General features: G+C 45.8%; 7 protein-coding genes, 1 long non-coding RNA gene and 1 other non-coding gene across 21 annotated transcripts; 6 read left to right on the top strand and 3 right to left on the bottom strand.

Annotated features, from left to right (window-relative positions):
- Positions 1-2,813: 2,813 nt before the first annotated feature.
- LOC103280978 (uncharacterized) lies at positions 2,814-13,024 on the top strand. Its single transcript, XR_507542.3, has 4 exons — positions 2,814-3,881; positions 10,577-10,828; positions 12,105-12,239; positions 12,331-13,024. It is a non-coding gene; the product is annotated as an uncharacterized LOC103280978 (long non-coding RNA).
- Positions 13,025-17,725: 4,701 nt separating this feature from the next.
- On the bottom strand, positions 17,726-58,647 carry hivep3 (HIVEP zinc finger 3). The gene is made up of 7 exons (XM_062962341.1): positions 58,243-58,647; positions 31,044-36,629; positions 29,705-29,850; positions 26,506-26,681; positions 24,956-25,054; positions 23,629-24,698; positions 17,726-22,857 (listed from the first exon to the last, which is right to left on the bottom strand). Exons 2-7 carry the CDS (start codon positions 36,081-36,083, stop codon positions 22,042-22,044), a joined length of 7,347 nt encoding a protein of 2,448 aa, XP_062818411.1. The 5' UTR covers positions 36,084-36,629; positions 58,243-58,647; the 3' UTR covers positions 17,726-22,041.
- Positions 58,648-62,009: 3,362 nt separating this feature from the next.
- On the bottom strand, positions 62,010-70,529 carry serinc2 (serine incorporator 2). The gene is made up of 10 exons (XM_062962342.1): positions 70,357-70,529; positions 68,543-68,704; positions 68,037-68,224; positions 66,938-67,017; positions 66,369-66,506; positions 65,838-66,007; positions 64,814-64,904; positions 64,408-64,549; positions 63,163-63,375; positions 62,010-62,504 (listed from the first exon to the last, which is right to left on the bottom strand). The coding sequence occupies exons 1-10, from the start codon at positions 70,393-70,395 to the stop codon at positions 62,366-62,368; spliced, it is 1,362 nt and encodes a 453-aa protein (XP_062818412.1). The 5' UTR covers positions 70,396-70,529; the 3' UTR covers positions 62,010-62,365.
- A 3,138-nt stretch (positions 70,530-73,667) lies between these two features.
- fabp3 (fatty acid binding protein 3) lies at positions 73,668-91,765 on the top strand. Of its 2 annotated transcripts, XM_062962340.1 has the most exons (5): positions 73,668-73,688; positions 85,600-85,770; positions 87,481-87,653; positions 90,976-91,077; positions 91,495-91,765. In XM_062962340.1, the coding sequence occupies exons 2-5, from the start codon at positions 85,698-85,700 to the stop codon at positions 91,546-91,548; spliced, it is 402 nt and encodes a 133-aa protein (XP_062818410.1). In that variant the 5' UTR covers positions 73,668-73,688; positions 85,600-85,697; the 3' UTR covers positions 91,549-91,765. The 2 variants fall into 2 exon arrangements, with proteins under 2 accessions (XP_062818410.1, XP_062818409.1); XM_062962339.1 differs by lacking the exons at positions 73,668-73,688; positions 85,600-85,770 and adding an exon at positions 87,266-87,354 and having other exon boundaries at positions 87,455-87,653.
- A 938-nt stretch (positions 91,766-92,703) lies between these two features.
- zcchc17 (zinc finger CCHC-type containing 17) lies at positions 92,704-98,543 on the bottom strand. Its single transcript, XM_003228021.4, has 8 exons — positions 98,430-98,543; positions 96,345-96,432; positions 96,101-96,158; positions 95,639-95,739; positions 94,750-94,841; positions 94,124-94,224; positions 93,802-93,938; positions 92,704-93,467 (listed from the first exon to the last, which is right to left on the bottom strand). Exons 2-8 carry the CDS (start codon positions 96,384-96,386, stop codon positions 93,300-93,302), a joined length of 699 nt encoding a protein of 232 aa, XP_003228069.1. The 5' UTR covers positions 96,387-96,432; positions 98,430-98,543; the 3' UTR covers positions 92,704-93,299.
- Positions 98,544-98,611: 68 nt separating this feature from the next.
- snrnp40 (small nuclear ribonucleoprotein U5 subunit 40) lies at positions 98,612-105,340 on the top strand. Its single transcript, XM_062962337.1, has 10 exons — positions 98,612-98,820; positions 100,647-100,776; positions 101,147-101,240; positions 101,704-101,869; positions 102,081-102,203; positions 102,722-102,842; positions 103,097-103,179; positions 103,662-103,723; positions 104,484-104,587; positions 104,935-105,340. Exons 1-10 carry the CDS (start codon positions 98,677-98,679, stop codon positions 104,982-104,984), a joined length of 1,077 nt encoding a protein of 358 aa, XP_062818407.1. The 5' UTR covers positions 98,612-98,676; the 3' UTR covers positions 104,985-105,340.
- A 404-nt stretch (positions 105,341-105,744) lies between these two features.
- Positions 105,745-112,552, top strand: nkain1 (sodium/potassium transporting ATPase interacting 1). Of its 5 annotated transcripts, none has more exons than XM_008121503.2 (7): positions 105,746-106,151; positions 107,150-107,287; positions 107,965-108,045; positions 108,471-108,745; positions 109,149-109,209; positions 109,948-110,029; positions 110,505-112,552. In XM_008121503.2, exons 1-7 carry the CDS (start codon positions 106,098-106,100, stop codon positions 110,564-110,566), a joined length of 753 nt encoding a protein of 250 aa, XP_008119710.1. In that variant the 5' UTR covers positions 105,746-106,097; the 3' UTR covers positions 110,567-112,552. The 5 variants fall into 5 exon arrangements, 4 of the variants coding, with proteins under 4 accessions (XP_008119710.1, XP_008119712.1, XP_008119714.1 ...); XM_008121505.2 differs by having other exon boundaries at positions 110,477-112,552; XM_008121507.2 differs by having other exon boundaries at positions 105,748-106,151; positions 108,471-108,668.
- A 1,968-nt stretch (positions 112,553-114,520) lies between these two features.
- Positions 114,521-139,280, top strand: pum1 (pumilio RNA binding family member 1). 8 transcript variants are annotated; one of them, XM_062962336.1, is made up of 22 exons: positions 114,521-114,701; positions 121,015-121,388; positions 121,674-121,742; positions 122,193-122,298; positions 123,168-123,346; positions 123,974-124,140; positions 124,425-124,695; positions 125,183-125,276; positions 125,550-125,666; positions 126,372-126,523; positions 129,258-129,396; positions 129,566-129,709; positions 130,302-130,592; positions 130,677-130,913; positions 131,353-131,620; positions 132,355-132,484; positions 132,626-132,754; positions 133,659-133,796; positions 134,863-134,988; positions 135,170-135,291; positions 135,753-135,945; positions 137,445-139,280. In XM_062962336.1, exons 2-22 carry the CDS (start codon positions 121,026-121,028, stop codon positions 137,574-137,576), a joined length of 3,567 nt encoding a protein of 1,188 aa, XP_062818406.1. In that variant the 5' UTR covers positions 114,521-114,701; positions 121,015-121,025; the 3' UTR covers positions 137,577-139,280. The 8 variants fall into 8 exon arrangements, with proteins under 8 accessions (XP_062818406.1, XP_062818400.1, XP_062818405.1 ...); XM_062962330.1 differs by having other exon boundaries at positions 132,626-132,760; XM_062962335.1 differs by having other exon boundaries at positions 122,190-122,298; positions 125,565-125,666.
- LOC134293888 (small nucleolar RNA SNORD103/SNORD85) lies at positions 128,778-128,853 on the top strand. The gene has a single exon (XR_010000862.1). It is a non-coding gene; the product is annotated as a small nucleolar RNA SNORD103/SNORD85 (small nucleolar RNA).
- Positions 139,281-140,743: the final 1,463 nt, after the last annotated feature.

The following is a 140,743-nucleotide window of genomic DNA, read 5'->3' as shown; positions in this document are numbered from 1 at the left end:
TATAATTGTAATGATGATGGGGAGGCCAATAACATCTGGGGTGGGGACCCCAGGTTGAGAACCACTGGTTTAAGAGGTGTATGTGCTTCCTCAGCACGTCACACACCCGAAATCTCCCTAATCCTCTCCAATCTCTTTTCATCCCAAGCGTAGGCAGGGATTTCTGCCGTAAACACCGTGAAATCTCTCAAAGTTGGATTCAGCCCTAACATGTTGATGCAGACAGCCATTGGATTCAGGCTTTTTCAGTCCTAGCTGGAGATTATGGGACTTGAAACTGGCAGCACCTGAAAGCTAGCTTTGAGCATTTCCACCATCACACATGTGCTCAATTGTGCCACAGAACTACAAACCACAAACATCCCAGAAACATTTACCTGGGACCAGGTTCCATGAAGCCAATTGCATTTCCTTGGAAATAGACAAACACGAGAGTGTGCTACAAAGTGCCTTTAATCAAGTGAGAAGCCTGATGTTAAATGTCAAATTGTTTATTTGTGCCACAAAATAGGCAAAATGGTTTTTTTTTCTCACAATGTAAAAGGTTGCAAAATAATTTCTCCACCAACTAATCAAAACATGTTCCAAAACATCAGGCACATGAGGGGGAAGGTCTCCCACTTTCAATATGTATAAATCTATATATTTTTATTGTAAAACAGACTGGCCGTACAGTGTTGTGAATCAGTATTCACAACTTATGTCTCATGGAGTTCAGTGTGGCTTATATCCAGGAGCACGGAATTGTAACCGATGTTGAAAATGTGAGTCCAGACTAAATGGGAAGAATGCAAGACGCAGATGCCAAAAGTCCATGCTTTCTCTTCCCATTAAACAGCCGCCACACATCTGGATTTTGACGCCTGGTGGCCGCTTTTGCTACTACCAGGACCAATAATAGGATTTTTCTGATCAATCCACCAGGTGGCACTCTTAGATTACTTTTGTGAAATCATGTGTTTTGCATCTCTTGCAAGGAGGGCAGGCGCATGTAGGGAGACTAGTCAACACCATTCCCATATGTTGTTAATTGCTCTCAAGGTGACTTCAAGTGAAAGACCTCCACAAGTCACCCTGTCATCAACCGCTCTCCTCAGTCACACGGCCCGGGTTTCACTTTGACATGCAAGCAACATTTTGAGTTAAGAGTGAGCACGAGAGTCCAGGGTTTGAGGGCTTCAAGGGAGCAGCCTCCAGGCCTCGTGCTCTTGTCTGCTTTGGGGAGGAGATTGCTATCTGTCCGCTTTGCTCTTGTCTGCTTTGAGGAAGTCTGGGCTAGTTGATTTCAGGTGGTTTTTATCCCCGGACTGTTTAGCTTCATGAAAAGAGAGAGGGCGGGAAAGAGAGCAAGAAAGGTGGGAATGAGCACAGGAGGCAGAAGAAAAGGACGCTTCTGCCTCTTCACTCCATGGCTGATAATGTACAGTGGAACCTCAATTTAAGAGTGTCCCAACATAAGAGAATTTTAAATGAAGAGCTGTTGCTCAGGTCAGGTTTTGCTTTGACATACGTACACCATTTTTTAGTTAAGAGGGAGCACTCGAATGAAAGTACAGGGCTTGAGGACTTCAAGGGAGCAGCCTCCGGGCCTTGTGTCCACTTTGCTCTTGTCCTCTTTGAGGAACTTTAGGTTAGTTAATTTTGTGGGGTTTTTATTCTTGGCTGGGGGGGGGGGGGAGAAGGGGACTTAGGCTGTTAGGAATGGTGGGAGTCCCACAAAACTACAAAACTCCAAGGATGGAGCCATGGTTGTGAAAGTGGTATCAAAGTGTGATAGCTGTGCAGTGTGGAAGAAACCAGGGCTAAGGAACCTCAGTCGCTTGAGCCATTTTGTCCCATAGGAGTTGCTAGAGTTTCCATGGTTTTGGTTTCCCTTTGCCGCCCTTTGCAACTGCTCCCTGGTGCAGCGCACCCAAAGCCTCCCCCAGGGAGAAGCGCTAATCATACTTTATGGCTCCTGCTGTTGTCAGTTAATTATACGCTGGGATATCAGGCCGCTCTTTCATTGGGTGGCTCCTTTCATGATGGAACATCTCTTCAGATAAATGAAAGCCATGTTTCTCTTTTATTGCAATGGAGGGAAATTGCCGACTTTTCCAAATTACCGCACTACCAAACCCAAAGATGCCGGGGAGACCTGGCTCAGAGAGAGATGAGCTCACTTGCAGCAGAACCGATCATTAGCTGAAGGGAAGGAGCCTCAGCTGTTCCATTACAACCTGTGGAATGTATGTGGGGGCCATCGTCCTACTCCTTGCATGTATCTACAGCCATTGGTGGTCATAGCCTCAATTTGAAAAGAAATTTGCTCTCACAAGATCCTTTCTATAATTGTACATTGGATTAGGACACTGGTGGACTGTGGCTTGAATCCCTACTCAGCCGTGGAAGGAAACCCATTGAGCTACCTTGGGTCGGTCACACTGTCTCAGCCTCCAAGGAAACGGCCAAGAAGTTGGTTCATGAAAGGTTTGGCGTAGGGTTGCCATAAATCAGAAAGTACTTGAAGGCAAAAGTAACCAGCGAGGTTCATTACTCGTTGAGAAGACGAGGTCTTTGCCATCTAAGGCTCCATGGTGGGCCATCCGTGCTCCTTAATACCATCCTGAAGGTATCTAGGAAAGGAGCCAAATTAGAAAGCCGTGTCTGACTCAGAGTATCCATGTCTGACTCAGAATATTCCTTTGTCAGGTAGATCACCACAATGACATCAAAGGTGTTTTCCATACTTCGTTCTGATGATTGCATGAGACACGTGAGAGGGAAACATCTTCTTTTATTGCTGTGATTACTGGGGTCGAGTTGCCAAGATACTTCGGGCTAGAACCTCTCACAGAAACTGTCGCACAGCCAACATTGCCTTTTGCTGGAGTGAGAGGTGCATAAGGCAGCCCAAGCAGAGATCATCCCGGCTTCCCATCACTAACAGCCAAACTAGAAGTCATTGCAGATTTGCACATTCATTTAACATGCTTAATGTTCTAGTGGGGTGCCAGTCGAGATCCGATGGAGGATTAGAATAATAGAATCGTAATTGAAAGAGACCACAAGGGCCACCCAATCCAATCCAATCCCTTGCTGTATATCAGGTCTGGGCAAACTTGGGCCCTCCCTCCAGGTGTTTTGGACTCCAACTCCCACCATTCCTAACAGCCTCAGGCCCCTTCCTTTCCCCCTCAGCCGCTTAAGCCAGTGTCCCTTACTGATGACCCATCAGCAGGTGGATACATAGATAAGGAGGATGAAATAATCCATCTTCCTCTCTCCTGTGTGACTCAGTGTGAGTATCTGCCTGCGTTGTATGTGATTATGCGCTCACTCAAGCGGTTGATCACTCTTCTTTTGGAGCCTATTAAGAGACACCCACCGTCATGGCCTGATTCCTGGTTTTGAGAATGATGCACACGTTTAGCCTGAGAATCCATGGAAGGACACATGGTCTCCTCCTCCAGAAGAGCCGTCTTTCCAAGCTCCCTTTGTTCTTCTTTAAGGTGAACCACAGGGCAAAATAATATGCAAAGACCATTCTGATCCTTTGCTTGATCTAAGTCCAACCAGGCACACTTTCTCTTTCTGATTCAAGATGTTCGGCCAGACGCTCTCACCTTCTGTCTCCTTCTCTCACACCTTCACTTAACCCTTCTCGCATGTGACACACACATGCACACACATGCACACTAGCATTGCCGCTAATCCACCCATTGGCTCCTATTGATGAAATCTATCCTGAAGCATAAGCCAGGCATTCTTGTGACTCAACCGAGGAATTGTTGGCCAGCAGCCATGGCGAGACGCAATAGGCGCAGCCATTTCTCGCTCTGTGTTCCTTCGCTTTCCACCTCCCTTCTCCCTCGGTGAGACCTGCCCTCAGGAACAAGCCTGTAAGTGTTTCCCTGCCTTCGATGCCGTGATTTTTTGGTGATGACTCTGTTGGGAGATAATTATTTCTTGGAATAATTCCCTAACCCAGAATTCTTCCAAGCCATTATCAGCTTAGGCTCCGGCACATTTTTGCTGGTTGCAAGTAGCTGCGTTTTCCTCTGAGATCTCATTAATACCCACCAGTGTATCTGCTTGGATCTTGCCCTCAGGTGCTTGGAAGCAAGCTTTTCAGCTGAAACCATCAGCAGGATACTCAGTTTTAGTACAGGCCTTTTTGGCCTATTTGTTCTTTATTTTTGAGTGTTATAACATTTTTTTACCTTCTAGTCCAGGCATAGGCTAACTTGGGCCCTCCCTCCAGGTGTTTTGGACTCCAACTCCCACCATTCCTCACAGCCTCAGGCCCTTTCCTTTTCCCTCTCAGCAGCTTAAGAGATCAGATAATCGCATACAACGCAGGCAGATACTCGGACTGAGACACAGGAGAGAGGAAGATGGATTCTTTCGTCCTCCTTATATATGTTGCCACCTGCTGATAGGTCACCAGTAAGGGACACTGGCTTAAGTGGCTGAGTGGGAAAGGAAGGGGCCTGAGGCTGTTAAGAATGATGGGAGTTGAAGTCCAAACACCTGGAGGGAGGCCCAAGTTGGACCATGCCTGATATAAACAGTAAAGAAGACCATCAGAACTTGCAAATGCTACCCTTTGAATTGCTAGTTACAGAATCTACCAACCAATTTCTGTGACTTCTATTCCGAAACCCATCTTTCCAGATTCTGAAAATGCAATAACAAAATTTAAAATGTGATGAAACCGTCCATATTAAGCTAGAGAGCCATTCCTCTCGCTCCACTTTAGGTACAAAGATGAATCTTAAGTAGTGCCATTAAAGGCTTCGGAGAGTAGGATGGGTCTGGCCTGGGACTAATACATTATAATGACAGTGAAGGGTAAGACTCCACACCTCTAATCCAGACGCGAGGAGCAGCTGTGGTTATGTCCTCAGTGGCGGAAGTGCCTTCTGGAGAAACTATGCGTTTCCCACAATCCAAGGCTCAGCTGTGACATTTTGAATATCTTCCCAGACTAGGCCTTGGTAAGTTGTGACACAACCTAAATCCTGCCAGGGCTTCTGCTAAGCCAAGTTGTGGGAAGGAGGGAGGAAACCAACAAAGAATGCTCAGATGTTGTGCAACCATTGCAGAAATGAATAGAGGGGGTGATAGGCCATGCAACGCAGCTGTCTGGACTCTACAAGCATGGCAAGGAGATGGTTTGTGATACCAAGGACTTTATCACACAAAGCCACTAATTCTACATCAGTTGCATGTTCATCAATAGAAGCTACATTGTAGCCTGAGTTACCCCATTACACAATGCTTTTCCACTTGCACAACTGTGCTGATTTGCTGGTCTGTGGTCTCGCTGTTGTCAGTCCTTACAAGCTGGAGAACCTCAATATCATTTTAGCAGAATGTAATCAATAAAGAGCTGGGACCTGCTGGTAGCAACCTCAGGGCCATGTGGATGTCCTGGTTCCATGCAAACAGTTTGGATTTATGAGAATAACAACATATGGCATTTCCAGAAGACCTCACAACCTCCATAGATGTGGGTGAAATGTCAGGAGAGAATGCTGCTGGAACATGACCAGACAACCCAGAAAACTCAGATAGCCTGAAAGACTCACAGCAACCCAGTGATTCCGGCCATGAAAGCCTTCAACATATGACATTTCCAACAGACCTCCCAACCTCTGAGGATGCCTGTCATAGATGTGGGTGAAACTTCAGGAGTGAATGCTTCTGGAACATGGCCATACAGCCCGGAAAACGCACAGTGACCCAGTGATTCCAGCCATGAAAGCCTTCGATAACAGTCCTCTTCCTATTTGTATTTGTTTTTTTCTGAGTGTTGTTCTTTATTTACTGTCCTGATTTTAGCGTGGACCGTTTCAAGAGGAAGGAGGAAACCATGAACAAAAACTGGCTACCGGTATTTTAAAAACTCTAGAATCAGGACAGTAAAGAGCAACACTCAGAAAACAGGGGAATTCCCCCAGGCAGGAAGCAGCCAGGCTATTCAGAGCTAATCAGGGTGGCTAATTGCAACATTCAGCCTTGCAAAAGAAATGTAAATTCTTCAGTGTGCAACCCAAAGGGTGACCCCCAAGGTGTGTAAACAGTAACTTTGCAGGTTGGGAGGAGGCCGTTTCTTGAGAAGTCGGAATCGCTAAGGTGCCCATAAATAACTCTTTATCTCAATCAGGACCGAAGATAAGATACTGGTCCTCCTTCAATGGGTTTGAAAGGTTGCAAAGTCACTGGAGGAAAGTTGGTGAGTCCGAGGAAGAGAGTTGGACGGAGGGATTTTCTGTTTGGGAGCGGAGGAGGAGGAGGAGGAGGAGGAGGAACGCTTTGGGCTGACCTCCTGACCTTGTCACCCCTCTTCTTCTGTGGGAAGGGATTGGCGTGTCCGGCGGTTCCTGCGGGAACACGTCCCCTCCCCAGCACACGGAAGGGGGATGTCGGCACCGCAGGCCAGTGCTATAAGGACAGGTGTGGCCCAGGTGATGCCTGGGTGGAGTCCATCTAAATCTTGGACTTTATCTGGGTATGTTTCTGTGTTTGTATCTTCACCATGCAACTGATTAGTTTATAACATCTTGCCAGGTGAGATATAAGCCCTGAGCGGTGAATGCGTTCTTGCTAAATGGAACACAGAATGGACTTCTTTGGCCTGATTACCTCTACTCCAGGCCTGGGCCAACTTCAGCCCTCCCTCCACGTGTTTTGGATTGCAGCTCCCATTATTCCTATATATATAATTTTAATGAGTCCATAGTAACGCAATCTGTGAATAGATCATTAACAACTATTGTACATATACATTCTAGATATTAGCATTGTGTATTCGGGGTAAATCTTGACCTATTTCGTGTCCTGGCTTTCAGTGCAGGCACCAATCCATTTTTGGGGGCCTCCTGAAATCGGGAGAGCAGACATCTGTTTTTGCTCCAGGGGCTGGAAAGATCAGTTTTCGATCGAACCATTATGGGGGGAGGGACTTCTCACTCAGGCTCCCCTTCCCGGTATACACTTTAAGGAGGCTTCTTCGGACCTGCTGTTTCTACTCTAGAGGAGGCGCTCGGCTGCAGGCACTGGCAGCCACGTGCTTTCTGGGCCTGCATGCCACACAGCTCTCTCTTTCCAAGCAGGAGGCAAGTTCAATTTCTTATTCTAGAGCAATGGTTCCCCAGATGTTTTGGCCTTCAGCTCCCAGAAATCCTAACAGCTGGTAAACAGGCTGGGATTTCTGGGAGTTGTAGGCCAATACACCTGAGGACCCACGGGTTGAGAACCCCTGCTCTAGAGTAAGATGTGCTCGGCTGCAGGTACTGGCAGGCGTGCGTGCTTCCTGGGCCTGCATGCTACACACGCTCTCTCTTTACAAGTCAAGGAGGCAAGTTCTGTTTCTTACTCTATAGTAAGAGGTGCTCAGCTGCAGGAACTGGCAGGTGTGTGTACTTTCTGGGCCTGCATTCCACACACAACACACTCTTTCCAAGTCAAGGAGGCAAGTTGTGTTTCTTACTCTATAGTAAGAGGTGCTCAGCTGCAGGTACTGGCAGGCGTGTGTCATTTCTGGGCCTGCACGCTGCACATGCTCTCTCTTTCCAAGTCAAGGAGGCAAGTTCTGGTAGGTGCTCGGCTGCAGGCGAATGCAGGCTTGGAGCCGGGATCGACTCCAGTTTGCTTTCGTGTCGAGCTGATTTTCGTAAGGGGGGGGGGCTTCCCGTTTCGTGCTTCCGAAGTAATGAAAGAAAAGGGATAAACGAATTCCGCGCACAACTCTAGTCCCACTGCATTCTAGTCTCATTTCCCGCTTCCACTTGCAGCACTCCTGCTTCATACTTTTGCATCAGGCACTGGAATAACCCATTTGTGTTTTTCATTTATTACAAATTAACATTTGTGCTTTACAGTTTAAAAAAGGTTAGAAAATAAATAAATATTTACACATATACATTTACATCCACACAATGGGCTGCTGCATCTCAGCGAACAGTGAACAGCAGAGCATTGTGGATAGAGAAGCTTATGAAAGATATATAAGTTTCACAGATCCTGAGGCCTTTGGCAGTGCTGTGTGCCATTTTTTTTTGGCCATAAGGAAATCTAGTTTCCTCCCTTAGCATTAAGTTTGCATTTAACCAAATATTTCATACAGCTGGATTTCTACGCATGGGCCCACATCACTTGTTCCACTCTTATGTCCAGGGGGCTGGATCCGAACGGCCATATCAAATGCAATTGAGTGACCACCAATGCTCATGGACATCTGCCTTGTGGAAGATAGATGCACTAAGGTTGCAGCCATTGGCACACTTCCATGAGGGTAACAGGGGATACAAATGAATCGACACAGAATAGAAAATTGCACTCTTAAAGTAACTTGGCCAGATCCCGAGGCAGAGGCGTACGGCAATGACACACTCACTCGGAACCGAACAACAGAAGTTGTGCATCGCTATATTGCTCCTTCCCAAAGGTCAGCCCTTGACAAGGAGACCAGCGAAGGAGTCCTTTTGGCACCTGAGAAGATAAAGGTCCTCCAATCCAACGAACATCCCGAGGTCAGGTCATCTTCAGCATGGCATCAAGAATATTGAGGGGACCGTTTTGTCGCCTTTGCCTTTCCATCGGGTTCCATTTCATCATCTTCACTGGTCTTGCCTCCCACCCTTCGTACTCAGAAGCCTCTTTGATATCGCAGGAATGGTTGCTGTGTCCTCTTGAGGCTCTTCTTTCATTGAAGGACCTCTTGCCTTGGAATGTTTTTACTGCCTTCTGGTTAAAAAGGCAACCGAAGGAGCATGTCTTCTGCAAAATAAAAAGGGAAAATGCTCAATACCTCACGCAATTGCCTTGCGCGATTGTTGTGGAAGTGGGCTTTCCAAAACAGTCAAAGGCTCAACTCTAGGATTCTGTGATACAAAAAAACCTCACTCAAGAACAAAGCCTGGCAAACGACTCTGTCCTGGGCAGTGTGTTGTGGCAAATAGAGCTTTTTCGTGGTTGGGGTAGTGCTTTTCCCCCCCGTGTGTTTCAATGCTGCGATTCTATGAGCTTTACCTGAGCGGTCAGAAGTTGTGTTTGTGGGTCTTCCTGCTCCAGCCCCGGAGAAGCTTCTCCAGAATCCGCATGTTTGTTGGCAGCCGGGGTTTCTTGAAATTCCTAAGATGGCAAACAAGGTGTTGTTTCTTAACTTGACTCAAAATATGACTCTATCTATCTATCTATCTATCTATCTATCTATCTATCTATCTATCTATCTATCTATCTATCTATGACACTATAGATTAACTTCTCATATAAGAAATGTACCTGCTAGTACCTGCTAAGTAAATTTGGATTATTTGCATAGAATTAATCCAAATTAATTCAAGATTCATTTCTGACATGGCAATAGAGTCTTATGTATTTATTTCTCTGTCCTATATGTGAAAGACCTATGGCCTAAGCATTAAATAAACTGGGTTGTTGTATGTCTTTCGGGCTTTGTGGCCATGTTCCAGAAGTATTCTCTCCTGACGTTTCGCCCACATCTATGGCAGGCATCCTCAGAGGTTGTGAGGTATGGATAGATTAAATAAACTATCTATAACGTTTGTATAGAGGAAAAAAGCACAGCCTTGTCCTTGGGAACCTTTATAGCCACCTTTGACTCTGCAAGGTTTTCTAAGGCTGCACGGCACTGACCATTCAATGCACTTCAAAGCAAATGATAGCAGCCTGACAACAAACTTCCACAAAGGCATGTGGAAGGAAGCCCTTAATGTGCATGGAACGGAGCTCTGAAAACCTACATTCTTTACCTTCTCTGTATCATGAAAACCCAACAATAGGTTGTTATTATTATTATTATTATTATTATTATTATTATTATTATTATTATTATTATTATTACTTCATCTCCCTGAAGGGGACTCAAAGCAGCTTGACATCAAAGCATCAGCATACAATTTGAAATATAAAATAATGCAAACATTAAAACAGAATTAAACACACACAGCATTTAAAAAAAGGTTTGCCTCCGAATTACCATAAGTCGGGAACAATGTAAAGACACACAACAACAACAACAACAACAACAACAACAACAACAACGGTCTACATCCTAGCACTTACCACGCCTTGTCACTGCAAAAGTCTGCACAGACGCTGTCCTTTGCCCGTGAGCATTGGCATCGGGCAAGTGCTCTCTTCTGCCGCTTTGGTGGGTTTCCCAGGCCATAGGGAACGGCATGGCTGATATAAAACAAGAAAGCAATCCAATTAACCCTCTTTGCTTGATTAGTGAGCCAGTGGCTGAGCAAGCTTTCCAAGAGCAAGGTTTGTTTACAAGCACACATGGATGGGGACCATGCAGCCGGTGCCAGTGAGTCCACCACAGTTGCCGCCATGCACTAAACATCCCCAAACGCTCTCAAACATTTCCATCGCCAAATTTCGCAAATCCTCATTCTTATCTGATTTATCTTTATTTGTTACAGGTATTTTAATCGTGTTGTGGTTTATTTGTCTGTTTTGTGCTGTAGCCACATATTATTATTATTATTATTATTATTATTATTATTATTATTATTATTATTATTATTATTATTCCACTCACCCTGGTGTGTCGATCCAGATGATATCAAGATGGCAGAAGTAAATGCACTCCTTGTCCTCCCAGTTGATGCAAGAGCATCGCTTTGTCCTCAAGTGCCTGCTGCCGGCCAGGGCCAGGTCGGATTCTGCGGGAAGGAAGCCGAGACCTGCGGAAGGAGGAAAACAGGAGGCCGGAAATAAAGGAGAAGAGGACTTCCCACTTCACCCATGCATTAAATACTACTGAGCCACCCACTTAGGAAACGGCACCCTACTGTGTTCATCCCATGAGGTAGGTTTCAATTGTAGGGCACAGGTATGCTCTGGAGGGCTCTCAGCCACCGTGTGCCTTCCCCGAGCCATCCTCTTGGCATAAGGATGGGATCGCTCACATGTCCGTATGCCGGGAGTAGGATGAGACTCGTAGTGGCTGAGAGTGCTCCGGAGGGCTCTCAGCCACCGTGTGCCTTCCCCGAGCCATCCTCTTGGCATAAGGACGGGGTTGCTCACACTGTCCGTATTCCGGGAGGAGGATGAGACTCGCAGTGCCTGAGAGCGCTCCAGGGGCTCTCGGCTGCTACGTGCCTTCCTCCTCCATATTTTTGGCATAAGCATGTGGTGGGCCATCCTTATGCCAAAAGGACAGGAAAGCAAAGAGGGCCTGAGGTAAGTGCCCAGGGAGTCGCATCTGGCCCCCGGGTCTTAGTTTGCCCACACCTGAACCAGACCCAAATGTGCTCTAGCAGAATAATGTCCCTCCTGCAAATACCAAGCTTCCTGCAGCTTCAAAAACTGAGAGTTTGCGAGTGTAGGGAAACCATCCATTTAATTTCAAAGCGGAGCATGCCATGCTGTCTGTGTGGTCCGCCTCCTCTTCCAAACACTTGGCCTGTTCAGGGCGATGAAGGCATTTGGAAGCTTCACAAGGAATATGGATGTCAACACGGTGATTAATCTTACAGCCATTTCCACGTCTGAAGTTTTATAGATGCTCTAAACTTAATGATTAACATTGCAAAGACATAAAACACGCAGAATGTGTGTTTATGTGTACGTTTGTGTTTTGCACCCCAGCGCTTTTTGCAGCATGTATGTGGCCGTCCGCAAAGGGGACAAAGGGGAGCGAGACCGGGAATATTCTTCAGCACGGTTCCCCTGAATGCATGACGGAAGAAAAGGGGAGGGTTGTAATATCACCGTTGCATTTGTGTGCATTTGTGCACACAAAGGAGATGTGTGCACGCCTCCTCCTCTGCCCTGTTCAATTCGCCCAAGACAGAGCTGGGAGACCTGGGACCTCTTAGCAGTTGCTGCTCTCCAGCTCCATCCACACTATTGCACTACTACTTGCTCTCCAAGCCGGCTGACATGCAGGTTGCAAAGGAAGGGAAAAAGATAAGCCCCTTCCGCACAGCTCTATGAAATCCACACTGAACTGGATGTTGTGGATTGTCCGCCTTGATGTTCTGGGTTATACGGCTGTGTGGAAGGGTGCCTATGCCTCCTGGCAACACGTATGTGGAGGCACACAACACGGGTCCCTGTGAAACGACTGTACCTTCTTCCAGCAGGACGCAGAGAGCGGCTGCGAGGGAGAAGAAGCCGGGCCGCGTGTTCACCATCGTGTCCTGGCCTGGAGAACTTGATCCTTTCATCAGTGGAAAGGTGCGCTCCCCGTCTCTCTGTGCGCACCTTCCGAGCAGGTGAGCGAGTGAGCGAGCGCCTCTGAAGTGGCCTGGGCTGGGCTGCAGGTGCTTTATAGCTGCTCGCTCTCTCTCTCTCTCTCTCCGTCAGGGCCATGCCAAGGAGAGCCAGCCCAGGGCTGCCTCCTCCTCCTCCTCCTCCTCCTCCTCCTCCTCCTCCTCCTCCTCCTCCTCCTCCTCCCAGGTGGCACGGAGCCAAGAGGAGCATCTCCTCCGCCTTCCTCCTCCCTTCGCCAGGTCCTGTTCCCACCTGGTTGGAAAACGCCAGTCCTTCCGAGAACAGCAGGCATGGGCAAACTTATATTGCTTTATGATGTTGTTTATGAATTTTAACTGTGTCACATTTTAACTATGTTCTGGAGATATTCCCATGTAAGTCACCCCCAGTCCCTTCAGGGAGATGGAGGCGGGATACAAAAATAAAGTTGTTATTAGTTGCACTTTTTACCTTTGTCAACTCGATATAGGCACAGGGTCTCTTCCCATCCCAATTTGCACTTCCAAGAATTTGCAGCACTTTATCAGTCATCTCGTGTTTACAATATTTATATGGTGCACCTTACCCAGTCTACTTTTACAATCTCTCCGTTTTAATCCATGTTTTTATTAGTTCTTGTTTTTTATTGGCTAATGTTTAAATTTTTTAATTGTGCATGTTTTTGTCTATTGCTGTGTTTTATATTGCTATTGTTTTTAATCGGGCTTGGCCCCATGTAAGCCGCCCTGAGTTCCCTTTGGGGAGGTAGAGGTGGGGTATAAAAATAAAGTTATTATTATTATTATTATTATTATTATTATTATTATTATTATTATTGTGTTGTCGAAGGCTTTCATGGCCGGGATCACAGGGTTGTTGTATGTCTTTAGGGCTGTGTGGCTCTGAGGATGCCTGCCATAGATGTGGGCGAAACATCAGGAGAAAATACTTCTGGAGCATGGCCATACAGCCTGAAAGACATACAACAACAAAGTTGTTATTATTGACACAATGACATAGTCTGACACAGAAAACAAGATAGATATGCTGGATTTTGTATCACAAAATCACAAGTCAAACACAGTGTTTAGGACTGTGTGATGTATTTACGGATGATGCGCGCAGATCCCAGTAGGGTGGCCATTTGCAGTTGACAGGTTGTAATTTTGTTAATGTATATTGTTTCCAAATGCCAGTTGTTGTTATTATTATTATTATTGTTATTATTATTATTGTTATTATGACACGGACATGCCCAGAATCCTAGAATTCTAGATTTGGAAGGGACCTGGTGGACCATCCGGTCCAAGAAGCAGGAAAATCGCATTCAAAGCCCCCCAACAGATGGCCATCCAGTCTCTGCTTCAAAGCCGCCAAAGAAGGAGCCTCCACCACACTCCAGGGCAGAGAGTTCCACTGCTGAACGGCTCTCTCACACAGTTAGGAAATTCTTCCTCAAGCCCTGGAGACTAGGACTCAGTGGAGATATGGATTCAAAGGGCAGGAAAGGAAATTGCACCTGAACATGAGAAAGAACTTCCTCACTGTAAGAGAAAGCTGTTCAGCAGTGGAACTCTCTGCCTCTAAGTGTGATGGAGGTTCCTTCTTTGGAGGCTTTGAAGCAGAGACTGGGTGGCCATCTGTCAGGGGTGCTTTGAATGTGATTTTCCTGCTTCTTGGCAGAATGGGGTTGGGCTGGATAGATGGCCCATGAGGTCTCTTCCAATTGTAGGATTCTGTGGTTAAGGCAGGCCTGAACATGGAAATATTCCTGAAAGATTCTAGGATTTATTACGATTTTACCATTTATGTGTTTTAAGTGCAATTTTTTATCCTGTATTTTTGTTTTAATTGATATAGTGTATTACTGTTTTATCTTTTATAGTGTGATTTTATTATGTTGCCTATATTTTGTCCTGTGTTGTTTGGGCCTCTGCCCCATGTAAGCCGCCCCGAGTCCCCGTGGGGAGATGGTGGCGGGGTATAAATAACGTTATTATTATTATTATTTTATTATGACACAGCAAACAGGATAGACATGTTGTATTTCGTTTCACAAAACCACAAGTCGAACACTTCCCAAGTGTCTGGGACTGTGTGATGTATTTTCGGATGATGCGTGCAGATCCCAGTCGGGTGGCCTTTTGCAGTTGACAGATCGTAATTTTGTCAATGTCTATTGTTTCCAAATGCCGGCTGAGATCTTTTGGCATGGCACCCAGTGTGCCCATCACCACCGGGACCACCTGCACTGGTTTCTGCCAGAGTCTTTGAAGTTCAATCTTGAGGTCCTGATAGTGGCTGAGTTTTTCCTGTTGTTTTTCGTCAATGCGACTGTCACCTGGGATGGCGACATCAATGATCCAAACCTTGTTCTTTTCCACAACTGTGATGTCTGGTGTGTTGTTTTCCAGAACCTTGTCAGTCTGGATTAGGAAGTCCCACAGTATCTTTGCGTGCTCATTTTCCAATACTTTTGCAGGTTTGTGATCCCACAAGTTCTTTGCTGCTGGGAGGTGGTACTTGAGGCATAAGTTCCAATGAATCATTTGGGCCACATAGTTGTGCCTCTGTTTGTAGTCTGTCTGTGCGATTTTCTTACAGCAGCTGAGGATATGATCCATGGTTTTGTCAGTTTCCTTGCACAGTCTGCATTTTGGGTCATCAGCGGATTTTTCGATCTTGGCCTGAATGGCCTTTGTCCTGATGTCTTGCTCCTGGGCTGCAAGGATCAGGCCTTCTGTCTACTTCTTCAGGGTCCCATTCGTGAGCCAGAGCCAGGTCTTCTATTATTATTATTATTATTATTATTATTATTATTATTATTATTATTAATGGCCTTTGTTCTGATGTCTTGCTCCTGGGCTGCAAGGATCAGGCCTTCTGTCTCCTTCCTTCTTCAGGGTCCCATTTGTGAGCCAGAGCCAGGTCTTCTCCTGATCAGCTTTTCCTTCAATTTTGTCAAGGAACTTTCCATGCAATGTTTTGTTGTGCCAGCTGTCAGCTCTAGTTTGTAGTGTGGCTTTCTTGTACTGGTTTTTTGTCTGCTGTGCTTTGAGAAGTTTATAATAATAATAATAATAATAATAATAATAATAATAATAATAATAATAATAATAATTATTATTATTATTATTATTATTATTGCCTCCTGTCCTCCAGACCCCAAATGCATGAGAGCTGGGAGGCCACGACATGCAAGAATACTCATTTCCCTGTTGAGGCCAAGGCAAACAATGCCTTTCAAAACATATCCGTACCCCAAATGTACACAGGCGCTTCGTCTGTCGCGACTCCTATCTACATAAACACCTTCCCTCCCTGCCACATTCCGACCCGGAGCTGAAATGCAAGTTCTGCCAATGCGCAGAGCTGGGTGTGTGTGTGTGCAGATGTGCCCATTCTGGCAATGGCAGCAACCTGTGTTAGTCAGGGAAGTGTGAGCAAAGATAAACGAGCAGGGATTCTTTGTTCTCGGTAACGTAGCTGAGATAGGAATGTGCTGGTTTGGCAAGGCGCAGCCGCTTTCTTTGCATGGAGGAAATAAAGAATCGGGGAAAGATTCGGAGAATGACGTCACTCACCCGTCTTCTAGGTGAAATGCAAAGGCAACACAACGCTGGACGTATCAATTAGACAAGATTCCACTTAAGCCGGCCAAAGGGAACATACCGCCCTTCCAGCCGTCTTGTTTTGGTTGCACAGACCTCACAGCCTCTGAGGATGCCTGTCATAGATGTGGGCAAAACATCAGAAGAGAATGCTTCTGGAACATAGCCACGCAGCCCGGAAAACTCACAGCAACCCAAAACACTTAAACATTGTAAAAAAAAATACCACAAATGCACATATTCTGTAAAATACGTATTAAAATACACAAAGGAGGGATTAATCAAAGGACACAGCAGTGGCAAAATAACTGGCAAAATAACACGTACTGGATGGCACAAGAGAAGTAGGCTTCGCTCTGAGAAAAGGTCCGGTGTCTCCATTCATGGGCCAACTTGGGCCCTCCTTCCAGGTGTTTTGGACTTCAACTCCCACAATTCCTAACAGCCGGTAGGCTGTTAGGAATTGTGGGAGTTGAAGTCCAAAACACCTGGAAGGAGGGCCCAAGTTGGTCCATGCCTGGTCTACTCTATGAATAGGAGGCATGGGCTTGGCAATGGTGTCCTGACTCTGGCGATGATCTCATTCCCCGTCAGTTCTGGAACAGATGTGCCGTTCTGCTCATGGGCACGTTGGCATCGGGCAGCACATCTGAAAGGAAGGCCATGATTGGCTGGCAATGAGTCACCGCCACAGCCACGCATTGTCGCTTTCACCTCGCTCCAGAAGTTCAGTGGTATCACTATCACTTGCTCAATTGAGCAGAGGAATTCATGCGGAACAAAGCCACCATCAAAAGCCATTCTGCTCATTTTCATACCCTAAAAGGAAAACGATGTGTCCTGGTTTGGAGGATACATTTCAGTACCTGAGGTGAAACATGGCAATCTCAACATTACGAATGGAGGTCGGTTTAGGACAAGAGCCTGATACAGCAAGAGATCAAGCCATATAAGCCAGTAGACATGCGCATTCCGGGGAAACCTTGTCCCATTTAGTGTCCCGGCTTTTGATGGGGCCCCCGATCCGTTTTTTGTCAGCCTCCCAAAATTGGGAGGGTTGTTTTTGGGTTCTTTTGTTTTGGCGCAAGGGAGATCTCATTGGATACTGTGACCCATCCCTTTGGAATTTGATTTCGAGGGAGATTCCTATCCAAATGCATGTTTGGAATGTTACTTGATAAGAACTTTTGTCTCTTCCCCGGTCCCGTCCAGAGATCGCATGCTGTGCATTTTGTCATAGGCATTTGGCCTGCCAAGAAGTCATGGGATCAAAGCCCGGGTCGGGCTGAGCTCCCGACCGCTAATAGCCTAACTCGCTGCCCACCTAAGCAGATCGAAAAACACTTGCATCTGTTGAGCAGTAAATTCTAGGTACCGCTTTATGCGGGGAGGGTAATTTAACTAACTTAAGGTAAAGGTTTTCCCTGACATTAAGTCCAGTCATGTTTGACTCTGGGGGTTGGTGCTCATCTCCATTTCTAAGCTGAAGAGCCGCCATTGTCCATAGACACCTCCAAGGTCATCAGGCCAGCATGACTGCAAAGTAAATTAACTAATTAGTAAAGTAACTAATTTACACCATAAAGCTGACAGTAGCCTATGGAAAGAAATGAGGAAGTACTACCATCAAAGACTCGGTGTCACAAGTGGAGGGTGAAGCGGCAGCTCCCCCTGTGGCTGGAATTGAGCAGACCCTCATGTAGCCAGAAGCTGGAAAATGTTAAATTGCCTCTGTGTCTGTCTATATGTCGTATGTCTAATGGCATTGAATGTTTGCCATGCATGTGTGCATTGTGATCCGCCCAGAGTCCCCTTCAGGGTGAGAAGAAAGGGCGGAATATAAATACTGCAAATAAATAAACAAATTGAGAAATAACCGCCAAAGAGTCTGGAAGAAATATGTTGGGAATCCAAAATTTATTCCAACATGCCGTTTTTTTAAAAAATAGGTTCAGACCAAGTCGAGAGCCTGAACGATAGTAAAGGCAATATACGTGTAAAAACGTCTTTTCATTCACAGTACAGATATCATTTACAATAAGGATCACAAACACCAAATGCAGAGTATTTCTCTCTCGTTTCAAAACATTATATTCTGTGCTTTTTACCTGTATTGTTGTTGTTGTTGTTATTATTATTATTATTATTATTATTATTATTTTTGCACTCTTAAAACCGTACAGACATTGCAAGATGCAAATGTAGAAAGTCAACTGAAAACAAACAAAAAAATATTACAGGCCAAACTACCCAATTACACTGTACTCTGTACATATTTACAGTACCTTTTGGAATGTATTGCCATTTTGGGAACATATAGAAACTGTCTAAAGACTATTCCACTTACAGAATACATACATCTTTAAGAAAAAAGGCAAATATTTATCTTACATGAGAGAGAGACCATGTATATTAAATGTGCATACACATCATTAATATCATTAATATTTTACAATACATTTATTTACTAAAGTGAGCATAAGTGCCGTAATATTTCAAGAACTATACTCAGTTAATGTCGTCATCATTAGGACCCAAATTTGGTATATATTTATATATATATATATTTTAAAAACCCCACCATTTAATTCACAAATACTGTGCAATAACTGAACAAAACAAAATGGCAAGGAGCACAATAAAATCAAGTCAGAGGGGAAATCGGAGCAGGGAAAGCCTTGTGAAGAGACACAATGCACCGTAAGGAAGGAGTAGAGCTCGAGGCTTCATGCCTGACTCAAAAATCTCCAAAATATGGTTTCCAAAATATGGATCCAAAATATGGTTTCAATGCCTTTTTCAAAGGTCGTTGCGATAACTTGGTGGGACTTTTAAACTGGAACAGGCAATGGGAAAGAGAGACATTCATCTGGAGAGGACCGGTCGTAAGATCCAAACATCATGTAAAGCTATGTTTCAAAGCGAGAATGGCTCATAGAAAGCAAAGATCTACGCACGGGAAGGCAACCTAGAGCCCTGCAGATGATTCAGGCTCAGAAACGAAGCAAAGAGAGATGTCGTGGGCAAAAGTATCTGGAAAGTATCAAGGTGCCTCGTACCCTTGAGCTCCACCCTTCTCTATTTTTTGGTATTTTTACATTTGAGAGATTTCATGTCCTTGCAATGTCTTTGTTTTCCTTTTGCAGAGGAGAGGGGGCAAGAAAGTACAGTAGCATTCCAGTTACCCGACTTCTGGTTATCCGATAGTCTGTATTATCCAACGTGCAGGCTGCGTGGCCCAGGGTGCTTGCTGGAGGGACTAGATGCGGCTGGCACAGACTTTCCCCTCCCAGCAAGCACCCAGCGCTTGGAGAGGCCCGCTGTGCATTGCTAGGCAGCAACATGCAGTGGGCTTCTCCAAGTCGCTTGCCCGGTTGGAAAGGTCTCATCCCTTCTGGCCAAGCACCCTGCTTGGAAAAGGCCCCTGCACGTTGCTGCCTAGAAAAACAGCTGTTTTTCCCAAGTCCCAAGTCGCTTGCTTGCCTGGAGGGAAAAGTCTCATCCTTCCGGCAAGCACCCGGCACTTTGGAGATGCCTGGGCATGTTGCTGAGCAGCAACACACAGCGGGCTTCTCTTAGCCGGTTGCTTGCCGGAGGGAAAAGTCTCCTCCCTCCCGTCCAAGCACCCTACTTGGAAAAGCAGCCTGCACGTTGCTGCCTAGAAAAACAGCGGTTTTTCTAGGCAGCAGCAAGCCTTTCCAAGACTGTTGCTTGCCGGGAGGGAGGAGACTTTTCCCTCCTGGCAAGCACCCAGCTTGCCAGGGAGTGAGGGTGGGATAATAGGGCCTCCCTATTATCCAACAGTTTCGGTTATCCAACATTTGTCCCACCCGTTTATGTCGGATAACCGGAACTCTACTGTAACTCTCCATGTGACTATGTATCCCTCTTTCTGTGTTGCTTTAAAAAGTGCTTTTTCACGCAAGGGAGGCACATTCAGAGGTCCTTTCTTGGGGGGTTGGGGGCTGAATTGCTCTTCCAACACCAACATTCACATACAAAATAAGTGCTAGCTTCACTTATAGTAAACACTTCTCTCTCGTTCCCCCCCCCCCCCCAAACTGAAGCAGTCGTCGCTGTCCTTAAAGCACATTTAATAGAATTAAAAAGTCATAATTACAAAATATAACAACCACTTTGCAAAATATTATAGAAAGCAATTAATAAATATTATTGGGTTGGGGAAGTACTCTATGTACAGGGGAGCAGGGTTGGTTTTCCAGTTCATTGGGTCACTATCTTTTAAAGAGGTGTTTCTCTTCCTCACGTTTCAGTGTTTACATCCTTATTTTGGAAATGATTTCAAACCCTTTCCTTGCCTGCATCGATCGATCCAGCCCATAGAAAGAGACACCGCCTTTCCAAAATACTCTTCTTAATGCACAGTCCAAATCATTGCTCTGTGTTTGTGTGTGTATTTCAAGCAACAAAAAGATATAGAAAAAGGCACAGGTACATGTAGAAGTGAATACCAGACAGAAAGAAAGAACAGAAGAAAGGAAGAAAACCAACAATAGGCTCTGCAGGTCTGATTGGATGCAAGAGTCTTATGTTTACTAATCTTTATTCTAATGCAGGCATGGGCAAACTTCAGCCCTCCGGGTGTTTTGTACTGCAACTCCCAGCATTCCTAACAGCCTCAGGCCCTTTCCTTTTCCCCCTCAGCCGCTTAAGCGGCTGAGGGGGAAAAGGAAGGGGCCCGAGGCTGTTAGGAATGCTGGGAGTTGCAGTACAAAACACCTAGACGGAGAGCCGAAGTCGGCCCGTACCTATTAAAACCAAACCACGACAAAGCTTTGTAGATCAACGCAGGGCGCTTCCACACAGTACCTAAAATCTGAGAGAGAACGGATGACGTTTGTGCTAAATGCGCACTCGATTGCAGCAACGGAGGGAAAACACGATTCACAAAGGTCCTCCTTTATCCCGCTTCCAGGCAAAACAAGTGGATTTTCCCATGGCTGTGTGGCCCTGCAAACATGTGAATTTGGGGATTTCCCTCTGGACCTTCTGCAGAGGCTGCTTCCCACCCGTGCTGGTTTTAAACCGCTGATCAGGCGTTGGGTCTCGCACGGAGACACAATTGAATTCCAGCTGGTTTCAAGAGAGGAGAAGCGCACCGGAGAGACATTAGAGGTCTCTGAAAGTGTTTATTTTAAACTTTATAATCTTAAATAAGCAATTGGGGAAAGAGGTAAATCCCTTGCCGTTATACGCTGATGCGTATATGCACACATTGGAATCTCTTCGTATTTATGTCGGGGGAATTTTACCAACCCCTTTGACCATCAACTTAATACTGACACCGGACGTGACTTGGGGCCACTGGCTTCTCTCAACTTTCCCTCAACTTTCGACTCTGTTTCTCCTGGGCTTTAGAGGGGACTTTTGTTTTTGTTTTGTTTTCAGATTTTATTATTTTGTATTTATTTTGTGGAGACTTCTCTTAATTTTCTCGCTGGCTCATATTTATTACTGATGACTGAGCTTAGTGAAATAAACTATTTAATTGACGAATTTCTACAATGATTGCAATTGGTTTTAAATGTTTTTTAATGCTTAATATTTATTTATATCTTATTTCTGGATGTTATGTTGCCTTCTGTGATTTTTGTCTTGTATTTTATGTTCAATGTGCTTTGATTTGTATTGTATTATGGAATGCCTTGCCGCCCTATATGAGAACCATGCGTGAGTTAGGGCCTTTTACCCTCGCACTCAAGACCTGGCTCTTTACTAGAGCTTTTAATCTATGTTAATTTTATCAATATTTGTATGTATGTATTTTTATCCTTTACAATTTTATCTTGTAAATCGCCTAGAGCATCGTGGATGGATAATAAGTAATTAATAAGTAATTAAATGATGATGATGATGATGATGATGATGTAGTATTGTATTTGTACACTGTGGCACCAATGTGGCCAAACTCTAAGCCGCTCTGAGCCCCTGTCGGGTGAGAAGAGCGAGGTAGAAATATATAAATATTAGGAGATTTGCATGTGCGCATATACGCATCAGCACATAATTGAGTGATTTTTAGAAAAACCTACTTCTGCTGGATGTTCCCTGCCCACCCTCCAATTTATCTCAAGACACAGAAAGGGGCCCTGCTGTGGGATCCCGGGTTTGTTTATCCCGTGTATCAATCCCACGTTCTGGCGCTGCCTGGAAGCGCCCTGGGAGAGCCTGTAGAAAAAGAAGAAGAGAGCGATCACGTGCTTCCCGCGTTGTTACCCGCTGGCCCGGGAGTGAGTCCGACGGAGGCTTGTCCTAAGGGAGGGCTGTTCCTCCGGAGACCCCCTCTCGCGGACGCGGCCTCCCCCGAGAGGCTCCTCCTCCGGATGGACAGAAGGGACGGCGGGCGGCTCGGCGGGGGCTGCGACAAGCAACCCATGCTGCTGCTCCTGTCCCGGGGCCGCGTGGGCATGAAAGTGCAGGTGGATTTCCCAGAGGTGTGTGGGCCGCTGTGCTGTTTGTTCCCCTCCTCCTTGCCGGAGTCGCCCTCTCCAATAGCGAAAGGCTTTGGAGAGGATTCATCCCGTGGGCAGGAACCAACGCTGACAGCAGCACGACTTCCCTGCGCTGAGCTGCCGGGTTCGGGACGTGTACTCACGTTGGCCAGCTTTTGCTGGAACTCACTCGTCCTGACTTTCTCTTCCGAGAAGCGGCTGCATTGGGATGGGGGGGCTGCTGGTGAATGAGGAGTTTCTCTGCCCTTTCCTTTTGTCTGTCCCTTTTCGGTGAAGTTGTCGCCATGTGCGAAGGAGCTGCCTTGCAAGGCCGTCACAAATCCGCCCCGCAAGCTGGGGAGGCCAACGTGCCTGGCTTGGACCATCTGGATGCCCCCAATGGGGATCAGGGGGCAAGGGTTCCGGGGCAGCCGCCGCGAGTGCAGGGGCAGGTGGCTGAAGATGCGCTCTCCCACCTGACCTGGGTTACAGGTGCGCACTTCGTGGGGTGATTGCAAAGGTCTCGCGCAGAGAAGCTCATTCACAATGCCTGGAGAACGTTCCCTCAATTCTGCCTTCTGTAATGACAGGAGATTATAAAAATGTCATTCAACTCGCAGAGCTGGAACACAGCTTGGAATGTGACTCTAAGGCCCCTTCTACACTGCCATGTAAAATCCAGATTATTATTTATTTATTTTATTGACAGTAGTTATATTCCGCCCTTCTTTCCCAACCCAAAGGGGACGCAGGGCGGATTACAATGCACATATGCATGGCAAACATTCAATGCCATTAGACATATGACATATAGACAGACACAGAGGCAAGTTAACATTTTCCAGCTTCCGTTTTTATGAGGTATGCTCGATTCCGGCTACAGGGGGAGCTGCCGCTTCACTGTCCACTTGTGACACCAAGTCCTTGATGGAGTACTTCCCCATTCTTCCGCACGCTGCTGGAAGGTTTTATGGTGTCGTAAATTAATTAAATTAGCCTCCCCACATAAAGTGGTACTTAAATTTCCTACTTGACAGATGCAACTGTCTTTTGAGCTGCTTCAGTCAACAGCAAGCTAGGCTACTTAATGGTTGGGAGCTTAATTCGACCCGGGTTTGATCTCATGACCTCTCGGTCAGTAGCGATTTATTGCAGCTGGCTACTAACCACCTGCGCCACAACATTGACTATCTCCTTTGAGCTGGATTATATGGCAGTGTAGACTCAGATAATCCAGTTGGAAGTAGTTCATGTGGATGTTCTGCTTTGGATAATATGGCAGTGTAGAAGGGGCCTAAAATAGCACAATGTAGGTAACAAAATTTGCCTGTGCCTGTTATAGATCTTACCGTGTTGGGTTCTTCATACAGCTCCGTACTTTTGTCAAAGGACCAGTGAGGTAGAGGCATCAGAGGTGATATTTCAGGCTGAGTTTTACACAAGCGGTGAACTTCTTCGTCTGCTTCGGAGAGGCGACGAGAGGGCACGTCCTCTCTCCCTGGAGACGGGTTTTGTGAAGGTGGCGGTGGTTCTGAACCGCTCTCGGAGATCAGTTCATTCATGGACACGTATCTCACCGCCGCTATTTCCCTGACTGGAGAAACGTGCCTCACGGGAGACGCGCTTTGCTCTGGTGGAAGGTGCACCTGGGATGACCGCTCTTGGCTTGGAGAAATGTATCTGTTTAAGGACCGCTCGGGTCGCGGGGACAGACTAGATGGTGGGGCGGCCTCTTGGCTTGGAGATAAGACCCGGCGAGAGGAAGAGACCCCCAGCCCCGAGGAGGGGCTTCTCAGCGAGGAGGCCTCTTCCGAAGGTGGAGATTCAGGGGTGGTCAAGAGGTGCCTACTAGCCAGCATGGGTTGATGACGGCCCCCACCGTCAGGGCCGGACTGTATTCCAGGACAAGTGTCTTTGGAGATGGAGAAGTCCACTGACAGAAGCACCCGAGGCTTTGCCATGGATCCCTTCTCAGCAGAAGCCAAGAGCAAACTAGAGGTCAACACCGGGCCGTGAAGTCTCAAGAAGCTGTGACAGGCCGCCACTTCGCTGCTGACCGGTGGCCGTTTCATTTCCGGCCCTGAGCTGCCCGTCCGGTGATTCTGGACAGTCCGCTCTCTGCTACAGAAAACGTTCTGCATTGAAGGCAAAGCTGTCGTGGTTCCTGCCTTGTGGGGAGAGGGGTCCCTTCCTAGGCAATGCCCTCGTAAGGGGGGAGTGTTCTTCGTCTCCGAAGGCTTTGGCGGTGAATAGTTTTCGTTCTCCTCCTGCTCTTCCTCCTCCTCCTCGTCCTCCTCCTCCTCGCTGTCATCCTCCTCCTCCTCCTCCTCCTCCTCTTCCAAATCTGAAAACTGGTGTTCTTCAAAGAGCTCAGATCCTTCCTGCCCTTCTGAATCTTGGAAGGGATCTTCACTAGTCCCTAAAAAGACAGAAAGAAAGAAAGAAATAGCGTATTGAATGTGCCATTTCAAGTAAGAGTTTCCCAAGCCCTGGATAGAGATAGAGTCCTAGAGTTGGAAGAGATCACAAGGGCCACCCAACCCCTGCCATCATGGAACGCAAAATCAAATCGCTCCCAAGAGAAAATAGGATCAAGATACTCAACCCTTTTTTTCGAGTCCAGTCCTAACCAACACGAATGAAAGGTGCAATATATGGTACCGGAGAGTGTGTTACCTTCTTCTGCTTCTGGCTCCACTAGTGAAGACACCAACGCACCCAGCTCCTGGCATTTTTTGCCGTGAGCTTTTGACTTCATGTGTTTAGTCAGATTCCCTGAAACAAGAAAAGGACATGCATACGTGTCAGTTGCATTTTGATTTCTCGGCAGTGCAACATAATGACCATAGTGACTACCCATCCATCGAATGAATGAGAGTGGCAGCACAATTCTTAGTTCCTACTAGGAGATGGAAGAAAAACAGGCCGAAAGAAGTTGTAGACCAAACTCACTGCTCCCATCATTATAGTCAGACCATTTTAAAGGACTGTGTGTGCAATTCAGGATCACAGAATATTATTGTGGTTCTGTGAAAATCTACAGTAACGACAGAGTAAGTTGGTTTTCCTTTGTCTTGTTTGGCTGGCCAACTTTCATTCAAATCACACAAAGGGAGCAGTGGCACAGAGGCTCTAATAATAGTAATAGTAGTAAAAATAATAATAATAAAAACAAATTGTTTATATTCCGCCCTATCTATCTCCCCAGGGGGACTCAGGGCGGATCACAGTACACATACACAGCAAACATTCAGTGCCGTTTGGACAGACAAGATAGGACAGACAGGAAGGAGATAGTATGTTGTCTCGAAGTCCAGTTTTTGGTGCCGTGGAGGTTGAGCTCGGATTCAGCCACAGGGGGGCGCTGTTGCCCCATTCTCATCCTACAAACAAGAAGCCCCTCCATGCACAGAACACAGTCAGGGTTTCCATCATTGATTACTCATCAGTATTTTGGACCAAAACCTTTGGTCCAAAACTATTTAGTTGCTTGTGATTTCTTCTTTTTTTTATTTCCATTATTTGAAATGTATTCGTTGTACAATGCTTTTGACACGAAATAAATAAATAAATTACTCATCAGTAAACCTTATTCATGCCTTATTCGGGTCAGGAAGCACGTGGGCAATTTCAACAGAAAGGGGAAAACCATGAAAATGAACACAGTCTGGCTCCTGTACTTAAAAACTCTACAATCAGGACAGTAACTAAAGAGCAATGCCCTGAAAATGGGAATTCCAGATAGGAAACAAATCAGGGCAAGCTAACACCTCCCAACAAAGGATTGCCCCAGGGAGGAAGCAGCTAGGCTTTGAAGTTGCAAGGCTATTCAATGCTAACCAAGGTGATCAATGGCAACATCCACACTTGCCTCCAACAGACAGGAGATCTTTATCCCAACCTGGATGCTCCACAGATCTATATATAAACCCCACTTGCCTAGTTTCCAGCAGACCTCGCAACCTCTGAGGATGCCTGCCATAGACATGGGTGAAACATCAGGAGAGAATGCTTCTGAAACATGGCCAGTCAGCCTGGAAAACTCGCAGCAACCCAATGATTCCGGCCACGAAAGCCTTCGACAACACACTTCAGCCTTCCTCGTCCTATGCCAGCCAATTAGAGGTCCTCCAAGTATTTCAGCATCTTTCCCTATTTCACAAGCACTCCCACAACTAGCAAGCAAACGCACCAGGAGTACGGATTTGTATGCGACTGATGCTTACCTTTGGTTTTAAAAGCAAAGTTACAGTACTTGCAGACATATGGCCTGACGTCTGTGTGCGTGCGAATGTGTTTCTTCAGCATGCTGGGTTTCTTGCAGCGAATTCCACACTCCTCACATACATATCTCCCGCGTCCACGGCCTCGCACATACACATACTCTTCGTTTGATTTGTACCTACGAGCAACAGGGCGTCATGGTGACAGAAAGACAAGGTTCCTACCTTACAGCAGTAGCAAGTCTCTCATTCAAGCGCACAACCCAATGGCATGGATTCACAGTCACAAGAAAAAAAGGTTGCTGGATGAGGATCGAGGAACAATGAAGCGGCACGTATGGAGGATGAGAGAGCACCATGAGGCGCATGCAGAGGGCTCTCCTTCATGTGGCCACAGCTCTCCCATGAAACAGCATGCATGTTCTTGTCTTGCCATAGGTGGGAAAAGCTTGAAAAGTTATTTAACGTACCATCTTTCCTCAAGTCTCATGCGCCATCGAATGTAATGCGCACCTCAATTTGCAAAGCGCTAACACAAAAAAAGTATTTGCTGCCAAATGTAATGCGCAGCGGCATAACGCGCACTCTTTGCAAGGGAAAGGGTGCATCTATGCTGTAGAACAGGCATGGGCAAACTGCGGCCCTCCAAGTGTTTGGGGCTTCAACTCCCACCATTCCTAACAGCCGGGTCTGTTAAAAACTAACTCTTGTTATTCAAAGGCAACTAACTAATATAGATACTGTAAAAATTTAAAACAGATATTGTTTCAAAAACCATTAAGATGCTACAATGTGTTTGGCTAAAAATTGATTCCTTTCTGCATACAAAAAAACCATTAAGATGCTACAATGTGTTTGGCTAAAAATGCACCACATCTCTACAAAACAATCACGATGCTACAGTGTATTTGGCTAAAAATGCATCCCTTCTGCAGACAAAAGAACAACCAAGGGGCTACAATGTGTTGTCGAAGGAAGGCTTTCATGGCCAGAATCACTGGGTTGCTGTGAGTTTTCTAGGCTGCCTGGCCGTGTTCCAGGAGCATTCTCGCCTGACGTTTCACCCACGTCTATGACAGGTTGTGGGGTTTGTTGGAAACTAGGCAAGTTGGGATTTATATACCTGTGGATATATATATTTCCACCCTGGACATTCCACAGATCTATAAACCCCACTTGCCTAGTTTCCAACAGACTCCATAACCTCTGAGGATGCCTGCCACAGATGTGGGTGAAACATCAGGAGAGAATGCTTGTGTAGAAGAGCCCAAAGTCTCCAGCAAAAGCCTGTCTGATATGGCGGCCCTCACCAACAGGACTGACGTATTGTTCAGCATTGTATTTTACAAAAATAAAATAAATTATTATTACCCTCTCAGGAGCATTCAATCCCACCACCACGGAAATATAGTTGTTGTTATTATTATTATTATTATTATTATTATTATTATTAATTACTACCTGTGCCCGGCCATGCATTGCTGTGGCATATGGGAATCCTTTGTTGGTTATTGAGCATTGAATAGCCTTGCAGTCTCAAAGCCTGGCCATTTTTTTCTTATGGGAATCCTTGTTTGGTGAGTTAGAATGCAGCGGAATACACTTGCTGCTTGGAAAACTGGGTACTGGCGTCCTAGGGAAATGGTTTTTGGGCCTGCTAGAATTGCAATGAATAGCCTCACTGTTTCAAAGCCTGGCTGCTTGCTACCTAGGGGACTCTTTAGTTGGCCAGCTTCAATAGTACAGAGTAGTATCACTGCTTCAAAGCCTGGCCACCTTCTACCAAAGTTAATCCCTTGTTGGTCTGGTTAAATTTCACTGAATAGCCTTGCAGCTTCAATGTCTGGCTGTGTTAAACCTAGGCCAATCCGTTTTTTTGGGTTTTTTTAGGGGGTGAGTGAAGGACATACCTTGGATGTCCTGCTGTACTGTGGCCAAATTTGGTGTAATTTGGTTCAGTGGTTTTGTTCTTTACTCAGTCCTACAAACATACATTACATTTTTATATACAAAGATTTTATTTATACCCCGCTTTGTCTCCCCAAAAGGGACTCAAAGAGGGTATATTGCAATAAGACTAAATTTTTCAAAGGCACAGAATTCTGTTCCAAAATCTGCTCTTTTTCCATTCGCTAAGGACAGCTACAAAGAGCTGGCACCTCGCAAAGAAGGGATTTGCCATGACAGGGCCATCTGCAGTCTAGCCAGAAGCCTCATGAGCTGGAGACACAGTTTGTGAATCAGATTCATGATTCCAGATGTGACCCTTCACATTAATGGCTTTCAACAGCTCAAGTGACACATATTGGGGGGCGGAGGGGGGGGGAGCGCTAAGCAGAGCCAACCAACGCCTATTGTTCATTATATATTGCATAATCCCGACTCTTCTGAGTCTGCCAGGGAAGGAGAAATGGTTGTCACCACTTAGAAAACATATGCTTGTGAATTAGGAGACATTTAGAAATGGTTGCCATGACAGCAAAGGATGTTACATAATTTTGTGATGAAAAATGACCAACGTTCCAGCAACTGTGGCTTCTCCATATTGACCGGTTTTTGCACACAACAGAACAAGTAAACATTTCAGGGAGGGAATTACTGAGGAGGGAACAAATATGTCAACTGAACGAGTCCTAGGACTTCATCACACACAGTAAAACCAGCGTTTCTACACATTTAAGAAATGGCTACCAACGGAGCCCATCACACGACGCATGCTCGTACTGTGGATTTCAAGAATTACACAGTTTCTAAAGTGTGTTTTTCCCCCAACAATTCCTAACTCGATTGGCAATCAAATTCATTTTAAATTTACTGCGTAGAGTCGGGTAAAAACATCAAATTTCTATGCACTATTGCCCTCTTATCAACTACCAGGCTTCAGAGAATCCGGTCTAAATCAATGACTCTAGACTCCGGCTAATGCAGCCGCATGCCTTTACAACATAGCTCTATTAAGCAAATCACTGAAAGGAAAAAATATATACATGTTTCCTGTCTAGTTCTAGAGACTAAATGCTTCTATTCACAGTCACAAAGATTAATAGCGCCAAGAGAACCCAATGGTGATGGAGCGAGGAAGAAGCAATGGAAAGCCCAACTCAACCAAAGTCAGTAGGAAGTCAATGTAAAATGCATTCAGAAGGAAAGCTTTCCATCGAGCAAGCACTTTGGAAGATGGGCTGCAAGGGAACTCACTCACCCTCCTTCAAAGATCCTGATTCGGGCCGGTTCCCCTTGTTTGGAGACAGGAATGTCCTCTTCAGCGTTCCCTCTTTTCTCCTCTTCCTTATCCGTTTTCTTTCCATCTTTCCGACCTTCACTGGGAGGGAGCGAAGGCAGATGAACCTACCTCCCCCCAAAAACACAGAGGAATTGTTGATTATTCAAAAGGCCTGTCGCCAAACATGCAAACTTTGGAGAAACTTTGCTTGTACATATGTATATTACACTCTGGAAAACATGCAGAGCTTTTTCTCGGAGCCATGAGGTAGAATAACTCCCCGGTCATTAAAACAAAAGTTGCCGGATCTTATCTTAGCTGCTGGTACTGCTGCTTGGGATGAGACTAGCCATTCGCCTAAAACTGGCAATATACTCAGAAGATGTTCCTCCATAAAGACTTTTGTACTGTTTTGGAAATAGTATCCATTACTGGATCTGCCTTTCAAAGAATATTCAGGTTTCTTCAGTCTGAGAGTCCATCAAGGCAGGCCCAAAAAGCGAATTAATTCGAAACACGCTTTGGTGCAGATTTTGGGACTGCCTGGAAGCGCCCTGGAACAGTTTCCTTTCATAATTCATGAACTGAAGGATTGTTACCATTCACTTGACACCAAAACTGGCAAGGACGGGTGCATTAGGGGACGGAGGGCAATTGTCTAGGACTCTAAAGGTGGACAGTTAACTCATGCAGTTTGCTTTAAAATACGCCAACACTGGTTCATCCTAGGCAACAGGAGTGGTGTTCTAGAACAGGCCTGGGCCAACTTCGGCCCTCCCTCTCCAGGTGTTTTGGACTCCAACTCCCACTATTCCTAACAGTCCAATGAATGTTACCAAATGCCTTCTCTGCATCCAAGAACACATATTTATTTATTTTATTTACAACATTTATACCCTGCCCTTCTCACCCGAGGGGACTCAGGGCGGCTTACAAAAATTGGCAAAGTTTAATGCCCAAAATGCAATCATAAAAACAAAACAATATAAACAAATCCATTAATAACGTTGTTAAAACACATTATAAAAACCTTAAAAATGTATATATAATTAATTCTATTCGTCCGAAATCCTCACTTAGCTCCTTGCTGGTCTTCATGCCCCTATAGATATTCTATAGCATTCTAAACCATATATTCCAGGCATGGGCCAACTTCGGCCCACCCTCCAGGTGTTTTGGACTCTAACTTCCATTCCTAACAGCTTCAGGCCCTTTCCTTTCCCCCTCAACCACTTAACCCAATAGTAATAGTACCTATGTAAAAAAAAATACCCACAAAATAGGTGAGGGCGAAAAGTCACTCAAATGTCCTCCTTACCTCAGACATCCTGGGCTTCCTGGAGCCCGAGGGGACCATCTTCCCTGCGTCTGGACAGGGAGCCCTGGCCATGGTGTAGGTCTCTTTGCTCGCCTTCTGCTTGGAGCACAGGAGTGAAAGAGCTGCTCTGGTGGAGACGCCCGGCAGGTTGGGGTTGTGCAAACTAATGCACCAGCTGGTGTACACCGAGGACTTCCCGTCAGCTTGCTGGATATGGTTTGGCTTGATGTAGTTTAAATAGCACCAACTGACATTAGTAGTTGTATTGAGACTGGGGAATGGAAAGGCCTTCTTAACGGCTGTACTGCCGTGGGACTTTTTTGCAATTTGTGCCAAGTCAGAGGAAAGTGCCGGGTTTGGACCATTTCCTGCGGGCGGCCCCAGTGTTTCTTTGGGGCTCTCCTTCTCCAACGTCTCCGGAGAATCCTGGCTTTGGAGCTGTTCTCCAGCCAAGGGCTTGTGTTCCTCTTGTGCTTCAAAGCTCAAGATCTCCGAGCGGGGCAACACCAGCTGGAGTGTAGCCTGGATTTCCTGGGATTGCAGCCATTCGCGAGATACAGCGGAAGACAGCTCTGCCTTGGCTATCCTTTGGTTGTGCTTCTTCCCTTCCTCTTCTTCACTGGACGCGGTCACAATCTCCAGCTTCTCCTCCTCCGTTTCAGAAAATTCTTCTTCCTTCACTCTTTTTTGCTGCTGGGTTTCCATCGTCAGCTCCAAACTCCCCGCTGGAGACAGCATCCGCTTGCTTCCGCCAACGCTCAGCGGGCTTCCTTCGAGACCCAAGACACTTTCGGGCGGGGACCCCAGGGGAATGTAGCCTTTTGTTTCTGATAGTGACAATGGAAACCTCAGGTATGGAGACTGGAACAAGGACTTCTTTTCGTTGGCAATGATCTGTGCTAGATCGAGGCCAATTCCGTGGATGTTAGTGGTGCAGACCAAGGTACCTTTGGTCTGATAATCATCCAGTTTTGGCACGATGATAGAAGAGGAGTTGCAGTGAGACTGAGTCACTAGGATCTGGGAAAGAGTGGTGTACATTGCGCTTCCATATGACGGCATGTTAGTCTCAATGCGAACCGGGACAACAAGGGACACCACAGGCTCAGAACTCGCAGGCACCACCAACTGAGAGATGGAGATCGATGCCGATGGGCTGCTTGGGTGAGCCAAAATCTGTAACTGGTTCTCAGAGCCGTGGTCAATGACTGAGGAGAAGGCTGGGCTTCCTGCTGGTGGAACGAAGCTGGATTTGAGTTGGTGCAAATGAGCACCGATGTCGCTTGGGAACTGGAGAGCAAGCTGCGTCTGAAGGGGCAGAAAGAACGCAGACGGGAGCGATGGAGAACCTGGATAGTGCACCGGGACAAAGGACGGAGCGTGCCTGAGGGCCACGTCGGTCGGGTGCGACAAGAGCGGGGACGCAATGTGAAGCTGGCTTGGGTGCATCAAGGCTCCGTGCAGCGGAAGAGCCGCACGCTGCAGAACGGAGCGAGGCATCTGCGGGATGGAGTACGGAGCAGAGAAGATGTCGGCCAGAGCCTGGGTGGAGAAGAGCTCCACCGACTGCCCCAGATGAGGGAAGAGGTGCTGGAACGGCAAGAGGGAGATCTCGGGAGTCAAGGACTGTTTCTCGTGAAGGATATTTGGTGCGGAGTGATGGAACACCCGTAGAGCTTCGATGTGCTTATGGGAATGCACCAGCTCAGGGCAGTCCTTTGGCTGACCCTTGTCAGATGGATAGTCTCTGTGAGGAAAGGAGGAGGAGGAAGATGAGGGCGGCTGGTGGTGGGACGAGCTTGACGCAGGAGATGTGTCCGAAAGCGGCACCAACTCCTCAGTCTCGGCCCCTCCTTTGGGAGAGGAGTCTTGTTCGTACTCGGAGTGCCTCGTCAGGGAGGCCTGTCGGACAAGAAAGCACTTCCTCCTCTCCGGAGGGGGTGCTGTTGATCTTTGGGGGTGGGATCCGGGAGGAGCCGAGGACGAGAGGCTCCCGTAGTCAAAGGACTTGCTGCGCGTCTCCGACATGGAAGCGGAGTGAGGAACATTGGGTGTCTGCTCGGAGGCCGACCTCCGCATCTCCCGGGAATGGGGAGGGTAGTGGTGACCGGGCACTTTCAACGTGTAGGAGCCCAGGCCAGGAGGCTGCGCGTGGGGCTCAGGGGGCTGGGAAGCGCCCTCCTCTCGCTCAAACGATGCCGTGTGGCTGGACGCGTAGGAGAGGCTGCTCTCCTGGCTGGGGCTCCGGATTGACTCAAAACTGGACTCTCCCGACGACTGGGCCATTTCCGCCAGCCGGAGCCTCTTCTTTTTGGGCGGCAGCTTTTCTGCAGGGAGCTGGGAGAGAGACTGGCTTCTCTGTGGCCACTGGAACTCCTCGGTTTTCTCGGGCTCTTTCGGAGGAGGCTCGGGCTCCATTTCTGGCCTGTCGGGCTCCTCGGTGACCAGGATCTCGGGGACTTGGATATTGGGCTGGCGCACCAGTTTGGGTTGCAAGGAATGCGACACCCTGCCGTGCTGGGCTGCCGGCTGGGATGCATATGGCGACAACAACCTCTCCTCCTCTTCTAACCCGCTCACCTGCTCTATGGAATCCGATTTCTCAAACGAGCTTGTGTGTTGGATAACAGAGATCTCCTTTGAGATCCTCCTTTCCCTGCTTTCTGTACTAACGAAGGGTCTTGCAGCCATGGGGTTGAAACTTCCACTCACATCAGAAAGATGCACCGACTGACCAGGATCCGTGGGTGACTTCATGGGTCCAGGAGCCAGGCTGAAGGCCACATCCATGGATTTCAAACCGGCAAACGGAGTGGCTGCCCCGGTGCCAGGGGAGGCTGTTCCGGTCAGTTCGAAAGGGACGGGGTCCTCCTCATCCCCAAGGCTCTTCTCCTTACGCCTCTTCCTCAGCGATGTCAGTTCTGAGCTACTTCCCAATTTATAGTGCATCACCTGTGGCCAAGGATCCGATTCCATGAAGCCTCTCTCCGCTTCTGATGAGGTATGAGAACCAGAAGGATGGGGCTTGGGGATCTGCAGCTCCGAGCAATAATACTTCTTGTGAGCTTCATAGTTTTCCCTTTTCTTGTACCGAGCACCACAAACCGTACACTCGTGCATGAACCCTTTCGTTTTGGCGCCCTTCCTTGACTTTTTGGTCAGCTCGCTTTCCTTGGCTTCTTGTTCCTCCACCGGTTTGGAAACGCCTTCTCTGCCGGCCGCGCCGACGTCCTCCGCACTGTACTCCATCCCAAATGGCAGTTCGATGGCAGGCTGCCGCTTCAACATTCGTGGATGGGAAGACACCTGGCTGCGGCTTACGACCTCGGCTTCTCGGAGGTGGTCGTCGAAGGAGTAGCTTCCCCTGAAGGCATGGGGAGAACCCATCGTACTCACAGCTGAAGGCATCGAATGGCTTCGAAGGAGAGGCACGGTCTCTGTGGCACTGTGGGACTGCTGGAGCGACAGCAGGGATTGCTCGGGTTTCGGCTTCTCCACGTGGGACGTCAGCAACTTTGAGGAATCCACTTGGCTTCCGGGTTTGGTTTCCAACTGGAAGGGTTCTCTGTAGGCACCTGACTTTGGAGATTCGATACTGCTTCGCCTGGACAGGGAACTTCTCCTAGGCTTCACACTATCAATCTCACTGGTATCAACGACCGCTTCGTTGATTGTGATCAGCTTGGTGATGTGTTCGATCACCTGCGTTCTGGGCACAGACAAGGGAACAGTGCTGAGCTTCTCTTCAGCTGCGACCTGTGGAAATTCCTGGGTGGTGGCGGCAGCTAGCATGGCCGTCCGTTGGCCAATCCTTCCGCATTTGCCAAAAATGATTTCCGCATAAGACTTTGCATTGGTATTTGGTGGGCTGATTTGCTGCTCGGCGCTCTCCGACCTCGAGAAATAGCCCGACTCCGTGCTTCCTTTGCTGCCGGGAATAAGGAAAGACTGCTCCTCGATCACCTTCTTCCTTTCGCTTAATCGGAGAGCCAGTTTCTGCTTGATGGTGTGTGTTTCATCTGACTTGTGGCTCTGGGCCTTCTCCAAAGCTGGCTCTGCAAAGTGACCGCTCTCCTCGAGAGACTGGGACAGGCTGGAATGGGAGAAGGAGCAGCTCTCTTGGCTGGAGCCTTGGCTTCCGGAGCCAAACAACAGGGCTTGCTTTTGCCTGGGCGGCAGTTCTACCGAAGGGCCGGGGGCGATCCTGGTCTCCTCCTCAGAATCGGTGCTTTCGCCCTCGGTCGGCTCCTCAAATTCTTCTCCAGCCATTTTTTCTATTTCCAGCCCGGAAGGATTCAGTTCTGTCCCAGGCCCCGTAGAGAGCCCGGCTTTGATTCGGTGAGCATGAGATTTCCGGTGTTTATACAAATTGCTCTTGGTCTTAAAGGAAAACCCACACGGGATGCAGGGGTAAGGTCTCTCTCCTGTGTGGGATCGGATGTGTTTCTGGAGGACGCTTGGTTTGGCACAAGGTCGGCTACAGTACTGGCAGATGTATTTGCCGGGTTTCTGGGGTTTCTTTTCCTTCTTGTGGCCTTCTTCAGGCGGCTTTAAGGACACCTGCGACGTGCGAGAGGCATAGACCTTTTGGACAGAAGACGCCTCCTCTTCGGGAATGACAGAAGACCGTGGTGCTAAGATCTGGCTGTGGGTGGAATGAGGCCCAGAGGGTGGGAATGAACCCGAGGGCAGCGCTCTCGCGGGGTCAATGAGCTGCCACGTGGGCCCTTCGAGGGCGTGCTCCGGGTGACGGGGAGGCATGTACGCTGATGACAGAGAGTGCTGGCCAAGATGTGCCAGAGGCTCAAAAGAGGAATGTGTGGGTTGTGTTTGTCCCGTCGTCTCTAGGGCTTCATCCTTTGGAAAATGTTGCTGAGGCACAACGTCCTGGACGGGGGAGCCTTGCAAAGAGGCGGAGCGGCTCAGGTGATACGTTGCCACGGAGGAGACACTGCCTTGGAATGCCTCTCCCTTCACAAGCCTCTTCCGCGGACCTTCCTCGCCCTTTTTTGTGCTCTTCTGTCCTTGTTCAGGATCCATGACCTCAGAAGAGATGCAGGCGGTTCTATCTTGGTGAGGCCTTGACGGGCTTCATTTGCAATCAGCTGAGGACTCTTCTGTCCTCCTTCTGCTTTCTCTGCATTTGCGAGAGCTGGCGCTTACAGAGAACGGTTGTGAATTCAAGGCTTCAAAGTAGAGTTACTTAGAAGACAAACAAAAGCTAAAGAACCTCTGAGGTCCAATGGAATTCACTCTGTCAGAACAGGACAGACTCCTTCAAAGTGGGGAAACTTCCCCATTGTTGCAGTCCAGGGATTTCCCTTAGAGAATTGTGTCAAGGCCTTCAGCCAGGCCATGACAGCGTCATTGTCAGTGGCAAGTTGGTCAAAGGCGAGAAGCAACCTTCTAAGTGTCTCTGGTTCTTTTCTCAAGCAAACCTTTGCAAACTCGAGACTCCGGTGCTCATCCTGGAACCATCTTTGCCTTTGACTTGGAAAGAAAAAGCCACTGAGCGGAGGGCACGCTTCTGTCTCCGTCTCCGTCTTCTTCCACTTCTGTGTTCGGAGGGCTTGGGAAATTGACCGCCTGAAATGACATGAGCCAGAAAGAGAAACAGGGGGAGTTACTGCCGTTTGCATTCATCCTATTTTAAGCAGTTAAGTATCGCTGTAAGGCATTTGCTCCTGAAAAAGGCCCTGCTCTCGATCCCACCCCCGTGTCACGCACAACTAGTGGGAACGAGAGAAGAGACTTTTTCCGTGATCACGCCCTGCGTCTGGAACTCCCTCCCAAAAGGACTAAAACTTATCCCTCTCTCCTTGCATTTCAAAAATTGCTAAAAACTCATCTATGCACTCTTGTGTATGGAGAGGAGGAAGACCAACATGCCTGACTTACATATAATGGTCCCATAAGACACTGATCTTTTGGGGCCCCAAACCGAAAACAGATATCTGCCCTCCCGATTCCAGAGGCTCCCAAAATACAGATCGGGGGCCCCAACTAAAGCCAGGACACGAAACAGATCAAGGTTTACCCCACATGCACAACCCTAATTTTTATCACACTACGGCTTGAAAGAAGCATTCTCACTCTGAAAACGGCCACCCATCCTGTGTCCCGATGGCCCCTCATTCAAAGCCGATACCATTTCCTTTTTCCATTTTGCTCGTGAAGATGAGACCTCCGCCTTGCGGGCCAGTCTGGACATTAGAGCCTCTTCTGCCCGTAACTGGCCTTTCTCTTTGCGAGATGCCTCTGCTTTGGACATGAGCCAGATCTCACCTAGGATTCTGTTCCCGCCAGGCAGCCCAACGAGCAATTAAACAGCTCAACCAATTAGCCCCAGTTCAGAGCTAATGGCTTAACTTCAATAGTCCATTAGTCAGAGTCCTGCCTAAAGAGCTGTTCAGACCTGAGAGCCACGTGGCCGTATGACGAATGCACGTGTTGATGCCACTTCTGGGCCCACGGAGAGGCCTTTCCTTCCTGCCCGCCTGCCCGGCATGGCGCGGCAAACACTCCATCAGCAATATCTCGCGTCTGTCTACCTCTGAATACACTAAAGGAGTCGCAAGCCCAAAAGGCCCCCGGATTCCTGGCGAGGATGACTCACAGGAAGGATGGCAAAGAGGCCGCGCCATAAAATATTAACGGTAATAGGCCCATGCGCCACAGGCTGGAGCACTATCCCGCAAGGCTAATAGGCTCCCAACCCGCCCGTTCCATTCCAAAAGTCACTAATGGCCCTCCGGGTCCATTAGTTGATGTCAGCGCTCTCAGTGTTACTACGCGGACCACATTTTATTCACCGCAAATTACTACTTCACGTTTAATTATTATTATTTCCTTTTTGGGTCAAGATCTGTCTCATGCCCTATCCATTCCTGCACAGAGCAAGCCAACTGGCTCAAGTGCAAGACTGTGGTGTTGGAGCCAAAGACAGCCCAGTAGAACAAGCATCAGGCTGCCCACGAAGGTTGACATCCTTGAGGTTCATCACTGGAGAGCAGCTCAAGGAAACGGTGGTTGTCTGGTCAACAAATCAAAGACCAAAGGAGCCTACAGATAGAGATTCAGGCATGGGCTAACTTGGGCCCTCCCTCCAGGTGTTTTGGACTGCAACTCCCACAATTCCTAACAGCTGGTAGGCTGTTAGGAATTGTGGGAGTTGAAGTCCAAAACACCTGGAGAGAAGGCCGAAGTTGGCCCAGGCCTGGACTAGATGTATCCTTTGCAAAGAAAGACTCAGGAATTAGATCCCAGCATCTCCAGGGACATTTTAATACTTGGAAGCAACTCAGGTTGCTCCTGACACGAAAAAAAACCCCTTGGTATTTAATATATTTATTTATTATATTTCTACCACAGCGCTCCATGCAATCATGCCAGCGGCCACATGACCTTGGAGATGTCTATGGACAACGCCGGCTCTTTGGCTCAGAAACGGAGATGAGCACCGACCCCCAGAGTTCTCTGCCTCTGAGAATTCCTTGGCTAAAACAAAACGGTGGTCCCATCTACACTGCCATAGACAATCCAGATCATCTGCTTTGAACTGGATGATATGGCAGTGTAGACTCGTATAATCCAGTTCAAAGCAGATAACGATGTGGATGGTCTGCTTTGATCATCTGGGTTGTATAGAAGGGGCCTGGATGGCATTCGTGGGGGCTCCAAAAGGCAACGGGCAACTCGAAGACACACACACTCGGTTGGAAAGTTCGGGAAGTGTTTTCTCATTTATGCCTGGACATCCCAGAAAGCCAAAATGGGTGAAATAAGGTTAGAAAAATGAATGACTCAGCAGTACAACATATGGGTTACACGGCATGAGTCAGCTGTATTCATCTTTAGGGAAAGCGTGAAAAATGTGCCGACAAAGATGAAAGCGTACGGCCGTCTATCACGAATACTAGCACTAAGAGACTGACCGAGCAGCAATACCTAGTCTGGTATTAAGCAGGATTAATTTGCAGTGCTCATTAATCCTGTTTAATACTAAGTAAATGCCTACCATTACCGTATTTATTCAACGCTGTTTTGGAGAAAAGCCATAGATCCGTACCATCTAACCTTTCACAGACGCAAACCGAGAGTAACATCAGAGTATGATCAGAAGCAGCTCCGTTTCATAAGCAGATACAGCACATCTGCAAAAAATGGGTCTTAATGTTCCTGTCGGATGGTCGCATAAGTCAATAGTGATGAATTATTAAAAGCAGATTCTCAAAAGACTATCCGTTTGCTGAGCTGCCTCCTCTCTCCTGGACCGACCTCTCCAGAACACTTTCAAAAACGACGAACCAAAATCCAAGCAAAGATCCCTCCCTCCGTCTGACAGCATTTGGGGTCACTTATTTGCTTGCTATGGATTTTTCTCTCCGACTGCAAACTATAAGTGGAGACAAAGGGAGAGATCGTAAAAAACGTTTTGTCCTTTCACTCAGAATGTTGGAACTCGGGGTCGCACCACGGAAGGTGACTCGGGCTTTTCCTAGAAAAGCAGGGGGTGGATCGATGCCTGGACGGGCCATTCCTCCCATGTTTTCAGGGGACGTCATTTGGACACACACACACACACACCCCTCCATTTTAAACTGGGAGCTCCTGGGATAAGGTCCTGTGTGGATGAGCCTTCTGTATTTTGTCACTCTCTCTTGCTACAGCTGGCTTCGTGTTGCAAGCAGTGCTGCAATGACACCTAGTGGCAGAAAACAAACATTACATCACGGGTCTACTATAACCAAATGTGCTGCAATTTATTATGTGGAGTAGGGCTGATTTGAGTCATGCCTACCTCTCCACCGATGCCTAGAGTTGCAATCCACAACACTTGGAGGGAGGGAGGGAGGGAGGGAGGGAGGGCCCAAGTTGGCCCAGGCCTGCGTTACCCTCTCCCCAACCTCAGAGCCACAAGAGCTGTTGGGTTGCCATTCCCATTATCCCCAGTCTGCACAGGAATGGGAGTTGTCCTTCAATAACATGTGGGGACCCAAACTGGGTAAAAAACTAAATTATATACATATACATATATATCTAAGGAATGATATACTGTATTTACTTGAGTCTAATGCACCATCGAATCTAATGTGAACATCAATTTTCAAAACCCTGAAACCCCCCAAAACTATGTATGTATGTGTGTGTGTGTATATATATATATATATATGGAGTGACACTTAAAACATCTGGAAACCGATATCCTCACTGAAGAAGAAAGACCGTGCGGACCCGGAATAGGCCTCTATAGCCACCTACAGACCCACTGCCAAGACCCAACGCTTGGAAGGCCATCCGACTCGGACACAAGGGATCACCGGTGGTGATGTTAGAAACATTCGTGGCTTTTTTAGTAAACGTAAGTTCCAATAAAGGGTGTTTGAAAAAGAACTCCCTAGTTTTAATGTGTTTATACTTAAAACTAGGGAGTTCTTTTTCAAACACCCTGTATGATTACTGTGTGCAACCAAATGTTATCTTGTATTACTGCAAAATCATTTTTAGAGGATACTTTGTATTTAGGGAAATAATAAATAACTCTTGGTTTGGGTCATGCAAGGCCAACGCATACATTATATAGCAGAGCTTTCCAAACTGTGTGCTGCAACACATTGGCTCGTGGGCTGCGGTGGGTGGGTGGGTGGGTGGGTGGGTGTGTCACATGGACATAACAAGACTCTTCTGAGTCTTATGTGAAATAAGCACAGGAGTCACATCAACACAATCCCCATAAACAGCTTGCATTCTCTGATGACTCTCCTTTGGGGCGACACCTTCTGCTGTCAAGAATTAAATGACTGCATGTTGCTTAAGTCGCATTGACCGACAGTCTTCACAGGGTTCCATACTTCGCACTTTAACAACACAACCGTTCAATGCTAAGGCTTCCCGCCAAATGGAACTAACTGTAAAGGAGAGTCTACTGGACAAGCCAGGACCTGCCGCAGATCAGGACTGCCATCTGTTGAGGAGTTACGAAGGTGGAGGCATTACTTTTCATTTAACCGTCGTGTTTGTGTGTGTGTGTGTGTGTGTGTGTGTATATATATATATATATATACACTAGCTGTGCCCGGCCACGCATTGCTGTGGCAAAGTGGTGGTGGTATTGGTTAAAAATTGTTGTGTAATTTTTATTTGACATTTGCATTTTTTAATTAATTCTATTGTGAGTTATATTTTTATTTATTATATATTATTATTTTCTTGTATTATTTTTAGTTATTTTCTGTTATTATAGTATTTTATTGTATCAATTTTTTAGTGTTTTTTATTATTTTTTATTGGGTTGCTAGGAGACCAAGTTGGAGGAGCTTAGCCTTCTAACTGGCAGCAATTGGATAAAAGCAATTATTCCTCTCTCTCTAATTAGGACTTTATTTTTCTTTTCTTTTTGTTGTATCAACCTAGAGGCGTGGATGATGGGTTGTGTTGTCAAATTTCGAGGTTGGGGGGCCTGTAGTTTTGTTGTTTTGTGGGTCGCCGTGATGCCATCACTCTTTTATATATATAGATATATACACACACATACAGATATATATGAAATGTTTTCATGCGACATCTTCCCATACATCTTGTTATTACATTGCTTGCATGGGTCTGCATCTCTTATAAGTGGTTGGTTTAACCCCGGCATGGGCAAACTGGCGCCCTTCAGGTGTTTTGGACTTCAATTCCCACAATTCCTAACAGCCTACAGGCTTCAATTGTGGGAACTGAAGTCCAAAACACTTGTAGGGAAGGCTGAAGTTGGCCCATACCTGTGATAGAACAAGGCCTATCTCTTAGGGATGGAGAGGCTCAAGAGGTATGCACGTCCTGACCACTCCGTGGGATTTTGGCCAGATACAAGACACTGCTCCTGTTTTTCAGCTTCTCCTGCCGTTTCCATGAAGGCCCCACAAAGATGCGTTTCATGACAGGCAGCTGCTACTGAGTAGAACGTTTGCGAAACGCAGGATTTTTATTATTGTGACAACGTGATGCATCAAGGCTTAGATAAACCCTGCCAAGAACACACCGTCCGACAAACTCCTCGCTTACTTGCCTTGCAGACAATTTCACGGTCCAGAAGGTGGAAGAGGCAACAAGGGGATCCACTATTTTAGGTCAGATCCTCACCAAGAGAAACCACCTGGAAACAGGTGAAGGTGGTGGCTTCCATAGGTGGGGATGATCATGGTCTGCTAGACGGAAAAGTTGACAGGGGCTGAAAAGGGAATACTGTGAAGGTTGGCAAAGGCACTCCTGCCAAGTGTTGATCTGGGGCGGTGATGCCACGTTGTGTTCATTTACTTAACTTCTCTGCCACAATAAACATGTTTTACACCTTCTCAATACTGGGCATTAAGTTGTAGAAGTTCTAGTTAGATCAATACAAGTTCTAGGTTGCAACACAACACAGTGTGCAAAGTCAAAAGAAGGCAAAGTGAATCATAATAAATTATGTAGCTAGCTAGCTATGTGGATGCCACAATATATAGTTTAATGGCTCATTGCTTGGGATAGTTGCTGATCCAAGCCACGGGAATTCCGGGCACTCCCTGCTGCTTTGGTCTGTAGTCCAGGCTATTGATAAGGTAAAGGTAAAGGTTTCCCCCCACGTTAAGCCCAGTCGACTCTGGGGGTTGGTGCTCATCTCCATTTCTCAGCCAAAGAGCCGGACTTGTCCGCAGACACCTCCAAGGTCATGTGACCACTGGCATGACTACGTGGAGTGCCGTTACCTTCCGGCCAGAGCGGTACCTATTGATCTACTCACATTTACATGTTTTCGAACTGCTAGGTTGGCAGAAGCTGGGGCTACCAGCTGGAGCTCACCCCGCTCCCGGGATTCAAACTGAAGTTGATTCACACATGCATGTGTGAAAGGATGAAAGGGAAGGGAAATGCCATCATTTTCTTCCCTGTAGAATCCCTGTTGTAACGCAAAGTGGTCACTCCAGACAACAAAACAACAGATGGAGCCCGAACATGAAGCCTGTGCATGTGTGCACGCACACACGTGTGCCTGTGCTCACTCCCTTTTGCTTCCCCATACAGGCTCCTTTGAGGATGATGCATCCAAGAGTTTTGCTAAGCATTAAAAAAAAGGAACCGAAAGCAGCTGTTTGCTTCTTGGTTGGCAGGAGAACGCTTTACCTCTCAAACTGAAAAGCTTTCTTTTTCCTTTCAGAAGGAGGGAAAAAATTGATGGTAGTTATGGCAACGAGGGTTTCTATATTTAAAACCAGGATTTTTGCTGTCAAGGGGAACAAACCGAAGAGAGAAAGACGCTCCCTGGAAACTGTGCCCGGCCAGCACTCCTCCTTGAGCCCTTGCAAAGAGCAATGCTGTCCAGCGGCCACGCTGCCCACAGCGGGTGGCCTTTTGGCCTTCGACGCAGGTGCGCCACGTTGCCTCCTCCACCAGCCCCCCCTTCCCTCCCTACTCGCTCTCCCACTTCCCATCCCAGCAACACAGGAGATGCAATGCACCCAAACAAAGGGCCAGGCACAGTCCTGCCCAGGAGGTCACCCTCGTTCCCGTCAGATCGCCTGCTGGAAAACTTTCCAAGGTCCACTTGAGGAAGGAGATGTCCAAGGCATGACACTGGAATGATGCCGCACAAGCATCCGCTGGTTTGTTATAGCAGTTATGGTCCCACTTGGGCCTTCCCTCCAGATGTTTTGAACTCCAACTCCCACCATTCCCAACAGCCTCAGGGCCCTTACTTTAATTATATTAATTTAAGCTAAGGCCTGAAGCCATGAGGCCATCCCTTTGACACCTGGCTTAAGCAGCTGAGGGGGAAAAGGAAGGGGCCTGAGGCTGTTGGGAATGGTGGGAGCTGAAGTCCAAAACACCTGGAGGGAAGGCCCAAGTTGGCCCAGCCTGGAATATATGTTATAGAATGCTATAGAATATCTATAAGGACATGAAGACCAGCAAGGAGCGATGTTCTTGGATGTAGAAAAGGCCTTTGATAACATTCATTGGACTTTTATAGATAGGCAATTAGGAATGGTGGGAGCTGGAGTCCAAAACACCTGGAGAGAAGGCCCAAGTTGGCCCAGCCTGGAATATATGGTATAGAATGCTATAGAATATCTATAGGGACATGAAGACCAGCAAAGAGCGATGATGTTCTTGGATGCAGAGAAGGCATTTGATAACATTAATTGGACTTTTATAGATCGCCTGTTAGGAATTGCAAGCAGCCTCCTCTTCTGTAAACAAAGGATGGACAGAGCGCAAACTCTGGAGAATTATACCTGAAACTATCCCAACTCTGTCTTCAAAATGGATTTGGGTGAGGGTTCTGTGTAAGGTAGTCATGGGCAAACTTGCCCCCCCCCCCTTCCAGGTCTTTTGGACTCCAACTCCCACCATTCCTAACAGCCTTAGGCCCTTTCCTATAATTGCCTAAGTAAGTAAACAGAGGCAAAGGCAACGGCTTCTCCTTTCATTGCCGGCTCTAGGGAGGCGTTCTTCTCCATTCCCAAGCCAAGGAGCCTGCATTGTCCATAGACACCTCCTGGTCGTGTGGCCGGCAAGACCGTTTGGATCGTCTTTTTGCCAGCCATCAAAGTTATCACTGTGGGTACCACATATAAAATAGCTGATCCTCTTGCTGCCTTTTCCATCATCTAAACAATATAATCACCTACAGAGCCATCTTGGCCAGATTTCCATTTCGTCACGTGTGCTTTGTCAGAGGGTTTTTAAAATATATATGCATGTAATATTAATTGCTTGCTGCCTGCTCTCTCTAAATTGCTGGCAATTCATGGTTCGGAGCATTAAGCTCATTTTTTCAAAAAACGAAAATCAAAACACAAGAAAAGCTCAGTGACAAGAAGATGAAGGAAGTCTTTGCTATTCACCACCCACCCACATGCTGTCTTAATTCATCGGGAGACAATGCCAGCTCTTTGTTTTTGCAGCCCCATCTCCGCCATTCATTCTCGGTGAGTGAGATATCGCTCCCAGGAATGAAAGTCTGCTTATTCTGGGAGGCCATGTGCGGCGGAGAAACCAAGGTCTTCTCCTCTTGGAAAAGAACATATGAGAAGGTGCATGCATTTCTATTATCTGTTGATACCTATGCGTATCGATAGACTCACATGTGCAGCGCACATTCACCGCGTAGAGTCGCTGGGCACCATTCAGCTGAACTGGTGTGCTGCCCACCAGATTTTCAGGTAACTGTATGTGGTATGATACCTCACAACCTCTGAAGATGCCAGCCGTACATGTGGGTGAAACGTCAGGAGAGAATGCTTCTGGAACATGGCCAAAGAGCCCAGAAAACTCACAGCAACCCAGTTATTCTGGCTACGAAAACCTTCAACAGCACAGTGATCAATTACTCTGGATACAACACACTAAAACATTGATGTTCCGGTGCAAAATGCTTATGTGCGCATCCCAGGCTCTAGCAGGCTCCAAAGCACCGGGATGTACAGAGGAGGTGATGTCAGATGGCACCTGAAACTGAAGGCTGCAGATAAAAGAAAACAGATTTCCACTTCGACACTTTGACACAAGTGCATACAAAGCAAACCCAAAAAAATAGAAATAAGACCTTTTGGTGGAACAACCAAAACCAGCTCAATGAGTTAGACTTTGTGACGTGTTGGGACAAGAAGGAGGGAAAGGAAGTTGGGTTTTCTAAAATTAGAAAGCGCTCGTGCTCACGAGGGAGTTTGCTCAAACCCATATAATTCGCCACAAGTAGGTGCAGGGCTATATATATATAACCTGTGCCAGAAGCATTCCCACGGGAGGAGAAGCCGAAAACTTCACCAGGAGAAGGAAGAAGGCGAAGGAGAAGGAGGAGAAGTTGGGAACGGCCTCAAGGAGCCGACGGAGAAGCAACGGAGGCACACGCGGGCGCATCTCTTACTCTATCTCATGCACATTCCTTACAGATGCAAGGAGGATGCTGAGAGTGTAGAGAAGGAGTCAAGAGTTGCACTTTTGTCCATTTCAGCTGTGAAATTACCTTCCCCATTTCAGCCCATTTCGGCAGTTTCTGCACTTTGCCTGGGTTCTATGAATTAGTCTGTTTTAATATTGTATGTTTCATGTCGATTTTAACGATTGTTTTTACTGATATTGATGTTTTTATTGGATAATTGTTTTATTGCTGTGTTTTGATATTTGATTGTTTTATCGGGCAAGGCCCCATGTAAGCCGCCCCGAGTCCCTTCGGGGAGATGGGGCGGGGTATAAAAATAAAGTTGTTGTTATTATTATTATTATTATTATTATTATTATTATTATTATTATTATAAGAGTGCAGTTGGAAGCTAGGGATAGGTTTGAGAGTTTCATTTCGGGGTGCATCTACACCAGGCATGGGCCAACGTGGGCCTTCCCTCCAGGTGTTTTGGACTTGGGCATGCAGATGATCCCTTGATTGACTTCAATGTCCCATTCCAAGAGGACAAAGGACTGGGCAAATTTTGGCCTTCCCTCCAGGCGTTTTGGACTTCAACTCCCACCATTCCCAACAGCCTCAGGTTTTTTTAATGTGCACATTTCTTTACGTATCTATTACAATGAGCATTCCTTGTTCTCTTCTCCTCCAATCTGGGAAAAGGCGATAAGTGAGGTGATGAGGTCGACAGAGATGCACAAACGAGGGATTGACACTTGGGGGAACTTAAGTTCTCTGCCCAAAAATATATATTCGGTAACCACCAAATGATTGCCTGGGGGCTCAGAGTTGAGTGTCTCATTCATGCCCAAAGTTATAATTAGGACCGGAAGAAGGAAATACACAACACGGACACAAAAATATCTTTGTGGGATCCTTCTTCCCCCACCCACACACAAAAGGCACATTTGACACTTTGAGCTGATCTCAGCACCTCTTGCAGAAGCAATAGCAGTGATAGCCGTTATTAGTCATAAAGACCACTCAGGACACGTGTGTCAAGCGCGAGGCCCGGGGGCTGGATCTGGCCCGCCACGTCATTTCATGCGGCCCACACATTGACCACGGGAAACAGTGAGCATTCCTAAAAATCTGAATATATTTGAAGGGTTGTTCTTGCATCTTGTCTTGTGTTTGCTGCTATTTCCAGATCACAATCAATGGGTGCGTGTGGGTGTGCGATAAATGAGACCTGGTGTCCCGGGTCATTTAACATTAGTTCAGGAGTCGTTCTATTAATTACAATTACAAATGGCCCTTCAAAGGCAACCATAAGGCCGATGTGGCCCTCAATGGAAATGAGTTTAAGACAACCCCCGCCCCCCCGATTTAGAAAGAGAGAGAAATCTATCTTCGGGCCTCAGCTTATAAAATGAGACTCAGATTCCTTACGCTTTGTAGATGGCCATGGACACGTGTCTCTCCTCTACTCAGAGAAGGGGACTGATTGTCCCTTTTGCAGGTAAGGAATAAGGCACAGGACTTACACTGACCTACGGAAAAGGTGACCCAGTTTTGAAGAGCTGCGTTTTTGACTAACCTTTCTAGACATACAGTAGAATTTCACTTATCCAAGCTTCGTTTATCCAAGCTTCTGGATTATCCAAGCCATTTTTGTAGTCAATGTTTTCAATATATCGTGATATTTTGGTGCTAAAATCGTAAATACAGTAACTACAGTAGAGTCTCAGTTATCCAACACTCGCTTATCGAACGTTCTGGATTATCCAAAGCATTTTTGTAGTCAATGTTTTCAATACATCGTGATATTTTGGTGCTAAATTTGTAAATACAGTAATTACTACAAAGCATTACTGCGTATTGAACTACTTTTTCTGTCAAATTTGTTGTATAACATGATGTTTTGGTGCTTAATTTGTAAAATCATAACCTAATTTGATGTTTAATAGGCTTTTCCTTAATCCCTCCTTATTATCCAACATATTCACTTATCCAACATTCTGCCGGCCTGTTTAGCTTGGATAAGTGAGACTCTACTGTACTTATGAGTATAGATAATCATCAATATTCAGAATCCTAATGTGAGCTATTTACAGGATGTGGTTGATCTTATTAAGGGAAAGGGAGTATTTTGGAAAAGGCACCAGACAGAGTTAGTTGCTGAGCCTATAAATAATTCCTGTATTTACTTGCGAACACTCCCATGCCTTGCCAGGGCTGTGTGGGATCCCTCCCTCTCCTTCGCAGGAGTAAACACGCTGGAAACTGGGTCCAGTTCCGCTTTCCTTTTCGGTGTTTCAGTTCTCCTCATCTACCCCTGAATGGCCTGTTTTGTCTCAAGGCGATCCCATGAAAAACCTTATTTAGAGTGATTGCAAAGCCATCCCCAAAAGGCCCAACTGGGAGTGCAAAGTCTTGTCTCATCAAAAACACTGTTTGCATTTTATTTTAAAGGCTGCCTTGTGATTGACTGGAGATCCTTCCATATCACCCTTATTACTACTGTTTCGCTGGAGGCCCGGCTTTCTGGCACTGCGGCTTCCCCGGATCCCCATCCGCACTGCTTCTACGAACTGCACACCTGAGGGAAATGTTTCTCTTAATTCCCCCTGAAAAGTTTCCTTCCAGGGGCAAGTGGTTTCAAATGAGATTGATGCCTAACTAAGGCTTGATGGAGATAAAGAGCAAAATGGCACAAACTTCGCTTTCCATTTACAGAAGCTGGCTTGATTGGCAGTCAAGTTTTATTTTAACACCGGCAATGGGATTCTGTTTTCCATCATGCGTTGAGAAAGCAGCTCTGATGACGGAACAAATCCAGAACAGGTTGTGTAACGAACAAAACTCCCTACTCCAGTTTAGGGCATTCTGTGGAGAATATAGACCAGGCCTGGGCCAACTTCGGCCCTCCCTTCAGGTGTTTTGGACTCCAACTCCCACAATTCCTAACACACCCAGGACCTTTCCTTTTCCCCTTCAGCTGCTTAAGCTTATTAATTTGTCACTTACTTTGTATATACTGTTGTGTTTGTTTATGTTGTGAGCCGCCCCGAGTCCTTTCTTTTTTCCCGCCATGGGGGGGGGGGGGGGAGGGGGGACTCCTACAGCCTGTGACATCACGAGGAATTCCCAGCCGTCAGGAGCCCGAATGCAAACAAGGCCGGCTTGCCAGCCAATCAGGGGAGAGCACAGGTGTTTTGAATGGCTGTCAAAGTGAATACAGTTTTTTGTATCATTTCCTTTGAGTGCAGACTCTGTCCTGACATTCTTTTCTGGACAAAAAGAATAAACCTCTGTTTGTTTGCCTTCAAACCCAGTTCATGTCTTGATCTGGCCTTTGGACTAGCGAAGCGCACCGGGCCCCGAACCTGCGTGTTAGCTGAAATCACTCCGCGATTTGATTTAAACAGACTTTGAGTTTTATTTGTATTTTTACTGCCCATCACCCTGAGACCTGCTAGCACTTGAGTGACTAAGGCGTATCACAATAAAGCCTCCCTCTCCAGCTTTCCCCAGAAGAGAGACGGAGGGAGATTTCTTTCCTGACCTGCCTTGACGCTTTCCATACGTACGCTTTCCCTGACCTAAATAAAGGCACATAAGCTCCTCAGCTGCGCCGCAATCTCAGACTATGCAAACACTAAAAATAGTAAGGGGTTCCACATATAGCGCCAAATGCTTTAAACCACGGTGTGCTGAAAAGTTCCTTCAAAAAACAGACTTTCGACGACATAAATGTCCCACGCCCACAAAGGTTAAACGCCTGGCCCGGGTGGCTTGTCCCAAATCCTCCAAAAGTCAAACAAAATGCCCATCCCCCCCCCCCCCGCCCCACCAAATTGTCCTAAAATTATGAGGTGTCGCTTGGTGCAGGAATCAAAGACATACCCGCTTCCACTGTGCCCTCGTGCTCCATCCTAAGCCTTCTACAAGGGATGTAAATGCAGGTGCTGTTATACATTTCCCTTCACTGCCCAATTTCAAACCCCCAACAAGTGTCTACCCCACGACAAGAACCCTAGAATCATAGAATCACAGAATAGTAGAGTTGGAAGAGACCTCATGGGCCATCCAGTCCAATCCCCTGTCAAGGAGCAGGAAATCGCATTCAAAGCACCCCGACAGATGGCCATCCAGCCTCTGCTTAAAAGCCTCCAAAGAAGGAGCCTCCACCAAGGTCCACAACCCTTCTCTGAAGAAGGCGCTTCAAGGCAGTGGATCCCAGCCTTTGGGCCTCCAGGTGTTTTGGACTTCAGCTCCCACAGTTCCTTGTGTTTCTCTGCTCAGTGCCAAAGATTTGAAAAGGAAACCACATTCCAGGGTCAACATTCCCAGGCTCATCAAGTCTGGAGGCAGGAGGATGAGGCTGCCTCCCAAATATTACCTGTAGTTCTCAAGCAGCCACTACTCATCTGCTATTGCTTTCTCCAACAATGTTGACATCTCCCCTTCTAAGCTCAGGAGGGATGGGATACTCCCAAGGGGATCTGTGGGGATCCAGAGAGCACCTGAGTGGGGATCCCTTCTAACCTGCTGTCCATGAACACTCCAAGGAAGGTCTCTCTGGACCCACACAGAGACCTAGAATAGTATCCCGTCTATTCTGGGTTTACCAGCTTGGAAGAGGAACTGGCCAAGCTGTGCGGGGAAACAACCTCTTCCAACCTGGTGCCACGCAACATGCAGTGGGATGAGTGTGGGGTGGAGAATGTCCTTAATCGTGACAAAGAATTCACTCTCTCTCAATCCTCAAAGTCGTCTTGCAAGCACGCTGGCCGTATTTGGCACCAATTATCCACCCGTGACCTTTTTGTATGCTAGTAATTGATTGGGACGTTTGTGTTTGCCTCACTGATACTGCTATATCTTTATGCCACAGAGGCTTAAAGTAAGGGGCAAATAAATAACCACAAACACATAAATGTCCTTTTCAAGAAAGTAGACTTTTTGCCTCCAATTTAGTGGGATTTGGCAGTTTTGATAGTGGGACACGAAATTAATACACAGGTTGGGAATCATTGCTGTACACTAGGTTTATCTATCTAAGCCACCTGTCAACCAGTATTTTCCTAATCAGATAATGACGTCCTCTAAATAACTCCTTAATCAACTACTTATTCTGGATTTCCCAGGAAGTTCTCTAGAGCTTAAAAGGGGCAGATACTGTCTCTCCACAATACGTCAAGGAACAGAAGCAGATTAACATCTTGTGCAGGCATGGGCCAACTTTGGATCTCCAGATGTTTTGGACTCCAACTCCCACCATTCCTAACAGCCTATCTATAAAACTCCAATGAATGTTATCAAATGCTTTCTCTACATCCAGGAACATGAACACTCATTGTTGGGCTTTATGCCCCTGTAGATATCCTACAGAATTCTATACCATCTATTCCAGGCACATGCCAATTTGGGCCCTCCCACCAGGTGTTTTGGACTCCAACGCCCACCATTCCTAACAGTCTATCAAAAAAAAAAAAACCCCAATGAAAGTTATCAAGTGCCTTCTCTGCATCCAAGACCATCAACACTCCTTGCTGGTGTTTAGATATTCTATAGCATTCAATACCACATATTCCAGGCCAGTTGGCTGTTAGGAATAGTGGGAGTTAAAGTCCAAAACACTTGGAGGGCCAAAGTTGGCCCATGCCTCAATCTCTATGCATTGACTGGTGAGGCTGTTAGGAATTATTGTTCAGTCTATGAGTGCAATGCCTGTTTTTAATGCAAGAGGTTGTGAATTGAATTCTAGATAAACCCAGCAATGAAGGGGAAAAGGGGACAAGCCTTACGGGGAGAAAATTACTTCACGGTGGAGCATACGGTTTGCTCGTAAGACCTGTCTCCAGCCTCTCCAGCGAGTGTTGAGAAAACCCTGTGCCTGCCGCCACTGCCAATCCGTGCGGACAGAACGGGGCTAAAAGGACCAGCGGTTGTCTGGCTTGACACAAAGGAGCTTCCTTCATTTCCTGAAAGGAAGTAGAGAAAACTACGAAATGAAAACACCTCCCAGATAGGTCAACTGTGTTTTCATTCTGTGGTTTCCTATTTTCTTAGACACATTCCAGAAGAGGCGAAGCAGAGCACACAACGGCACTGGGTGTATTTTAAGACACAGAGCATTTTCCTGTGGATGCCGTTCAGCTGCCACAAGAAGGAGGAGAAGAAGCAGGAAAGTGGAGCATGCGTGTGCCCATGTCAGACATACTTTTACAAAACATGACGAGAAGTGCTTCTGCATCACAAATTTCCTGTTCATTGCCTGCACCCAGAGCCGGCCCTAGGTATTTTTCAGGTGTAGGCAAACAGAATTTTGGCGCTCCCCCCCCAAACCAATCACTGAAAAATAAAAGCGTTGGATAAGCAAAAATGTTTGATAATAAGGAGGATTAAGGAAAAGCCTATTAAACATCAAATTACATTAAGATTTTACAAATTAAGCACTAAAACATCATGTTTTACAACAAATCAACAGAAAAAGCAGTTCAATACAATGCGGAGGCAGGCCGCAGGAGACAGGAGTTGCCTCGATGGCGCCCCCAACAAGATGGCGCCACAGGCAACGGCCTAGTTGGCCTGGTGGTTGAACCGCCTCTGCCTGCACCCTTTCAATACAAAATACACACAACGAACCACAGCAGCAACTGTCAAACACTGGGAGGAGGGAACAAGATATATATTGAGCTGCTGAAGGCTTTCAAGGCCGGAATCACTGGGTTGCTGTGAGTTTTCTGGGCTGCCTGGCCATGTTCCAGAAGCATCCCCTCCTGCTCTTTCTCCGAATACGCCTGGAAACACCAAAGAGTGCAAGTAGCCAAGGTCACGGTGATCCTACCAGGAGCAGCTGTAGCTGGGACCCAGGCCACTTCCAACCAAAGTCAACAACGTGACTCCTATTGTTTGGCAGAGAACAAAGAACTTCACTAAACCTGCAATACATCAAGGCACAGATATTCAACAATGATACCAAATCTCTATCTTACTGTCATATGGAATGTTTGGTTACCTGGGCCTGGTTGTATTCATTTTTGACCACCTAGACTAGGCCTTTGTTTCCCTGACAGAAGACCATGTGGGTCATTCAAGAGTGAGGTATGATGAGCGTGGCAGAACATCAACCCCAACTCCAAGGTGATCTAGTCACATCCATTGATAAGTAGGACCCTGCGCTTGAACCTGTTCCAGGGTCCTCGTCTGAGGACCTGATCACATTAGGAAACACTCCGCTTCTGAGGCTGTTTGAGAATGATTCCAAATGGGTCTCATCACATGACGTTTGCTCCGTCGGAATCCGTCCGCAAAGCGTCACAGAAACGGATTATTTGCAGACGGAATTCTAATCATATATTTTGAAAATGCTACAGATTCTTCAGTTGCTGAAGCTCTGTTTTTGTGTGTGATAGTGATCAGATAACCACATACAATGCAGGCAGATACTCGCATTGAGTCACACAGGAGAGAGGAAGATGGATTCTTTCGTCCTCCTTATATATGTAGCCACCCGCTGATGAGTCATCACTAAGGGACACTGGCTTAAGCGGCTGAGGAGGAAAAGGAAGGGGCCCGAGGCTGTTAGGAATGGTGGGAGTTGGAGTCAAAACACCTGGAGGGAGGAGCCAAGTTGGCCCTCGCCTGTCATATAGTGATGTCAAGGGTGTTTTGAATTGATTAGGAGGAGCAGCCTTGCATGGTGTGATGAGGAAGGAGTGTTTTCAAAACATAAGAATCGTAATATCCTGGTGCGATGAGGAAGGAGAGTATGCATCCCGTCTCAATACAGTATGGATCCAGTCCTAAAAAAAATATGGGATGCATACTGATATAAACGGATTCTATCCCAATGTGACAAGGTCCTAACCCTCCAATGACTATACCATCATAAGTGCTCCTGGGTATAGTCCCGTATCTTTGGTAATAACACAACCGTCATGTACATATGATTACAACGAGGATGAATTTTGCGAATAACTAAGCTGTGTGGAACCATATGTCAACCCAAGACTGTCGAGGGCAACACGATTCTGCCTCCGTGATAATGGCTCATCCTCTCAAATGGCAGGAAAGGAACCGTGCCTTCCGTCACCGCGTCAACAATGAGGGACAGAAACAGCAGCAGCAGGGAAGCAACACCGCCGGGTCACCATGGCAACAGTAACATCCTGCCAAGCCTGCCTCTGAAATCACACGAGAAAGGAGAAGAGGAAGTGGGAAGGAGGGCGGCTGGCTCGTCTGGAGAGCAACCGAGGCCAAGGCTGCTCCTGCGAGGAGCACGGGAACCAACGGGAGGAGCGGAATCAGCCCTCTCGCATTCGCCTTGGGTTCGCAGGCAAAGGCCTGCAGGCCGAGGAGCCAGAAGGACGAATGAAAGTCTCAAATTGGGTCTGCCCTTGGAGAAGGCAGTTATTTCCTGTAACCAGTCATTGTGTTACTTGAAGTGAGGGCATCTGGCCATTCAACTGAGGAGATATAGTAGTCACAGTAGTAGTATTACATGCTGGCTATGACTATCTCACAGTCCTGGGGTTGTTTCTCTTCCTGCTGGGAAGGAAACAAATCCCTCTCACTAACAAATAGGGTTGTGGACGGAATCCGTTTCCTCCGCTTTTCGTGAGCAGCCTCCTTGCCTTGGAGAGTGCATGTATGGTCTGCAGGCCCAGAAAGCGCAACTGCCTGCAGCTGAGCGCCTCCTGTAGAGTATGAAACATAACATGCCTGGTGCCTCCTTGCCTTGGAGAATGTGTGTGTGTGGCATGCAGGCCCAGAAAGCACGACTGCCTGCAGCTGAGCGCCTCCTGTAGAGTTTGAAACATAACATGCCTGGTGCCTCCTTGCCTTGGAGAATGTGTGTGTGTGGCATGCAGGCCCAGAAAGCACAACTGCCTGCAGCTGAGCACCTCCTATAGAGTATGAAACATAACATGCCTGGTGCCTCCTTGCCTTGGAGAATGTGTGTGTATGGCATGCAGGCCCAGAAAGCACGACTGCCTGCAGCTGAGCGCCTCCTGTAGAGTTTGAAACAGAACGTGCCTGATGCCTCCTTGCCTTGGAGAATGTGTGTGTGGCATGCAGGCCCAGAAAGCACGACTGCCTGCAGCTGAGTGCCTCCTATAGAGTATGAAACAGAACGTGCCTGATGCCTCCTTGCCTTGGAGAATGTGTGTGTGGCATGCAGGCCCAGAAAGCACGACTGCCTGCAGCTGGCTGCCTCCTCCAGAGTAAAAAGCAGAACATGCCTGCCTACAGCCAAGAGCCTCCTCTCTAAGGTAGAGGAACAGGTAAAAAGCCTCCTTAATGCACACACCTGCCTGCAGCTGAGCGCCTAACTAGAGCAGAATCAGCTTAAATGATTGCCTATCGCGGGAAAGGGAGCCTGGGAAGCCCCCTGTCCCATAATGGGCTGATAGAAAATGGATCTTTCGGAACCCAGAGTGAAAACAGGTATCTGCCCTCCCAATTTTGGACCCCCACCGACAGCCGGGACACGGAACAGGTCAAGGCTTACCCGGATTGCAGAACTCTACTAAGAAAGTAGTTATCCCAGGCATGGGCCAACTTGGGTCCTCCCTCCGGGTGTTTTGGACTTCAACTCCCACCATTCCTGGCCTCAGGCCCTTTCCTTTTCCCCCTCAGCCGCTGAAGCGAAGGAAGGGGCCTGAGGCCAGGAATGGTGGGAGTTGAAGTCCAAAACACCCAGAGGGAGGACCCAAGTTGGCCCATGCCTGGGTTAATGTGTTATCCAAACATTAAACTGTGATGCTATACTTTGCTCAGCCAAACCATCTTAAAGGTGGCATCTTTGAGTCTCCTTGCAAGGTATAAACACAATAATAATAATAATAATAATAATAATAATAATAATAATAATAATCTTTCAACAAGCCACAGTTGCAATCCTAATCTCAGACTCACTTAAAACACAGCTTTCGTAACCGTAACGTTAAGTGAAACTCAGCCTTCATTGTCTTCCATGTTGATATTCTGGCTGGAGGTTAAGAGCAGTCCCCTTGTTTACCAAGAGCAGAGTAAACACCTTGAGCGAAAACAATGGGCTCAGGTGACTTTTATAAGAGACGCACCAAGAAGACAATGAATATCGTATTTGAAAGATACATTATCCTTTGTTTACAGTGCAAAGAGTAGCAAAGCCTGGCAGGAAATGGCCAACGGACGAGAGGAGAGAGACAAACTCACGATCCCCAATTCAGAAGAATCTAACCAAACACAGCCTTTGCTTACATCGCTTCTGCCAGGCCTATTCTTATGCAATATCTGGACCGATTCAACCGTCCAGATTGTGTGCTGAAGACTTTTCCGGAGTCTTACATAGAAGAGAGTCACTCTGCAGTCCCTGCTGCAATCGCAGCTTTGCACTTTCCTTCAAACCCCGTGAAGAAGAGAAGCAAGCAAGTCCTGCATACGCGAGGCTGCTAAGTAAAGGAGAGCGGTGATGTTCGGCAAAGCTGCAGGTCACCTGTCTGAAGGACGAGACCCCAGGAAGGAACCGGCATCAAAAGGATGCCGAGCAGAACGGACGCTGCCCAAGAGGCAGACAGATGAGGAACAGTCATATGGATGGGCAACGGAAGGGAGACTGAGGTGCACAGGCTGAGCCGGGCCTCTCTCAGGAGGCATCCGAAGTGCCCGTGTGCTTGCTCCTCGGCCATGGATCCAGGCCAAGTCCATGTCAACCACCTTCTGCAGACCAACAATATGGCTTGAATGTAATGCAAGGGGGGAATGAGCCTCCAAAGGGGATCAAGGACCTCCCTGCCTCCCTCTTAGACACACCGGGGAAACTAATGCCGGCTGTCCCGAGCAGTGACAAGGCTCTTTTCCAGGCCACTCGCTCAGAATGGGTTTCTGCTGCTGCTCCTGCTGCTGCTGCAGGAAGCACTGGGATGTCCTTCCTTCCTTCCTTCCTTCCTTCCTTCCCCCGGAGCAATCCCGGAACAGGTTCGCCAGGCTCTGGCTTCCTCCTCGGGCTCCCCTGGGTCAAACCGGGCACACATACCCCTCGCGACCCTCTTAAAATACTGGCAAGGCGTGATGGGAGTTGCAGTCCACCCACATTATCACATTCTTATTATGAGGATGATATTTCTTGCCAGTCTCTCCCAAGGGAAGTTTGCAGGGAAGGTTAGCCCGGAAAATGCACAGCATGCCAGTTAGCACCTATTATTATCATTTATACTATTATTATATTATTATAGATTATTGTTTTATATTACTATATTATTATCATATATTATTATATGAAATTACTGTATTATTATATTATCACATTATTATTATTATTATTTTATTTTGATACAGAAAACAAGATAGATATGCTGGATTTCGTATCACAAAATCACAAGTCGAACACTTCCCAAGTATCTAGGACTGTGTGATTATTATTATTATTATTATTATTATTATTATTATTATTATTAATTGCTTGTCTCTCCCAAGGGAAGTTTGCAGAGAAGGTTAGCACCTATTACTGTTATTATATTGTATACAGTACTATTATTATTATTTTACTATATTATTATAATACGATCACATTAGGACCTTTTATTATTATTGTACTATATTATTATTATTATATTAGGACATTATTATATTTTTACTATTATAATATTGTATATTATTGTATATTACTATATTATACAGTATTATTATTGTATATTATTGTATTATACTACTATATATTATTATTGTTATTATATGGCATTATTATATTGTATTATTACTATTATAATATTGCATATTATTGTATATTACAATGTTGTTATTATTATATTAGGACATTATTATATTATATCCTTACCATATAGTATGGTATATTATTGTATATTACTATATTGTTATTATTATATTGTATTATTACTATTATAATATTGCATATTATTGTATATCACAATGTTGTTGTTATTATATTAGGACATTATTATATTATATTCTTACCTTAACCTATATTGTTGTTATTATATTAGGACATTATTATATTATATTCTTACCTTAACCTATATTGTTATTATTATATTAGGACATTATGATATTGTATTATTACTATTATAATATTGCACATTATTGTATATCACAATGTTGTTGTTATTATTATTATATAATTATTGTATTATATTACTATATTATTATTATTATTATGACTATATGATTATGGTATGATGAGAGGATGATGCTGATGGGGATGCCGGGGGCAGGCTGGGCTTGTCACTCACACGCAGGGCCGTGTCGGGGCTGCAGGTGGGGCGGAGGCGCGTTCCCGGGCCCGTTCGGCGGTGCAGGTGCGGCGTGCCCGGGGCTTACCTGGGCGCCTGGTTCCTTGCTCTCCGGGCGGGCGGGGAGGGCGGCCGGCGGTGCTGGGCTCCAGGGCGGGGGCTCCGCGGGTCCGGGCTGGGCGGCACACCTGCTCCTCCTCCTCCTCCTCCTTCCTTCCTTCCTTCCTCGGCGGAGAGAGATGTCAGGAGGAGAAGGCGCGCGGCTCGGAGGGGAGGGCGCCCGGGAGGGACTGGGAGGAGGACGCCGCCGCCGCCGCCGCCGCCGCTTGTGAGCATGCTCCGCCCGGAACCAGCCCTCCTCCTCCTCCTCCTCCTCCTCCTCCTCGGCTTCGCAAGGCCAGTAATCCAAAGAGGAGGAGGAGGAGGAGGAGAGATGCAAAGCGGAGCTGCTGCCGCTGCTGCTTCTCCTTCCTCCCGCCTCCCGCCAGCGGCCGCGCACCCAGCACCCGCCCCTTCCTCCTCCTCCTCGGCTGGGGGGGGGGGGTCTTTGAGGGGGGGAGGGGGGCTGGCTGCTCGTCCGCTGCGCCCGAGGACAGGCCCGGAGGGAGGGAGGGAGGGGGGCAGGGCCAGGAGCAGGGCCAGGCGGAGAGCCAGGCGGAGCCACGCAGGGAGCCGGGCGGAGCAGAGGCCACGAAGGAAGGAAGGAAGCAAGGAAGCAAGGATGAGTGGACCGACGGAAGGAAGGATGGATGGATGGAAGGAAGGAAGGAAGGAAGGAAGGAAGAGTGGATGGAAAGGATGGATGGAAGGATGGATGAGTGGATGGATGGATGGATGGATGGATGGAAGGAAAGGATGGATGGATGGATGGATGGATGGATGGATGGAAGGAAGGAAGGAAGGAAGAAGGAAGGAAAGAAGAGTGGATGGATGGATGGATGGAAAGGATGGATGGATGGGAGGAAGAAGGAAGGAAGGAAGGATGGATGGATCAGTGGCATTCCAGGTGACAGTCGCATTGACGAAAAACAACAGGAAAAACTCAGTCGCTATCAGGACCTCAAGATTGAACTTCAAAGTCTCTGGCAGAAACCAGTGCAGGTGGTCCCGGTGGTGATGGGCACACTGGGTGCCATGCCAAAAGATCTCAGCTGGCATTTGGAAACAATAGACATTGACAAAATCACGATCTGCCAACTGCAAAAGGCCACCCGACTGGGATCTGCGCACATCATCCAAAAATACATCACACAGTCCTAGACACTTGGGAAGAGTTCGACTTGTGGTTTTGTGATACGAAATCCAGCATGTCTATCTTGTTTGCTGTGTCATAAAATAAAATACCTGTGGGCTGATGTCCAGGATGGGGGGGCAGAAGCACTGCCTGTTGAACTAGTGCTGTTGAAGGGTGCAACTGGCGGCCTGGGGGTCGCCCGGGAGGCCCGTCTCCTTCTGCTCGCCTCCCTCTCCTCCTCCATCCCCATTTGTGCATCTATCTCGTTGCCAATTAGCTGGGAAGCGGCAGCCGGAAATGTCAGGAGCCGCAGCCCGAGCTCAGCAAAACCTTGGCACCACCGCCCCCCCCCCCCCTCTCTCTCTCTCTGTCTCTCTGTCTCGCTCTATCTCTCCTTGGCCTCTGCCCAATATCAGGCCCCTGTGTTGACCCAGGCAAGGAAAAGAGAGGGCTGGTCAATGCCCTGGAAACAGGGGAGCGGGGCAGGGAGAGCTGGTAGGTTCATTCTGCTAGATTCATTCTCTCACACCAGAAGCAACTTGCAGTATGTTCTCAAGTCAGGTGAGTTCCTGTCTGTCAGCTCTAGCTTGCGGGGACATGAGAGAAGCCTCCCAGCAGGATGGTAACACATCCAAGCAACGTCTTTGTAGACGGCCAATTCTCTCACCCCAGAAACCACTTACAGTATGTTCTCAAGTTGGGTGAGCTCCCATCTGTCAGCTCTAGCTTGTGGGGACATGAAAGAAATCTCCCAGCAGGATGGTCACACACCCGGGCAATGTCCGCTGGGAAACATCTCTGTAGATGGCCAATTATCTCACACCAGAAGCGTCTTGCAGTATGTTCTCAAGTCAGGTGAGCTCCCATCTGTTAGCTCTAGCTTGCGGGGACATGAGAGAAGCGTCCCAGCAGGATGGCCACACATCCAGGCAATGTCTCCTGGGCAATGTCTGTGTAGACGGCCAACTCTCTCACACCAGAAGCAACTTGCAGGATGTTCTCAAGTCACTTTCGACACGATTAAAAAACGTATCTTTCACCAAAATCCTTTTCTAAAACTGACTCTTAGTCCTTGCTTGGACTCAGGGAACTCCTTTCCCGGCATCGTTGGGTCTTTTCATTAATCGCTTCAGCTGTGTTTTAAAGTGGGGGCCCTTTGGGAGAAAAGGACAATCTGGGACACGAGATGATGTGTAGTTAAGGGAAGGTGGGATGTTTCAGTTTGATGCACCAAACCAATAATGACGGTGCAGCGGTGGGAATAAAGGCATTTTGCAGGGATGTCACGCAACGTCACTGTCATGGGGTATCTCTTGAAATGAACACCACGGTTGGCCGCGTTTCTCCGCCTTCCTGTGGTCGCTCATGCCCCCGGCCTCTGCAAGCACGCAGGCAATAGCCAGCCCACCCCCAAATAACCCTGTGTTTAAAGTTTGGGGATCCCTGATCTAGAATCCGAAGGACTGCTTGGCTCTTAACTACGGTATTCAACAATGTGTACAATAGGCAGTGGCTCTTGTCCTACAAAGGCAGGTGTTGCCCTCTAGCGTTGGATTTGGCGACCTGGTCGGCCTGCTCTCCTTGTCTTGGCCAGGCTACAATGTCATGGCTGGCAGCTAGAAACAGGTAAACACAGCTGAGGCCCAAGGCCGTGGTGGACGCCCGCATGGCCTTTCCGTAGAATTCCTCACAAAAGCACAGTTTGCGGGAAGACTTGGTCCTGCCGTTAGATAGAATGATACTACTGACTCAGTAGTCTACAACAGTGTTGTCTCTACTCCTAGGTTAGCCATCAGCCACGGTGCTTGAAGATAAGGGTTCTGCTTAACAGTTGAGGAAATCATAGCATTCTAACTGTTACTGGATTGTAACACCCAACGCTGCTACTCAATCATGTAAATCGGTGGTTCTCAGCCTTCCAAATGCCGCGACCTCTTAATACAGTTCCTCATGTTGTGGTGACCCCTACATAACATTATTTCTCGTTGCTACTTCATACCTGTCCCAGTTCAAAATATTGACTCTAATCTAGAAGGTGTCCAGAGGGAGAGAGCGACTACAAGGATCAAAGGTCTGGAGAACATGGTTAAGCTCTCTGAGGAGCGTCTTAAAGACATGGGGAGGTTTAGCCTCAGAGGAGAAGGTGGAGACATGAAAGCCATGAATATATGTGAAAGGATGTCCTAAGGAAGAGGAGCAGGGTTTCTCTCTGCCGCCCTGGAAACTAGGACTCAATGGAGCCATGGGTTCAAATGACAGAAGAGGAGATCCCACCTGGACATTAGGAAGAACTTCTTAAGAGCTGTTCAACAGTGGAACTCTCTGCCTGGAAGTCTGGTGGAAGCTCCTTCCTTCGAGGCTCCTAAACAGACGCTGGATGGCCATCTGTCAGGGATCTTTTGATGGTGTACTTCCTGCATAAAGACAGAAAGGGGGTGGACTAGATGACCCATGTGGTCTCCTCTCTGATTCTATGACTCAAAGGAACCGCAGAGATCAGGTTTCGAGCCTGGCAGTCCAATTCCGCTTAAACTCTCACCAATGTACCCATGTGTCTGAACACCTTTATTTCCAGTGACACTGAGCTTCATATCAAAAAGGACTCTGTAAATTGGCCAAAATGTCTTTAAAACAGCATGTTTTTATTAAATTATAAAATGAGGAGGAAAATCAGCAAATATTTTTTGCTCCTGAAGATGCCTCACTATATGTTTACAGGGCTTTATCACCTGAAACTAAACTATTTTCATTTCCTCTCCAACATACTGTCCTATGTATCAAGTGTGACAATTCACTATGACGAAAAGAGATAAAGAACTGCTTGAGAGTTGTAGATCTGCCTCAACACCAAGGGAGCGGGAAGGGAAAACTCAGAACGGGCTTTGGGATCCAGAGGCACCCGAGGCGATTCCAGAAATTCAAGTAAAGGGACCAAGAGCTCCCGTCTCCGTTTCCTACAGATGCCCAATCTTCACGGTCAACTGAAGTCACGGTCTGGAAGCACAAGAGGGGCGACCAGTGTCCATACATAGACAAAAAGCCCAACCCAGGAGGACGAAATCTTCACCCAGACTGCGGTCCAAGGGCTGGTCAGGTTCCGATAAGCTTCATCGGGTCTAGAAGGACGGGAGGAAGGAAGGAAATACAAACCATCATCATCTTAGATCACATTCGTTTTACACAGTATTCACGAAAACGTCCATGGGAGGTTTGCCAGGACAGGAGCATGATCTCAATCTCATCCTTGAGAAACACACACATGTATGTCAACTAGCCGGGCTGGTTAGTAGCCAGCTGCAATAAATCACTACTGACCAAGAGGTCATGATATCAAAGCCTGGGTCAGATTGAGCGCCCAACTGTTAATAGCCTAGCTGGCTGCCCACCTAAGCAGCTTGAAAAACAGTTGCATCTGTCGAGTAGGAAATTTAGGTACTGCTTTATGCAGAGAGGCTAATTTAACTAATTTATGACACCATAAAAACTCCCAGCAGCGTGTGGAAAGGAATGAGGAAGTTCTCCATAAAGGACTCGGCAACACAAGTGGACGGTGAAGCGGCAGCTCCCCCTGTGGCCGGAATTGAGTCTAGCCTCATGAAGCCAGAAGCTGGAAAATGTTAAACAGCCTCTGTGTGTGTCTATATATTGTATGTCTAATGGTACTGAATGTTTGCCATGTGTATGTGTCATGTGGTTCACCCTGAGTCCCCTTCGGGGTGAGAAAAAAGGGCGGAACAGAAATACTGTAAATAAATAAATAAGCAAGCCACTTACGTGTACCAGTTGGTGAGAGTCATCATGATGTAAAGGGAGGCCAGGAGGAGGCAGAAGTGGAAGAAGGTGTAGTTGTAAGACACCCCGTCCTCCTCGTTGTCGTACGCGCGGTGCACGCCGTCTTCGGGGACGGGGCTCCCGCCCCCCAGCATGGCCGGGCTCTCCTCCGTCAGCATCATCTTGTTCACTTGCGCGTGGTCCGAGGAGCGGATGCTGCGGAGGAGGAGGAGGAGGAGAGCAGGCCGTCCCGGGAGGTCACCCTTCTGTTGCCCACCCATCCATGGCAACAACAATAATGTTTCACTGTTTACACAAATGCTACAAGGAGACGGTTTCAGCATCTCAAAGAGTCCCAACTCCTTGGCCTCATTCAATACCATGGCTAATGTACTTCTTAACCCCAGAGGGAATGGGGAACCAGAATGAGCATCATCTCAATGTACAGTAGAGTCTCACTTATCCAACATTCACTTATCCAACGTTCTGGATTATCCAACGCATTTTTGTAGTCGATGTTTTCAATACATCATGATATTTTGGTACTAAATTCGTAAATACAGTAATTACTGAATAGCATTACTGTGTATTGAACTACGTTTTCTGTCAAATTTGTTGTATAACGTGATGTTTTAGTGCTTAATTTGTAAAATCATAACCTAATTTGATATTTAATAGGCTTTTCCTTAATCCCTCCTTATTATCCAACATATTCGCTTATCCAGCATTCTGCTGGCCAGTTTATGTTGGTTAAGTGGGTTGATCATGGGCTGATGTAATCGGGTCACAAATCTGTAACTGTAGCAGTATTGAATGACTGAGGATGGTGCAACATCGCTGCTTTGCAGCGTTTTAATTTTTGTATATTTTTATCATGTTTTAATTGTTTTGTTTTATAGTATATTTGTTGCTGGCCCTCATGGCAGAATGTAAGCCGCTCTGAGTCCCCTCGGGGAGAAGGGCGGGGTATAAATGCATGTAACAAATAAATAATAAATAAGTGAGATTCTACTGTACTTTCAATGCACGATTTGACTAAGCTGGCTGGAGTGAATGGGAATTTGAGTCTAACAATATCTGGACATCAACACACCTTGGCCATTGGAGGAGGAGATGGAGTTGCTGTCAGAGAAGAAACCATCTTATTTGTCTAAGAATGCAATGCTTTTGGAATAATACATTTCCGTAGCTTCTACAGTCCCCAGGCTTGACATTTCTCTGTTTCCAGATGAATACAGGCAATCTCACCTTATGAAAAGGGAACACAGGAGGAAGATGACCAGTCCGACAATGCTCGGGGCATCCCACCATTGAGTTGGCTGTTGGCCGACCGCAGTGCCGTTCTGGTTTCCCTCCATGCGCACCAGCAGGGTTGGGTTGCAGTGTTTCTCTAGGAAGAAGCCAACAAAAGCAGGTAGAGAAAGCCCAAGCAACTTACAGTTAAGCCCCAGCTTTGCGATATTCCCATCAAGCCCCACGTTCATCCCTGCCTCCGCTTCCCGCTTATGTTTTGATACTCGTCGCCATGGATGCGTTCTTTCAAAGCCACCGGCAGAAAGATGTCTCAACATGTTTTTTAGAGATTGTACAATGCATTAAAAACAGGGCACATCTTGTAACTCTGAACAATGACACACACGGAAGTGCTGCTCACCTGGGACATTGGCCAAGGCCGACCAGGTGACATACTTGGTGTAGAGCGTGATGATGGAGGCCTGCAAGAGGCCCGAGTGCGGCTGAGCGTCCTGCGGGGAGATGAGGGGGGGGGGGCGTTAAAGGACCGAAGCCGGACAGACAGAAAGCCTCGCCTTGTGACTTTCAGATTTGTCAGGGTCATATTAAATGGATGTCGCCCTCCTTCCTCCCCAATTTCCTTCCTCCCTTCTTCCCTTTCTTCTTTCCCTCCCTCCCTCCCTCCCTCCTTCCACTTTCCTTCTTTCTTTCCTCCCTTCCTCCCTCCCTATCTCTTTCCTTCTTTCTCTCCTTCGTTATTTCCTTCCTTCCTTTTCCCCCTACCGCCTTTCTTTCCCTTTTTACTTCCTTCCCTTCTCTCTTCCTTCCTTCCTTCCTTCCTTCCTTCCTTCCTTCCTTCCTTCCTTCCTTCCTTCCTTCCTTCCTTCCTTTTCCCCTTCTTTCCTTCCTTCCTTCCTTCCTTCTTTTCTCTCTTCCTTCCTTCCTTCTTTTCTCTCTTCCTTCCTTCCTTCCTTCCTTCCTTCCTTCCTTCCTTCCTTCCTTCCTTCCTTCCTTCCTTCCTTCCTTCCTTCCTCCCTTCTTCCCTTTCTTCTTTCCCTCCCTCCCTCCCTCCTTCCACTTTCCTTCTTTCTTTCCTCCCTTCCTCCCTCCCCATCTCTTTCCTTCTTTCTCTCCTTCGTTATTTCCTTCCTTCCTTTTCCCCCTACCCGCCTTTCTTTCCCTTCTCTCTTCCTTCCCTTCTCTCTTCCTTCCTTTTTCCCTTCTTTCCTTCCTCCTTCCTTCCTTCCTTTTCCCCTTCTTTCCTTCCCTTCCTTCCTTCCTTCCTTCCTTTTTTCCTTCTTTTCCTTCCTTCCTTCCTTCCTTCCTTCCTTCCTTCCTTCCTTCCTTCCTTCCTTCCTTCCTTCTCCCTTCTTTTCCTCCTCCTCTGCCTTCCACTTCTATCTCACCACCAAGACCCAAGGCAACTCACAAACCCAGGCGCTGACCTGGATCTTGGGCAGGACGGACACAATGGAGACGATCACGCAGAAGATGAGATTAAGGCTGATGAGAGCCTTGCCTTCCGCACAGCCGTCCGACTTGGTGTAGTAGATGTACAAGAGCACCACCGCCGCAATGGAGGCCGCGTAGAAGAGGAAGGTGAAGAAAAAGAGGCCTGGGAGGGGGAAAAAAATATATGGGTCTGGACCAAACTCAGCACAAATACTCAATAGGCCCAAATCTGAACACTGGTTGAGTTTGGGGAAAATAGACCTTGGCATTTGGGAGTTGTAGTTGCTGGGATGTATAGTTCACCTGCAATCAAAGAGCATTCAGAACTCTGCCAACGATGCAATTGAACCAAACTTGGCACATAGAACGCCTATGACTAACAGGAAATACTGGAAGGGTTTGGTGGGCATTGGCCTTGAGTTTGGGAGTTGTAGTTCACCGGCATCCAGCCTTCTCTGCCAGAGGGGTTCCTAAGACCATCAGAAATATGTGTTGAAAGGCTGCCGTGTATGGACTTTGCATACCTGCGTACCAGGACTTGCTGTTGCCTTCATCGGCATTTCGCAGCCAGATCTGACTCCAGGAATGGGCAAAGTCAATCAAGAGGATCAGCTGGATGAGGATGAAGAGGAAAGAGCCAACCACACCAAAGTAGAACCAGACTGAGTCGAAGAAAAGAAAAGGAGAGTCAGGACAAACTATTTCCAAGAGCCATGTGACATGCAAATGTTTTTGAAATATTAAATAAATATATTAACAATCACCCATATATATATACCAATACCAATATGGTATTACATAATAATATGTAATCCAGCAAACATACTTACTTACCAGGTCTGTAGATCCAGAAACTCAGGCATGAATGAAAATACAGAACACTTTGGTAAGGCCTTTATTCAGGCGGAGGCTTGACAATAATACAGAACAGGGAGCCCTGTCTCTAAGGAAATGCCCACTTCCCCAGGAAGGTTACAACCATCTGTATTGCACATAGGTATTGCAAGGCCTTCTCCCTCCCTACTCCATGTGATGCACCAAAACCACCATTCTGCCTTACGGACCCTCTATACAAACACAAGGTTTCATGTACCGTGTGAGAAGGGCCTGTCGGGAATATAGAAGGCGCCCACGGTTATTCCAACCAGGATCAGGAACTTGAAGAACCAAAACCTAAAATGGACAACGAGAAGAAAGAACACATTGACATGAAGAAGGGTCTCGGGCAGCATCTCTAAGGGATCAGGACCAAAGCCCTCGGTCCAAATGGGAGGCAACAAAGGCCCCTTCCACACAGATGCACAACATCCACACTGAGCTGGGTCATATGGCAGTGTGGACTCAAGACAATCCAGTTCAAAGCAGACATTGTGGATTCTCTGCCTTGATATTCTGGGTTATATGGCTGTGTGGAAGGGGCCTAAAGGGATGCAATTGTGGGCTGGCCTCGGAAAAGCCTCTTGTTTGGATCACATCCAGATAAAACTGTTCCAAGTTCTTTGCGAGAGTACCAACACACACCTGAAGCATGGGCTACACGGCACTCCTTCGTACACAGTTATGTTGCTCTAACACAAAAGGGAATATAAGCATGTGTGTGTCCGTCAGCGCTTGTTTGTATACATACAGTTGTAACAACCACATACTGCAGTAGTTTGAACACTGAACTATGACTCTGGTCATGAGGATTCTAATAATAATAATAATAATAATAATAATAATAATAATAATAATAATAATACCAACTTGGGAAGTGTTCGACTTTTGATTTTGTGATATGAAATCCAGCATGTCTATCTTGTTTGCTGTGTCATACAATAAAATAATAATAATAACTTTATTTCTACCCCGCCAGCATCTCCCAAAAGGGACTCGGGGTGGCTTACAAAGCACTCATAATGTAACAATACATACGGTGCAATAAATACAGATCCATCAATATCAGGGCCGGGCTGTGGCCCAACTGGTTAGTAGCCAGCAGCAATAAATCACCACTGACCGTGAGGTCATTGGTTCAAAGCCCAGGTCGGAGTTAAAGTTCCCGACCATTAATAGCCTAGTTTGCTGTCGACCTAAGCAGCTCGAAAGCAGATGTGTCTGTAAGTAGAAAATTCTAGGTACTGCTTAATGCGGGGAGGCTAACTTAACTTAATTTATGACACCATAAAACTGACGGATTCTGGCAAGCTCACCCGTTTTGGATGGCGGCTCTGGGGTCCTTGCTGTTCCTCACACAGATCATGATTAAACCAAACAGGAAGAAGAAAGCAGCGGTTGCAAAGCACATGCGGTACACGGCTTTGTGGCCCAGGAAGGACTTGCAGTTGACCTGGCCTTGGACGTATGGGAGCGCGTTGCTGCCTTCACAGAACCCAGGGAGCTGTGGGGAGAAAAGGCAAACAGTCATCTGCTAATAACTATTATATTCTTCATAGTGTCGACTGATAAACCAATAGAAAAATTCAAAAGAAACTAGATCAAGTAGATAACTGGGTAGGAATTGACGACATGATATTCAACAGAGACAAATGCACAATGTTACATGTTGGTTGAAAAATCCCAAACACACACATGTATAGGCAGACAGGTACATGTCTCAGACAGGTACATGCACGGCAGTGGGTTGGACAAGATGGCCCATGTGGTCTCCTCCAATTGACTCTGTTATTATCCGATTCTCTAACTGTACTCGTCTCACCTTGTGGAGTTCTGCCTCTACTCCGGGGATGATCATGATGATGGACACCAGCGTGCCCAGGAAGAGGAAGAAGGTGAAGCTCAGGCGAGTGACCGTGGAACTCTTGCTGGAGGGGCAGCAGCCGCACAAGAGGCAAGGGGCCGATCCACAAAGACATGACACCTGGCGAGACAAGAATACATATAAACCCCACTTGCCAAGTTTCCAACAGACCTCACAACCATTGAACAGGCATGCCATGGATGTGGGCGAAACGTCAGGAGAGAATGCTTCTGGAACATGGCCAGACAGCAACCCAGTGATTCCGACCACGAAAGCCTTCGACAACCCAAAACTTTATTTCTATCTCACCACCTGACCCCACCCAAAAACTCCTAGATGGGACTTCACAAGAACTCCTAGATGTATCCTGAAAGATTTCTTTACATTTTATATTTAAAGGTTGCACGTAATCTGATGACCTACATTTAAACAATTTTCCCTTGTGTACGAATGAGTCCAGCAATGTTTGGTAACTTTTCTCGATGAGTAAGACAGCGCGGAAACCTGTGCGAGTGGTTTAATGATACAACAGGCACACCCTTCTTTGTTCTATCTATAGCTTTACACTCACAACATGTTTCCCATTGCAGAAATCCTACACTTCCAAACTACTTGGTGGCACCTTCGGTCCTCCGGATGTTTTGGACTCCACCTCCCACAATTCCTAACAGCCTACTGGTGAAGTCCAAGATGACCCAGGCCTCCATGGTATCAAATGCTATAGAATATACTAGCTGTGCTCAGCCACGCGTTGCTGTGGCAAAGTGTGGTGGTATGGCAAATAAAGTATTGAGGAACACAACTGAGGGGGTTGCTAGGACACAAAGTGAGTGAAGCCTAAAGGGGGCAGGGCCAACCATTCTGACTGGCAGCCAGGGGTAAAGCGGCTCTTCCTCATTCTCTATAATTTGGACTTTATTTTTCTAGGGTTTTTTTTATTGAAAGACATAGATTGGATGACTATGTCTTTTGTGGCCAAATTTGATGTGATTTGGTTCAATGGTTTTGTTGTTTACTCCATGAGAAAAATGCACATTACATTTATATATATATAGATCTACAGAGGCATAAAGACCAGCAAGGAGCTTTAACCTTCTTGGACGCAGAAGGCATTTGATAATATTTGTTGGAGTTTTATAGATAGGCTGTTAGGAATGGTGAGAGGTGGAGTCCAAAATACCTGGAAGGAGGGAGAACCAAAAATGGCCCAGGCCCAGAATATATGGTATAGAAGGCTATAGAATATATCTACAGGACTATAATGACCAGCAAGGAGTGTTGATGTTCTCGGGAGTCAGAGAAGGCATTCGATATCATTCATTGGAGTTTTATAGCTAGGAATGGCGGGAGTTGGAGTCCAAAACACCTGGAGGGAGGGCTGAAGTTGGCCCATGCCCGGAGTATATGGTATAGAATGCTATATCTACAAGGTTATAATGACCAGCAAGGAGTGTTGATGGTCTTGGATGCAGAGAAAGCATTCGATATCATTCATTGGCGTTTTATAGCTAGGAATGGCGGGCGCTGGAGTCCAAAACACCTGGCGGGTGGGGGGCGGGGCGGGGGTGCCCATTGCCTGCCAGAGGGGCTTCCGAAGCAAGCCATGCTCCTGGGGGTCTTTTTCTCGGAAGTGGGGCCCAAACCCCAAGCGTTGGTCTCCCTTGAAGTTGACACTTCCCGAAAGAACCTGAAAGCGCGAACTTTCGGAGGAAGGTGGCCCCGCCCACCGGGAAAGCGGGGTCGGGGAGAGAGTGGGGGGGGGAGATACTCACACAGCTGAGCACGGAGCAGACCCCCAGGCAGGCCCCCATGGCGGGGGGCGCGCGGGACAGAGGCTCCTCCGGCGGCGGGTTCCGGGGCGCACGCCCTTCCTGGGTTTACCTGTGGCAGCACTCGGCTCCCCCCGGCAGGGCTCGGCTCTTTCCGCCAGCCCGGTGACGTCATCGCCCCCGCCCCGCCCCCGCCTGCCTCCCCTTTCGCCTATTTCTAAAGCCGCACCTGGCCCGGAGTGACGTCACCCCCCTTTTATATATCTCTCTCTCTCTCACCACGTGGGGCGGGGCAACCAATCCCAAGGCGGGTCCTTGATGTCGCCTCTCCCCCTCCCCCAATTGGGATTGCAGCCCTCCCCCCTTCTTTATAAAGGGAATCCAAGGGAAACGGGGGGGGGGGGGAGGGTTGGGTTTGCTCTAAGCCGCTTAAGGGACTCACAGGGTCCTAGGGAGGGATGGGTGGGTGGGTGGAGGAGACCCCTGGGACATCTAGTGCAGACCCCCACCCCGGCACTCAAAGCCCAGCCCCGCCCCCGACAGATGGCCAGCCAGCCTCTGCTTCAAAGCCTCCAAAGAAGGAGCCTCTGGTGGACCTGGAGAGTTCCTCTGCTGGGCAGCTCTAGCCAAGAAGAGAGAGCTTCTTCCCTGCCACGAGCAGCACCCAGGGCTCTCCTGAGTCCCGGTCTCCAGGGCAGCAGAATGGAAGAAGGCTCCCCTTCCTTAGGGCATCTTTCACATGTTTATCCATGGCTCTCCTGTCTCCTCTCAACCTTTTCTTCTGCAGATCTTTATGACGCCCCTCAAAGAGGTTCTTCGTGGTCTCCAGACCTTTGAGCCTTCTAGTCACCCTCTTGCTCTGGACACCTTCCAGATTAGTCAACCTTTTGAACAGTGGGCCCAAAATTGGACACAGTGATATTATTCCAGGTGAAGAGGTCTGATCAAAGCAGAACAGAGCAGCACCATGGCTCCCCTCCATCTGGAGCCTCCCCTCCTTTGAAAAGCCTCCAAGGAAGGAGCCGCCAATGGACTTTGGGGCAGAAAGGTCCACTGCTGGACAGCTCTGTCCAAGAAGTCCCTCCTCATGTTCCTTCCCTGTCATATGAACCCATGGCTCCATTGGGTCCTCCTCTCCAGGGCCTCAGAAAGGAAGAGCGCTCTCTCTTCCTCAATATAGCCATTCACAAGTTACATGTGGCTCTGCTGTCTCTCTCAGCCTTCTCTTCTGCAGGCGCAACAGGCCCAGCTCTTTATGACGCTCCTCAAAGAGGTTCTTCATGGTCTCCAGGTCTTTGATCCTTCTTGTCACCCTCTTCCTCTAGACACCCTCCAGATTAGAGTCAATCTTTTGAACGGTGGGGCCCAGAACTGGACATAGTGATATTATTCCATGTTTTTATTAGTTCTTGTCATTTGTTTTTATTGGCTAATGTTTAAATTTTTATCATTGTGCATGTCTCTTGTCTATTGTTGTGTTTTATATTGCGATTGTTTTTATTCGGGCTTGGCCCCATGTAAGCCGCCCTGAGTCCCCTTTGGGGAGATAGAGGCGGGGTATAAAAATAAAGTTATGACTATTATTATTATTACTATTATTATTATTATTCCAGGTGAAGAGGTCTGATTGAAGCAGAACAGAGCAGCACCATGGCTTCCCTCCATCTGGACCTTCCACTCCTTTGAAAAGCCTCCAAAGAAGGAGCCTCTAATCGACTTGGAGAGTTCTTCTGATGGACAGCTCTATCCAAGAAGTCCCTCCTCATGTTCAATGGGGTCTCCTTCCCTGACATATGAACCCATGGCTCCATTGGGTCCTCCTCTCCAGGGCCTCAGAAAGGAAGAAACTCCCTCTTCCTTAAGACAGCCTCTGACCTTGGGAGTGTGCCATTGGCCCCCCATTGGGTTCCATGGCATATTCAGTTCTCACACCATTACACCACGCTGGCTCTCACCTTCCGCTCCATTGCGTTGCAGTGGTTCCGCTACATTCTGCGAGAGCTTGTGCTCCTGCATTCTTTTGTATCCCTAGAGCAGCCTATTGGGTCCTACAGCTCAGGAGAGAGGAAGTTCCTGCTCGTGGATGCAAACTCACTGTGACAAGTAGAAGGTTCACATCTCGTTCATGGAAAACTACAGGCAAGCGTCACCCATTGCCTTCAAAGGCTTGCTCCACACACCGGCTGATCTAAGGAACTCCCCACTGTCTGTGGTCACGGATCAAGAGTAGCCTGGTGCGCTACTGGCTTTGTATGTCCTTCCTCTAACACAGGCATGGGCAAACTTTGGCCCTCCGGGTGTTTTGGACTTCAGCTCCCAGAATTCCTAACAACCTCAGGCCCCTTCTTTTTCCCTTGGCTGTAGCCAAGGGTGGTGGGGGGGGGGGGTAAGGAAGTTCAATCCTCCCCCGAAAATTTTCAGGGTTTTTTTTTTAAACTGGTTTACTCATCAATTTTAACTAATTAACCAATTCCCCATGAGTGTCCACTGAAGTTTATCAATGGAGACTGATTTCTAAATTATTTTGCATTATGGAATTACTCTTCATGATTCATTTTAAAAAGTTTCAACTCCCCCTGCCATGAAGTTTTTTTGTGGTTGTGGTCCTCTGTGTGTGTGTGTGTGTATGTGTGTAATAATCTCCTGGGCGGGAGAAAGAACCCTTGTCTGTTTGAGTCAGGTGTGACTGTTTCCAATGGCCCCCTTGGTTAGCATTGAATGGCCATTCAGTTTCAAGCAGACAAGAGTTCTTTCTTCCTCGCGCCCTGGACATCATTCCACAAATATATGAACCCCACTTGCACAGTTTCAACAGACCCCAAAGTCTCTGAGGGTGCCTGCCACCCTTTTTATTCTAGCATTGAATCCCTTGGTCATCGACATAAGGATGATTGTTAACCAAACTGAACTTCAGTTTGTACTGTCCGTACCAGATGATGAAAGACAACAAAAGAGGAGGCTTCTGCACAGAAAGGGGGGAAACGATGGCGTGGGTCCCAGTCTGTTGCCTCCTCCCTAGCAACCCCATCGCAAAGGAGATTGCTCCCCGGCTGATCCACATTGTTCCCAAATCGCCGGCTGCCGAGCGAATTCTGCTTAGCTGCCAGGACTATATTTAGACTCCTGCGAAAGGGGTTAGTGAGTTGCCTGGAGCCAGCAAAGCATCTGAGGAGGATGTCGGCACCACGGCAATCAATTGGGAATGAAAAACAACCAGGAGCTTTGAGTAAATCCTCTGGACTGAGCATGATGCGGCGGGAAGGGGTGGCGCACGGGCAGGCCAGGCCAAAGCCGGCTCTCACGACAGACAGACAGACAGACAGACAGACAGGCAGGCAGGCAGGCAGCGTGGACTGGACTGGCTTACAAACTGGCTCCACACACACACACACACACTTCCCCTCTTTGCTACGAGAAAGGATGAGGACACAGATCATTGCAGCATTGGATGCATTATGAAGAAGGGAAGGAGCAGCCTGGTCACACGATCATGGCAAGAACAGCTCTGGGAAGGAAGCCTCTTGTATGTCTGCACAGGCTCCAGGCATGAGCACACTTGGGCCCTCCAAAGGCTCCGGGTGTTTTGGACTCCAACTCCCACCATTCCTAATGGCCTATAGATAGAAATCCAGGCATGAGCAAACTCTGGTCCTCCAGGTGTTTTGGACTCCAACTCCCACCATTCCCGGCTGGGTCGTATTTCATCTTTTCAGACAGAAAAGCAATGTAACTCGATGAGCCAAGTTGCTTAGGGTGACGCACCTCGGATGAGCAGGGCCTTGGGGACCTCTTCCATCACCAGGTTTACAATGGATTTCATCATAATAGGGAGAGGAGGCCGAACATACATCCGCCCTGTCATTACCTGAGAACTGAAATGATCTTGGGGAGGGGGCGTCAAATTACACCCAATCCATTAATCCGATGAGTCCTGATCTACTGTTTGATGAGATGTGAATATAGGAGTCTTGAACAAAACAAAATCTTATTTTTCAAATGAGTTTCCATTTGCATATACATATTTGTGCCATGATTAAAATCGACCCTGAAGGAAAACGTGCATGTTGTTTTTAACAGACAAAAAAGCATCACTTTAGACCAGGCATGGGCAAATTTGGGCCCTCCCTCCAGGTGCTTTGGGCTTCAACTCCCATCATTCCTGACAGGCTATCCAAAAAAATCCCATAGGAAACCTACTCCGCTGACCGGAGACAGCATGGTGTCCTGAATTGGCTTAAACAGCTGATTTTAAAGCAGAGATAACTGATTTTAATGTTTAATGTTTTAATGTTGTGTATATTTACTAGCTGTGCCCGGCCACGTGTTGCTGTGGCGTAGTCCTAAGTGGGTTCTTGTTTGTGGAGGCAAGTGTGAATGTTGTAATTATTCACCTTGATTAGCATTTAATGGACTTGCAGCTTCAAAGTGTGGTTGTTTCCTCCCTGAGTGAATCCTTTGTTGGGACGTGTTAGCTGGCTCTGGTTGTTTCCTGTCTGGAATACCCTTATTTTCAGAGTGTTGTTCTTTTTTTACTGTCCAGATTGTAGAAGGTTTTTTTTAATGCTGACTACCAGTTTTTGTTCATTTTGATGGTTACCAGAAAACCAATAATAATAATAATAATAATGTCTCGCTGTTGGCGTGGGGTGGCAATTGAAGCCCTGCCCACCTGGCTAATGTCACCAAGTTTCCCGGGGGGCCTCTGCACATGCGTGGTTAGTAATTTTTGGTTTTGGGAGGGTTTCTGTAATTTGGACCTAATTTTATAGCGTTTTTGATAGAAAGACATAGATTGGATGACTATGTCTTTTGTGGCCAAATTTGGTGTGATTTGGTGCAGTGGTTTTGTTGTTTACTCCATGGGAATTATGCACATTACATTTTTATATCTATATATATAAAAGGGTAATGAAATTTCGGCCTAGGACAAAACAACAAAATGACACATCCCAGAAACACTAAACTTGGCAGCACAACCCCTCATCCATGCCTCTACGTTCATACAACAAAAATAAAATAAAAATAAAGTCCCAATTAGAGGGAGAGGAATAATTGTTTTTATCCAATTGCTGCCAGTTAGAAGGCTAAGCTCCGCCCACTTGGTCTCCTAGCAACCCATTCAGCCCAGGGGACAGGCAGAGTTAGGCCTCACTTAGGCCTCTTCCACACTGCCTATAAAATACAGATTATCTGATTTGAACTGGATTATATGGCAGTGTAGACTCAAGGCCCTTCCACACAGCTATATAACCCATTTATAATGGACTTAATGTCAGGGGAAAACCTTTACCCTTGACCTTAACTACCACCAATTCCTCAATACTTTATTTCCCAGACCACCAGACTTTGCCACAGCAACGCGTGGCCGGGCACAGCTAGTATACATATATATAGATATAGATAATTATTTTATGTCCTGGCATGGAATGCTTGCAGTATATATGTTGTGCTCTGTTGTGAGTCCCCTTTGGGGTGAGAAGGAGGGTGGGATATAAATGTTTTAAATAAATTTAAATAAATAAATACTAAAATAACCTGTTGCTGAGTGATGGATCAGGAGAGCAGGATGGGAGGAAGGAGGAGAGGAGAGAGAAGGAAGGGATGAAGGAAGGGTGGATGGATGGATGGATGGAAGGGAGGATGAGTGGATGGATGGATGGATGGATGGATGGGAGGGAGGGAAGGCAGGCAGGCAGGCAGGCAGGCACATATGGCTTCCTACTAAAGGGAGGCTGGCATTAAAAAATCTCTGTCGGGAGAGCTAATCCACAACCCAGCAGCCCAGACCAGGCATGTGTAGAATGGCAGGTACCAAGTGTGTTGTCCTCTGGGAGGAAGGAAGGCCGGGAGGAGGGGCCGGAGGAGAAACATGGAGGGGAGGGGGGGAGGGGGGGTCTTGAGTCGGTTTGTGAGCCAGGCTGAGCCCCGCCTTTGCAAACCATGGGGGGTCTGGGGGGCGAGGGCCTCTTCCAGGGCTGCTCTGCGCGCACGTCTCCCCCTCCCAAGCGCTTGGTAGATCCGGCAGGCAAGGCATCAGGCAGGCAACTTCCAGTCTGCGGATACCCAGAGCATCATGAAAGAGGTTCAGCCAAGGAGAGAGAGAGGATGCTAAGGAGCATGGAGGCTGCTTCGGCACAGTGAAGGCCACGGGCGCCTTTTCCCGGAGCAGACCCCCTGGTTCCCCGAATATCCCGCCCCTGAGGTCACCTCTGTGGACGCCGAGCTCTCCCTCTGGTAAGTGGACCAGGCTGCGCTCCCCTTGCCTTGCGCTTCATGCGGGGAGAAGGGAAGATGGAACATGGCAGGAGGAGGAGGAGGAGGAGGAGGAGGGAAGCGTGACAGGTGTCCATTTGGGATGCTCATCCCCTGGGGGCTCCCGTCAGTCCAAGGCATGGGTTGCTTGCACACATGCACACAGAACGGCGTGTTCAGTATATCCATATGGATGGCCAGCACCTGATCCTTGGGCATCCATCAGCAAGAGATGAGAGAGATTAGTAAGCCTCGGGTGCCCTGCAAGGAAATGGAACTTCCCCCAAAATAAGAATGTTGTTGTCTTGCTTTTTCCTCCTCGGTGGCCCTGTGTGCATCTCCAGATGTGTGTGTATTAAAAATGCCTCCATTACAAGGACCGGGATGCCCTTTGAGATAACGTGAGTGATTAAAGCCTATAATAGATAGAGCAGGAGTGTATGTTTCCTGTAGTTCATTCGTATTATGGACTCCTTGCTGTGGATGGTCACAACATCTGGGCAAGTTTGAACTTGTGTTGTCGGGTAGACCATCTCTGGTGTCTTCTGTGCATGTTGGCACAAGGAAGAACGTCCTTCTGGGTCCCTGAGAGCAGTGGGCTTGGAAAAGGGGGCAAATGTCTGCAATGAGGGGCTTCTTTGACACAGATGGGTCCAGGCCAAGAGACGTGCCCAAGCAAAGGTTTTGATGCTAATTCCATGTCATCAACTGACCACGTCTTCTCATTGTAATTCCTTTCTCCTCTCCCCGTCCTTCATGACATTATTTGACATCTCAATGAGATCTTGGAAACATATTCAGGAGTCGCTTCATGGACCATAACCATCCACACCTGGAGGCCCCAAACCAAGGTGGGGGGCAGGGAACTGACCCTCCTTTCTGGGAGTTGTAGTTCACCCAAATCCAAGGAAACTGTGGCCTCCACCCATGCTGGACCTGGACCATACTTGGCACACAGGACCTCCACCACTCACTCAACCTACTGGAGGGGTTTGAGGGGACTGATTCGCCACAGTGGGAGTTGTAGTTCACCCTACAGCCAGAGAGCACACTGGGCCCCACTTCAGTGTATGGCAGTGTAGAAGGGCCCTCCGTTTAGGATCAAATGGACCAGAAAAGGAGACTTGAGGTCACCTGAACATTTTTGGAGCCCATCTCAAATCAGTCCCAGGTAGCATGACAATGATTGTAGATGGTGGGTACTGTACTACTACTACTACTACTACTACTACTACTACTGTGTTTATTTATCTCCCACCTTTTCTCTCCATACGGAGAGAAACAAGTATTAAGACAGTTTTAAACATCATTAAAAGCATATGAAATCGCAGCAGCCCCATGTGATCTTAAAAACCTTCTTCTTTAAAAGCCTAGACTATGGTACTAAAAATACTATTGCACCAGAACATATGTTAAGCCCACCGAGGGATGTCTTCATTAACAAAAGCTGGTGTCCTGAGAAAGAAAATGCCACGACGTGCCTTCTGTGTTTGCATGCCTTTCATAAACAGGGCCAGAGAATCGGTGCTCTGACATTTTGAGTCCTCTCGAGGAGATGGAGTGGAGTATAAATAAAGGATTGTTGTTGTTGTTGTTGTTGTTGTTGTTATTCCTCCTTTTCACTTACAGTGACCTTCGGAGGAACCCTTCCTCAAGCCACCTTTTCAGTCTGAAAATGACGGAGGTCGAGCCAGTGCTGGACTTTGCATCTTCGGGGCGCACCGGCCGGAGGAATGCCTTGCCCGACATCCTTGGTTCGCCGGCGGGTGTTGGGCCGACCGACCTGCCACTGAAACTGGCAGAAATGTCTCTAAACTCAGGTAGAGGACAACGGTCTTCTCTTAGGTTCCTGTTCCCATTGGTGGTCACCACCAGTATAACTCTTCAACTTCCTTCCCTTTATTCGGATGGGGAATGGTGTGTTCAAACATTACATAGCAATGGCATGCAGATCAGTAGCCAGGAAAAAATTAAAACTTTTTCACCCCGAGATGGCTTTTGCGGCCTCTGTCTTCTGATCTGACAGGAGATTTCAACAAGGCCCTGAAATGACCACCATCATGCAAAGCTTCTTCACCGTCCTGGAGGGCTCTTAGCCACCATGTTCCTTCCTTGAGCTGTCCTCTCCGCATAAGGATGGGCTGTGTGCACTGTCCTTATGCCGGGAGGAGGGCAAGACATGCAGTGGCTGAGAGGCTCTCAGATGCTATGTGCCTCCCTTGAACTGTCCTCCCCGTATAAGAATGAGACCACTCACACTTGTCTTTATGTCAGGAGGAGGGCGAGATACACAGTGGCTGAGAGCACTCCAGAAGGCTCTCAACTGCTGCATGTCTTCCTTGAGCTGTCCTCCCCACATAAGGATGAGACCGATCACACTTGTCCTTATGTCAGGAGGAGGACGAAACACAAGAGCACTCCTGAAGGCTCTCAGCGGCTGCGTGTCTTCCTCCCCCATCATTTCAGCATAAAGGCACAGCCAGCCACCACGTCCTTATGCCAAGAGGAGAGGGAAAATTAGGGGAGGGCCTGAGGTAAGCACCCAGGGCCTCAGTTTGCCCACGCCTGCTCTACTCTATTTTCCCAGATAACATGGATCCAGGACTCAATTTCCTGGGAAAAGATCAACCAGAGAACGGTTTCATGTGCTCTCCCTGAAGCCTGTAGTCATCTGAGGCCACAGAAAGTGTTGAGTCCCTCATCAGTCGATGATACCGTCTTGCATCTCTCTCTCTCTCTCTCTTATCCCCATAGAAAGGTCCCAAGAAATGCAGTCGCCGGCGACGGAGGTGCCCCTGCAAGCATCTCAAAGTCCAGAGCTGAAAGATACTTCCTAACCCTTTCCCTGCAGACATGGGAAGCCAGCTGGAATTCAAAAGACTTCCTCCGCAGAAGAAGCTCGCTTGTCATTTTCTGGGAATACCCGACAAGATCGATCTTGCAACCCTCTGTGTGAAGGCTTGACTGAGAAGAATGTAGCCATGCGTTTTGTGAAGACACGTGAGAAACTGTTTCTCCTTGGGTAGGACACGGGAGAGGAAGTGAATGAAGAAAGGGAAGGAGTGGCTTGGAAGGTCTCTTGGTTCTCCCACCTCGGACTCCAGAACACGGGGAGCTGCCTTGTGGGGCGACACGCTCACCGTCCATTGAGCTCAGTACTGTCTACATTGGTTGGTGGAAGAAGTCTCCAAGGATGTCAACACAGAGCTCTTTTTCAGGTGCTGAGAACTGAATGTGGGATCCTTACATGCAGGGCAGGTGTTCTATTACTGTGTGGTGGCCCTTCCCTAAATGGCGCACAATCACTAAGATGATCGCAAGAATAGTGAAGGATCAACTGATTGTTGTTGATGTTAACAGAGCCCTTCGCTGTGATGTTTGAAGGCACATAATGCGGCTCAGAACTGGCATGAAAAAGGCCAACTCTGAGCTGCATTGCGGCCATACATCACGAGCCCAGAGAACACGGGTGGTGGTGGATGCCGCACCGAGATCCGCGATAACTATCCCCACTGCAACAACACAAGCGAAGGTTCAAATCCTGCAACAGGATTCCGACCTTCCCTAGTGTACGTGTGTGTGTTTTTAAGCTGGAAGGACAACCAAAGTTGGCCCATGCGTGAGCTAGATCCCAGCTTATAGAATCTATGATTCTATGATTCTATAAGCTGGGATCTAGCTCACGCATGGGCCAACTTTGGTTGTCCTTCCAGGTGTTTTGGACTCCAACTCCCACCATTTCTAACAGCCTCAGGCCCTTTCCTTTTCCCCCTCAGCCGCTTAACCAGTGTCCCTTACTGATGACCTATCAGCAGGTAGCTACATTTAATCCATCTTCTTCTCTCCTGTGTGACTCAGTCCGAGTATCTGCCTGCATTGTATGCAATGATCTGATCAGTTAAGCGACTGGGGGGGGGGGGAGGAAGGGGCTTCAGGCTGTTAGGAATGGTGGGAGTTGGAGTCCAAAACACCTGGAAGGACAACCAAAGTTGGCCCATGTTTGTTCTAGCTCAATCAAGTGGCTCACCAAGTTAAATCGCATTAGCCTGCATGTGTTCTGTGCACGTACCAGGCTACTGTGATACCTGCACTGCATTATATGGCCGCGTCGATGCAGCTTGTGCAAAAGACCCTTGTTTGGGACTTGGCTCATTCCACCAACAGATCTCGTTGTCTTTTTTCCCACCCTGAAACTTCAAGAAAACCAAGTTGCATGTGTGAGATCGGTTGTTCTGTTTGTCTGTCACCCTGTTAATCCGTGACACGGATGGAAATTTATCCTGCTTTTTTATCTGGAAAGTGTTGTGACTTGTGGAATAAAATGATCCTGATCTCCACCAAAGGAAACTCGGGAACTATTGTTACAAATATTTGCTGTTTGTTGCGCTCTAGCCCGGGAAGGAACACCTTGTCACCCAGCTCCACACAGAGTCCAGTGTGCGCTAACTAAAGCAGTTTGTTTACAGAAAGCAAATACAGAAGGGAAAAGAGACGTTTCCCAAAAGGAGTCCAAAAGGAGCCCCATGCGCAGTGTGTCTCCGGTCAGCAGGTGTCGCCACATGCGCCAGGCTTCTCTCCATGAGACTCTTGGAATGGCAGGATGACCCTCCAGGATTCAGTCCATTCCCCCAAAGAGGGTCCCATTCCTACCTTTCACCTCCACAGAAGAACAAAACAGAACAAACAATCTAGGCTGAATCGTAGGCATGGGCCAACTTCGTCCCTCCAGAAAACCTTAAGGCCAGATAATCCAGGTTATCAAAGCAGAAAATTCACATTATCTGTTGCTGAAGCTTTCGTGGCCAGAATCACTGGGTTGCTGTGACTTTTTCAAGCTGTCTGGCCATGTTCCAGAAGCATTCTCTCCTGATGTTTCGTCCACATCTATGGCAGGCATCCTCAGAAGGTTCCAACAGATCCCTCAGCCTCTGAGGATGCCTGCCATAGATGTGGGTGAAACGTCAGGAAGAATGCTTCTGGAGCATGGCCATACGGCCTGGAAAACTCACAGCAACCCACATTATTTTGAACTGGATTATTTTAGGGCCCTTCCACACAACCATATACACCAGTTCAAAGCAAATAATGCAAAGGTGTTTGGGTGTTTCTGGAGCAATAGTTTGAAAGGTAATATTTGCAGGGCCTTGTGCTGGGTGGATTCCCCATCATGCGCACCCACAGTGCCAAATGTGCTGAGCCGTGCGGTTCCGAAGGCCCTTTGCTCCACTTCCGCCCATTCGTTCCCTCCTCGAGGCCACTTGAGCAGCCGCGTGGTGTAATCACGGTGTCCAGGTGTCCGGGCAGTTAAACGGTAACTGCGGCCAGAGTGGGCAGAAGTCATAAGTTAACTGGATTTGGACTTACAAACCAAAACTCATTCTCAAACACAGCCATACTCTGATATTTTGGACTCGAGGGTGTCAGCAAAATATCAAACATTTTCAATTGGAGTTTCAAGCCAAGGGTCGGCACATGGTCCTGCAGACTGTACTCAACGAATTTCTGTGCACACGGCATGTATCTTATTTGTGGTGCAAAAAAAGCACAAAAGAACAATGCAATATGGATAACAAAGAACACTTGTAAGTAACCAACATAAACTTACCAGGATTTTTTCCAAGGGGAATGGTAGGGACACGGGGAAGGGTCGGAGTGTTTGGATTAGTGTTAGGAAATTAATCAGTCTTAACAAATATCTAATAAATTGCCAAGAGAGAGGAGAGTGATATGGATGGCAAGGAAAAAATATGATATAATACTTTACTATATCACATTCAGGTTTTAATCTCTGTTACTGTCACATCCATTGCTTAAATTACTTTTTAAAATCCCCCCAGAAATGGGTGCACTTTCCATATAAAAAAGGGGTCTTATTGTCATTATCTTTAAACCTATTAGTCCAGTCTTTCTTTTTTAATCCTGCTGTTGTTAAAGCCATTGGGAGCCCGTATTGCTTGCTGACCTACTCCAGGTTATTCAGAACATATCAGCAGAACCAGGTCTGCTTTCTCTTTCCAGTCACCTGATTTGTCCCATCTCGCTCCCGCCATGCCTCTGGCCGTCTGCCAGGGTCCAGTTCCTGGAGCAGGTCACTCTCAGTAAGGTCACTTTGCACCACTGACCCGTTTGATCCCTCCAGGGCCGCGTTCCCGGCCTGGCCCTGGGCCCACGGGTGGACGGAGCGGACGCAGGCAGGAAGGGGACGGGATCTTTGTCCCGACACTTGCTCACCCCCGCTGTTATGCCCCCCTCCTTCCCACAACGGTCAGGAATGGTGGGAGTTGTAGTCCAAAGCACTGGGAGGGAAGGCCGCAGTTGGCCCAGGCCTGATGTAGACGCACCCTCAGTCAGTGTGCCATTGGGAGCCCAGATTCCTTGCTGAGCCAGGACAGGTCATGTGTGAATTACGCTTACAGGTATAGCTCAGTTAATGAAGTGTCGTGTTCCTGGGCAGCGCAACAAACCCATGTGTTTTTTCAATGTGCGAGGGAGGGAGGGGCTCAAGCAACTTTCCCCTCTGTTTTCCTCTTCACACAACACACCCAGCAAGAGAAGCTCCAGAGAGTTCCTGTTTGCCTTGCCTGCTGTCCTGGGCTCCTTAGGATCAAGTGGAAGACAACCCCCTGCTTCTCCAGCTCAGCTTGGGCTGCACGGTTTGCTATCATAATAATAATAATAATAATAATAATAATAATAATAATAATAATAATAATAATAATAATAATAATGCCATGCCAAAAGATCTCAGCCGGCATTTGGAAACAATAGACATTGACAAAATCACGATCTGCCAACTGCAAAAGGCCACCCGACTGGGATCTGCACGCATCATCCGAAAATACATCACACAGTCCTAGACACTTGGGAAGTGTTCGACTTGTGATTTTGTGATATGAAATCCAGCATGTCTATCTTGTTTTCTGTGTCATAATATAATAATAGTCATAATAGTCATAATAGTAATAATAGTAATAATACTAATAATAATAATAATAATAATAATAATAATAATAATACATCACACAGTCCTAGACACTTGGGAAGTGTTCGACTTGTGATTTTGTGATACGAAATCCAGCATGTCTATCTTGTTTTCTGTGTCATAATATAATAATAATAATAGTAATAATAATAATAATAGTAATAATAGTAATAATAGTAATAATAATAATAATAATAATAATAATAATAATACATCACACAGTCCTAGACACTTGGGAAGTGTTCGACTTGTGATTTTGTGATACGAAATCCAGCATATCTATCTTGTTTGCTGTGTCATAATATAATAATAATAATAATAGTAATAATAATAGTAGTAGTAATAATAATAATAATAATAATAATAATAATAATAATAATACATCACACAGTCCTAGACACTTGGGAAGTGTTCGACTTGTGATTTTGTGATACGAAATCCAACATGTCTATCTTGTTTGCTGTGTCATAATATAATAATAATAATAACTGTTACTTCATTTTTGTATCCCGCCTCCATCTCCTGAAGGGACTTGGGGCGGCTCACACGGGGACAGGCCCAACAACACAAGTTAAAACACAGAACAATCCATTAAAAACATTATAACGACATAAAACAATAAAACACATCAACAGAATTAAAACTACAGGACCATAATAACAAGTAAACATTCAGAGGGTAAAATTGTGCCACAGATAGATTGCTTCAGCCCAGCTGAACTTGGGCCCTCCCGCCAGGTGTTTGGGACTGCAACTCCCACCATTCCTACATCCATCCATGTTTCCCATCCATATATACATATACATATACAGTAGAGTCTCACTTATCCAACACTCACTTACCCAACGTTCTGGATTATCCAACGCATTTTTGTAGTCAATGTTTCCAATGCATTGTGATATTTTGGTGCTAAATTCGTAAATACAGTAATTACTACATAGCATTGATGTGTAATGAACTAATTTTTCTGTCAAATTTGTTGTATAACATGATGTTTTGGTGCTTAATTTGTAAAATCATAACCTATTTTGATGTTTAATAGGCTTCTTCTTAATATTTCCTTATTATCCAACATATTCGCTTATCCAACATTCTGCCGGCCCGTTTATGTTGGATAAGTGAGACTCTACTGTATGTATGTGTATATATATATATATACTAGCTGTGCCCGGCCACGCGTTGCTGTGGCAAAGTGGTGGTGGTATTGGTTAAAAATTGTTGTGTAATTTTTATTTGACGTTATTTGCATTTTTTTATTAATTTTATTGTAAGTTATCTTTTTATTTATTATATTTTATTATTTTCTTGTATTATTTTTAGATATTTTCTGTTATTATAGTATTTTATTGTATCAATTTTTGTGTGTTTTTTATTATTTTTTCTTGGGTTGCTAGGAGACCAAGTTGGAGGAGCTTAGCCTTCTAACTGGCAGCAATTGGATAAAAGCAATTATTCCTCTCCCTCTAATTAGGACTTTGTTTTTCTTTTCTTTTTGTTGTATCAACCTAGAGCCGTGGATGATGGGTTTGTTGTCAAATTTCGAGGTTGGGGGCCTGTAGTTTTGTTGTTTTGTGGGTCGCCGTGATGCCATCACTCATTTATATATATAGATAGATATATAGGCCCGACTTGCCTCGTTTCTAACGGACACCTCACAACCTGAGGAGTCCTGCCATAGATGTGGGCGAAACGACAGGAGAGAATGCTGCTTCTGGAACATGGCCAGGCAGCCCGGAAAAATCCGCAGGCGGTGCATGGTGGTGGGACTCCCGCCAGCGGTGGGTTTGGCACCTGCGGCTGCCGGGGCGGAGTGGGGGGGGGGGGGGGGGGCGCGCATTCACGCGTGTTTCGTGGGGAGGGGGGAGGGGGGCCGGCCACGTGCGGAGAGAGAGAGCTCTCTCTCTTCCCCCCTCCCTCCCTCCCTCCCTCCCTCCCTCCCTCGCTCTCACATGTGATCCGCCCGAGCTATTTAAAGCGGCTGAGCGCGCCTGGGCAGAGGAGCCTCCAGACAGACCGACAGCCATCATCCATCCCTCCACCCGCCCGCCTCGCCTCGCCCATTGGCGGAGAAGGAAGGAAGGGAGGAAGGAAGACCCGGGCGCCGGAGGCCATGGCCGAAGCCTTCGCGGGCACCTGGAACCTGCTGGACAGCAACGGGTTCGACGACTACATGAAAGCCATCGGTGAGGGCGGGGGGGGGGGGGGGATGCCCAGGGCGGGTCTTGCCAAGGGAGGGGGGGGCTCTCTCTCCCTGTCTCTCCCTCTCCCTCTCTCTCCCTCTCTCTCTCTCTCTCTCTCTCTCTCTGTCCCTCTCGCACTCCATCTCCCATCGTGGCCCCTTCCTGCCCACGGCCACATGGGAAGGGGAGTCTCTCCCACCCTCCCGAGGACTGGCAGCCGCCCCCTCCCTCCCTCCCCCCCCCCCTCCCTGCAGGGCGAGAGCACCGCGATGCAAGGAAGGCATTTCCCGCTTGCCCCCCCCCCTCCCCCCCTCCTCGCCGCCTTCTTCGCCCGCCTTTCTCTGGCCAAGGACTGACCACCCTCCCTCCAAGACCAGCTTTTTCCAGACCTTTGACCAGGCAGACTTGGGCTCTCCCGCCAGGTGTTTTGGACTCCAGCTCCCACCATTCCTAACAGCCTATCTATACAATTCCTATAAATGTTATCAAATGCCTTCTCTGCATCCAAGAACATTATCACTCATTGCTGCTCTTCATGCTTCTATAGATGTTCTATAGTATTCTGTACCATATATTCCAGACCTGGGCCAACTTCGGCTCCCTCCGGGTGTTTTGGACTCCAGCTCCCACCATTCCTAACAGCCTATCCATAAAAGTCCAATGAATGTTATCAAATGCCTTCTCTGCATCCAAGAACATCATCACCCCTTGCTGCTCTTCATGCTTCTATAGGTGTTCTATAGTATTCTGTACCATATATTCCAGACCTGGGCCAACTTCGGCTCCCTCCGGGTGTTTTGGACTCCAGCTCCCACCATTCCTAACAGCCTATCCATAAAAGTCCAATGAATGTTATCAAATGCCTTCTCTGCATCCAAGAACATTATCACTCATTGCTGCTCTTCATGCTTCTATAGATGTTCTATAGTATTCTGTACCATATATTCCAGACCTGGGCCAACTTCGGCTCCCTCCGGGTGTTTTGGACTGCAACTTCATCATCATCATCATCATCATCATTTAATTACTTATTAATCGCCCTCCATCCAAGATGCTCTAGGCGATTTACAAGATAAAATAGTAAAGGATAAAAATACATACATACAAATATTGATAAAAATTAACATAGATTAAAAGCTCTGGTAAAGAGCCAGGTGTTCTATGGTATTCTGTACCATATATTCCAGACCTGGGCCAACTTCGGCTCTCCCTCCGGGTGTTTTGGACTGCAACTCCCACCATTCCTAACAGCCTATCTAGAATAGTCCAATGAATGTTATCAAATGCCGTCTCTGCATCCAAGAACATCAACCATAAAGCATTATCCCTAAGAGAAATTGCATTATCAGGTGAATTCAGCAGATGTAATGTACCTATTTGAGGTCCTGCCACCTGTGTACATCCATGTTATTGGTGCACCCAGTCACCTCTCACCCTTCGGTAACTCCATGGATTTCATTGTGTTTTCTTAATCAAGGCAAACTCGGTTGTTTCCCCAGTTCTTTCCTCTCCGATGGAGCCTTTCTGCCGAGAAAGATTACTGCGGAGAGAGAAAAAATGGATGAAAATAATAAATAAACCACCAAGGTATTTGTAGCTGTTAATTATGGATGATGTATCCTATTTATTTGCTTGGTTAAAAATAAATTATTCATCCCGAGTGTTTTTAGGACACTTATGGCGGCAGTTGTGTTTGTATTTTGTCTCCGTCAGGCGTGGGCTTTGCCACGAGGCAGATTGCGAACCTGACCAAGCCTACGACCATCATTGAGGTCGCGGGGGACAAGGTCACCGTGAAAACCCAGAGCACCTTCAAGAGCACCGAGATCAGCTTCCAACTGGGAGAGGAATTTGACGAAACGACAGCCGACGACAGGCACGTCAAGGTAAGAAAGAGATGGGCTTGGGCGCCAAGGCTAGTTGAGCAGGCGCTGCCCGATTCTCACTTGGAGTTCTGCAAAAGTGTCGTGAAAGGGCCCTCTCTTGTTATCAGATCCTGAACAAACAGTTCCCATTGCCATGGCTTTAAATGGCACAGACCAGGCCTGGGCCAACTTGGGCCCTCCCTCCCTCCAGGTGTTCTGGACTCCAACTCCCACCATTCCCACCAGCCTACCTATAAAAATCCAGTGAATGTTATCAAATGTCTTCTCTGCATCCAGTGACATCAACAGGGGTGCTTTGATGGTGCTTTTCCCGCATGGCAGAAGGGGGTTGGACTAGATGGCCCACGGGGTCTCTTCCGACATTTTTATTATTATTGCCATTGATATTGAGCCTGGATGGCCATCTGTTGGGGGTGCTTTGATGGTGCTTTTCCCGCATGGCGGAAGGGGGTTGGACTAGATGGCCCATGGGGTCTCTTCCGACTCTATTATTATTATTATTGCCATTGATATTGAGCCTGGATGGCTATCTGTTGGGGGTGCTTTGATGGTGCTTTTCCCGCATGGCGGAAGGGGGTTGGACTAGATGGCCCATGGGGTCTCTTCCGACTCTATTATTATTGCCATTGATATTGAGCCTGGATGGCTATCTGTTGGGGGTGCTTTGATGGTGCTTTTCCCGCATGGCGGAAGGGGGTTGGACTAGATGGCCCATGGGGTCTCTTCCAACTCTATTATTATTATTGCCATTGATATTGAGCCTGGATGGCTATCTGTTGGGGGTGCTTTGATGGTGCTTTTCCCGCATGGCGGAAGGGGGTTGGACTAGATGGCCCATGGGGTCTCTTCCGACTCTATTATTATTATTATTGCCATTGATATTGAGCCTGGATGGCCATCTGTTGGGGGTGCTTTGATGGTTTTCCCGCATGGCGGAAGGGGGTTGGACTAGATGGCCCATGGGGTCTCTTCCGACTCTATTATTATTATTATTGCCATTGATATTGAGCCTGGATGGCCATCTGTTGGGGGTGCTTTGATGGTGCTTTTCCCGCATGGCGGAAGGGGGTTGGACTAGATGGCCCACGGGGTCTCTTCCATGATTCTGCCCAAGTTCCAGCCCAGCCCCCTGGCCCTTGTGCCCGGCTGGCCCCGTCCTGTCCTGAGATGCTCCTCCTTCCAGCCGGCCTCCAGCCCTCCTGGCCCAGGCCGGGCATGTGCTCCTCTCACTGTTTGTCCTCTGGCGGCCCGCCAGCCCCGCTGAGTGACTTTGGAGGTCAAGTGTGCAGCTTGTCAGTAATTTTGCACACACTTGCTTGGGATGGGGAGCCAATGAGAGGTTTCCATGGCCCTCGTGAGGCTGGTGACACGACTGTTCCACCACTTCATCACTGGGATTTTATCCAAGGTAAATTACACATAAGCAGTTTTCTTTCTCTCATTTAGGGACAGAGAGGGCTGCCATTTAACCCTCAGAAGCTCCAGGAAAGGCTGTCTTTTAACCTTTCTTCCTTTAACATTCCCTATCAGATTAATAGCCCAAAACTGCATTTAAAAAACAAGTTACCCCTTTCAATCCCAGCCTTCCTATTATATGGTTTTTGTGTTGTCGAAGGCTTTCATGGCCGGGATCACAGGGTTGTTGTATGTCTTTCGGGCTGTGTGGCCATGTTCCAGAAGTATTCTCTCCTGGTGTTTCGCCCACATCTGTGGCAGGCATCCTCAGAGGTGTTGAGGCATGGTTAAACTAGGCAAGGCAAGGAAAAAATATATATCTGTGGAGAGTCCAGGCTAATGACTGAACAAAGGATGCCCCCTCAGGCAAGAGACAAACCTTTCCAATGCTAATTAGGGTGATTAACTGAAACATTAATGCTAGCTTCCAACTGACACACCCTGGACTTTCCACAGATATATATTTTTTCCTCTCCTTGCCTAGTTTCTCCATACCTCACAACCTCTGAGGATGCCTGCCATAGATGTGGGCGAAACGTCAGGAGAGAATACTTCTGGAACATGGCCACACAGCCCAAAAGACATACAACAACCCTATATGGATTTTATCTTGCAATGCTTTTTAAATTCTTTCTAAGGCTTTTTGGAACCATCACACATTTCCCATGCAAGATGAAACAATAAGCTGTAAAGCAGTGACATTGACAGCCTACTGGCTGTTAGGAATGGTGGGAGTCGGAGTCCAAAACACCCAGAGGGAGGGCCAAAGTTGGCCCAGGCCTGGACCATATGGTATAGAATGCTATAGAATATCTACAGGCGCATGAAGACCAGCAGGGAGTGATGATGTTCTTGGATGCAGAGAAGGCATTTGACAACATTCATTGGGCAGCGGCACAGCACATCTACAGAAGATCTTGCCAACCAGAAGGTCTGCAATTCAAGCCGCGGGCAGGGTGAGCTCCCGCCATCAGCCTAGCTTCTGCCTACCCACCTTAAACTCACTGGATGAAAGACGAGATATGAATGCAAGTAATGCTAACCAACAGATGAAGGCAGAGACAAATAAGCCAGCACTCTCGCCAGGTCCACTTATTCAAAAATGACTCATTTCTAATTGATTCAAAAGCCATCCGAGGGAGAGAGCAGAGCTAGACGGAAAGTACTTGTTAGCACTCAGTGGTAGCTTATCTTTCATGCCTGTTATCTCTCAGCTTTGTGGAGGGAGGGAGGCAGGAAGGGGGGGGCACCATGGCTGTTTCCAGGATTGTAGCGGCAGCAGCGGAGCCCGGCCGAGGATTGTGGCAAAGTGCCATGACACTGGAAGTGGCGTCATCGGTGGCGAGCAGCACGCCTTGCCAGCACTCGACCATGTCGCTGACACCTGTTCGCAATAAATTAGCACCATGTGCCTTGGTGTTTCATTTCATTTCCACTCTTTTATCCCATGAGAATGGAGGGGAAAGGCCAAGGAAAGTGTAATAAGTTGTCCGAGAGAAGATAAAGCAGGGTATAAATAATAATAATAATAATAATAATAATAATAATAATAATAATAATAATACATTGCCTCTAAATATCCTGGAAGAAAGAATGCATGCACGTACCAATGTTATTTGCAAAACACTAATGAATGAGAAGGGTATTCACTGCAGGATCTTACGCATTTGCCGGTCTTGGGTAAATGCTCTTTTTCTATAAACCATTAATAGCTTTCTTTCTTTCAGATGTTTTGGACAATGGCAATTACTATACGAATAGCAAACCAAAAAATTTCAGAGACAAGAGTTTCCCATTCCTAGTCTATTTCTCCAATTCTCAGAGCAATTGAATGAGCTTGTGTTTTTTTTCCTCTCTCTCTCTCAAGTCTCTTGTGACGTTAGATGGTGGAAGACTTGTTCACGTGCAGAAATGGGAAGAAAAGGAGACCTCGCTCATTCGAGAACTGAAAGACGAGAAACTCATTTTGGTGAGATGATCAAAGTACATTTCTGGTGGTTACTACTAGAGTAACCTATAACCTAACGCAGGAACTGCATGTACCTCTGGGCTCCAGTCTGTTGCAAATCCCACAGGGACTTCCCAGTATGTCCCAGTGAGATTGTATTATACCACTATACTGTACTATCATTAGTAATATTACTTGTAATATATAATTAATATTATTATATTGTATTATATATTTATTGTATTACATTATATTATTAGCAATATTATATGTATATACAATATATTATGTTATGATATATTATTGCATATTATAAACAGCACCTTTTTCTTAATGAGAATTTTCTCCCATTTGCAAATGTCTACAGGTGCATTCAGATGAATGTTTTCATTAGTAAAGGTTTTAAATATACATATACTATCTTTGCTTGCCTTTCAGACGCTGACGATGGGCAACGTGATCTGCACTCGTACCTATCAAAAAGCTGTATAGATTTTTAATGCTCGTCATCCAATGACGAATTCGTTGCCAAATCGCCTGTATGATTTCCTCCGTGTTTTTGTATCTCGATTGCACCTTTTTTGAATCCATCTGTTGCCAAGGTCTTTCCAGCTGCTTCTTATCCTTGCAACCCAATTTTATTTTCTACTTTTAAACTATTGACAAGTGGGAAAACAATGTGGAGTGTAATAAACGTAAGCTGTGGTTACCCGGCCGTGTCTGAAAAGTGGTGTCGGCCTGTGTTTGGAAGTGCTTGTCATTAAGGTTTTATTGGGATGGTGACCAATAAATACGGACCGCAGTTTCATAGCATAGTCCACGTTGCATACATTACATTACATTATGCATAAAATCAGGATCATATTTTGAATGATCATAGAATCATGGAGTTGGTGAATCTTATCAAAGACCTTACTGAAATGAAGATATGCTTGATATACACATACATATCATTCCCTTCATCTACCATGCTTGTAACTCTATAAAAAGAGAGAGATTAGGTTAATCTGGCATTCTTTTCTAAGTGCTTACACCTGGGAGGTGAAACAAATGATAACTTATGCATCAGCATCCTTCAGCTTCCAACCCGGAGCCTCCTAATGCCTTGTGATCTCTTGAAGGTTATGCCTTGCAGTGACATTGGATTCCATGTGGACCAAAAGGAAAGGGTGATGGTCAGTGGGCTTCATGGGTTTTTCCAGCCTCTTTGTGACACTACAGGTATTTTTGCCTCGGGGGATAGCAACCTCTATCAGGCCCACAAACCACGGCTTGCGTTCCACTCAGTGAGGAGTCTTCTTCAACCGGCACATGTCTCCTATGAGGACTGTCAGGGGTTATTCCACGTGATGAATCCTTCTCTTAATGCTGTTCATTGGCCATCACTAATCAGGGAGAGTTTCAAATAGATTCTGTAGCTTCCAAATGACAGAATAATCCCAAGCCCTTCTTTAAATGTCTCCCTCTCGTCCTCCTCAGACGTGCTCCTCATCCAGGATAGCTAACTACACACTCTGTCAATACATAGATAAACCACAGCTATTGCAGGTGACTACAGTGCCATTCATATTATCTGATCTTACATAGCAATGAAACTAAATTCTGGGCCTCCACTCAGAATGAAAATGGAGCCAAATCCGACTTCGGTATTTTTCCATCACATTTTTTTGCATTTATTATTGTAATACTGGACTTATTTTTATGTACAGGTTACAGTTCGGGAATAAAAGCAAATTTATAAATAGCTGTAATGCAAAGCAAGGATTGGCAACCGTAGAGGTTGATTTTCCGATTTTCTGACACCCAACGCAATGCACACGAGCCCTTGCCTCCAACAGAGCCCAATCGCAACATTCTCCATTGGCAGCATCTCTGCCAAAATGGTAAATGGAAGAGATGCTGTGTCTTCCCATTGCCATCTGGGTTGGAATACAGCTATTTGGCTGAAATGCGCCTGAAGATCTCGGGGGCTTGAAGAAACTATTTGGAAATGTTTTTTACAGGTTTGGGGAAGTTGCTTTTTGCTGCCAATGTGTGTGCGAACAATTTTTATGGGGGGGAAAGCATGCTCAAAGGGTTGTAGATGCAGGGGCCACAACAATGAGGGCCCATCCTCATTGGAATACTTGCAGCCAAGAGGAAAAGGACGGCAGCGTGGTCAGAAGGGCTGCAAATGCAACTCTCTCTGCCTCAGCCGTTCTGTGCTAGCAGGACCCGTTGCCCGTCTATCCATTCGGTGCTCCTCACTCCTTGTGCTTCTTCTTATGGTGGTGCTTCTTTTTCTTCTTCTTCTTGGGGGCCTTTTCGGCCACTTTCCTTTTCTTCCCGGCTGGCCGGCTCCCACTCTCTAATTCATCGCTGTCGGAAACTTCTGGTTCAGAAGAGGCTTTGTTCTTGTGTCTCTTTTTCCCCTGTTAAAGGAAGGACTGTATCGGGAAATGTTTCTCTAACACTCACTTATTACATTGTATTTTGCAGCATCAACTTTTGTCTACACCCTCAGCAACAAAATGACGGAAAGTGCAGTAGGTCTCCCTTATCCAACATAAACAGCCAGCTGAATGTTGGATATGCAGCTATCTTATAGCAGAGATCAGCAATGAAAATGCACTCTGTTAGAATTAGAACTCAGGTCATTCATATTATTAAGCTCATTTCCCACCACAACTGTTCACTACCCAGATGCCCAGCACTGTCAACTCTCAGTTCTCGTGCATCTTTTCAATAAGTATAGGGTTACTTTACCTTCTTCTTCTTCTTCTTTACAGAATCCTCAGATAGATGAGCCTCATTTTTGTTTTCTGGGAGGATTTCTTCTTCCTCTGGGATCAGAGTGTATTTGGTCCCTCCCGGCTGCATGAAGCAGTCTTTGGCAAAATGACCTTCAAGGCGAGACACATATTTTAAAGTAAGACGATTGCAAGCGCATTTCCAAGGATCAGGCCTGGGCAAACAGCGGCCCTCCGGGTGTTGTGAACTTCCAACTCCCACAATTCCTCACAGCCTACCGTTAGGCCACACAGCATGACTGGGGTGAAATGCATTATGGAGAGTGATCTGAACCTACCTGGGCAGCCACACTTCTTGCAAACTGTGTTGAGGACAGCTTCCAGAGTAATCTTCTGGCTCGTGTAGTCCTTGAATGACTGCTTCCTTCGCGCATCTTGACTGTGTACAGAAAACAAGAGTATTCATTCACAGAGAAGAACCGTAGAGGGAGAGGAGAGTCTGGTTCCATTAGTAAAAGGCACAAAGGTTCAGACACTAAAATTGGCTTCTATAGACACAATTTCAATGTTGCCTTGTATACGGCAATGTTGCTTATAGTTTAATTCAGTGGTTCTCAACCTGTGGGTCCCTCCCCAGGTGTTTTGGCCTACAACTCCCAGGGATCCCACCCAGTTTACCAGCTGTTAGGATTTCTGGAAGTTGAAGCCAAAACATCTGGGACTCTCGCACAGGTTTAATTCTTCTTGGGTTGCCTTAGCTCTACTACATTTCTAAAACAGCCATGGTCTGAAAATGACCATCTTATAAAGAACTGTCAACACATTAACACATGTGGAAGCTTAAGTAGTCAGACACATCCATACCACCAAAGTATATTCTTTATCACATTCACAATTATGCATTTAAACCCTATTTTCCTCTAATCATTCAACATAAACTAAGAACTGGGCTTATTTCACTTACTCAAGGGCAACGTTGTTGGGGTCAAGGTCCTTTCCAGTTCCTTGATTAACAACCTTCATGGAAAGAGAAAATTTCAGCTTGTTGTCTGTCTTCTGAAAAAAGAAGAAAATATGCTTTTGGATTTCTGCAGTTTTCAAACCCAACAGCAGGACCGTGAAGTGCAGGTCAAGGTGCTGTAGAGAGGAAGGGAAATGACATCCTGGCTAGCAATCATTCTTTCTTTTCTTCTTTCACTATTGCGATCAATTAAAATACAACATTGTTTGTCTATGATACTCTGGAGGAGGCTTTCTCAAACTCTGCTCCTCCAGATGTTTTGGACTTCAGCTCTGACAATTCCCAACAGCTGGTAGGAAGGAGACCAGTCAGACACTTAGCCAAAGGCCAAAACAGAAGGGTGAATTTCTGATGTAGTCCTTAAAATCTGACTAAGACATCTATTTTAGTTTCCAATGTCTTACTGGGCACCTTTAGACCTTAGTCTATAGAATTTCACACTATGAATCACAGAGAGATCTAATCTATTTACTTTGCAACAAACGTACTCCAATTACAACCAAAGGTACTATTTGCACCATTAGAAAATATATAGAAACAGCAATGGAAGAAAGAACAAAGAGAAAACATACACACATCAAAACAGAATTAAACACTTACACTATTAAAAATGAACAGGAAAAACATTTGACATTCATGCGGTCACTGTAAGTTGACTTGAAGGCACATATAAATATAAAATCAGAAGAATTATAAGAAACTTTAAACTTTCAGTCTGATGCTCTTCCTTCCGTAAAATCCACAGGTAATACAACTTCACTTTAACATTATTCTTGTACTTTAGTTTAATTGTGAAACCCTTCCTAGCTAAAATGGAGCAGTAGCCGCTTACCTCTTTTCCTATCAGTTTCACCCACACTTTTTCGCCAACATCCACCAGCTCTGAGGGAATATCCACTCGGCAATGTGACATGTGACTTTTGTGTACGAGGCCTAGAAAGAAACAGGACAGAAAATATTGTTTGTCTTGAAAGACTTAAAACACAAATGGCATACACATGAATTACACCAAAGTGAAATAATACTATGAGTGGTTGGTGGCAGCCGTTGGGATTTCTGGCGTTCCCCTGTCCCAGATTCCGAGGCCTGCCCTGTGACAGTGCATACAGCAACCCTGGATCTCAGGAAGGGGGTCGACAAACCCAGGAAAGATCAAAGCTGCGAATGTCAAACCCACAAATGTGGGGAACTGACTGCAATCACTTTTGATATCTTTTAGTTTTTCTAGTTATGTACCATGATGACAAAGAGGCACAATGAACCACAATATAATTAATCTAACACAAACTCAAACCTTGTTTACTTGTTCCTGGAATTTTTATGAATGCTCCATAATCTGTTACAGAAGCAACCTGCAAAGACAATGATATAATTTAGTAAGTGACATTATTGTGGCATTATTATAATATAATAAAAAAAACCTCATAACCAGCTCCAATGTTATCTGCTTAGACTAGCAAAATTCTTAAAGTTTTCATGAAGTTTTCCTTAATGTTTCTTCTTGTTTCACTTTAAAATTTAAATGTTACCACACTTACCTCTCCCTGGAATATGTCATATAGTTCTGGAAATACTTCCATTGTCTTCACTCGTGCAGCTTACAGAGAGAGCACATACATGTTCAGCCTGCAGAAGAGAAGGTTGAGAGGAGACATGAGAGCCATGTATAATTACGTGAAAGGATGCCCTAAGGAAGAGGGCGCGGGCTTCCTTTCTGCTGCCCTGGAGGCTAGGAGTCAATGGAGCCATGGATTCAAATGACAGGGAAGGAGATTCCATTGAACCTTCCTTGGTGGCTTTTAAACAGAGGATGAATGGATGGATGGCCATCTGTTGGGAGGGCTTTGATTGTTTCCTACATAAAGGCAGGAGGGGGTTGGACTTGATGGCCTTTAGCGCTCCCTTCCATGATATTATTATTATTATCATTAATATTATTGAGACTGGGTGCCCATCTGTTGGGAGGGCTTTAATGATGCTTTTCCTGCATGAAGGCAGGAAGGGGTTGGACTAGATGGCCTTTAGGGCTCCCTTCCCATTATATTATATTATTATTAATATCATCATCATCATCATCATTAATATTATTGAGACTGGATGCTCATCTATCGGGTGGGCTTTGATTGTGATTTTCCTGCATGAAGGCAGGAGGGGGTTTGACTGGATGGCCTTTAGGGCTCCCTTTCCATTATATTATTATTATTATTATTATTATTATTATTATTATTATTATTATTATTACTATTATTATTACTATTAAGGCTGCATAACCATCTGTCGGGTGGGCTTTGATGGTGCTTTTCCTGCATGAAGGCAGGAGGGGGTTGGACTGGATGGCCTTTAGGGCTCCCTTTCCATTATATTATTATTATTATTATTATTATTATTATTATTATTATTATTACTATTAAGGCTGCATAACCATCTATCGGGTGGGCTTTGATGGTGCTTTTCCTGCATGAAGGCAGGAGGGGGTTTGACTGGATGGCCTTTAGGGCTCCCTTTCCATTATATTATTATTATTATTATTACTATTATTATTACTATTAAGGCTGCATAACCATCTGTCGGGTGGGCTTTGATGGTGCTTTTCCTGCATGAAGGCAGGAGGGGGTTGGACTGGATGGCCTTTAGGGCTCCCTTTCCATTATATTATTATTATTATTATTACTATTATTATTACTATTATTATTACTATTAAGGCTGCATAACCATCTGTCGGGTGGGCTTTGATGGTGCTTTTCCTGCATGAAGGCAGGAGGGGGTTGGACTGGATGGCCTTTAGGGCTCCCTTTCCATTATATTATTATTATTATTATTATTATTACTATTATTACTATTAAGGCTGCATAACCATCTGTCGGGTGGGCTTTGATGGTGCTTTTCCTGCATGAAGGCAGGAGGGGGTTGGACTGGATGGCCTTTAGGGCTCCCTTCCCATTATATTATTATTACTATTAAGGCTGTATGACCATCTGTCGGGGGTGCTTTGATGGTGCTTTTCCTGCATGAAGGCAGAAGAGAGTTGGACTGGATGGCCTTTAGGGCTCCCTTCCCATTATATTATTATTATTATTATTACTATTAAGGCTGCATGACCATCTGTCGGGGGTGCTTTGATGGTGCTTTTCCTGCATGAAGGCAGAAGAGAGTTGGACTGGATGGCCTTTAGGGCTCCCTTCCCATTATATTATTATTATTATTATTACTATTAAGGCTGCATGACCATCTGTCGGGGGTGCTTTGATGGTGCTTTTCCTGCATGAAGGCAGAAGAGAGTTGGACTGGATGGCCTTTAGGGCTCCCTTCCCATTATATTATTATTATTATTACTATTGTGGCTGCATGACCATCTGTCGGGGGTGCTTTGATGGTGCTTTTCCTGCATGAAGGCAGAAGAGAGTTGGACTGGATGGCCTTTAGGGCTCCCTTCCCATTATATTATTATTACTATTAAGGCTGTATGACCATCTGTCGGGGGTGCTTTGATGGTGCTTTTCCTGCATGAAGGCAGAAGAGGGTTGGACTGGATGGCCCATGGGGTCTCTTCCAGCTCCTCGAAGATGACTTGACGACAGTTAAAATCAAGGGGCAGGCCCGCCCCGTGCCCGGGAGTTACTTACTTCAGAAGCCGCTTGACGTCCTCCCTTCCTCAGCACTTCAGCCTTTCTGGAAACCACAACACAGCCGTTTCCTTCCTGCCGACCAATCAGCACACAGCGTACGCAAGGGTTGGGCTCAACCCTGCCCAATCGGGGCGCTCTATATTCCAAGACGCTGCCGATTGGGTGTGAGGCGGCCAATGAGGGAGGAGGGAGCGCAGTCCTCTTTCGGGTCGTGAGTGAGGCCTGTGGTGTTTTTTGGGCCGCCATGCTGGACCCGCAGAAACGGAAGCCGCCCGCCGACTTGGCCGTCGTGGTCGCGGCGAAGAAGCCCCGGCAAGAGGGCGCGCCCTCGGGGCCTGGAGCCGGCGCTGGGCCTCCCGCCGGAGCCCCGGGCGCCCTCCTGCCCGCGGTGAGTGCACAGCAGGGGCAGGCCTGGGCCTACTTGAGCCTTCCCTCGAGTTGTTTTGGACTCCAACTCCCAGCATTCCTGGCCTCAGGCCCTTTCCTTTTGCCCCTCAGCCGCTTAAGCGGCTGAGGGGCAAAAGGAAGGGGCCTGAGGCCAGGAATGCTGGGAGTTGGAGTCCAAAACAACTCCAGGGAAGGCCCAAGTAGGCCCAGGCCTGGTATAGACAATGGAATGGGACATTTTTATTGCCATTGTGCTATTTCAAATTGAAATTAGATGCCTTGTAAGGAAGGCCTTCCTTCTCTAGCCAGTATAGACTACTGCAACGCGCTCTACGTGGGGCTGCCTTTGGAGACTGTTCGGAAGCTCCAATTGGTCCAACGAGCAGCAGAACAGCATACTCCCTTGCTACGTCAGCTCCACTGGCTGCCAGTCTGCTACTGAGCACAATTCAAAGTCTTTAGCTTATAGTAAAGCCGTCAACGGTTCCGGCCCAGCTTACCTGTCCGAACATATCTGTACGAAGACTTATTGAGGGTTCTGGATGAAGGGATTCTAATCTTGGATATGCTTAAAATTTTATATAATGTGATTTTATTTTGTAATGGTATCTGTTTTATATACATGGTTTTATATGAATTGTTGTTTTTACATTGTTTTTAGGCATTGAATTTTTGCCTATTGTAAGCCGCTTTGAGTCCCCTCTGGGAGAAAGGCGGGGTAAAAGTGATGCAAATAAATAAATCAATCCCTCTATGAACCATCTCAGAGATTAAGACCCTCTGGCGAGGCCCTGCGCTCGGTCCCAGCTGCATCGCAAGCGCGGCTGGCGGGTATGAGAGACGGCCTTCTCGGTGGTGGCCCCTCGGCTCTGAAACTCCCTCCCCAATGATGTTAGATCAGCCCCCTCCCTCCTAGCTTTCAGAAGGAAAGTTAAAAACCTGGCTTTGGGATCAGACTTTTGGAGAATAGCTTAGTGCAATAATGGATCTGGTACACGTGCAGTGATTACAGAATTGCCTCAGACTACAAGTTTTGGATGACGTGATTTTAATATTGAATGTAATGGTCTTAAAATGTAAACATGTATTAATTTTAATCAATTTATTTTAAGCTTATTTTGTAACTGAAACGCTCACTCCCTTCAGGGCGATGAAGGCGGGTTATAAATAGTATTATTATTATTATTATTATTATTATTATTATTATTATTATTATTATTTGAAACACAACAAAATGAGTCCACAGCAGACACTCTGCTGGCTGTTATATCAGATCACATGTTGGACACTTCCCAAGTGTCTAGGACTGTGTGATGTATCGGCGAATAATGCGCGCAGATCCCAGCAAGGTGGCCTTCTGCAGCTGGCAGATGGTTATTTTGTCAGTGTTGATTGTGTTTAAGTGCAGGCCAAGGCCTTTAGGCACTGCACCCAGTGTGCCAATCACCACTGGGACCACCTTGACTGGCTTGTGCCAGAGTCTTTGCAATTCGATCTTTAAATCTTCATATTGTGTCAGCTTTATTATTGTTGTTGTTATTATTATTATTATTATTATTATTATTATTATTATGTGTCAAGGCATTGAGTGATTGTCATATGTAAACTACCTTAAGTCCCCTTTGGGGTGGAGAACGGCGGGGTATAAATAGGGCAAATAAATAAATATAGGCTGTTAGGAATTGTGGGAGTTGAAGTCCAACACACCTGCAGGGCCAAACTTTGCCTATGCCTGCTATAAACTATTATTTCCATTTAATAGATCTTTCCCTTCTTGTTGCCAAAGAGACTGACATGCCTTGAATGTGTTACACTTTCCTATTTTAGGGCCCTCCAAGATGCTCCTCCCTCCAGGCACCCATAATGTTGCTTTCAGGGCATGAAGGAGAGGTTTACTGTTGTAAGTTTCATCCTAATGGAGCAACTTTGGCATCAGCAGGATTCGACAGGTTGATCCGTAAGTCTGCACTATTCACTCATAAAAATACAGTGTTCTTCCTAATACTAAAGGAGATTTATTCAGTCAGTTTAGTTAAGTCTGCATTGATTTGCACATGACTCAACCTTTTCTTCTTTTAAAAATGTATAAAGGGAACATACTTGGGAGGAGCAAAAGGTTTTCTTGTTTGTGATTTTGTCTCTCTTATGTGGTGTTATGGAAGTGGGTGGAGGGGTCATGTCACAGGATTATGAATGGGGAGGGGTTCACTGTTGCAATGAGATGTAGGGATAGGTCTGTTAAGTACATTTGGATGGATATAGAAAGGGTATAACCAATGAAACCGACGGTTTCCCTGGTATTTATTTATATCTTCCTTTGACTCCAGTGTTATGGAATGTATATGGCGACTGTGATAATTATGCCACTCTGAAAGGACATAGTGGAGCAGTTATGGAAATACATTACAACACTGATGGCAGGTTAGTATTCTTAAAAACATTATATGTCTAACAATGGTGGCTGTATTATAGTTGATGAGAGTATAGAGTGGAATTTTTGTTACTGTCACTTTTCAGTCTTACATATTCTGCAGTATATTTATTTATACCCCGCTTTATCTCTTGCAGGAAACTCAAAGCAGCTTAACATGAAATCATCAGTATTCCAAAAGCTTCAATTACCCTTTAGGCTCCATGCTCTATGTGCCATCTATTTTACTAAAAAAATCACAGCACTGGATGGGCATAATTTCATGTGGCACTCTTCTTCTCCTCCATCACTTTAGCTTTTACCAAAATTCTCATTGCCAATGCTTGTCATTTTTAGTGTTCCACTGTAATGATGTATTTTTACTTAGCTGTCCAGTGCATTTTTTCCCAGAATACCTTTAATACTTATGAAATTCCTGCTTCTATGTTGCATAAACATTGTATTTTGTCCTAGCATGCTATTCTCTGCCTCCACGGATAAAACAGTAGCGGTATGGGATAGTGAAACGGGGGAGAGAGTGAAGAGACTCAAGGGACACACATCGTTTGTGAACTCCTGTTACCCAGCAAGACGTGGACCTCAGCTGGTTTGCACAGGCAGCGATGATGGAACAGTAAAGGTTAGTGTTGGCATCGGCATAGGCCCAGGTGCTTCTCATGTCCATCACTGGATCTTGAAGAGTCACAGGATACGACCCTGTGGCACCCCACTGATCAGAAGCTTCCTGAAAATATTTTGCTGTGACTCTTCTGCTTATGCTTCGGAGTTTATATTTGCAGGATTTTAACCTGCAAAATAAAATGTCTTCTCTTTTTTGTGACCCTTTTCAGTTGTGGGACATCAGAAAAAAGGCTGCCGTTCAAACATTTCAAAACACCTATCAGGTCTTAGCAGTGACTTTCAATGATACAAGTGATCAGATAATATCTGGAGGCATAGACAATGACATCAAGGTACGTTGGCTTGCTTTTTCAGTACTCACACATAGTTTGTATGCTTTATAAATACTATATAATATAAAACTTTATTGTTATCCCGCCACCATCTCCCCGTAGGGACTTGGGCGGCTTACAAAAGCTAAAACTGATATTTAAGTTCTGTTTGTTGGTGGAGGAAGAGTGCAGTTTTCCAAAACCTTTTTTTTTGGGGGGGGGGGGGGGGCATTACAATCTCCTAACTTTCAACAGTTGGCAAGCACTACTCTCAAGAGGGAGAGCTTCCCTTTTCCCTGGCCTGGCAGATTTTTCTTCTGACAATGGTATCTTTCCCAGCTTTCTGTCTGTCCTTCTGCTCCTTTGCCAAAAAATGCACCACACTAAGGTAATGAACATTAACATGAAGCACAAACAGGATTCTAGCTCTATTAGAAACTCTGTGTGTGTGTGTGAATAAAGAAGTAATCTAGGCCAATGATAATCAGTTACAGATTTCTATAAAAAGTGTGTCTCACCAGATTCACATGTGTTTAAAGGTATGGGACCTTCGTCAAAACAAGCTGACCTACACAATGAGGGGACATGCGGATTCTGTCACAGGCCTCAGCCTCAGCTCAGAAGGGTCTTACCTGCTTTCCAATGCAATGGACAATACAGGTGACCGACCTTTTATTCCTAGATTTCTTTTGGGTTCTTTTGTTTTCCCAAAAGTTAGCAACAGCAGCAGCTGTTATTGTTAATTCCTCACCTACTTCTAATGTATGCTGTACCCAGGGTTGACCAGAATACAATATGTAATTAAAACACATTGCTCCTTTACGTATTACCAGCCATTTTGGGCTGCACAACTGCTCACTATATTCATACAGTAAATGTATGTCTCTTAACGGCTCATCTGGACTTTGTTCTAGTTCGCATATGGGATGTCCGACCCTTTGCGCCTAAAGAGAGATGTGTGAAAATCCTCCAAGGGAACGTGCACAATTTTGAGAAGGTGAGTGTAGTATTGGTTTTTATGATGTTTTAAATGTTTTTTCGTTTTTAATGCCTTTTGTATTGTATTGTTGATGTGATGGCACTGTGCTGCCAATTTGTAAGCCACCCTGAGTCCCCCAGGGGAGAAGGGCGGGGTAGATATACCGGAAATAAAATAAATAAATAAATTGAGAAGGTGAGTGTAGTGTCACCTGGAATGTGCCTGGTTGATGGCTGGTAGCTACGAGTTGATTCTTAAGTGGGTGGCTTTTAGAATTCCAGATTGCCTCCAAACCTTTTGAACAAGGATTGGGACCAAGATTAATATGTCAAGGTATAATTGCAAATAAAGCCCCTTTCCATGAGCACAGCTCTGTACATTATCGAGACATTCATTCACAATCTATTTCACATAAGATAACTTATGCATGGAAATCAAACCAAGTACGTAACTGCAGAGATGTGGTTGGAATTGTGGCGTGTTCTTTTCTTACTCATTAGAATCTCCTGCGATGTTCTTGGTCACCAGACGGAAGCAAAATAGCTGCTGGATCTGCAGACAGGTAATCATTTGTTTTTGGTGTGTCCCCTTCACCTTAAACCCTTCTATTGTTTTAAAACACACACATTAGTTTCAACTTTTATTCAGTCTATATGTGAGAAGCAGGGATAAGCACCCACCCTGTCAGCCTTTAAGAAAGATTTAAAAACTTGGCTTTTTCAGTGCACCTTTGAATGACTGACCCCACTGACAGTCACTTGGCCTGATGCAATCTGTCTCATCAGCTCGGATTAATTTAACCGTTTACCCCACCTCCAATTCTCCCATTAAGTACTGCAGTACTTTCCTCACCCATCAGGTTTACAACATACATTCCTTGCACTTTGGCCCAGTTTGTTTTTAATCCTTGTTCTGTTTTTAATTGATGGTCTTTTATTGTATTTTATTACCGTGTTATTGTGTACAAATGTGTTTGATCTGTTTTAATAGTGTTTATGTATATATTTTTATTCTGTTCTATTGTGATTATTTGGACTTGACCCCATGTGAGCCGCCTTGAGTCCCTACGGGGAGGTGGAGGGTTAGGGTTAGGGTTATTATTATAAGCATGATTGAGCTGGAGATGTACCACCCTCCACCTGTAGAAAGTGACCCATGGAAGCGCTCCACGTGGATTAAAAGGAAATTGCATTTAATGTAGTGACTATAATTGCATCAAAACACTTCAACATAGCTAGTTACATGGATATGCTTATGTTGTCTCCTCATTCTTTTGGTATTCCTTCATTTGTGTGTATATATCTAATGTTTTTACAATGCAGGTTTGTTTATGTGTGGGATACCACATCGAGAAGAATCTTGTACAAGCTTCCAGGCCATGCTGGCTCAATCAACGAAATAACTTTCCATCCAGAAGAGCCCATTAGTAAGTGTTTTGTGTCTGAATTGCCAAAAATGGGGAGGCTTTTTTTTTTCCAAACCCACTATCTGCTTTTTGAGAAAATAGCATGAAATTTCATAAAATGGACCTGAGGACCCAAACATGGCTGGGTAATTCCCTTTGGTCCCAGAGGGAGGGTGCAAGTTCACTCTATTTTTTCGTATTAGTAACATAATTTAAATAGTTGGTATTACTGGGAGAGAAAAAAATAAGGAGTTTTGGTTGAAATGATAACTGAGTCATTGGAAGCATGCTCAAAAAAGAATCATGTGGCTAAAACAAATCCTTCTGTTTATTTATTTGTTTACAAACTATTGTTTTGTTCCCATCAGTACTTTCTGCCTCTAGTGACAAAAGGCTGTACATGGGGGAAATCCAGTGAAGAGAAACAGAAGAAACCCGAGATGGTTACTGCAAGAATAAATTAATCCTGACCTATGTGGATTGCCCCAAACATCGAAATGGAAGATAGGATGATGGCATTACCATTTCTCTATGAAGAATTACATCTAAACCTCCCGTGTTTTAAACAAAACCCTCCTTGAACATTTGACCATGTTTTCAGAAGATTTAAAAAAGGCCAACGGTCCAGAATCCTTTGGTGCTTGGGAGGGATGTAAGAGGTTGCTTTTAGTTGGAAATTCAATTTTGAGTGGTCTTTAGTATTGTTTACTTTTCATGAGGTTGTTTGGTCACTTTTATACTGAGAAAAAAAAAATAAAAACTGTGTAAACAGGATTTACTGTTGCCTGCTTTTTTGTTGTTGTTATCACGACATTAAATCAACACAGAAGATGGGGGTGATAATACATAAGAGAGAGAATACACTCATATTTACTCAAGTATCATTGAATGTAAAATAAGGAAAATCCCATAGGGGATAGCAGTGTACACATGGTATTCCATCTGGTTACTACAGGATTTATCCTTAAGCTCAGACACAGGCAAGCTTAAGCGGCTGAAGGAAGAGGAAGGGGCCTGAGGCTGTTAGGAATGGTGGGAGTTGCAGTCCAAAACGCCTGGAGAGAGGACCGAAGCTAGGCAAGAGCTGCTTTAGATAAATCCTATGGTAGCATCCCTCCTTCCTCCCCTCCTCCTCACTGCTGCCCACCTACTACCCACCCACCCACCCACGTACAGGCACGCACGGAGAGGCGGGCACCTCGAGAAGGAAGGAAGGAAGCGTGGGGCCGGGTGCCCTCCCTCCTCCCCTCCCTCCCCTCCCTCGTGGGCTTCTCAGGGGCTGCGGGCAGAGACAAAAGGCCTCAGCGGAGGAGAGGAAGGGAAGGAAGAAAAGAAAGGGAGAGTGGGAGGGAAGGAAAGGGAGAGAAAAGGAAAGAAAGGGAAAGGGAAGGAAGGAGGCCTCCCCGCCTGTGTCTGTGGATGATGCGGGTCCGTGGCAGCGTGTGGGCGGCCTTGGGGTGAGGCTGCCCGGCCAGGGAGGGAAAGAGGGAGGAAGGAAGCAAGGCAGGCAGGCCGGCCGGCCGGCGGGGCCATGGGCAGGTGCAGTGGGCGCGCCACGCTGGTGGGATTCTGCGCCTTGCAGCTGGTAAGCCGAGCGAGCGCGGACCCCTCTCCCCTCCTGACTGACCTGCTGCCACTCCCCTCACTGGGTCTCCTCCACCCATGGGCACCAACTGGCCGGCCACTGGCATCCTCATCCACAACACACAAAAGAGCCATTCACACAGCGCTCCAGCAAGGGCCCCTGCACCAACTTGGCCCGTGCAGTGGCCCAGAAGGGACCCCTGGCTATGCCGACACACCATGCCCAGGGAGGTGCACTCATTCATACGGGTGGGAAGGATTGTCCAAGGCTTTCCTGGCCAGATCCATGGGTTGCTGCTGTGAGTTTTCCGGGAAGTGTGGCCATGTCCAACAGCATTCTCTTATGAAGTTTCGCCTGCATCTGTGCCTAATGGCATCTTCTGATGCTGGTGGAGTGTGTATACCACACCTGTGGAATAATGTCCAGGGTGGGAGAAAGAACCTTTGTTTGAAGCAAGTGTGAATGTTGCCCTTAGCAAGCTTAAGTTGCATTTGAGTAGTCATGAAGTTTGCAAAGTCAATCAGTGAGGGTATCCACATACAGAGAGCCTGGCCTCTGTTTCCTGGAGTCACCCTGTTTGGGAGGTGCTACTACTCCACTTGTCTCACTGCCAACAGACCTCTGAAGATGCCATTAGCCACAGATGCAAGCAAAACGTCAGGAGAGAATGCTGCTGGAACATATGGGCAAGACAGCCCAAAAAACTCACATGCTAAGGAAAGCCAGGAATGCTCTGGAGCAGTCGGACAGCACAACTAGGTCTCATGCGGATTGGTCCACCATCCATACGGCAGCAGTGACAGCATGGGCCAACTTGTATCCTAACCAGGCCTGGGCCAATAAATCTATTGACTATTAGGAATTGTGGGAGTTGAAGTCCAAAACACCTGGAGGGAGGGAAGGAGGGCCCAAGTTGGCCCAGGCCTGTTCTAGCATCAGGCATATTGTGCTATTTTTAAAAATGTTCTCCGCTCTGTCCCGTTTCCGTTCTCTTTCAGGTCGCAGCCCTGGAGAGGCAGATTTTTGACTTCCTGGGCTATCAGTGGGCTCCGATCCTCGCTAATTTCCTTCACATCCTGGCTGTGATCCTGGGCATCTTTGGCACCGTTCAGTACAGGTCCAAGCACCTCATATTGGTAGGTACCAAGGTGGCAAGGCCCCTTTCTGGTTCCTTTTCTAGAACTTTCTAGAAATGAGCAACAACCCCCAGAGTCAGACACGACTAGACTTAATGTCAGGGCAAAACCTTTACCTTTTCCTATGTTTAACTTTGTTGTATGGTGTTTTTTTGACAGTTGAACATTTTTTTATGTTGGAAACTGCTCTGAGTCCTCTCGAGGAGATGGAGCGGTATATAAGTAAACTTTTATCTTCTATATATATAAAAGGGTAATGAAATTTCGGCCTAGGACAAAACAACAAAACTACACATCCCAGAAACACTAAACTTGGCAGCACAACTTCTCATCCATGCCTCTATGTTCATACAACAAAAAGAAAAGAAAAATAAAGTCCTAATTAGAGGGAGAAGAATAATTGTTTTTATGCAATTGCTGCCAGTTAGAAGGCTAAGCTCCGTCAGGGCAAAACCTTTAGCCTTTACCTTTAACTACCACCAATACCTCAATACTTTATTTCCCATACCACCATACTTCACCACAGCAACACGTGGCTGGGCACAGCTAGTATTGTTTATATCGCACCTTCAGTCGGCAACGATATAGAGAAGCGCGCAGATTTGAACCCACTTTGTGTAATACTTTGTGCAGCTGACAGCCTGCCTCTTTCCTCTCTCCTGCTCTCCCCACCCCAGTATGCCGTCTGGCTCATCCTATGGGTTGGATGGAATGCATTCGTCATCTGCTTTTACCTGGAAGTGGGGCACCTTTCGCAGGTAATTTCTCCTGTCGTCGTTCTGAGCGCACACCCTGCTTAGACTGATGATCGCAAGGCTTCCCCTCTATCATTTTATTTTCTGCTGTGATCTGTCACCTTAAATCGAGCAGACAAATCAGGAGGCGACCTTGTGTCGTTCTGCCGCATTTTAAAAAAAATAGGGTTGCTCATGGTGCCAAACAGAATTCAAACTGGGCTGCTGGGCAGGGTGATAGATCTGCAATCTAACCGGAGGGAGCCGGGTCTGTTTCTGTGCCATTTGGGGATGCCCGTCATAGATGTAGGCGAAATGTCAGGAGAGAGTTTCTAGAACATGGCCATACTGTATCACTCTTATCAGTAGGATTGATGTTCAGACACCTCGATCTGCCCAAAGGCTCCCCACGGTGGTTGAATGTGCTTTGCCGTGTCTCCTTTCCCCAGGACCAAGACTTCCTCATGACTTTCAACACTTCGCTGCACCGTTCGTGGTGGATGGAGAACGGTCCTGGTTGCCTGGTGACCCCGGTGACCAACTCCAAGCTAGCCCTTGAGGATCACCACGTCATCACCGTCAGCGGATGTTTGCTTGATTATCAATACATAGAGGTGGTGAGCAGTGCCATGCAGATATTCCTTGCGGTAGGTGGTCCCCGCAGCCGTCTCCAGCTGAGCCTTCCTCCACGCGGGTCCTTTAGAAATCAGCTGGGATTCCGAAGGTGATTCTGCCCACTCTCGTAGCAAAATGCACGACCACCGTCACCCAACAGAATGCATTCCCTTTTGGGTTCCCTTCTCCCGGAAAGAACCAGATTTATACTTTGGAAAGTTACTTTTTTTGGACTACTCCCCAGTCTCACATATTGATTGTGGGATTCCCAATACCGTAACCCAAGGATGACATCCATTTAAGTCCCAATGGACGGGGTGTAATGATGCTATGTAACAAAATTTGAAGAAATGTTCTGTTCTTGGTTTGAAAGTGTTATTTCCTGTTTAATTGTGTGGTCCTTACTTTAAAATTAGTTATTCTACTCCGGAAACGTCATGTTTGTAGTTGTCGCAAACTGTGTTTAATTGGCTGAGACCCAATGAGATAAAAATGTCATTTGTGTTTTGAAGCTCTTTGGATTTGTGTGTGCCTGCTACGTCAGCAAGGTGTTCATGGAAGAAGAAGACAGCTGTAAGTAGTACTCTGTATTTTGGTCACACGGGAGAAGTGGCAGTGCTGCCAAGTGGACAGATCTTTAGTAAACAAATAATTGTTATTAAACTATTACTAGGAAAGCGAGGGAGGAAAAGGAAACATTTGGGGATGATAGATTAGTTATTGGTTAGTTGCATTTTGACAAAGGTCTAGTATGTTGCAAAGAGGGGGAGTTTAAGGAAAATGCATACCGATTTGGATTAACAGCTGAAAAACACGTGTTAAAAAGGTCTCTTTAATCCTGATTTCGGCGGAAAACTGCACATATTTGCATGACTGTATATCCCTGCAGTCAAGGAAAACACATGACTTCGTTGCTATATGCTGGTGTGGACTGCTCCAGCGCATGTACATGTTTTAAAATCCCGAAACAGCTGATCAGGGCTGTAAACAACAGGAGCCACAGACACACAGGTGGCCAAATGGAAGCACAATAGGAAAGCAATTCCTTTGAGAGCTCTCTGCAAGCATTCCTTTGTTCTGATGTCCCTAAGACGAGAAAACTCTTCCAGCATGAATCCATCTGTCCACTCAGGTGCAACCTCTGCTTTAATTTTAAGCTTATGACTTAATTTCTTGCAGTGGCAACAATATTCTTGAATTATAGGTAGATTAGGCAACTCTGAATTCTGTTCATTCTGGGCTAAAGGACCCATCCCTTAATGTCTCTTTACAACAAATCTGAGTTCTCACCATTTGTCTTCTGCTCCACAGTTGATTTCATTGGAGGATTTGACTCCTATGGCTACCAGGCACCTCAAAAGATGTCACACCTGCAGCTCCAGCCTTTATATACGTGAGTATCTCTCATGCTTGGAGATCAAGGAACCATGGGGAGTAGATCAATAGCCTTGGGATGACACCCTTCCCTAGGTGTTCTCCCCTCTCTACCTGAAATGAAGTGAGATACCATTTTCTGCCTCCGATGCCCCTGCCAGCTATATATGGTGTTCATATATAGCTGAGGCAGCTTTCCTGGGGGGTTGAGTCCTGCTTTAAGATCAAGATAGCTGGTGCTGAGCAGAGCTATGAAGGTGTTGTCGAAGGCTTCATGGCCAGAATTGTAGACATTGTTGATATTGATAAGTAGATGTTACTATTGACACCATAGCTATATGCCTTGTTCATTATCTTGGGCTGCATCTCTGAAAGGTGTTGTGCTTTGCTATGAATCCTTGACTAAATCTTATGCTTCTGGGCTTTTGTTTTTGTTTTTCGTGTGTTTCCTTGTCTGTTTGTTTAGCTCTGGATAACTGTTTCCTTACCTACAGTGAACTGTCCCTTGGGTAAATTTGCAAAACGGCAAGCCAGTGCAGTGCACCACGTGTCATGACACCATGAAAAATAAAAATAGCAAGGAAAGATATTTGCAGTGGCCTACAGAAAATGGACAACTCCTTGCCTTCTCACGCTTCCTTAGCTTCTGTATTTGGAGAGACACAACAGTTTTCAAACAGAGCAGAGATTAAATTGGGTTGTTGTGTGTTATTCGGGCTGTATGGCCATGTTCCAGAAGTATTCTCTCCTGACGTTTCTCCCACATCTATGGCAGGCATCCTCAGACATTGTGAGAGATTAAATTGTTGCTATTCCAAGACCAATGAACCAAAAGGTCAACACCCCACCTGCTGGTCAGTGTTTGTAGTGCTGCTGGTATCAGCCCAGTGGATCATGAACCTTGAAATAAGGCAAATAATACTGTGTTTCAGAGAAATAAGGAGAAACCCTTTCCGAAGAAGACCCATGTCGTCTATTTTCTATTCTGCTTGTTCCAAATCACTGCCTACTATCTCATGTGTTTCTGAGCAAAAGGCATTGCAACTCCGTCATACATCGCAACACCCAACTACAATCACATCAAGGGAATACTTTGTTGGGTGACACATTCATTTCTTTATGGCTCACAGATCAGAGAAGGAGAAAAGGGTATCAAATTCATAGAAAGAGCAAAGATATATCCCTGGTACTAACTACTGGATAAGGTTCTGTCAACATGCAGACCCCAGCAGGGAAAGAAAAGTACCATAACTTTAAATATTAGTTGAAAATGAACCACACAAGTATCAGGAAACAATTGTGTCTTAAACATGAAGAAAGAATTTCACATGTATGTGTTTTGAAAAGTATGTGGATTTTGCTGCAATTTTTTTCCATCTCAAAAAGGTCCCCAGTGCAGGCTGATAATGTGATTTGATGCTTCCCAGAACATATTTTGGCTGGAAAATATTTTGTTTACTGTGATACATTCCTCATCAGAGGGGTTTGTGTATTCATTTACTAACCGCTGCTTTTGGGTTTCCTTTTGAAAGTGGGCACACCCCTTCCCCTTGATTCAAAATGTCAACCTTTCTAACATGCCATTGCAGACCACTGCAGAGTGGATTGGAGATTTTCCACTTCCAGGATGTCGCTCCCACACAACACTTAGTCTTCCATAAATCTTGCTGTCACCCAGACATTTTCAATACTTGCACAATGACATCTTTGGGGAAAGTCTCATTTTGGGGTACGTTTTCCCTACGGTGGCAACTTCCGACCATCAGCAGTGATAACATAGCATCACAGTGATGCGCTGCTTTTTGTAGCCAGTGGTTATGATGTTGACTTTTTAAGCACCTTTTGCATTGACAGTGTATTTACGAAATGCAGCCTGATCTTAGATACCAGAATCCCCCTAAGTAATGCCTGCCACATGGACTGGGCTATAGTTCCCATCATCCCCAGCCAGAATGGTGATAGCAATGAGAATGGTTATGGGGAATTGTCTAGTATATCTACAGGACATGAAGTTGGGAGAGGATGTTCTACATGTTTGCTTGTCCCAGTTATTTCAAAGGGATATATTCCCAGGTCAGCAGGAGCCCAAATGCAGCCTGCTGGTTGATTTATTTGGAATTTAGTTATTTTTAATATTAAGAGTGAAAAATGAATGAAAAAAATCAATCTAGTGTTACTGGTATTTTAAAGTTATTATGTGCTCCATCTCCTTTTCTTAAACATGTGTAAAGTGCGTGTCTACTGAAGGGAGGCCCCTGGATGGCCACAATTACAGGTTTGATAGAAGCATTGATTTTTCTCTTGCACTCCGGCCTCCTTCCTTGTCTTTGAAAACTTCACAAATTCAGGCACTGGTGCTTGGAAATGTCTTTTTAAAACTTGGGTTGGTTTTAAATAAAATTGCATTTGTAATGTCAATTTTCCCCCCTTGTTGTATAACACTAAAAGTAAGATATGTTTAATAATAGCTGTTTTAAATTTGTGACTTTTTCTGATTTTGTGCACTGAAAATGATTAAAATGAATTGTGTTTTTGTACTTCCTTTGAGGCTCTTTTGCTTCTTTTGATCCGCCCATCTGTGAATTGTTTTATTCATTTCTTTAAAATCTGTATATTTCTAAGAGGGAAATACGTGCTCCCCAAATGCTGCGAGATTCCAATTTTCAGTATATTTAACAGCATGCGGGATAATGGAAGCCGGAATCTGAAAGCATCTGGAGGTTTGCCCAGTTTGCACCTCTCCTCTTAAGCAACATGAGCCCTGATGTTTCTCAGGAAATTTTCCTGTGACGTTAAGCTTAGTTGTGTCCGACTGTGGGTTGGTGCTCATCTCCTTTTCTAAGCCGAAGACTAGCAGGACTGCATGTAGCGCCGTTACCTTCCCACCGGAGCGGTACCTGTTGATCTACTCACATTTGCATGTTTTTGAACTGCTAGGTGGGCAGAAACTAGGGCTAACAGTGGGAGCTCCCCCCACTCCCCAGATTTGAACCACCAACCTTTCGGTCAGCAAGTTCAGCAGCTCAGTGGTTTAACAGCGACACCAGAGGCACTCCAAGTGACCAGCTTCTGGTCAAAGGGTATTTAGTACAAGGTCAAGTTTTTAACATTGTTTGTGTTTCTAAATACATTACAACCGTACCCTCAGTTTGGTTTCTGATACGATAAATAAATCCCATTTGTAACATATTATTTTATTATATACTAGCTGTGCCCAGCCACGCGTTGCTGTGGCGTTGTCTGGTGGTGTTGGTGAGAAATTGTTGAGGTAGTGGTGGTATTGAATGTCTGTTGTATGGTTGTCTTTATGTTTAGTATGCACACTGAAGTGGATTATATGGCAGTGTGGAGTCAAGATAATCCAGTTCAAAGTAGATAATATAAGATTCTAAATGGGTTATATTGCTGTTTGGAAGGGCCTTGAGTCTACACTGCCATATAATCCAGTTAAAATCTGATAATCTGTGGAAGAGGCCTAAGTGAGGCCTAACTGTGCCTGTCCCCTGGGCTGAGTGATTTGCTAGGAGACCAAGTGGGCGGAGCTTAGCCTTCTAACTGGCAGCAATTGGATAAAAACAATTATTCCTCTCCCTCTAATTAGGACTTTATTTTTCTTTTCTTTTTGTTGTATCAACCTAGAGCCGTGGATGATGGGTTGTGTTGTCAAATTTCGAGATTGGGGGGCCTGTAGTTTTGTTGTTTTGTCCGCTGCCCTGATGCCATCACTCTTTTATATATATAGATTATATTATGTATTTCCTATGTAACTTCTTTCCCAGGAGCAGGCCTGCCCCTTAGGCCCAAGTGCCTGGAGTTCATCTCTGACTAGAACTGGGACTACTTATTATTATTATTATTATTATTATTATTATTATTATTATTATTATTATTATTATATGTACCTTCCATCCATTCCAGGAGCAGGCCTGGTGCCCCTGAGGCCCAAGCGCCTGGGTTTCGTTTCTGACTAGGACAGGGTTCATATCTGAATACCTAACTCTTCCCATTTGTGACATATCAATATTATTATTATTATTATTATTATATTTGCTATGTACCTTCCATCCACTCCAGGAGGAGGCCCAAGCGCCTGGCCTTCGTGTCTGAAGAGAGCTGGGCCTTATATTATTATTATTATTTTCCTATGAACCTTCTTTCCATTCCAGGAGCAGGCCTGCCCCTTAGGCCTAAGTCTCTGGGGTTCAAATCTGAATACCTAACTCTTCCCATTTGTGACATATCAATATTATTATTATTATTATTATTATTATTATTATTATTATTATTATTATTATTATTATTATTATTATTATTATATTTGCTATGTACCTTCCATCCATTCCTGGAGGAGGCCCAAGCGCCTGGGCTTCGTGTCTGAGGAGAGCTGGGCCTTCCTGTCAGTGCGCGCGCCTGCGCGTGAGCGAAAGAGCGAGCGAGCGAGCGAGGCCTGTGTGCCGGCGCCTACCCTTCCCAGGGTGCAGCGCGGCGCGGGGAGCCCCGAGCGGGCGGCCATGTTGTCGGAGTGAGAGGAAGGGGGAGCGGCAGGCAGGCAGGCAGGCAGGCGGGCGGGCGAGCGGGCAGGCGAGCGAGCGGGCGGGCGGGCAGGCAGGCAGGCAGTAGGCCGGCGGAGAGCGAGAGGAGAGGCCCGGGGAGGGGGCCGCTGCATCCGTCGCCATCGCGCCGCCCCGCCCGTGAGTACCGGGGCCGGAGCGGGCGCGGGCGGGAGGGGGGCGCTCGGGGAGCCCGGCCGAGGAGCCGTCTTGGGCGGGGAGCGGGCCGGGGGCGGGCGGCGGGGGCCGGGAGGCGTCCGGGCCCAGCCAGGCCTCTATTGTTGTTCCCGGAAGCGAAGGCCCAGGCCGCGAGGGAGCGAGGGAGGGAGGGAGGGAGGGCGAGCAGGCCGAGGATCGGGCCTCCGGGCTGGGCCTCATTGTCTCCCTTCGAGACGGGAGGGAACGAGGGGGCGGCGAGGGGAGGGGGCGGCGGCGGAGGAGGAGAACAGGCTGTAAACACGCCTAGGCCTCGCCTCGTTGCGGGCTCCTGCCCGGGCCTCTAGGCAGGAAACCCGAGTGGGGCGAACTTGGTGTGCTTCCCGGCCCCCTCCGCACGGATAGATGGGCTCGAACCCACACTGAACTGGGTTATCTGGCCGTGTGGACTCCGCAACACAGTTCAAAGCAGAGACCGTGTCTGATCTGCCTTGATAATCTGGGTTATGTGGCTGTGTGGAAGGGCCCTAAGGCTCCTTCAACACAGTTGTGTACACACTGAACTGGGTTATCTGGCAGTGTGGACTCTGGTAACCCAGTTCACAGCAGAGATTGTGTCTGATCTGCCATATTCTGGGGTATATGGCTGTATACAAACATCATTGAACTGGGTTATCTCCCAGTGTGGACTCAGACACACAGTTCAAAGCAGAGACCGTGTCTGATCTGCCTTGATATTCTGGGTTCTCTGGCTGTATGGAAGGGTCCTAAAGCTTCTTCCACACAGCTGTATACAATCAACACTGAACTGGGTTATCTGACAGAGTGGACTCAGCGCCCTAAGGCCCCTTCCACACAGCTGTGTACACACTGAACTGGGTTATCTGCCAGTGTGGACACAGGCAACCCAGTTCAAAACAGAGATCGTGTCTGATCTGCCTTGATATTCTGGGTTATCTGGCAGTGTGGACTCAGGGCCCTTCCACACAGCCATATAACCCAGATTATCAAAGGAGAATAACCCACACGGTCTGCTCTGAACTGCAATATATGGCAGTGTGCACTCAGATAACACAGTTCAAAGCTGATATTATGGGATTTTCTGCCTTGATACTCTGGGATATTAGGCTGTGTGGAAGGGCCCTTGGTTGTGTGGATATGTGTGTCTGGATGCTATATATTAATTGTGAAATCAGATTCAAAGTGGATCCATGCTCTAGCGTGGTGAGGCTTTAAGACTGATCCGGACCTTAGAGATGATTCATACAGTTGCCCCTGTCTTCTTAGTTTGTTGCTTCTTGTGTGCATTCAATCATGCCCGATTTATGGTGACCCTGTCATGGGATTGTTATGTTTCTTCGAGTTGTTACTGACTTGTGACAACCCTAAGGTGAACCTGTCATGGGGTTTTCTCAGCCGGCTTTGTTCAGAGGGTGCTGCCTTTTTCTTCTCTGAGGTGAAAGACTTGCTCAAGGTAATCCAGTGGGTTTCCATTGCAGAGTAGGGATTTGAACCCTGGTCTCCCGAGTTCTAATCCAGGGCTCAAGTCATTACATTATGCTGCCTGTCTAGTTTCATAATTCAAAACAAAAGTGCTCATTTAGGCAGTCCCAGGATACAGGTTGGGCATCTCTTATCCAGAGTCCTATTATTATTTCATGCACAAAATTATTTAAAATATGGTATATTGCATATCAGGCATGGGCCAACTTCAGCCTTCCCTCCAGGTGTTTTGGACTTCAACTCCCACAATTCCTAACAGCCGGTTAGGAATTCCGCAATCCATCTAGAGAGTCTGAAGTTGCCCACTGCTGGTTTCATCCTTTGTAGATTACTCGTTTTGTGTTCTCACAATAGTCATATTCCTGGTGCTATAGGCTACATTTCAAAGAGAGGAACTGGCAAAACTGCCTCTGAGTACAGTACTCCTTAACTTTAAAAAATCCTGTGACTGTCATGTACTCACCATTGGTTGACAGGGACTTGAAGATACACAGACACAGGATGATTGAGAGAGTATATTAACAGATCATTCTGGTTTAGCCGTGTAGAGTCCATAATCCTTACTGTGCCACTGAACAAATAAAAGTATTACCACAGTATGGATTTTGGGATAATATTGGAAAGCAGAAGAGGCCCGATTTAATGAGTAGGCAGAGATTGGCCATGTGTTTCATCCTGACAATAGTAATTTAGAAATCCTTAATTCAGAAGTAGTCCAATTTCTTGTGATAATGTAAATGTACTTTAGTTTTAAACTTGCAACAAGTGTATTCCTTGTTGCGCTTCCAGTGACCTGTCAAGATTGCTCTTTCGAGGATTTCCTTACTTATGCTAGAAGGAAGTTTTGAACTTTCTTAGATTGGTGTGAACATTTGTAAATAGTTACTAGTTTTGAGTCCCATGCCTGAAAAATAGTTGGATGCGTGATTGCACAAATATATGATCTTTTCTTTGATTCTGAGATGATCAGACAAAAGCATGTCTTTATCTAAATATTAATCCAAAAAACAGTGTGTCTTGTACGGTTAATTTTTACCACAATCCCTTTCTTACTTTACAACAACCCTGTGGGGCTGGGTAAGCGAAAAGAGACCATGCCTGGTGTTGTAATTACCCATTGAGGCTCAGAACTGATTTGATTTGGCTTGTGTCTGCTATTAATTTAACTATAACACCACATGGGCTCCTAGTTGTCTAGGGGACAATTTAATATAGTTGTGCAATAGCTAATATTTTTGTTGTACCAAGTAAGCTTAACCCTTATTGTTCAGTTTGTCCTCTCTGCTTGTAAAGTCTGTATGGGCAGCCACTCTGAAGTGAGACATGCTATTTTCACTCACTTACATTGAGATTGTCTTTGGGGTAGCCAAGTTGCCCATGTAGCGGTATAGAAAAAAAGTTCCAACTTTTTCGTTGTAAAATTGCAGTGTTTCACATTAACCCCAGAGTTCCTTAAAACTGTATCAGTACAACTAGTTGCTGGAGAGCAGTCTGGCTATAAGGACCTAGCTCCTCTATCCTCAACCAGAAGACCAGTCGAGAGAATTAGTATTTATAACACATTGGTTTTTAACTAATTGGAGACTTTATGTTGTCTTAAAGTAATTTTGCAAATAACCATAGAACTGTTTTTACTTCCATGCCTCCCCCTGCATAGCAGTGTGTTTGTTTATTAAAATCAATATCTTATCTTTGGATCTATAAGGTGTTGGATAATCTCTCCCTCCCCCCCCCCCCCCCCCGCCCAAACTGGGGCTCAAAAATAGCTTGTATTTCTGAATGCATTTGAAGTATGCTTTGGACTTCCTCACACTCCTGAGGATGTGATAGGGTGTATTTCATTTCGCTAGCTCTGAAATCCCAATATACTTTACTATCTATTCCATCTGCCATTTTTGCTGCTGTAGTGAGGGTTTGAGAATTGACCCTACCCAGTTATCATACCAGAGGAGGACTTTCTCCTTCCTGGGTTGTTGTATGGCTGTGTGGCCATGTTCCAGAAGCATTCTCTCCTGACGTTTCGCCCACATCTATGGCAGGCATCCTCAGAGGTTGTGAGGTATGGAGAAAACTAAGCAAAGAGGTTAATATATACCTGCACATTATATGAGTCGGTCAGTAGTGTTTGAAAATTGCTGTTTTCAGTGCTCCTTGAACATTATGGACAGCCATAGGAGGAGTATGCCGGAGAACTATATCCAGTGATGCACTAGCAGATGCATACTAACACAACACGATTTTCTCCCCCTTCCCTCTGTCCAGCAACCCCCCAGAATCAGATTTGAGGATCCACAGAGGACTGTAGAAGGAAGGGGAGATCTCCCCCTGCTGGTTCTCTTGATAGAAGGACCCCAGTTGCAGCAAAGGAGGTGAAAAGAGAAAGATCCTTTGTTCACTTTCTGCTTCCAGATAGCAGAAGCACTTCGAATACTAAAAAAAACAAAAAAACCCAAACCTCTTTAGAAAGGGAGTTCCAGTTTTTTCTTAGAATTTAAAATTCCATATCCTGAGTAACCACCTATGAAATTTTAGTGGATTTTGAAGTGGACTGTCTGAAAAAGATTCTAAGGTATATACTTAGGTTTGTGATTTATACTGATGGAGGCATTTTAATAGTTTGATAGCTTGGGGCCTTAACATCTACACTGGATCATCATGTTTCTAATTGTACACCTTTCAGATATGTTTTCTAGATCAGCTGCACATTCCTGATACATAAAATGGCATTTACATATTTGACATTGTTTGACATATGATGTAGCTTTAAGTTGTTTTCTTTCGCCAAGGTTTAATGCCATAAGAGTGCCCTCGCGTATAACATGTTTATTGTAAGCCTATTTTGCTTTGTAAGCTTGCCAATCCGATTGTGAGCATCTTCTAAAAATTGCTCTAACTAGAGAGAAGGTACTAGAAGATCGGTTTGATACTTTCTATAGCGAAGCCCAGGAGTCAAACACTATTCAAGGAGTTTTCTGTTTGGAAAGAAATTCTCTCCCTATCCCTCCAAGCATGTGATGATAAACTTCGATGGAACTGAATTTGTGAACCTTCCTTACCAGGAAAATTTGCCTGGTTCATTTGCTTCATGTGGCACAATAGGTATACCATTTATTGTCCCATAGCTTTCTAATATTTTTGTTATGATTTTGCTACATTGAGTATATCATTTCTAAACTATCTTGCAGATTTTGAAAAGGGGAAAACCGGTATACAGGCAGTCCCTGAGTTACAAACATCCGACTTGCGAATGACTCATAGTTAAGAATGGGGGTGAGAAAACAGGAAGTGATAGAAATCTCCCCCTAGGAAGGGAAATTCAGTCCTGAAAGAGCAGGGAGCTGTTCAGGAGACGGGTTTGCAGAGTGTTTCTGTTCCACCCAGTATCTCCCTTTCTTTTCCTGGGTGAAATACATACTTGCGGCACCCTATGTGTCCAGCTGATCTTCCTCTTGTGTTGTGTGCATGTCTCTTGTGTTGTGTGCAGGAAGGGAGGTGCAGAGAGGGAGGCAGAAACGTGGCACACAGGAAAAGGAACCCAATCTGCTGGACTAGGGATGTGGTAGGCTTGTGGGGCTAGTTCCTCCTCCCCTTCCAGTTTGCTACATGTTTCTGTTCGTCTCAGTATCTTCCTTTGCGTAGCCAAAACAAATCTTTATGGCATGCAGGAAGAGGACAAGGAAGAGGGACAAAATCCACAGGGTAAGTGAACTGGTGTGCAAGCCAGCTCCTCCTCTTCTCTCTGGGACCAGAGCTGTGGTGCCCCATTCTCCCGCTAGAGATTTTTATAGTACTTTCATAGGGAACTGTGCTCATTAGTCTACACCACCTGACATTAATTGCCAGTATCCCGCCCAGGTACTAACCAAGGCTGACCCTTCTTAGTTTCCAAGATCAGACAGATCGGGTGTTTTTAAATTATTCAGGTTCTGCTTGAGCGCTGCTTCATTGTTGTGTGTCTTTGTGCTTAGTTCAGCTGAAAACAAAAAAGCTTCAATTAAATAAGTTTAGCTGAAGAATTTAAGAAACATCACACACTTTATATCACTTGCAGCTTATACTCTGATGGCTTCTGTACGTATCTTTAAAATTAACTTTTGCAACAACGAGAGTGGGTAGTTGGCACTGGAAAACATAACTGCATCTCGCCTTGCCTCCTGGGTTGTGGTATCTCTCAGTGATGCTTGTGACACTGACAATGTAGTGGGACCGTGACTGCTCCTCCTCTGGTCTGCTTTAACGTAGTCTGAAGGCAAATGCTTTCAGTTTGTTTGTCTTGATTTTACAACATGTAAATATTTACGTAGTGTGTATGTGTTTGGGTCTGGAAGTGCTTGCTACGATATACTTTTCAGAATGTTTGGCGAGAATGTAAACCAGAATCATGGAAATACAGTATCATGGAGTTCTTTCTCTTGTGTCACTTGTATCGTGATCTTCATAGAAGGCTTCTTAAACCATCAGTCATTTTATGTTTAGGAGGAATGCCCAAATATCATGCCTTTCCTTTTTTCTAACACAAAAATTTATTATAGAAATTACAGCTATTTTTTTTTGCTTAGAGTATTGGGGTCACAAGTTATAATTGTATGGTTTTAATATACTTATGTTAATTATATGTTTAGAGTGTGTTTGGGCCATATTGAATTGTATGGGTTTTACTGTGAATTCTGTTGACAGCAGCAATAGAGTTGATTTGGTTTTTTGAAAAACTAATAAGTAAGTAAGTAGATCTCATTTGTGTCCTGGACATGAAAGAATGATTTCAACGAAGTCTTTTGAATCTGTATCTCCGTAGGTATTGGTGGAATGAGCGTTGCGTGTGTTTTGAAGAGAAAAGCAGTGCTCTGGCAGGACTCCTTCAGCCCTCACCTGAAACACCATAGTCAAGAAGCAACTAATCCCAACATGCCTGTTGTTTTGACATCTGGAACAGGGTCCCAGGCTCAGCAACAGCCAGTTGCAAACCAGGTCCTTGCGGCAGGGACCCACTCTAGCCCTGTCCCTGGATCCATAGGGGTCGCAGGCCGCTCCCAGGACGATGCCATGGTGGATTACTTCTTTCAGAGGCAGCATGGAGAGCAGCTTGGGGGAGGCGGAAGTGGTGGAGGCAGCTATAATAACAGCAAGCATCGGTGGCCGACCGGGGATAACATTCACGCTGAACATCAGGTAAACACTTACATATTTCAGGTGAGCAAATGAGCCTAGCAAGCCTGTGAATATTTGTATTATCTCTGAGCTTTTATTCATCACTTCTTGAGCTTCTAATGCATATTCCCTAGCACAGGGCTGCCTGTGTGTGTCCTTATAAAAATCTGTTTGTATAGCCTTGATGTGTCTTTTAATACTTTTGTCCATGTCAGATGCACCTATTTTTTTGTTATTTTTGAATATTTGTTCTATTTTTATTGTTTACTTTGTCCAACTAATAAGAAACCTTTGAATGTTTCATAGGTTCGATCTATGGATGAATTAAATCATGATTTTCAAGCACTTGCTCTGGAAGGAAGGGCTATGGGAGAAGTAAGTGAAAAATTTCCTCTTGTGTCTATATCTTGATCTTCTTGATTTTACTGTATTTACTTGGCCCAACATTTAGTACTTACTAGTCAGTGACTTGACAAGCTCTCAGGCAGATAAACTTTTTTTCTGAAGACCGCTGCTTTGAGTCTCTGTTAAGAGAGAAAACGTGGCATATAAATATAATAATATTATGTTAGTTACCTACTGGGGTGAGTCTACTGTCCTTCATTCTTGGAAGTATTGCTGGCATAGGAGAAAGCAATAATAATGTATTTTCTTCCTTTAACAATAAGTCTTGCATATATTTTTCCACATCTATTCATCTATGCATTTCAGATCCCATTATGCTAGTTCAGTATATTAGAGATAGAGAAAGACATTGTGCTGACATTTGAGCTTATATTTGTAAAACAGCAATTTGTAATACCTTCTTTAACTATTTTATAGCAGCTATTGCCAGGGAAGAAATTTTGGGAGTCGGATGATTCAACCAAAGATGGACCAAAAGGAATATTTTTGGGCGATCAGTGGAGAGACAGTGCGTGGGGCACATCAGGTACTTCAGCTTACCGTAACTGAAAAGCATTCAAAACAATCTGTTTTCTCTTACTTAGAACTGTCTCCTTCTCACAGATCTTGTGGCAAAAGCATTTTGGGAAAAGTCATAAATGGAATGTCAAAATAATCGTAAAGTTAAATATTTTAAAATACCGTAGTTACATGTAAAATAAGGACTCCCACAGACTTTACTGTGTGGGCATGGAATAGAATTGAGGCTAAAGCTTTCTCTGACCACACGAACTGCATCTATCTCTCAGTTGCTTTAATAGGACTGCTGATCCTTACGTGCAGCTCAAAACAACCAACTTATTCATTAATTGTGTCAGAAGCAAACCAAGGGTACAGTTGTAATGTGTTAAAGACACAAACACGCAAGCAAAGTTAAAAACTTGGCATGATACTAAATGTCCTTTGACCAGAAGCTGGCCACTAGGAGTGAGTGCCTCTGGTGTGGCTGTGAGCAGGTCCTCTGCTGTGCATGGGGCAGGGCTCAGGCCGCATTGTAGTTTGCTCTTTACTGCTCTCGGCACCACTTTGCCAGAATTCTAGTCTCTGTGTATTGGCGAAGGATTAAGAAGTGGGTCATTATAGATGGGTGTGTGTGGTTCTCCTATTAACAACGGCCTGCAAGATTCCTTTGGTGTCTTGAATTCATCAGCTATCCGAATATTTGTTTACATACTGTGGTTTCGTGATGTCCATGGCGAAGTCCATTCTGTTTTGCAGAGATTGCGAAACCGACTTTCCTCAAACGGGAAGCAATTTCATATTTGAGAAACGAGGGGCCTCCATGTTGCTGCTGATACTGTTTTTCTAATCAAATATTGTAAAAGACAAGTGAGGTTCTATGTCTTTCTGTTGCAGATCATTCTGTTTCCCAACCAATCATGGTTCAGAGAAGACCTGGCCAGGGTTTCCATGTGAACAGTGAGGTTAACTCAGTGCTGTCGCCACGATCAGAAAGCGGTGGGCTTGGAGTCAGCATGGTGGAGTATGTGCTGAGCTCATCCCCTGGGGATTCTTGCCTCAGAAAAGGAGGATTTGTAAGTATACCAGATTGTACGTGTCTCTTCTAAGCATGATGTGCTGCACTGCTGAAACAGATTGCTGCATTTCAGCACTGGAAGAGTTCAGTCTTACGATAATCTAAATTCCAAAAAAGATAATGAAAATATAGGAAAGCTTATTTAATAGTAGAGGATGGGAAGAGTTGCCCAGAAGTGAATGCCCAGCCATATTTTCAATACAGACTTTAAAAAACTGGTTGTACACATTATAGTTTGCTTTGATACTAATAATAATAATAATAATAATAATAATAATAATAATAATAATAATAAATTTAGTTCTTACCCACCTCTCCTCGTGGCTCAAGGCAGGTTACAGAACAATGAAAACACATAAGCACAGCAAAACCACCACAAATACACATACAGTAGAGTCCCGCTTATCCAACCTTCTCTCATCCAACATTCGGTATTATCCAGCTTAAGCGGCTGAGAGGGGGAAAGGAAAGGGACTGAGGCTGTTAGGAATGATGGGAGTTGCAGTCCAAAACACCTGGAGGAAGAGCCCAAGTTGGCCCCTGCCTGAGCTAAAAGATAAGTTGTCTGTGTCTGTTTGTGCATAATTTGCCATTAAAACAGTGAGCATTACTCCATTTTCAATAGGGGCCAAGGGATGCGGAAAACGATGACGGCGATAAAGGCGATAAGAAAAACAAGGGCACTTTCGATGGCGATAAATTAGGTGATTTGAAGGAAGAGGTAGACGTAATGGACAAGGCCAATGGTTTACCTGTACAAAATGGCATCGATGCGGACACAAAAGATTTTAGGTATGTGTGTCCCAATATACGGGTTCCTTATGCTTGGCTACGTTGTGCAATAGAGAGTGAGTGGGAGGCATGGAAGGAGCCCACCGTGCATGGCTTTTTGTATGTGCTCATACAAAAAAAGAAATCTAGCGTATAATATTTAGAAGCACAGGATGATGAACACATACGATTGAAAGCAGGAGCCAGTGCTTTAAAACGCTTCATAATGTGATAAGATAAATATGAAGGTAACAAACCGTTCTTTCCAAATGATTATGTTTTGATGGTACATTTTCCCCTTATAGCCGGACTCCTGGCAATTGCCCGAACTCTGCAAACGACGTGGACCTTTTGGGGCCAAACCAGAATGGGTCCGAGGGCTTGGCGCAGCTGGCGAGTACTAACGGAGCAAAGCCCGTGGAGGATTTCTCAAACATCGAGTCCCAGAGCGTCCCGCTGGATCCCATGGAGCATGTCGGAATGGAGCCGCTCCAGTTTGATTACTCTGGCACTCAGGTGCCCGTGGACTCGGCGGCAGCAACCGTGGGCCTGTTTGACTACAATTCTCAACAACAGGTAGGTCTTACATTTATTCATATGGAGGCCTTTCAAACCCAATTCTAAAGTGTTTGCTTTGTTTTCTTACCTGTGCATAAGACACTTCTGCACCTGCAAGTAGACCAGTTTTGCCCATGCCTGAGCTAGACTGTTTTCTTGGGTGAAATTCTAAAAAAATATATAGTTCAACTCTTTCATGACTGTCACTCAGAGGCCCCCAAAGTGATTAATAGACTGATCAAAGGGGAGAAGAAGGTGGCCATTATGGAAGTAAATAAAGCCTCTTAAGGTTTCTGAAAGTTGAAGATCTGCAAGCAGACGGATCTGTGAGGTCAGGAAGGAATGCATGGGAAAGTTAGCAGCATTAGGATGTTGCAGGGTAGAATTGTCCACCCCTCCTTTTCAAAATTAGGATTCTGTCCCAGTCTGCACACATTTAGTCCCTTGCGAAAAATCTCTTACTCTTTCAAAATAAGATTTTGAAATACACTGTCTTTGATTTCAGTTGTTCCAAAGACCAAATGCACTTGCTGTTCAGCAGCTGACAGCAGCCCAGCAACAGCAATATGCATTGGCAGCTGCTCATCAGCCACACATAGGTAAGTTCTTTGGTAATAATAATAGAAGTAATTTTTAAAAATCCTTTTGCATGCCACTCTTGTTGTTTTTTTTTATCCCTCGTGATATATAAACTAGTTAATAGGCCAAAGGCTGCAGTCACCTTTTTTTTTTTCCTTTTGAGGAGCACCTGTCAGGCTTTGAATGCTCTTAACCTATTGCATGATATTTAGTTGATGGAGTCCTCCGCTCCGTCCTGTACAAACACGTTGTGTTAGGGCTGCAGTTCTAGTCAAGTTTGTTTTTACTGACAGGTATGTTTTCAGCAGGTTTAGCTCCTGCTGCCTTTGTGCCCAACCCGTACATCATCAGCGCCGCTCCGCCGGGAACGGACCCCTATGCGGCTGGGCTCGCGGCGGCTGCAACATTAGGTGAGGTGCCTGTAAAGGTTGGATTTCACTTTGACATCAACGGATTGCATGTGTAAGCGCGTGCTGCTCCTAGGAAGGCAGTTATATCACCTTTCGTATCTGTATCCATTCCAAAACTCTTGTCTGTAGATGCCTAGGACTGCGTCTACTATTGTCCTAGTTGGTTTGGCTGCTAAAGGTCACGCGAGTCCTAATCTGAAACTTCCAGAAGGGCGTTGTCGAAGGCTCAGGGTTGTTGTGCATTTTCCGGGGTGTACGACATGTTCCAGTAGCACTCTCTCCTGACGTTTTGCCCACATCTATGGCAGGCATCCTCACAGCCTCAGGCCCTTTCCTTTTCCCTTAAGCGGCTGAGAGGGAAAAGGAAGGGGCCTGAGGCTGTGAGGATACCTGCCATAGATGTGGGCAAAACGTCAGGAGAGAGTGCTCCTGGAGCCCTTTCAGAAGGGTACCAAGAATTTTGTAGATTTTGAAATTTGTTATGTGACAGAGGATGGCATTCCTCAACCCCCAACATCGCCCTTGTTCTTAAAAATGCGCATAATGGAAGTTGCATCTTTTGCTAGTCTCCTCTCCCTGCTGCTTGCTTGCGCTAGCAATAAGTCCAAAAACATGAGGTTCTTGTTCTCTTCTTGGAGGATTCATTACATGCCTGTATGTATGTAGCCAGCAGAAGACAATGTCCATTCTCTACTGATATTTTAGGGCCTGCAGTTGTCCCCCATCAGTACTACGGAGTGGCTCCCTGGGGAGTCTATCCTGCCAGTCTCTTCCAACAGCAAGCCGCCGCTGCCGCCGCTGCCTCCAATTCCTCCAATCAGCAGACCAGTCAACAGACTCAGCAAGGACAGCAACAGGTGAGCAGCCGCTCTTGGCTTTGCGCACATACAGAGATGTACAACAGTGCTTAAAGGTACAGCCCTCAATAATAATAATAATAATAATAATAATAATAATAATAATAATAATAAAAACTTTATTTATACCCCGCCACCATCTCCCCGTGGGGACTCGGGGCGCCTCACAACGTTACAAAAGTAACAGCACAAATACATTAAACAATATACACAGTTTAAAACACAAGAAGATGATAAAACAGAAGTTAAAACAAAGGTTTATATAACAGTAATAATATCAAACAACCACCAATGCAAATCCGTCAACTTCAAAGGTGGGGGGACGACTATAGCAGCAATATAAGATAAAATCATTAGATTAAAATACCCCGATGAAAGGAGCCTAATAACATTCAGGATAGAATTATAATGAGGCTGGTCATCCGATGGCTGTTTCTCCAAAGGCCAGCCCAAACATCCAGGTTTTCAAGTGTTTCTTAAAGGATGGTAGGGAGGGCGCCAACCTAATCTCCCTGGGGAGGGAGTTCCAGAGCCGGGGGGCCACAGCCGAGAAGGCCCTCTCTCTCGTCCCCACCAGACGTATCTGTGAGGAAGGCGGAAGCGAGAGGAGGGCCTCCCCGGAAGATCTCAGAGAGCACGTAGGTACATAGGGGACGATGCGGTCACGAAGATAGGCAGGTCCTGAACCGTTTAGAGCTTTATAGGTAATAACCGAAAGTAGTTGCCGACATTACAAAATAAAGTGATCACCACACAATTAAAATGTTAAAACGTAATGCAAAGCAGTGTGTCCCATAAAAGGAATAACTGTTTGTAAATAGTCACATTTTAATCTGTTATTGAAAAAAAATATGTTTGTTTTGAGATGGATGGCTAGCAGCATAGCATAGACCTCTTCATGAGATGTGTGTATACAGTAGAGCAGGGGTCCCCAAACTTTTAAAACAGAGGGCCGGTCCACAATCCTTCAGACTGTGGAGGGGCCAAATTATCATTTGGGAAAAAAACCGAACATAATCCTATGCACACTGCACATGTCTTATTTGTAGTGTAAAACAACAACAACAATGAAAGAACAATACAATATTTAAAAATGAAAACAATTGTAACCAACATAAACCTATCAGGATTTCAATGGGAAGTGTGGGTCTGCTTCTGGCCAATGAGATAGTCAAGTTAATTAGGATTGTTGTTGTTGTTGTGTGCCTTCAAGTCATTTCAGACTTTGGGCGAGCCTAAGTCTAAAATTATTTATTTATTCATTTACTACATTATTACATTTATATCCCGCCCTTCTCACCCTGAAGGGGACTCAGAACAGCTGTATGTACATACAGCATATTATATTATTAGCATAACACAATATTAGCATTATATATTACTATATTGAACTATACCACTAAACTGTAATATTATATGTAATATATATCATATAATTAATATTATTATATTGTATTATTAGTATTATATTGTATAACATTATAATATTATCAATATTATATGTGTATACAATATATTATTTAAATGATATAAAAATATTATATTATAAAACTGAGGGCAGGGGCCAGGTAAATGACCTTGGAGGGCCGCATCCGGCCCCCGGGCCTTAGTTTGGGGACCCCTGCAGTAGAGTCTCTCTTATCCAACATAAACGGGCTGGCAGAATGTTGGAGAAGCGAAAATGTTGGATAATAAGGAGGGATTAAGGAAAAGTCTATTAAACGTCAAATTACGCTATGATTTTACAAATTAAGCACCAAAACTTTATGTTTTACAACAAATCAACAGAAAAAGCCGTTCAATACATGGTAACATTATGTAGTAATTACTGTATTTACGAATTTAGCACCAAAACTTTGCAATGTATTGAAAATGTTGACTACAAAAACACTGACAACTAAAAGGCAGACTGAGTTGGATAATACAGAACGTTGGATGAGCGAAGGTTGGATAAGCGAGCCTCTACTGTAGTTTTGATACCCAGACGCCAAACACGATGCGTAGATGTGACATAACGAGACTGTTTTATTTATGGAGCGTCTCCATGATCAAACAAAGCAAATTATCACTGTGTCTGTGTTTATATTCATATTTAACATTTACAGCAGCAGAGTCGTGATCTCAGCCTTACAAACAGATTTATTGCCTAGGTTTTCTCTCATTTCTGGCCTTGAATGTGGCCTCCATGCAAAGGGCTTAAAGCCGTGGATCACGCTTGCAGGTGTGGAGATGGTTTTTTAGTTGTCTTCAAAGGTCTGGCGATGATGACACTCTTGCCCTCACTGAGAACGCTGTTCCGTATTGATGATCCTCTTATGTGCTGAGCTAGACCTTTGACACAGATTGTTGTGACAGTGTTAGGTGGTAGGATTGTATTCCTCTGCCCGTTGATGTCTCAAAGGTAGTGTATATCCTTAGAAATATATTTTGATAGCCAAGAGACCGTTCCATTGCAATTGCAAGGAAAGGGAAAAGGAACAGGAAGGGGCCGGAGGCTGTTGGGAATTGTGGGAGTGAAGTCCAAAACACCTGGAGGGACAAAGATAGCACATGCCTGTTACAGTGTATCAAGATGTAGGTAAAAGATTACGGGTAGATACATCTGAAAGGCATTCTTTTTTGGATGGTTACCATGATCAGTTTTGTAGTTGTCATGGAGAACCACATTGTCGGACCCTGTGGCCCACGAACTGAAGGAAATGCAGCTGTTCTCTTTGTTTTCTGTGTTTCTAAGGTTCTCCGCGGAGGAGCCAATCAGCGTCCTTTGACACCAAATCAGAGCCAGCAGGGCCAGCAGACCGATCCCTTGGTGGCTGCCGCAGCGGTCAATTCCGCTCTTGCTTTTGGACAAGGGCTGGCCGCTGGGATGCCAGGTGGGCATTTCTGTTTGGTTTCAGCAGCACATTGGGGTGGAAGGAGGAGAGTGTTGCATTGATGGAATCACAAAGCTGATTTGAATGCTGTCCTCTAGGGCAGCAGAGGACATAGAGATGAACTGCTGTGTTAGTTCTCCTGTGTAGCTACTTATACTTCTTCTCTTAGGTTATCCCGTGCTGGCGCCGGCAGCGTACTACGACCAAACAGGTGCTCTTGTGGTGAATACCGGGGCCAGGAACGGCCTGGGAGCCCCCGTGCGGCTGGTGGCCCCTGCGCCCGTCATCATCAGTTCCTCAGCAGCACAAGCAGGTAGGTTTCTTCACATCGTGCGGGCTAACTGTAATTCCATGAATTGTTACTAGTTTAACTGCACACTTTCACGATATGCACAGTTTCATTTTGTGTATCAGAGAGCTGGCAGAGATTCTGTCGGGGTTTAAATTCTTGTCAAATGGGAAGGATCTTAATGGAGATGGCAGTACATTGACTAGATTCAGGAAGGCATCAAGCAGGAATACCTAGATCAGCATTACTGGTTCCTAACTGTTTTATCAGTAGCAATAATACAATACTGAAACTAACAGAAAAAATTTGAAAGTAACTGTAAAGTTAGTTCAACGTTATCATTCCAAAGCGTGTTCCAAAGCTCAAAATTTCTTTGAAGGCACTTTGTTCTTTAATTTTAGGAGTGCATTTTTCTTTGAACTTTTGACTGCTGTTGTCGTTGTTGTTTTTAAGCAAACTACTTCTGGCAAACCCTGAAGCCTGCTCTCCACAGAGTAGAGCTTGCTAACTAAAAAACAATGTCGTGAATTAAACTATCTGGTGAGAAAGCCCTCTAAGCTTTGTGATTTTCCCCCTTTTCTTTACCCTTTTCTCTCTTTCTGATTTGTTTTTACAGCAGTGGCAGCAGCAGCTGCTTCCGCAAATGGGGCTGCGGGTGGTCTTGCCGGGACAACCAACGGCCCCTTTCGCCCCCTCGGGACTCAGCAGCCGCAGCCCCAGCAGCAGCCCACCAGCAACTTGGCTTCCAGCTCCTTCTACGGCAACAACTCCATAACTAACAATTCCCAGAGCAGCTCACTCTTTTCTCAGGGCTCTGCCCAGCCTGCCAACACTTCCCTTGGCTTTGGGAGCAGCAGTTCCCTTGGTGCTACCCTGGGGTCTGCACTGGGAGGCTTTGGAACCGCAGGTAGGACTCACAAACGGCCATCGTGTCCCTTTCCCGTTGTTTGAATGTTTCATGCAGTGAGACATCCCCTCCTTCCTCTTTCAGTTGCAAACTCTAACACAGGCAGCGGCTCTCGCCGAGACTCCCTCACAAGCAATAGCGACCTGTACAAGAGGACCTCTAGCAACTTGACTCCTATCGGACACAGTTTTTACAACGGCCTTGGGTTCTCCTCCTCCCCGGGGCCTGTGGGCATGCCTTTGCCTAGTCAGGGACCCGGCCATTCCCAGACTCCGCCACCATCCTTGTCTTCTCATGGATCATCTTCGAGCTTAAATCTTGGTAAGGAGTTGTTGCCTGTTATTGCGATGAGCAATGTTTGTGGCACCCGAAATTCACCAGCCATCGTGTTAGGTGCCTGTGCGGATGGGATGCTGGTGATTGTGTTGTGGAGGAACTCTCACAAGTTCTGTGGCTGAATGGGTGAAGGCGCTGTAAGTGTTTGGCCAAAATTCAAACCGCTTGAGCGGCTGAGGGGGAAAAGGAAGGGGCCTGAGGCTCGAATCGTGGGAGGTGAAGTCCAAACACCTGCCGGGAGGGCCGAGGTTTGCCCATGCCTGCCCTAGACTTCTCCATGGATCTTATCAAAATCCAAAACATGCCCTGGATCTAGTGTTCCGTCTCGGTGATAGCTTGGGCAGTGTCGTTCCTTTTAAAATCTCTTACCTGCTTCTTAATAAGACATGTTATTGTTTTCTTTTTTTAATAAAATTATCCCCAGGAGGTCTGACGAATGGAAGTGGCCGGTACATCTCTGCGGCTCCTGGAGCGGAAGCCAAGTACCGCAGCGCCAGCAGCGCCTCCAGCCTCTTCAGCCCCAGCAGCACGTTGTTTCCTTCCTCGCGCTTACGCTACGGCATGTCCGACGTCATGCCCTCCGGCCGCAGCCGGCTGCTCGAGGACTTTCGGAATAACCGGTATCCCAACCTACAGCTGAGAGAAATCGCCGGGCATATCATGGAGTTCTCCCAGGACCAACATGGATCTAGGTGAGATGATACAACTAATAGAACACTACGGAATTAATCTTCGCTATGCCTGTCAAAAATCAATATTAAGTTCCTAAGAATTGTAAAGCGCAATAGTATAAATTTCTTAGTTAACCAAAATATCACGGTGAATGTAATTTACAAATGAACGTTCATATTTATGGGTTGTTGTGAATTTTCCGGGCTGTATGACCATGTTCCAGAAGCATTTTCTCCTGACATTTTGCCAACATCTATGGCAGGCATCCTCAGAGGTTGTGAGGTCTGTTGGAAATTGGGCAAATGGAGTGTATGTATATCTGTGGAATGGTGCCCAGGGTGGGAGGAAGAACTCTTGGTCTGTTTGAGGCAAGTGTGGATGTTGCAATTAGCCAGCTTGATCAGCATTGAAAAGCCTGGCAGGTCACTGGAGACAGTGTTATTCCAAGCAATGGAGTCAGGGCGGTGCCTTACCAAGATACAGATCTCAGTATCCCACGACACTGAGCCGTGGCAGTTAAAGTTCTGTCAAACTGCATTAATTCCGCCATGCAGACGCACTTGCAGAACTCATTATACTCTTTACATAGGCTTCTGGAGTCAGAACATATGAGTCACTGTTTCTGTCATGCATATTACAGAGTCTTCTAAGAATTTGAATATGTACTAAATACTCTCAAATCATGACAGTAAATAAAGAGCAACGTTCAGAAGACAGGGGAAAACTCGTTCTTTTAAACTTGGAACCCTTGCAGGTTCATCCAACTTAAACTGGAGCGCGCCACCCCAGCTGAGCGTCAGCTTGTCTTCAACGAAATCCTACAGGCAGCTTATCAGCTGATGGTTGATGTGTTCGGAAACTACGTCATCCAAAAGTTTTTTGAGGTGAGTTTTGTTTGCATTGTTTGCTGCTCCTAAATCTCATTTTCGTTTCTTGGTTTTTTTTAAAGAAGACTTGCACCTTAAATTAACAGGATAATATCTGCTTTGTGGGGTTGTAATGGATGTGTTATTTCCGCTTCCTAGTTTGGTAGCCTGGAACAGAAGCTGGCCTTGGCAGAGCGTATCCGTGGCCACGTCCTCTCCTTGGCTTTGCAGATGTACGGCTGCAGAGTTATACAGAAGGCCCTTGAGTTTATCCCTCCAGACCAGCAGGTAATTGTAAGTTTCCACTTTAATTTTACTTCTTGATGTTTGTTGTTTTCAAATTAAATTACGTTGTGTTTTGTCCTTGTGAATTTCCTTTCGTCTGTATGGTGCGTGTATTCTGTTGTGAATGTACAAATAGTGATACACCTTAGGGAGAAACTGAACCAGGGATACTTGACCAAGAGAATGAGTTTCCAGATCTGTTCTTTCAGCAACCAGGACACGAAAGCAATGTTGGGCGAATGGGCTTCGTAACAAAAGACCCTCCCCAGAGCAGAGTAACGCAAATGAAATTCTTTATACTTCCTCCTTTGCTTCCTTGCTGGGCTTCTTTCTCATGCAGATAAACGGCTTCACTCTGACAGAGCCTCCTCTCCCACCGAGCTTACACAGGAGCTTTACACACAGCAGCCTTCACACTGGAGCTTCACACACGAGGCCTTCAACATGTGGCTTCTCTCACCGAAGCTTCTCATGCCGAGGCCTCTCTCACACCAAGGCCTTCTCATACTGAAGCCTACTAACACTGAGGCCTACTTGCAGCTCTTTTGTGTTTTGGAGATGAAAAGGAAATAAAACAAGGCTTCTCCTTCCTGTCTTTGAAGCCAGGGTTGATTCATAAAGATGGAGTTTTCGAGGGACCAGGTTAGTGGTATAACCACACAGCTTTCAAATAGAAGGTTCACTCCTGTTTGTGGCACCTTTAGTTTGAAGCGCAAGGGAGCAAATGATGGGACAGGCACCTGCCTGAGACTGCGGAGTATCATTGCTATACAAAACGGGCCGTGCTGGCCCAGATTAACAAGTAGTTTAAACGGGTATCAAGCGGCTGTCTGAGTTCTTGAAGTGCGACGATGCTTGCCGGCTGTGATTCTGGTGGTGCTCTCTCTCTCCTTCCCCACCCCCATAGAATGAGATGGTCCGGGAACTGGACGGCCACGTGCTGAAGTGTGTGAAGGACCAGAATGGGAACCACGTTGTGCAGAAGTGCATTGAGTGTGTGCAGCCCCAGTCGTTGCAGTTTATCATCGATGCGTTTAAAGGGCAGGTAAGTGTGCTTGTGTCTGCCAGGCAAGGAGGTGAAGGTGTTAGTTTTCCAAGTTCATCTTAATTGTTGCTGCTTGTGATTTAAATGCTTTCCTTTCCCTTTGAAAGGCACAATAATTGCAACGTCCCCTTTGTCTACTGTTGTGTTGTAATGTTTTGGCTGCTAAATGAGTCTGGAATATATGGCAGCACTATAACATCCAGTTATTGGTGCATGTTACAGCACTCCTTTTTGGCTTGCAAAATTTCCTCCAAATTTTGAACAAGATAAAAGGAGAGATTATGCAGAAATTCCGTTTATAGATTTACTCTTGGCCTCCAAGTAAAACTGCATTACATTTGATGGCATGTTATACGCTAGTAAATATGGGAATGTACCATATATACTCAAGTATATGATGAGTCTTTCAGTCCTCTTTTTAGGCTGAAAAAGCCCTCTGCTTATACTTCAGTCAAGGTTATTTATTATTTACTCTATTATTATTACTATTATTACATTTACATTATTTTACTCTATTATTATTACATTTATTGTTTTTCTCTATTGTTATTACATTTATTCTTTTATTCTATTTTATTATTATTTTATTACCTTTATTATTTTACTCTATTATTACATTTATTATTTTACTCTATTATTATTGCATTTATTATTTTACTCTTATTTTTATTGCATTTATTATTTTACTCTATTATTGGAAGGATACGTAAGCACATTTACATCGAAGAAGTTTAGAATAATGGTTTAATCAGAATTGGACAGTCTTATCTTAATTACAGGTTTTTAAATAAATATTCAAAATAATTTAACCTACTGAAACCTCAATTAATGTAATTTTATTGGTATTTATTTTTATTTTGAAATTTACCAGTAGCTCCTGCATTTCCCAGTTTTTTTGTGGTAAAATTAGGTGCGTTGGCTTATATTCAGACCGGCTTATACTTGAGTATACGCGGCAGTTTTTAAACGGTTTTAATGTGTCACACAGTGTTTCAGTTGTCGGGTTTTTGTTTTCAAAAACGGCTGTTTTGAGCGAAGGATGTCCCCCGTCCTTTCTCCATCGCAGGTGTTTGCCTTGTCGACTCACCCGTACGGCTGCCGCGTCATTCAGAGGATCCTGGAGCATTGCCTTCCCGAGCAGACTCTGCCCATCCTGGAGGAGCTTCACCAACACACAGAGCAGCTCGTGCAGGTCTTCTCCCTTGATATTTCCCCCTCTGCCTGTCTCTCTGTTTGGTGGGGGGGCGGGGGGGTTAGTTACGTTTGCTGTGCATGTAATTCTACTTTTTTGTGGGAAATTGTGGTGCAAAAGCTGTAATTAAATAAGAATTAATTTAATTTTGGGGGATGTGACTCTGTTATGTGCCCAACAGGATCAGTACGGGAACTATGTCATCCAGCATGTGCTTGAACATGGGCGGCCTGAAGATAAGAGCAAGATTGTGGCAGAAATTAGAGGCAACGTACTCGTACTCAGTCAGCATAAATTTGCCAGGTGCTGTGCTTTCCTTGTTGTTTATCTTCCTAATCACTGTCAGATTGCGGAAAGATGGTTCACCATTGGCTGAATTCATGGGAAGAGTCCATGCAGAGTAGCCAAAATAAAATTACACTGGGTTTCTGTGAGTTTCCAGGCTGTCTGGCCATGTTCCAGAAGCATTCTCTCCTAATGTTTGGCCCACATCTATGGCAGTCATCCTCAGAGGTAGTGAGGTGTGTTAGAAACTGGGCAAGTGGAGTGTATGTATATCTGTGGGAGAAAGAACTCGTGTCTGTTGGAGGCAAGTGGGAATGTTGCCATTGGCCACCTTGATTAGCATTTAATAGCCTTTCGGCTTGAAAGCCTGGCTGCTTCCTGCCTGGGGTAATCCTTTATTGGGAGGTGTTAGCTGGCCATGATGTTTTCTTGTCTGGAATTTAAATAACCTGCACCCCCTTTCTTTCCATTTTTTTCAGCAATGTTGTGGAGAAATGTGTGACCCACGCTTCCCGCACTGAGCGCGCCATGCTCATCGACGAGGTGTGTACTATGAACGACGGCCCTCACAGTGCCTTATACACCATGATGAAAGACCAGTACGCCAACTACGTGGTGCAGAAAATGATTGATGTGGCCGAGCCGGCGCAAAGGAAGATCGTCATGCATAAGGTAAGCCACATGGGTCTGGGTTTGCCATTGGCCATGTCGTGAGAGCAGGAAAAAGAGGGCGGGAGAGAGAGAGAGAGAGAGAGAGCAAGTGGACTGTTGTTGCAATTGTGCAGTCACTTGAGTCGTGAAAAATTACGTGCATGCCTGCATTACTGTGATGAAACTTGATGGAACCAATGCCTTTATTTATTTATTTATTTATCTAATTATTTATTTGCGACATTTATATCCCACGCTTCTCACCCCGAAGGGGACTCAGGGTGGCTTACAAGTTATACGTACACATACAATTTATTATATTATTAGCATAGCACAATATAAGCCTTATATATTACTGTACTGTGCTATACCACTATACTGCAATATTATTAGTAATATTACATGTAATATATAATATACAATTGTAATAGTGTATTATTATTATATCGTATTACATTATAATATTATTATCAACATTATAAGTACATACAATATATTATATTATTACTATAGCATAATATTAGTATTATATATTATTACCATATATACTCAAAGATAAGCCGCGTTTTTCAGTCCTTTTTTTGTGTTGAAAAAGCCTCCCTCTGCTTATAATGCTTGCAATATATGATATAATTTTCTCCCTTACCAGTATGTTTACATTTCCAAAGCCTCCCTCCCTCTTAACCAAGGGAATGTTTTGAAAAGGGAAAGGAGGGGGAGAGCGGCCTTGCAAGTCAGGAAGAAGAAAATACAGATATCTATTAATCTTCTAAAAGCATTTTCCCCTGAAATATTTGTTAATCTCTCCTACAGCTATATAGGCATTTCCCCTTGCAAGCCTTGCAATCCCTATATACCTAATATATCTGTATTTATCTATATACATTCATATTGTTTTTGTTGACCCTGCTTTTCCACCTACAGAGCTAGCTTACTGTTTTTCTTTGAAATGTGGTAAATATTCAAAAAATTTAACCTCCTGATACCTCAATATAATTTTATTGGCATCTATTTTTATTTTGAAATTTACCAGTAGCGGCTGCATTTCCCACCCTCAGCTTGTACTTGAGTCAATAAGTTTTCCCAGTTTTTTTCTGGTAAAATTGGGTGCCTCGGCTTATATTCGGGTCGGCTTATATTCGAGTATATACGGTGTATTATATTGACACAGGAGACATGATGGAATGATATTATATGATATTATTACTGCTGTATTAACTCCTGTTTTATTGTCTTACTGTGATTTATTTTTTGTATAGTGTGCAATGTATTTATGCTGTTGTTTTTGTAAATTATGCTGGTCGGGCCTTGCCCCATGTGAGCCCTTTATGACGCAACATGGCAAGTTTATGCTTGACTCTGCTGAAAAGAGTAAAGTATTAGTGTTCCCCCCCCCCCCTTTTGCAACTGTGCAAAGTTATTGTGTCTTTGTTGGACTAGACTGTGTGTTGAAGCACAACACATGGTGTGCGCCTGCCTGTGTGCCTCCCGCCCCTAAACGTGGTGCTCTCCCCTTGCAGATCCGGCCACACATTGCCACTCTCCGCAAGTACACCTACGGGAAGCACATCCTGGCCAAGCTAGAGAAGTATTACATGAAAAACGGGGTCGACCTGGGGCCCATCTGCGGACCACCCAACGGTATCATTTGAAGCCACGCGCGACGTACAGAAAAGAATCGCCAGCGACCACCTGGAATTGACAACCAGCAACCTGTCATCTTCCGCGACACATTTCGAAAGCGTTCACGGTTGCGCAACGTAGACCCGGAACTACCAAAAGAGAAAGGAAGTCAAAAAAGACCATTTGTAAAGTTCTTTTAATTTTATTCAGTATGACATGTACTAATTATTTTTAAATCCTTACTGGCCCTGCTGTTTTCAGTGGTGTATAGAATTCTTGTACATAGGCAACACAGGTGTGTACATGGAAAAGCCACACTTTTGTCCACTGGTGTAACTATTTCAGATACTTTCAAGGTGGCTCGTTTGAGAGTTTTAAAAAAACAAAAACAAACCGATCTTAAACTAACTTCTCTCTGCCTTCAAGGAGGAGAGCTTTTTGGAAACACGCGTTTTGTTCTCTTTTAACCAGACGCTCAAAAGAGACGCTTAAAAATTGGACACTGTTTGTAAACTTTGAAGAAGAAAACCCAATTTGCTAAAGCTTCAATTAAAAGTGAGTTTTTAAGTTTCAGAAACTTTTACAATTCCTTTTTCCTTGTATACGGTGGGAGAGAACGGGGCGTCGCAAGCAGTCCTCCTGCACCGCACACCGGGAGTTGTGAGGAGTTGTGAGGAGTTGTGAGGGAGGAAGGTGTGCGGTCGCTGCTGCTGCTGCCGCCGGCTCCAGTTCTGCTAACAAGGAGGCATTTTTTAATTATTATTTAGCATGTAGAGAGAGGAAAAAACCCAATTAACTTTGGTCTTGCTTCTATAAATATATAGTGTATACTTGGTGTAGACTTTGCATATATAAAAGAAATTTGTAGTATTCTCTTGTTTTGATGTCTAATCTGTATCTATAATGTACCCTAGTAGTGGAACATACTTTTGATTGTACAATTGTACATTTGTAAACCTCTGTAATGTAAATGTGGAAAAGTTTGAATCAGCATAAACCCATTTTTGGTAAGGAAATAAATTTAGGCAACCCTGTGCATTTCAGTGTATATTCACCCCCCTTTTATGGTCGTAGTGTTGTATATTGTAAATTGTAATTTCAACCAGAAGTAATTTCTTTTTTTTCACTCCCTTTGGGAGGAACTGTTCTCTTTATACAGCCTGATTGATGTTTCAAAGAATGCTTGTTTTTTTAATTTGTCACCTAGTCGAGAGAGTAGCGATCCTTTCTAAGTGTTCTACACAAATTACTATTCGGTTCGATGACAATAGTGTTTTATTTGACTCTTTTAAAAAATGAAAAAGAAAAGTAATGTTTTACTTACTTACTTTGTGGCAGTAAAAAAAAACCAGAAGTGGAGAAAAGTCCATCTCCTCCCCCGAGTATTCCTTTCCGATCAGAGTCCCTCTTCCACCTTGTAAAGTGTGAATCACTTTGCCTTTTTGTACAGAAGAAAAAACTGTATTTTGCATTTTGTCTACTTGTAAGTGAATGTAACATACTGTCAATTTTCCTTGTTTGAATATAGAATTGTAACACGACACGGTGTACATTTACAGAGCCTTGTGTATATTTCCAATGAACCTTTTTGCAAGCACACTTGTAACCATATGTGTATAATTAACAAACCTGTGTATGCTTATGCCTGGGCAACTATTTTTTGTAACTCTTGTGTAGATTGTCTCTAAACAACGTGTGATCTTTATTTTGAAAATACAGAACTTTGGAATCTGGGGGTTGTGTTTTCATTTTGGATATTTTCAATATAGTGCACCAGGACAAAATATCCTCACGGGTTGTCTGTCTTTCTTTCTCACTTGGCAGTTCGTTCTCGTTCGTGTTCTCTCTCTCTCTCTCTCTCTCTCTCTCTCTCTCTCTCTCTCTCTCTCTCTCTCTCTCTCTCTCTCTCTCTACATTATTGGCATCTCACCTTTCTCCCTGAACTGGGACTCAAGGTAGTTAAGAAGCACATATGTTTATGATGCCAAAGTAAACATCGGTTATTACAGTACAACCCGACTCTTTGTGGCGTTCTCAACCTGATTCTTCATTGTGGTTTCTGTGAAATCGCACAAATCCTTAGGCTCCAGTTATTGCCTCGAATTCTATCTGAATATGGAGCTCTAAGAAGAGCCTCCCTTGGAAGAGAGACACTGAAGAAAGGCCTTTCTGGCATCAACAAGCTGGATCTTGCTCAGAGAAGGGCAACCAAGCTGACTAAAAAGACCTCTAACAACCAAGTCTTGTGAGGAATGACTTCCAAAGCTGAGTAGTCTTGGCTTGGAATAAAGCCTACACATTACCATCTTCAAATATCTGAAGGAATGGCATGTAGCAGATCAGGCACGGGCCAACATATTATAGGGTCAGATGAAAAATTGGAAATACAGTAATGACTGTAATAGAAATCTAGATGTAATCTTACCCTGGTGGGACCTCCATGCCTGCTGTTCACTCTGCTAGGAGCTGAAAGCTTATGGCATTGCGTCACAAGAAAAGCTGCCCACAGCCACCCCCATCCCTCTGTGACAACACACATCTCCATGCAACAAGGATCTGTGTCACCTAAAACTATTTGGTTGCCAATCTTGCAAAAAAGACCACAACAACTCCCAGCCCAGACTCATTCATTCATTCTACCACTAATGGACAAGATGAAGTGAACAACAGATAAGTCTTCTTCATGAAGTTGGCCCGGAGTAATTGATGTTGGGGTCCTCCTTCCCAAGCCCGGCACCACCCATGGCCACTTATGACAGATATGAAAATGGGCTGGAGAAAGAGCCGGGACCCCTTCATGAGCCTGTCCAGGAACCACCAATACCAGGCTTCTGCTCCATCGAGGGCCTCCCTTCCCTGATTGTTTCTCCTCATTGCTATCACATGTGTATCGACAAGGAGCCAGGCCTTCTCCATGAGCCTGTCTGGAATACGCAATTGCTGGAGGAGCCTGAAACAGAAACAGGCCCACCCGTGGTGACTCCGCCATGCAGGTGTCAGAAGTGGCTGGAGAGACCGATAAGCCCTCTCCACGAGCCCCTGTGGGAGCAACCTCCATTGGGCGGCTCCTTATTATTACAGACTCCGCCGGAGCCTATTGAATTTGACGGAGGTCAGAAAGAGAAGAGACAACACAGAGACCATCTCCATGAACCTGTCATGAAGCAACAACCGACAGGCTCCTCCCAACCAGAGT

This window comes from Anolis carolinensis, unplaced genomic scaffold (genome assembly GCF_035594765.1).
Source record: "Anolis carolinensis isolate JA03-04 unplaced genomic scaffold, rAnoCar3.1.pri scaffold_10, whole genome shotgun sequence".
Classification (NCBI taxonomy): domain Eukaryota; kingdom Metazoa; phylum Chordata; class Lepidosauria; order Squamata; family Dactyloidae; genus Anolis; species Anolis carolinensis.
This window is presented reverse-complemented; position numbering and strand designations above follow the sequence as displayed.

What these genes read in the sequence shown, in the direction of transcription:
- hivep3 (XM_062962341.1), bottom strand. Translation starts at nt 36,083, where the DNA reads ATGGATCCTGAACAAGGACAGAAGAGCACAAAAAAGGGCGAGGAAGGT. An exon ending in ATCAGGATCTTTGAAGGAGG is followed by an intron (nt 26,682 to 29,704) that starts GTGAGTGAGTTC and finishes TGTTGCTCGTAG; the next exon opens with GTACAAATCAAACGAAGAGT. An exon ending in CTTTGCTTTTAAAACCAAAG is followed by an intron (nt 25,055 to 26,505) that starts GTAAGCATCAGT and finishes TTCTTGTTTCAG; the next exon opens with GGAATCTGACTAAACACATG.
- serinc2 (XM_062962342.1), bottom strand. Translation starts at nt 70,395, where the DNA reads ATGGGGGCCTGCCTGGGGGTCTGCTCCGTGCTCAGCTGT. An exon ending in CGACAGGCCCTTCTCACACG is followed by an intron (nt 66,507 to 66,937) that starts GTACATGAAACC and finishes TCTTCGACTCAG; the next exon opens with TCTGGTTCTACTTTGGTGTG. An exon ending in CTGTGTTCCCTTTTCATAAG is followed by an intron (nt 63,376 to 64,407) that starts GTGAGATTGCCT and finishes CCTCCTCCGCAG; the next exon opens with CATCCGCTCCTCGGACCACG.
- fabp3 (XM_062962339.1), top strand. Translation starts at nt 87,281, where the DNA reads ATGGAGCCTTTCTGCCGAGAAAGATTACTGCGGAGAGAGAAAAAATGG. An exon ending in CCGACGACAGGCACGTCAAG is followed by an intron (nt 87,654 to 90,975) that starts GTAAGAAAGAGA and finishes CTCTCTCTCAAG; the next exon opens with TCTCTTGTGACGTTAGATGG. An exon ending in AAGACGAGAAACTCATTTTG is followed by an intron (nt 91,078 to 91,494) that starts GTGAGATGATCA and finishes CTTGCCTTTCAG; the next exon opens with ACGCTGACGATGGGCAACGT.
- zcchc17 (XM_003228021.4), bottom strand. Translation starts at nt 96,386, where the DNA reads ATGGAAGTATTTCCAGAACTATATGACATATTCCAGGGAGAG. An exon ending in CCCAACAACGTTGCCCTTGA is followed by an intron (nt 94,225 to 94,749) that starts GTAAGTGAAATA and finishes TTCTGTACACAG; the next exon opens with TCAAGATGCGCGAAGGAAGC. An exon ending in TAAAGAAGAAGAAGAAGAAG is followed by an intron (nt 93,468 to 93,801) that starts GTAAAGTAACCC and finishes TTCCTTTAACAG; the next exon opens with GGGAAAAAGAGACACAAGAA.
- snrnp40 (XM_062962337.1), top strand. Translation starts at nt 98,677, where the DNA reads ATGCTGGACCCGCAGAAACGGAAGCCGCCCGCCGACTTGGCCGTCGTG. An exon ending in CGGGCGCCCTCCTGCCCGCG is followed by an intron (nt 98,821 to 100,646) that starts GTGAGTGCACAG and finishes TTCCTATTTTAG; the next exon opens with GGCCCTCCAAGATGCTCCTC. An exon ending in CCATCCAGAAGAGCCCATTA is followed by an intron (nt 104,588 to 104,934) that starts GTAAGTGTTTTG and finishes TGTTCCCATCAG; the next exon opens with TACTTTCTGCCTCTAGTGAC.
- nkain1 (XM_008121503.2), top strand. Translation starts at nt 106,098, where the DNA reads ATGGGCAGGTGCAGTGGGCGCGCCACGCTGGTGGGATTCTGCGCCTTG. An exon ending in GATTCTGCGCCTTGCAGCTG is followed by an intron (nt 106,152 to 107,149) that starts GTAAGCCGAGCG and finishes GTTCTCTTTCAG; the next exon opens with GTCGCAGCCCTGGAGAGGCA. An exon ending in AAGTGGGGCACCTTTCGCAG is followed by an intron (nt 108,046 to 108,470) that starts GTAATTTCTCCT and finishes TCCTTTCCCCAG; the next exon opens with GACCAAGACTTCCTCATGAC.
- pum1 (XM_062962329.1), top strand. Translation starts at nt 121,026, where the DNA reads ATGAGCGTTGCGTGTGTTTTGAAGAGAAAAGCAGTGCTCTGGCAGGAC. An exon ending in ACTACAATTCTCAACAACAG is followed by an intron (nt 124,696 to 125,182) that starts GTAGGTCTTACA and finishes CTTTGATTTCAG; the next exon opens with TTGTTCCAAAGACCAAATGC. An exon ending in TCGATGCGTTTAAAGGGCAG is followed by an intron (nt 133,797 to 134,862) that starts GTAAGTGTGCTT and finishes TCTCCATCGCAG; the next exon opens with GTGTTTGCCTTGTCGACTCA.